At 53.3% G+C, this 127,028-nt stretch overlaps 36 protein-coding genes across 36 annotated transcripts in view; 18 read left to right on the top strand and 18 right to left on the bottom strand.

The window, feature by feature from the left end:
- rad16 (DNA repair protein RAD16) overlaps nt 1-904 on the top strand; it is a gene marked incomplete at its 3' end in the record, with an annotated part of 4,201 nt that extends 3,297 nt beyond the window's left edge. The window contains exon 5 of the mRNA XM_062943199.1: nt 1-904. This exon is cut by the window's left edge and continues 1,880 nt beyond it. Within this exon, the coding sequence (XP_062806272.1) occupies nt 1-904 (904 nt within the window).
- A 448-nt stretch (nt 905-1,352) lies between these two features.
- On the bottom strand, nt 1,353-2,038 carry QC764_119345 (uncharacterized protein). The gene is made up of 2 exons (XM_062943198.1): nt 1,904-2,038; nt 1,353-1,818 (listed from the first exon to the last, which is right to left on the bottom strand). The coding sequence occupies exons 1-2, from the start codon at nt 1,922-1,924 to the stop codon at nt 1,594-1,596; spliced, it is 246 nt and encodes an 81-aa protein (XP_062806271.1). The 5' UTR covers nt 1,925-2,038; the 3' UTR covers nt 1,353-1,593.
- Nucleotides 2,039-3,118: 1,080 nt separating this feature from the next.
- SMC5 (Structural maintenance of chromosomes protein 5) lies at nt 3,119-7,084 on the bottom strand. Its single transcript, XM_062943197.1, has 5 exons — nt 6,984-7,084; nt 5,550-6,920; nt 4,599-5,489; nt 4,476-4,548; nt 3,119-4,417 (listed from the first exon to the last, which is right to left on the bottom strand). The coding sequence occupies exons 2-5, from the start codon at nt 6,759-6,761 to the stop codon at nt 3,306-3,308; spliced, it is 3,288 nt and encodes a 1,095-aa protein (XP_062806270.1). The 5' UTR covers nt 6,762-6,920; nt 6,984-7,084; the 3' UTR covers nt 3,119-3,305.
- An 874-nt stretch (nt 7,085-7,958) lies between these two features.
- GIN4 (serine/threonine-protein kinase gin4) lies at nt 7,959-12,302 on the top strand. Its single transcript, XM_062943196.1, is given in 6 exon segments — nt 7,959-8,934; nt 8,994-9,716; nt 9,773-11,484; nt 11,549-11,869; nt 11,928-12,179; nt 12,192-12,302. The coding sequence occupies 5 exon segments, from the start codon at nt 8,264-8,266 to the stop codon at nt 12,146-12,148; spliced, it is 3,648 nt and encodes a 1,215-aa protein (XP_062806269.1). The 5' UTR covers nt 7,959-8,263; the 3' UTR covers nt 12,149-12,179; nt 12,192-12,302.
- Nucleotides 12,303-12,869: 567 nt separating this feature from the next.
- On the top strand, nt 12,870-15,330 carry FUM1 (fumarase fum1). The gene is given in 5 exon segments (XM_062943195.1): nt 12,870-13,005; nt 13,012-13,040; nt 13,119-13,565; nt 13,656-14,679; nt 14,743-15,330. Coding segments are annotated over 3 exon segments (1,614 nt in total). The 5' UTR covers nt 12,870-13,005; nt 13,012-13,040; nt 13,119-13,165; the 3' UTR covers nt 14,933-15,330.
- Nucleotides 15,331-16,397: 1,067 nt separating this feature from the next.
- On the top strand, nt 16,398-18,986 carry ACU9 (Malate synthase, glyoxysomal). The gene is given in 4 exon segments (XM_062943194.1): nt 16,398-16,705; nt 16,716-17,468; nt 17,531-18,509; nt 18,569-18,986. The coding sequence occupies 3 exon segments, from the start codon at nt 17,108-17,110 to the stop codon at nt 18,855-18,857; spliced, it is 1,629 nt and encodes a 542-aa protein (XP_062806267.1). The 5' UTR covers nt 16,398-16,705; nt 16,716-17,107; the 3' UTR covers nt 18,858-18,986.
- Nucleotides 18,987-22,390: 3,404 nt separating this feature from the next.
- QC764_119305 (uncharacterized protein) lies at nt 22,391-22,577 on the bottom strand (the record flags this gene model as incomplete). The annotated part of the gene is made up of 2 exons (XM_062943193.1): nt 22,391-22,435; nt 22,491-22,577. The coding sequence occupies 2 exons, from the start codon at nt 22,575-22,577 to the stop codon at nt 22,391-22,393; spliced, it is 132 nt and encodes a 43-aa protein (XP_062806266.1).
- A 6,342-nt stretch (nt 22,578-28,919) lies between these two features.
- QC764_119300 (uncharacterized protein) lies at nt 28,920-30,547 on the top strand (the record flags this gene model as incomplete). Its single annotated transcript, XM_062943192.1, has 3 exons — nt 28,920-29,046; nt 29,269-30,302; nt 30,365-30,547. 3 exons carry the CDS (start codon nt 28,920-28,922, stop codon nt 30,545-30,547), a joined length of 1,344 nt encoding a protein of 447 aa, XP_062806265.1.
- A 5,334-nt stretch (nt 30,548-35,881) lies between these two features.
- Nucleotides 35,882-37,363, top strand: QC764_119290 (uncharacterized protein). The gene is made up of 2 exons (XM_062943191.1): nt 35,882-36,991; nt 37,048-37,363. The coding sequence occupies exons 1-2, from the start codon at nt 36,477-36,479 to the stop codon at nt 37,154-37,156; spliced, it is 624 nt and encodes a 207-aa protein (XP_062806264.1). The 5' UTR covers nt 35,882-36,476; the 3' UTR covers nt 37,157-37,363.
- A 2,173-nt stretch (nt 37,364-39,536) lies between these two features.
- MCM1 (transcription factor of the MADS box) lies at nt 39,537-43,148 on the bottom strand. The gene is made up of 5 exons (XM_062943190.1): nt 43,049-43,148; nt 41,582-42,989; nt 41,344-41,478; nt 40,015-41,252; nt 39,537-39,957 (listed from the first exon to the last, which is right to left on the bottom strand). Exons 2-4 carry the CDS (start codon nt 41,834-41,836, stop codon nt 40,977-40,979), a joined length of 666 nt encoding a protein of 221 aa, XP_062806263.1. The 5' UTR covers nt 41,837-42,989; nt 43,049-43,148; the 3' UTR covers nt 39,537-39,957; nt 40,015-40,976.
- Nucleotides 43,149-46,940: 3,792 nt separating this feature from the next.
- On the top strand, nt 46,941-47,688 carry QC764_119270 (uncharacterized protein; the record flags this gene model as incomplete). Its single annotated transcript, XM_062943189.1, has 2 exons — nt 46,941-47,342; nt 47,416-47,688. 2 exons carry the CDS (start codon nt 46,941-46,943, stop codon nt 47,686-47,688), a joined length of 675 nt encoding a protein of 224 aa, XP_062806262.1.
- Nucleotides 47,689-49,182: 1,494 nt separating this feature from the next.
- QC764_119260 (uncharacterized protein) lies at nt 49,183-52,043 on the bottom strand. Its single transcript, XM_062943188.1, has 2 exons — nt 51,132-52,043; nt 49,183-51,061 (listed from the first exon to the last, which is right to left on the bottom strand). Exons 1-2 carry the CDS (start codon nt 51,171-51,173, stop codon nt 49,301-49,303), a joined length of 1,803 nt encoding a protein of 600 aa, XP_062806261.1. The 5' UTR covers nt 51,174-52,043; the 3' UTR covers nt 49,183-49,300.
- Nucleotides 51,569-53,628, top strand: VMA4 (V-ATPase V1 sector subunit E). Its single transcript, XM_062943187.1, has 3 exons — nt 51,569-52,530; nt 52,653-53,161; nt 53,224-53,628. Exons 1-3 carry the CDS (start codon nt 52,498-52,500, stop codon nt 53,372-53,374), a joined length of 693 nt encoding a protein of 230 aa, XP_062806260.1. The 5' UTR covers nt 51,569-52,497; the 3' UTR covers nt 53,375-53,628.
- A 33-nt stretch (nt 53,629-53,661) lies between these two features.
- On the bottom strand, nt 53,662-55,681 carry QC764_119240 (uncharacterized protein; the record flags this gene model as incomplete). The annotated part of the gene is given in 3 exon segments (XM_062943186.1): nt 53,662-54,288; nt 54,344-55,543; nt 55,562-55,681. 3 exon segments carry the CDS (start codon nt 55,679-55,681, stop codon nt 53,662-53,664), a joined length of 1,947 nt encoding a protein of 648 aa, XP_062806259.1.
- Nucleotides 55,682-57,624: 1,943 nt separating this feature from the next.
- Nucleotides 57,625-63,987, top strand: DNF1 (phospholipid transporting ATPase). Its single transcript, XM_062943185.1, has 3 exons — nt 57,625-59,067; nt 59,133-62,305; nt 62,365-63,987. The coding sequence occupies exons 1-3, from the start codon at nt 58,600-58,602 to the stop codon at nt 63,338-63,340; spliced, it is 4,617 nt and encodes a 1,538-aa protein (XP_062806258.1). The 5' UTR covers nt 57,625-58,599; the 3' UTR covers nt 63,341-63,987.
- Nucleotides 63,988-64,152: 165 nt separating this feature from the next.
- MSC7 (Meiotic Sister-Chromatid recombination aldehyde dehydrogenase) lies at nt 64,153-66,439 on the top strand. The gene is made up of 3 exons (XM_062943184.1): nt 64,153-64,359; nt 64,413-64,578; nt 64,643-66,439. The coding sequence occupies exons 1-3, from the start codon at nt 64,289-64,291 to the stop codon at nt 66,245-66,247; spliced, it is 1,842 nt and encodes a 613-aa protein (XP_062806257.1). The 5' UTR covers nt 64,153-64,288; the 3' UTR covers nt 66,248-66,439.
- Nucleotides 66,440-66,512: 73 nt separating this feature from the next.
- On the bottom strand, nt 66,513-70,932 carry GAT1 (Sodium- and chloride-dependent GABA transporter 1). The gene is made up of 3 exons (XM_062943183.1): nt 70,241-70,932; nt 69,809-70,157; nt 66,513-69,708 (listed from the first exon to the last, which is right to left on the bottom strand). The coding sequence occupies exons 1-3, from the start codon at nt 70,729-70,731 to the stop codon at nt 67,693-67,695; spliced, it is 2,856 nt and encodes a 951-aa protein (XP_062806256.1). The 5' UTR covers nt 70,732-70,932; the 3' UTR covers nt 66,513-67,692.
- A 6,182-nt stretch (nt 70,933-77,114) lies between these two features.
- Nucleotides 77,115-79,393, bottom strand: QC764_119200 (uncharacterized protein). Its single transcript, XM_062943182.1, has 3 exons — nt 78,535-79,393; nt 77,719-78,469; nt 77,115-77,347 (listed from the first exon to the last, which is right to left on the bottom strand). The coding sequence occupies exons 1-2, from the start codon at nt 78,613-78,615 to the stop codon at nt 77,795-77,797; spliced, it is 756 nt and encodes a 251-aa protein (XP_062806255.1). The 5' UTR covers nt 78,616-79,393; the 3' UTR covers nt 77,115-77,347; nt 77,719-77,794.
- An 844-nt stretch (nt 79,394-80,237) lies between these two features.
- Nucleotides 80,238-83,350, bottom strand: DBF2 (serine/threonine-protein kinase dbf2). The gene is made up of 3 exons (XM_062943181.1): nt 82,133-83,350; nt 81,037-82,075; nt 80,238-80,973 (listed from the first exon to the last, which is right to left on the bottom strand). Exons 1-3 carry the CDS (start codon nt 82,716-82,718, stop codon nt 80,604-80,606), a joined length of 1,995 nt encoding a protein of 664 aa, XP_062806254.1. The 5' UTR covers nt 82,719-83,350; the 3' UTR covers nt 80,238-80,603.
- On the top strand, nt 83,314-84,173 carry QC764_119180 (uncharacterized protein; the record flags this gene model as incomplete). Its single annotated transcript, XM_062943180.1, has 2 exons — nt 83,314-83,386; nt 83,449-84,173. The coding sequence occupies 2 exons, from the start codon at nt 83,314-83,316 to the stop codon at nt 84,171-84,173; spliced, it is 798 nt and encodes a 265-aa protein (XP_062806253.1).
- Nucleotides 84,174-84,919: 746 nt separating this feature from the next.
- On the bottom strand, nt 84,920-89,358 carry QC764_119170 (uncharacterized protein). The gene is made up of 3 exons (XM_062943179.1): nt 88,309-89,358; nt 86,400-88,250; nt 84,920-86,343 (listed from the first exon to the last, which is right to left on the bottom strand). The coding sequence occupies exons 1-3, from the start codon at nt 88,477-88,479 to the stop codon at nt 85,558-85,560; spliced, it is 2,808 nt and encodes a 935-aa protein (XP_062806252.1). The 5' UTR covers nt 88,480-89,358; the 3' UTR covers nt 84,920-85,557.
- A 310-nt stretch (nt 89,359-89,668) lies between these two features.
- PKR1 (SMK killer toxin resistance protein) lies at nt 89,669-91,041 on the top strand (the record flags this gene model as incomplete). Its single annotated transcript, XM_062943178.1, has 2 exons — nt 89,669-89,749; nt 90,098-91,041. 2 exons carry the CDS (start codon nt 89,669-89,671, stop codon nt 90,752-90,754), a joined length of 738 nt encoding a protein of 245 aa, XP_062806251.1. The 3' UTR covers nt 90,755-91,041.
- A 71-nt stretch (nt 91,042-91,112) lies between these two features.
- On the top strand, nt 91,113-91,889 carry smd1 (Sm snRNP core protein Smd1; the record flags this gene model as incomplete). Its single annotated transcript, XM_062943177.1, has 5 exons — nt 91,113-91,262; nt 91,334-91,381; nt 91,446-91,563; nt 91,630-91,648; nt 91,711-91,889. The coding sequence occupies exons 1-5, from the start codon at nt 91,249-91,251 to the stop codon at nt 91,887-91,889; spliced, it is 378 nt and encodes a 125-aa protein (XP_062806250.1). The 5' UTR covers nt 91,113-91,248.
- Nucleotides 91,890-92,184: 295 nt separating this feature from the next.
- On the top strand, nt 92,185-92,836 carry QC764_0022700 (uncharacterized protein; the record flags this gene model as incomplete). Its single annotated transcript, XM_062940078.1, has 2 exons — nt 92,185-92,220; nt 92,663-92,836. The coding sequence occupies 2 exons, from the start codon at nt 92,185-92,187 to the stop codon at nt 92,834-92,836; spliced, it is 210 nt and encodes a 69-aa protein (XP_062806249.1).
- Nucleotides 92,504-93,262, bottom strand: MTQ2 (S-adenosylmethionine-dependent methyltransferase; the record flags this gene model as incomplete). The annotated part of the gene is made up of 1 exon (XM_062940077.1): nt 92,504-93,262. One exon carries the CDS (start codon nt 93,260-93,262, stop codon nt 92,504-92,506), a length of 759 nt encoding a protein of 252 aa, XP_062806248.1.
- Nucleotides 93,263-94,381: 1,119 nt separating this feature from the next.
- On the bottom strand, nt 94,382-97,475 carry QC764_119130 (uncharacterized protein). The gene is made up of 5 exons (XM_062943176.1): nt 96,441-97,475; nt 96,074-96,388; nt 95,696-96,013; nt 95,579-95,642; nt 94,382-95,528 (listed from the first exon to the last, which is right to left on the bottom strand). The coding sequence occupies exons 1-5, from the start codon at nt 97,106-97,108 to the stop codon at nt 94,551-94,553; spliced, it is 2,343 nt and encodes a 780-aa protein (XP_062806247.1). The 5' UTR covers nt 97,109-97,475; the 3' UTR covers nt 94,382-94,550.
- A 96-nt stretch (nt 97,476-97,571) lies between these two features.
- Nucleotides 97,572-98,487, top strand: QC764_119120 (uncharacterized protein; the record flags this gene model as incomplete). The annotated part of the gene is made up of 3 exons (XM_062943175.1): nt 97,572-98,001; nt 98,060-98,226; nt 98,290-98,487. 3 exons carry the CDS (start codon nt 97,572-97,574, stop codon nt 98,485-98,487), a joined length of 795 nt encoding a protein of 264 aa, XP_062806246.1.
- A 628-nt stretch (nt 98,488-99,115) lies between these two features.
- On the bottom strand, nt 99,116-102,457 carry QC764_119100 (uncharacterized protein). Its single transcript, XM_062943173.1, has 5 exons — nt 101,801-102,457; nt 101,694-101,746; nt 101,518-101,636; nt 100,271-101,465; nt 99,116-100,210 (listed from the first exon to the last, which is right to left on the bottom strand). The coding sequence occupies exons 1-5, from the start codon at nt 101,880-101,882 to the stop codon at nt 100,175-100,177; spliced, it is 1,485 nt and encodes a 494-aa protein (XP_062806244.1). The 5' UTR covers nt 101,883-102,457; the 3' UTR covers nt 99,116-100,174.
- QC764_119110 (uncharacterized protein) lies at nt 99,204-101,722 on the top strand (the record flags this gene model as incomplete). The annotated part of the gene is made up of 3 exons (XM_062943174.1): nt 99,204-99,415; nt 99,476-100,392; nt 100,464-101,722. 2 exons carry the CDS (start codon nt 99,204-99,206, stop codon nt 99,741-99,743), a joined length of 480 nt encoding a protein of 159 aa, XP_062806245.1. The 3' UTR covers nt 99,744-100,392; nt 100,464-101,722.
- Nucleotides 102,320-103,645, top strand: SHY1 (surf-like protein). The gene is made up of 3 exons (XM_062943172.1): nt 102,320-103,185; nt 103,269-103,374; nt 103,504-103,645. Exons 1-3 carry the CDS (start codon nt 102,750-102,752, stop codon nt 103,601-103,603), a joined length of 642 nt encoding a protein of 213 aa, XP_062806243.1. The 5' UTR covers nt 102,320-102,749; the 3' UTR covers nt 103,604-103,645.
- Nucleotides 103,111-107,559, bottom strand: QC764_119080 (uncharacterized protein). Its single transcript, XM_062943171.1, has 3 exons — nt 104,644-107,559; nt 103,963-104,586; nt 103,111-103,813 (listed from the first exon to the last, which is right to left on the bottom strand). Exons 1-3 carry the CDS (start codon nt 105,399-105,401, stop codon nt 103,645-103,647), a joined length of 1,551 nt encoding a protein of 516 aa, XP_062806242.1. The 5' UTR covers nt 105,402-107,559; the 3' UTR covers nt 103,111-103,644.
- Nucleotides 106,892-109,644, top strand: RAC1 (Rho GTPase protein rac1). The gene is given in 7 exon segments (XM_062943170.1): nt 106,892-107,038; nt 107,098-107,997; nt 108,015-108,173; nt 108,296-108,328; nt 108,396-108,635; nt 108,695-108,927; nt 108,992-109,644. 5 exon segments carry the CDS (start codon nt 108,144-108,146, stop codon nt 109,056-109,058), a joined length of 603 nt encoding a protein of 200 aa, XP_062806241.1. The 5' UTR covers nt 106,892-107,038; nt 107,098-107,997; nt 108,015-108,143; the 3' UTR covers nt 109,059-109,644.
- Nucleotides 109,645-109,878: 234 nt separating this feature from the next.
- On the bottom strand, nt 109,879-111,646 carry QC764_119060 (uncharacterized protein). The gene is made up of 2 exons (XM_062943169.1): nt 110,619-111,646; nt 109,879-110,549 (listed from the first exon to the last, which is right to left on the bottom strand). The coding sequence occupies exons 1-2, from the start codon at nt 111,335-111,337 to the stop codon at nt 110,168-110,170; spliced, it is 1,101 nt and encodes a 366-aa protein (XP_062806240.1). The 5' UTR covers nt 111,338-111,646; the 3' UTR covers nt 109,879-110,167.
- An 815-nt stretch (nt 111,647-112,461) lies between these two features.
- On the bottom strand, nt 112,462-113,685 carry QC764_119050 (uncharacterized protein; the record flags this gene model as incomplete). The annotated part of the gene is made up of 1 exon (XM_062943168.1): nt 112,462-113,685. One exon carries the CDS (start codon nt 113,683-113,685, stop codon nt 112,462-112,464), a length of 1,224 nt encoding a protein of 407 aa, XP_062806239.1.
- A 1,405-nt stretch (nt 113,686-115,090) lies between these two features.
- On the bottom strand, nt 115,091-118,832 carry QC764_119040 (uncharacterized protein). Its single transcript, XM_062943167.1, has 2 exons — nt 116,827-118,832; nt 115,091-116,771 (listed from the first exon to the last, which is right to left on the bottom strand). Exons 1-2 carry the CDS (start codon nt 118,169-118,171, stop codon nt 115,522-115,524), a joined length of 2,595 nt encoding a protein of 864 aa, XP_062806238.1. The 5' UTR covers nt 118,172-118,832; the 3' UTR covers nt 115,091-115,521.
- A 3,672-nt stretch (nt 118,833-122,504) lies between these two features.
- Nucleotides 122,505-126,059, bottom strand: RSR1 (Ras-related protein rsr1). The gene is given in 8 exon segments (XM_062943166.1): nt 122,505-123,020; nt 123,081-123,367; nt 123,458-123,480; nt 123,543-123,622; nt 123,952-123,983; nt 124,335-124,965; nt 125,000-125,734; nt 125,745-126,059. 6 exon segments carry the CDS (start codon nt 124,361-124,363, stop codon nt 122,857-122,859), a joined length of 615 nt encoding a protein of 204 aa, XP_062806237.1. The 5' UTR covers nt 124,364-124,965; nt 125,000-125,734; nt 125,745-126,059; the 3' UTR covers nt 122,505-122,856.
- Between the last annotated feature and the right edge of the window lie 969 nt (nt 126,060-127,028).

Raw genomic sequence — 127,028 nt, 5'->3', positions numbered from 1 at the left:
CCTCTCCACCGTCCGCCGAGAGAAAGACAACTTCACCAAACTCATCAAAGAGCGCGCCTCCATGTCCCTGGTAATGACAGTCGACTCCTCCACCGAAGACCCCCAAGAAGCCTTCCTCCGCACAATCAACACCCGTATCGCCGGCGGCGGGAAGCTCTCCACCGCCACCGCTGAGCCGCCCCGAGTGGTGGTCGACGTTCGTGAATTCCGCTCTTCTTTGCCGTCCCTGCTCCACGGCCGGTCGATGGTCATCGTGCCGTGCATGTTGACAGTAGGAGATTACATCCTCTCCCCCAACATCTGCATAGAACGAAAATCCGTCTCGGATCTCATCTCCTCCTTCTCCAACGGAAGGCTCTACTCGCAATGCGAGACCATGTTCCAACACTACCAAAACCCTATGCTGCTCATCGAATTCGACCAAAACAAATCCTTCACCCTCGAACCATTCGCCGACCTGTCAGGAAGCATCTCCTCCCTCCACTCGGCCAACGCAGGCGAGAAGGACCTCCAGTCCAAGATTGTGTTGTTGACGTTGGCCTTCCCCAAGCTAAGAATAATCTGGAGCTCAAGCCCGTACGAAACAGCAGAGATTTTCGAACGGCTAAAGAGTCAAGAGAAGGAGCCTGATCCGATTGCCGCGGTCAGGGCAGGGTTGAATGACGGGGATGATGTCGAGGGGAGCCAGCAGGGGCAAGGGGCGGCTTTCAACCCGGAGCCGGGGGAGATGCTGGCCGCTGTGCCCGGGGTCACGCCGAAGAATATTGGGAATATTACGGCCAAGATGGAGAATATAAAGGAGGTTGCGAACGCGACGGTTGAGGAGCTGAGTGCGCTTGTTGGGAAGGAGGCGGGCAGGCAGATAGAGAGGTTCTTTGGGAGGGATTTGTTGGAGGATAGTTAAGTGACTGAGAGGAGGGTGTAGATGTGTCGATATGTGGTATGAGGTGGGAGGTAGATGCACAAAAAAATAAATAAAAAAATAAAAAAAATGTTTGTTGGCCATGTAACTTGCACATATGTGGCTTGAACCTGTGCGCCTTTCCCGGCGCCTCTGTGTCATTCGCTTTCCAGCCAGAGGGGGCTTACCCTCGGGGTGACCTGAAGCGCAGCAGATTCTGAGGCCCCCCCCCCTCACCCCCAGTTACCACTTTGCGCCAATCCCTCCCACGAATCGCATTAGGAAGTAGGTTGAGAAGTTGCTCTTGTGTATAGTGTTCAGCTCTTCCATATTTGAGAACTGAACACTATAGTCGCCCAACCAATGTGATTTGGTTGTCGGTTTGACATTCAACATATCACGTAACACAAACACAAAAATCATTCCAAGAGTATGCCGTATGAAAGATGTATTATCTAGTAGGTAACCCCCATCAAAACGCAGTGCCCTTCCTCCTCCCCTTCTCCTCGCCTCCCCTCCTGACTGCTCCCGCGTAAGAAACGCAGTCTGGGTATTTGGGTATCTTTATTCATTATCCTCCACTCCGTCGCTTTGCAAAAGAGAAAAAACACCAGTTCATATCCCATTCATCGATAACAAAAGAAATCATCCCCTTTCCCATCAATCATGAGCTGCGGCTGTGTTGATGGGACTTAAATGGCAGCAGTAGTCCCATGTCTCCTCCTCCCAAACCCTCTGCTCTTGCGGGTGGTGGTGCCACCGTGGCGACGGCGACCGCCGCAGGTGTTGCAGGTGAGGAAGCCGACGATGATGCCGAGGAAGTTGATGATGCCGTTGACGATGGCCATGATGATGTTGCCGATGCCGTTGATGATGGCCATGATAGTGCGGCCGATGGTGCGGAGAGCACTCTGGATCTGTTTCAATCGGTTAGTTACCAGTCGCTAGTGATGAAAGAAGGTGGTGGTGGTGGTGGTGGTGGAGGAGGAGGAGGTGACATACGCAAGAGACGACGGCGCCCATTTTGACTGGTTGGTTTGGTTTGGTTTGGTTTGATTTGTGATTGTTTGTTTGTGGTAAAGTGGTGGTGGTTTACTTGAAGTCGCAAGCAAATACTTTGTATTTGTGTGTTGTTGTGTTGTGTTTGTTGATGCTGATGAAAGAAAGAAAAAAACGGAATCAAACTCTGGTGGTGGGATGGGAAGATAATATACCAAACTTTCCCCACGACTTGGTTCCTTTTCTTTGAACACAGTTTTCTAGCAGCCACTACCACATACGTCTCCTCCGTCAATAACCTGTTCCTGTCCTGGTCTGTTTGCTCCTGCTGGCTGGGCTGGCTGGGCTGGCTGAACCGGCGCCCCCCGTCATCGTCACTGGTCAACTGGCCTGTCTTGGTGGTCGTCTCTGGCCGAATGTGACGTCACTTGGCATTGTCTGCTTTTTTGTTTTTCTACCCGACCAACCACTAACACACCCCTGTCGTCGATCACTCAGTTTGCGAAAATGGAAAGCATCAGATGGCATTTTTCTTTTTCTGGCATGGGGGATTTGTTTGAGAATGACGCGCCGTTGGGTTCTGCATTCCCGCTACCCTTCTAACCTGGAGTTGCTGGCCAGCCAACAGCTTGAATTTGAGCTCAATCATGGCAGGTGAAGGTGCGCTGCTTGCCAAACCATCTCGAAATCGCATCATCAAATCCCCGATGTATCATGACTTCCTGCCCGTACAAGACATTCGGAAGATACGGCTCCTCGTCTCCATGCCCATCCCTCTTCGCAATGACTTCACCTCTCTTTCCATTATGTACAACAGCCCGCAAGAGTACCACCTTCGTACCGGCCGCCTCCCGAACTGTGGCTTGATCCGCATTCTGATTCGACAGTCCTCAAAGGCGACAACGCTTGCGCACCACGCGCGTGGCCTGTCTCTCCAAAGTGGATATTGACGTCATTGACATTTGTCTCTCAAGTGGTCTGTGCCCTTCCCGTCGGCTCTTGGCGCTGCCTGCTTCTGTCAGTTCACCTTGGCGGGTTCCATCGGCTGGATTTTCAGGGTCTTCTGGTGGGACCTCAAAGCAATTGTTGTTTGCGGCTGGGCCATGATATCACAGGGAACCCCCAGGGTCTTCACGTGCGAAGGGGTTTCATAGAAATCTGGAAATATCGGTTCCCTGACAGATGCATGCAATGAACGAATAGCTTGAGCCAAAGCAGGCGTGTTAGGTTGAACACTTCCATGTTCTAATTGTATGCCCACTATGTGGCTGGGGCACGACATCATCAAACAGCTAGATTTCCATTCCTTCCAACTGGCTGTCGACATGATGTGAATCTCGTCATGCCCTAAAGCAACGCTTGCAACTGAAGTCCCCGGTCCTCATTTCCTCAGCATATGGTATCATCACCACCTCCCTGCCTGTGCCTTCAGCCTCTTCTGTATCTGTACAAACTTGCCGAAGTTCATCTTCGTCGTGCTCGTCTCATCCACCCGCTCTCCACTGACAATGACGTGAACCATCATCCTAGGATCGTACCGGAGCTCCGACAACAGCTTGGGTGTGATGAGGAAATACTGACTTGTATGCTCTCGGCACGCAACCTCCACCATCCTCTCGTGAACCATACGCTCGTTGCGCGGGTCCATACCCTGGTTGATCTCGTCCACCACCCGGAATGGCGCCTGAGCCAGAGCCTGCAAAGCCATCAGGTAGAAAATGGTTGACACGGCACGCTCACCACCAGACTGTCTGTGCTGGTCGAGCCGCTGAAGTGTCTCCCCCTGACGGAATCTGACCTTGATATCGATAGCCCACTTGTCAAAATCCGCGTCTTTGTGGACACCAACTTCGCCGGCACAGCTGATTTGCTCAAAGTTATAGCTAAAAGCATCATTAATCTGTCCGACGAGCTCGTCCAGGCGGGGCTCCCATTGGCTCTGGATCTCCTCGATTCTGGCGTTGAGCTGGGCCAGCCTTGTCTCCTGGTTTTCTGCAGCATGGCGAATCTGTTCGATCTTTTGGGCGTAAAGCTCGTACTCTTCCAGCGCCTGGGGGTTACCCGCTTCGATCATCTCCAGCTTCGCCTGCTCTGCCGTGATTGATCCCTCAAACTCGGCCACTGTCCTGTCCCGAGCAGCTGCCAGAAGGGCCACCCTGTTCTCATCGTTCAAGAACTCGCTGACCTTGTCTTGAGCTTCTCCGGCAGTTTGTCTAAACTCCTCGACATCCTTTTTAGCCTGTTCCACCTTTGCTTTCTCGTCTTCTAGTCTGGCTGTGATCTCGGCGTTCTTATCTTTGAGGCACTTGACATCCGATTCGGCCTCCAGCTCCCAGACTTGGGCTTCGAGGAGTTTTTGTCGCGTTTTACGGATAGCACCAAGCGTTTCGAAGTGTTTGATGACGGCCTTGGACATGTCCACGGTGGCATCGTCGAGTTGCCTCATAAGATCCACCCTGCGAGCTTTGGCCTCGTCAAGCTCCTTCTGGGTGCGTTCTTGGACCTTTTCTTTGGCATCTGGGAGCGGCTCTGTTAATACACCACAATCGGGTCCACTGCCAGGGGTCTGTCATACCTATCTTGTCCGGCAGGCCGTTCCAGTGCGTAAACTCGGCTTGCAATTGGTTCTTCTGCGCCATTAAACCGCTCTGATAGTTGGTTAGTTATATCCAGGTATGCGACAGGAAAAGATACATACCTTCTTCTCCTCAAGTTCCTTGATCTCCGCTGTGAGTGTTTTGTGCTTCTCGGCCACTTCTTTCAACTTTGTCAGCAACTCATCAGTCTTTCCATCGATCTCCTCGATCTTGCGTCTGATTTCGAGCTTTTCAGAACCGTCAACCGGCTGGTCTGTCCAGAACCGGCCCTCGCTGAACCCAGTGACGCGCGTAGAGACCGCCCCCGGCCCATACTCTCTCCGGCGCATGATACGATAAAACTTGCGACCAGCAGAAAAGTAGTTGATGAGCTCGTCCTTTTGGATTTGCTCGAACTGGTCATCGGAAATCTCGTTCAAGCTAAGGGCAGACTGATGTAGTCTTTTCTCTGTGCAAAGCATGGCCAGCACGGGAGCGGGTCCGTCGAGGAAATCGAGAACATAGCCATCGAAGCCATACCGTGAAAGCTGCTCCTTAGGCATAGGTGGCTTGAAGGAATCCAATGAGCTAAAGCAAGTCCGAACAGTAACGGAAAGGCCCAAAGTCCCATACAGCTGGTCGCTCAGCTTTTTGTGGTCCGCTCTGGTCTGTGTCGTGAAACAAAAGAAATCAGATCCCTGGAGCATGGACTGGACCAAGTCCTTGTAGCGCTTGTCTTTAACGGAGCACGTTAGCATGGGAGGCCCAAAGACTTCTTTTTCGAACCTTCCTTGGTTGTCTTTGAGCCAGGCCCAGCCCGCTGCTGCATCAGGGTTCATGTTCTTGAGCTGGTTGAGAAGTTGGCCCTCTTGCGAGTCCAGGGCCTCCAGTTCCTGCACCAATGCCATCTTCTGCTGCCTCAAACCATATCCCTCCGTCTTGATAGCGTCACGTTCTGGGACAAGATCCAAGGCCTTCTGCTGCTTCTCGCGCTTCTGGTGGTCTAGCTCTCGCTGTCAAAACTGTCAGTGACACAAACCTTTCGAGTGTACATAACTGCTCAAACTACCCACAATCTGGAGGTTCCATTCACCAGCCTTGAATTCCTTGGGCTCTTGTGCGTACTTTGCCTTCAGATCGGTGATCTCCTTCCTCAAAGCACCCATCCGCTTCCTCTTGTCCTTGAAATTGTCTTCCTCCGTCCGAATCGCGTTTTCGATCTGCGTCATTTTCCCACTTGCTGATTCCACCGGACCCAGCGCTTTGTCGGCCTCGGCTACAGCCTGCTCCAATTCTCGTCGCCGAAGAGTTACGACGCCTCTAACTTTGCGAGAATAATCCTGCTTTCTATTGACGGCTTCGAGGGCAGGCGCGACGCTTCTTTCGAGCCTCTTATAGGCGCGCTGTGACTCTTTCTTACGCATTCTGGCATCGTTAAAGTGTTCCCTGGCCTCCTGATATTGAGCGATCAGTCGAAGTTGCTTCAGTTTGATCAGCGCTTCCTGGATAGCCTTTCTCTCACGAAGTTTGTCGACATCCGCCTGCAGAAGCCGCTGTTTGTCCTCCATCCTCTTGACGTCCTCGCGAGTCTTGTCCGTGATGGATTGCACTTCCTTTTGCTCCTTGAATCCCTGTTTCAATTCCTGCTGCCACACAATCATGTCCTGTGGCGCGGCGGCATGCAGAGTCTTCTCCAACAGCTCTACCGGAGTCAACCCAGCAAACTCCGCCACCTTGTCCTGTGGTAGGAACTGACATAGGTTGTCGATCTGGATACGAAGGCTCCGCATAAGCTTCTGAACATCCTTGAGGGTGGAACGGCTTCCGTTGATAGTGAACTTCCGACTATTATCCTCACGCCTGATGACAAGCCCAATGACGTAGTTCTCGGCATCTTCAGGCTTCCGCTGTAGCTCAACCTCGAGTTCCGCCTCATCGTTGCCGTGCTTGACGAAGTCGCCAAAAGTACTCGCCCTCCCCAGTACGTTCGGCGGATAACCAAGTCCCAAGCAAATGGCACAGACCAGCGAACTTTTCCCTGTGCCGTTTGGCCCAATAACCATATTCAGGTTAGGTCCGAGAAAGAATTGGGCTTCGGAATAGGTAACGAAGTTGCGTAATTTCACTCGCACAATTGCACCCGGTTGGAATGTACTTGCTGATTCGTTCGCGGTAGTGTCATTATCGTGATAAGCCCGTGGCCCATCTCCCCGTCTTCGTCGTAGGAAGCTGTAGTCGTCGGCATCATCTGGGGCGGCTCTTTTCAGCAAGGTCGTTGGCGCCATTTCGCCCAAGCCAAGGTGTAAATAGACTGGGTAAATCGCTTTCCGTCAAAGATTCTTCCGAGAGAGAGGCTATTTTGAAAGACCAAACTCCACAAGGAATACGCCCGCCTTTCGTAGTTACAGCGTGACCTTCAAGAGGTTGAGAACGCGTCGCGTTTGGTGCAGCGCGTGGTGGGGGTTGGGGTTAATTGGTTAACTCAAGGGTGGAACTGCAATCCGCACCCAAAGTCCGTGCACGGCGACCTTGAAGTCTGGCCAATAAGAGGCAGTCGGTGTCGTCCAAGCTCGCCAAATGCAACTGCTGTTGCTTAGGTAAGATGTTATATTCGGCTGTTCCAAGTTCAACATCACAGCTGCTATCAACGAAGGAGAACGACAAGGTGGATGGATTTTCGAGTACGAGTGGCCATGGAATCTCGATCTGTTACAGTACAACTGTTCGGGACAATACAAAATATGGGTGTATCATTTCGAATCTCATGATGACAAGTGTAGGCTCGAAAGAACGAAGGAGCCCCTTTGCTGGGGACCAGAGGTTCTCACCATGGGCAGATAGATATTATGTATCATCGATCGGATCAGTAGTTTTAGATGTATCGGCATGAAGAAGTCGTTCCGGGATCGTGTTTTGGGGCCAGAATACTTGGCACAACCAGTTTTGTCTGGAATTCCATCGCACATAAAAACAAAACACCATGCTTCTGCTGCATTCCTCACCCTCTTCCACACCAACACTGAGATATACCGGTACAGACAACACAGAGGATTCTCTGATACTGGGTACATGCGTGTTGTCATCGATAAACTACTCATATGGGTAGTTGATGCCAGCACACAAGAGCGTGTACTGTTGGATCCTGGCAGAAAACACCCCAAGGGTCTTAATTTCCGAATGCCTTCAGCTCGACAACTCGAGATACCGAGCTTCCCCTGGCATAGTAGGTGACGACGAGCAAGCCGTAAAATGCACTGTATGGTTCCATGTCCTATCGCGTTTCCATCTTACTGGCCAGCCCCATTGAAGCACTGGTTTTTCAGGCCCACGCGAGCCTGGCAGCGACTCTGTTGCAGCGGGTTGTTTTGTTTTGATCACAACAAAGCTGGTTGCTATGCAAGCTGTCTCTCGCTCCTACCCTTCCCTCAGGCCCCACGCTTTTCACTCCCCGCCATTCCACTCGCTGCATCTATCAAACTCCGCCCACCGACCCCAACTCCCACTCTCCTTCTCTCTCCAGATCGTCGCCGGGCAGTGCTGACCTTCGCACCACCACCACAGTCGTTTAGCTTCTTACACACTCATTTTTGTGTGTCTTTCCTTCCATCGCCAGTCGGACCTCAACACCACTCGTTAATTCATTTACAGTTTCTAATTCTCGAGGTTACATCTTCCAACCGACTCCTTCTCTATCACTGCAACTTTCCAACCATCCGATCGTCGACTTGCTTCTTACAGTCCTTTCTGCATCGGACCATGTACTGATCCGCCCTCCATCCCGTCAATCATGGATAGGCACAGCAACTCGCGACATGGCCGCCAGCCGCTCGCTGACACGACCAAGCGAGTCAACAATACAACAGTCGTCAGCACGGCGCGTTCCCATCACAAAGGCAATGATGAGAATTACGTATTGAGGTCCAAGAAGGTTGTCAGAGGCTCGTCAACATCTGTTGTCGCCGGTACAAGTCATCAAGTCGAGCGTCAGACGAAAGGCACATCAGATCGACCAGTTGCAGTAGAACGCCCTGCGCCAGTCAATCAGCATCTTTCAGCTGTTTCTCAGGAAGTCGACCTCGAAGCCGCCCGGCGCATCTCTCAGTTTTCCAATGTTTCTTCTAATGCCTCCACCACAAGACAGCTCAAGACACACATTGGACCTTGGCAGCTGGGCAAGACATTAGGCAAGGGGACTTCGGCGCGTGTTCGTCTCGCACGTCACCGTGTTACTGGCCAATTGGTGGCCATCAAGATTTTGTCCAAAAGTACTGCCTTCATCAACCAGTCGGGTAGTCTGGCGAATCTTGACCGGCTCGAATATCGAACTACCCAAACCGATGCGGAAGGCGGTCTTCGTCGAATGCCGATAGCTATCGAGCGCGAAATTGCCGTCCTTAAGCTCATCGAGCATCCAAACATTATCAAACTGCTTGACATTTGGGAGAACAGGTCGGAGATGTAAGTCAGCATACCCCGTGCGTGCTCGAATTGTGGACTAACCCGATGCTCCTTACTAGCTACATGGTCACCGAATTTGTTGAAAAAGGCGACATGTTCGAGTTTATCCGCTCCGTTGGTGCTCTACGTGAATGGGAGGTCGTCTTTTACTTCCGCCAGATCATGAGTGCGCTGGATTACTGCCATTCATTGAACATCTGCCACCGAGATCTCAAGCCGGAGAACATTCTGCTTCACAGCAGTGGTCAGGTCAAAATTGCAGACTTTGGGATGGCGGCTTTGCAACAAAGCCAACACCATCAGCTTACAACGGCCTGTGGAAGTCCTCACTATGCGGCTCCCGAGTTGCTTCGACACCAGGCCTACAAAGGCTCAGCGGTCGACATTTGGAGCATGGGCGTCATCCTGTTCGTCATGCTTGCTGGCTATTTGCCGTTTGATGACGACGACCTTGGTGTCATGATTCAAAAGGCCAAACGCGCCGAGTACCGCATGCCCCCGCATTTGAGCAGGGAAGCTCAGGATCTGATCCGGAGGATGCTGGTGCCCCAGCCTGCGAACCGTATCACCATGGCCCAGATGTGGCAACACCCGCTCATCCTCAAGTACCCCGATATTCCACAATGCTTCGAGTGGGAACAGCGCCAGCAATCAGGTTTGCAGAAACGCAATGTCTCGCCCATCCCTGAGGCGGAGGTGGACATTCAGATTCTGAGACAGCTCAAGGCGCTCTGGCACGCGTACCCCGAAGCTGAGCTCAAGCTCAAGTTGGCCCAGGAAAAGTAAGTTCTCCTGCCTTCATTGCGGTGACAACGCAGAGAACTAACCATTCCGGCAGACCGAACGACCAGAAACTGTTCTATCACCTACTCTATAATCACCGTGAAGTCCAGTTGGAGAACTACAACAACAACGTACCCATCTCGAAGAGCGATTATCATCACCTCAAGCCTCCCAACTGGGGCAAACGCATCTCCACTTGCGAGTTTACCCAGCCAGGGCGATACGGTCAGAAACGAGCAGTGACAAAGTTCACAGTCATCTCGAATGTGCCGGGGAAAGCAGACAAGGACGAAACGGGCACAATACGCAGCTATGATCCTTACAATGCGTCCCGGGTGTTCCATTCTGTCCCGTACGCCAGTCACGCCAAGATTATAATTCACCGCAATGGCTCTCAGGATGGCATCGGACGTTCTCCCACCACTGTCTCGCACTCGTATCGTTCATACAGGTCCAAGGGTGGTTCGGTGCGACACCAGCTTCGAACCCCTTCGCAACGGACCGCGACAACAGCCGGTCGTCTGCGAACCCCTCGGGGCTCCATGGGCTCAATTCATAGCCACCACAGCACCCCGAGAGTTCGTGTCAGCAGCAGGCTCTCCAGGCGTGGGGTTGACTTCTCAGCAGTCCGCAAAGGTCAGAAGTATCAGGGAAGCCGACATGGTTCTGTGGCTGCCCCAGCTAGCATTGCGGGCGACAATACGACATACGACCGCGATGCCTACTCGCCACGGAAAGCCACCAAGACCCCAAGGCCTACGACCACCGTGTCTATGGCTGATGTCAACAACAAGAAGGAGAGGGTGCTTTGGGGCGAGGAACTCAAACAGTTTCATACCTCGATTGCCCGAGACATTGACGAAGCCTTCGGTAGCTCACTCCTCGTGTCAGCGCCCAGCGAGACGTTACTTCAGAGCCGTGAAGGGAGCCACTTGAGCTTTTCTTTGGCTGACTCGTCTTTTGCGCAAATGTCGCAGTCGTCGCTTGCTGGTCCGCGCTCGTTTGCGAGTAACCAGCGAGAGTATAGCAGACCATTGCCTCCAGTTCCGTCCCGACCCACCGTCTCTCCTCTGTCAATCCGCAAGCAGAGTCTGGAGGTTGCGCCTGTAACGCATAAAGTCTCACTCCTTGACCCTGGCTCAAGCATTCATCTTCCTGATCGTCGGGTGGTGTCAGATCCGATTCACAACCGCTCAGTGAAGACAGTCAACCCGCTTCCATCTATTTATGAGAGCAGCCCGGAGGCTGTCCCTGCGGAAACCCCAGCTCGTGTTAAGAACAGAGGGCTGGATTATTTGTCCCGGGCTGAGAACACCATTCGGGTGGTGAACTCGCCAACGGCGGTAGAAGGTGGCGATCCGGCTGCGGTTCCGCGGCCGCTCAACGTCCGCAAGCTATCTCTCCATCCAACCAAGAACGAACGCCCTACCGCTGTTCAGGAGTCACGAAGACATGCATCCTACTCGGGTCATCAACCGACCCGCTCGGTTGACAATACAGAGAATGGCGTTGGTGCGCAGCCCAAGAACAGGGTGTCATCTTGGTTCAAACGCGCCTCCAAGGATGGAAACAGCCCCGCCGTTACCCCCACCACCGGGACGTTCCCCCAGCACGGCGAGGAATACGCCGGTTCGGAGGCTAGCGGGCCCAGCAGGCCTGTCTCGTATTCCATCGACGAGCCTGTGGCATCGCGCGCTCAGAAGAAGAAGGCGTTTGGTTTGTCGTTCTGGAAGAGCAACAAGGATGGGCCGAAGATGTCTATTGGAGGTGAGAAGAAGACGCTGTGCTATGTCTTCAGCTGTGACATGCTAACTTTGCTTTGCCATGATAGATTCCGAGTTTGAAGATGTGCACGTCCACGAAGACGGCAGGTCTCAGAAGAGATCTAAGGAGAAGCACAACAGTATGGCCGCTCAAAGTGTCTGGTCTGAGAGCGATGGGGGTGGCCGTAAGATTGAGGTGCAGCAAAACTGGCTGGCACGGCTATTCAGGGTCAAGCCGGCCATGCGATATCTTTGCTTTGCCATCCCCAAGCGGCGCGCGCGTCAGGAGATGGCGATCTTGCTTCGTGACTGGCGCCAGTATGGCATCAAGGATATCGAGGTTGACAAGGAGCGCAACATCATCTTTGCCCGTGTCGCTGCCAAGAACTGTAGGTTTTGTTCCCATTGTTTGTGAGGTCCGCTTGCTGATCACCTCTCCGTCATTAGATCTCAACCTCAAGGAAGTATCTTTTGCCATCGAGCTCATGACCGTCATTGAGCACGGGAAGCGAAACCAGCTCTGCATTGCTCGGTTCACACAGGAGAAGGGCGCCGCCAGCAGCTTCCACAAGGTGGTGGAGGCCATCAGCACTGCTTTCGATAACCGGGCTCTCATGGTTACCGACAAGCGGAAGATCAGTATGATGATCAAGACGCTCAACTCCTAATATGGACGATGGCCGGACGAATATCCTCTTTGCACCTTTTTTTTTTTTTTTTTTTTTTTTTTTTTTTTCTTCGGCATTCTCTCACACCTGCTATTGGCCACATTGGAAGGGAATTTAGGAGGTTTTCTTTCCACTGTCTGCATCTGGCACTTGGAAAGAAGGAAGCATTGGAGATGATCGGGTCAGATGGATAAGACGGGGGCCTTGGCTGGGGGGATTATTCTTGTTTTGTTGGCATCTGTAGCGCTGGAGCATGACGGAGGGGAAACAGGGAAGGGGTGTGTTTTTGGTTCCCCCCCCCCCCATTCAGCGACAGATGAGGCTAGATGCTTTGCTAGATACCCGCGCTTGGAGGTTCGAGTTTTGTTTGAGGTTTTCTATACCTTTCGTGCATAAAATTCTGGGGTTGTTAGGTAGCAGGCCAGGCAGGGTGAATGTAATCAAATAATGTGTTACCACTTGTCTGTACCAGAAAGCCCCCTTTTTTGCTCTTGAGAATGAATTCAGGGGTTTGTTTTGTTAGCGATGCAGGGTTGCCGGGGGCAGCGGCAGGCGAATCGGCGATGTTCTGTTCGATTCTGCAATTCGTTAATTGCCGGTTGGCCTTCCGGGGGTGGGACATTTGGGAATTGCCCAATTATCTTGAGGTTTCTGATGTCGGGATCTGCCGGACCGGCGCGGACGGATGGGTTGACAGGCTGGGTCAGCCAAGTGGTTGGGAAAAGGTGGTCGCGGGTAGAAAAAAAAGGCGAGAGCGCGGTTTTCCATTTCAACTTTTTGGCCCATCGTTCTCCTGTCATCTAATACCCTCATTCTCGCAGCAACTCACTCTCCCTCTGGTATCTCTTCTTTTTTTGGTGGGGGGGCGCCGGAGTTATCTCATTCACACAAAGTACGAGTACGTAGCTGATCGGGCACCCCCGCACCTCCCCCTCCCGCAGCACGACTGCTAACCGCCGCTCGGCGCTAGATACAGGGCTACGGTTTGTTTGTCAGGCGACTTTTTCTTTCCCCAGCATGCTTCGATCGGTTCGCATTGCCGGGCCCGCAGCCCGCGCCAGCCTTGGGCTGCCGAGGACAGCCAGCCGGTCGCTGAGCACATGTCTCAAGGCGACGGCCGGTGCGTGCAACGCTCCCATTTCGTCACTTTCCACCAGCCAAACCGCCAACCCCGCCATCCGCCACCAGAGAACCTTCCACAGTAGTGCCGCGAGAATGTCGGCCAACACCAGAACCGAGAGCGATGCCTTTGGCGAGATCCAGGTCCCGGCTGACAAGTACTGGGGCGCTCAGACTGAGCGTTCCCTCGAGAACTTCAAGATCAACCAGCCCCAGGACCGCATGCCCCCCCCTATCGTCAAGGCGTTTGGTATCCTCAAGGGTGCTGCGGCGACGGTGAACATGCGCTATGGCCTTGGTATGTGCCCTCTTTTTGCGCTCTTGCAATGCGCTCTGGTATATGTCGTCCGAAGAAGAAACGAGGGCTGACCAGACGGGCAATATGTAGATCCTGAGATCGGCAAGGCCATTCAGCAGGCCGCGAAGGAGGTTGCTGACCTCAAGCTCCTCGACCACTTCCCCCTCGTCGTCTGGCAGACCGGCTCCGGCACCCAGTCCAACATGAACGCCAACGAGGTCATCAGCAACAGAGCCATCGAGATTCTGGGCGGCAAGATGGGCTCCAAGAAGCCTGTGCACCCCAACGACCACGTCAACCGCTCGGCTTCGTCCAACGACACCTTCCCCACCGTCATGCACATTGCTGCTGTGCTCGAGTTTGAGAACACCCTCCTCCCTGCGCTCAAGAGCCTTCGCGATGCGCTCCAGGCCAAGGTTGAGGAGTTTGAGGCCAAGAAGATCATCAAGATTGGCCGCACCCATCTCCAGGATGCCACTCCCCTGACCCTCGCTCAGGAGTTCGGCGGCTATGTTGCCCAGCTCGACTTCGGCATCAAGCGCGTCGAGTCTTCCCTCCCCGACCTCCGCCTCCTCGCCCAGGGCGGCACCGCCGTCGGCACCGGCATCAACACCTTCGAGGGCTTCGCCGAGGCCATCGCCGAGGAGGTTTCCAAGATGACCGGCACCGAGTTCAAGACTGCCCCCAACAAGTTCGAGGCGCTCGCTGCCCACGACGCCATCGTCCAGGCCCACGGCAGCCTCAACACCCTCGCTGCCTCGCTCAGCAAGATTGCTCAGGACATCCGCTACCTCGGCAGCGGTCCCCGTTGCGGTCTCGGCGAGCTCAACCTCCCTGAGAACGAGCCCGGTTCGTCCATCATGCCCGGCAAGGTCAACCCCACCCAGTGTGAGGCCCTCACCATGGTCTGCGCTCAGGTTATGGGTAACCAGGTTGCTTGCACCATCGGCGGCATGAACGGCCAGTTCGAGCTCAACGTGTACAAGCCCCTGATTATCCGCAACCTCCTTCACAGCATCCGCATCCTGGCCGACGGCATGAAGAGCTTTGAGAAGAACCTGGTTGTCGGCCTCTCTGCCAACGAGAAGAAGATTGCCAGCATCATGAAGGAGTCGTAAGTCTTCCTGAACTCAAGCTGACTCGTGAGATATTGCATACTGACTTGACACTTTGTTAGCCTCATGTTGGTTACCTGCCTCAACCCCAAGATTGGCTACGACATGGCGAGCAAGGTCGCCAAGAACGCCCACAAGAAGGGCCTGACCCTCAAGGAGTCCGCCATGGAGCTCAACGCCCTCACCGAGGAGGAGTTTGACACCCTCGTCAGACCCGAGCTCATGGTTGGCCCTTCCCCCTACAAGGGTTAAACTGCCAGCCACCAGAAGAATGCTGGAAACCCAGAGAGAGCGTAGAGGGGTTGTGTGATGTCGGCGAGCGCATCGTGTAGTCGTCTCGATAAAGGCTCCCCTTGGTTGGGTAAAGGTTTTGATATGTGAGACTTGGGGTTAAAACCCAAAGGCAGCGATATGCCTGACCGCATCACCCACCACCCATCACTTTTGCGTGAAACACACCTGCGTGTAACAATATACCCCTTGGTGTCGATGACTTCACCTTACCGTTACATACCCCTTACCTTTTCACCTCTACGAAGATGTGTTATGATTAGAAAACTAGCCATGAAGAAAACTAAATTGATACCACCACTGCTATATATGCTCATTTTTGCGGGGAGAGGAGAGAAGGTTGTTTCATGATGTGTCACTGAGATAAGAGCTAGAAGGAAGCCGAGCCACGGCTATGGTGAATGGGTATGTATGATGTTCCATGTGGTCTGGTCTGGCCAACGTAATGATATGCCAATTGGAATCACGGGTCTGAAGCCCTTTTTTCCCCCTTCGTATTGCAACATGCAGCATCACCGTCGACACAAACCCTGGTAAGGAAGAGTAAGAGATATCGGAAAGTATCGGGCGGACGGGGCGGCCGGTAGTAAACGGGCAAGGGCAGACAGGCGAGGTGTCATAGCACAACCAGACAACGCAGGCAGAGAGGCGGATGCATGACGCCGATGAGGACATGATATGGGGAAGGGGAGAGGGGGGGGGGGGCGATGACCTCGGCTCTGGGCCGGCAGATCGGAGGTTCACGGCGGTGGTGGAGAAAGGCGAGGGAAGTGGGGAGAGCTTTTTGTTTTTTTTGGTTTTGCCAACCCCCAACTTTTCTTGGCTTACGGGAGCTGGGGGTGATTGGCTTGGCTTATGATGTATGGAAGGAAAGGACTGGAAGAGGAATCTCTTTATCTCGATGGGATCAAGTAATCTGTTTGGTGGGGGGTAATCGCCGATATCGCTGGAGGGAAGGGGGTGATTTACTTCGATGGGAATAAGAAGGAGAAATGGAGACTTTGGGGGTTGCAGAACGAGGTTTAGGAACCACATAAAAGAATTGGATGGCGACGGAGGGACTGAAAGGGTGAGGTCATCGGGGCGCAAGTCATTACGCTGGTAGGGGCGCGGCACATGTCACATGTGAAGAGCTGCACCCGCCGTGAGCTTGTCCAGTTTTCCCCTGATTGTGGGGTAGCGCATTTGGCCAATGGCAGCGGTGGGAGGACCCGGACGGCCGAGCGAGCATGGGAAGTGAATGCCATGAAGAGACCAACCACATGTTATGGATTTTCTGGGGGAGGCGATGATGGGGGTCCCTTGAACCGGGATTGCCGAGTGGTGAGGAAGCAGAGGGAGGCAGAGATTGTCTTGGGGGAAGATGGGTTGGATAGATATAGGTCTGGGTTCATGTTGGGTTCTGGATGTGTTTGGAGGGACGTCATCGTTTTGACAGCACATCATCAAAAACTCCAAGCGTTTGCTTTCGCCGCATGCCGGAGCTTTTTCCTCTGCTTTCTTGAACAACATCGCGCATCTTGCTCTGAGAACGTCTCTCTACTGAGGGAGACACGACAATTGGTTTTATTATCGGTGAGTCAGGTTGGTTCCTTCTCTTGACTCAATCAGCCCGTCTGAGGTCGTTGTCTGTCGGTCACAGGCACGCGTTTTGGATTCGAGGGAGAGCTTCGTTATGACAATAGCTCGAGATCTCTCCCTTTCTGGTCCTGTTCTTTTTTCCCACTTTCTCTGATACACACACACACACACATCCGCGTTCCCGGCACTCATACGTCAATCGAAACTCACACTCCCCGCCTTTTTTCTTTGTTCCATTTCCCCATACAGCTCTTCCTCCACAATTTGGGTGAACCACACCCTGCCCACCCTCCCCCCCACCTACCAATTGGCAGCTGTTTTACGACTAAGTACTTGACCCGCGGCTCACCTCGGCATTTTGACAACCGTTAGCGATTGTTGATTGACTCAGCTTGCTCTTTCGTCACGAGGTCCTAACGTTTTTGGTTCTGTTCTAGAATACATAAATATATATATATATATATATATATAAACAGCTTCGCCTCCCCTTTTTAGGATAACGGAGCTTTGCAAACACCACACACACCCACATCACCCCACGCACACAACATCACAATGCCTAGCACCGAGTCTATCCTTCAGGGCGTCAACGTCCTCGGCCCCGTTTCGGAGTCACAAAAGAAGATCCTCACACCGGAAGCTCTTGCTTTCTTGGCCCTTCTCCAGCGGTCATTCAACTCTACTCGCAAGGCTCTCCTTGAGCGCCGCAAGATCCGCCAGGCCGAGCTCGACAAGGGCGCTCTGCCTGACTTCCTTCCCGAGACCAGACACATTCGCGAGAACCCAACATGGAAGGGCGCGCCGCCCGCTCCCGGGCTTGTGGACCGCCGTGTGGAGATCACGGGCCCTACTGACCGCAAGATGGTGGTGAACGCGTTGAACGCTGATGTGTGGACTTACATGGCTGATTTTGAGGGTGAGTTTTGGGAATGAGATGAGATCGAGGGAGGGGCGGTGGCTCTGACATGTGATTCACAGACTCCAGCGCTCCCACATGGGACAACATGATCAACGGCCAGGTCAACCTCTACGACGCCAACCGCCGCCAGGTCGACTTCAAGATCGGCAACAAGGAGTACAAGCTCCGCACTGATAAGAAGCTCCCCACCTTGATTGTCCGCCCCCGTGGCTGGCATCTGGAGGAGAAGCACGTTACCGTCGACGGCGAGCCCATGTCTGGCTCTCTCTTCGACTTCGGTCTGTACTTCTTCCACAATGCCTTCCAGACCGTCAAGATGGGCTTCGGCCCTTACTTCTACCTTCCCAAGATGGAGTCTCACCTTGAGGCCCGTCTCTGGAACGATGTCTTCAACCTTGCTCAGGACTACATCGGCATGCCCAGAGGCACCATCCGCGGCACCGTCCTCATCGAGACCATCCTCGCCGCCTTTGAGATGGACGAGATCATCTACGAGCTCCGCGACCACTCTTCCGGCTTGAACTGCGGCAGGTGGGATTACATCTTCTCCGTGATCAAGAAGTTCCGTCAAAACTCCAACTTTGTCCTTCCCGATCGGTCGGCCGTCACCATGACCGTTCCCTTCATGGACGCCTACGTCAAGCTCCTCATCCAGACTTGTCACAAGCGCGGTGTCCACGCCATGGGTGGCATGGCTGCCCAGATTCCCATCAAGGACGACCCCAAGGCCAACGAGGTGGCTATGGAGGGTGTCAGAGCGGACAAGCTCCGCGAGGTCAAGGCCGGCCACGACGGCACCTGGGTTGCTCACCCTGCGCTGGCGGGCATCGCGGTGGACATCTTCAACAAGCACATGCCCACTCCCAACCAGCTGTTTGTCAGACGGGAGGATGTCACGATTGGTCAGAATGACTTGTTGAACATGAACGTGCCGGGTCAGATCACCGAGGCGGGTATCAGGAAGAACCTGAACATTGGCCTGGGCTACATGGAGGCTTGGATTAGGGGTGTTGGGTGTGTTCCTATTAACTACTTGATGTGAGTATTTCTCCGCTGCATACCATGACGAAGAGACACGATGCTGACGATGAAAACAGGGAGGACGCCGCCACAGCCGAGGTTTCCCGCTCCCAGCTCTGGCAGTGGGTGCGCCACGGCGTCACCACCGCCGAGGGCAAGAAGGTTGACAAGCAGTACGCCCTCAAGCTCCTCAAGGAGCAGACCCAGGAGCTCGCCAGCAAGGCTCCTCAGGGCAACAAGTATGGTCTTGCGGCCCAGTACTTTTCCGGTCAGGTCACCGGTGAGGACTATGCTGATTTCTTGACGAGCCTGCTGTACAATGAGATCACATCTGCTGGTCCGGCGAGAGCGGCTGCTAAGTTGTAAGTGGAGAAGGGGGGTGATGGGGGGAGAAGTTAATGATGATGTGGTAGTGAGCGAAGAGAAGCAAGACTGTAAACTTTGTGCATTTGAGGCGTTGCGTTTGATATTATTTTTTTTTTTTGGTTTTATAGGAGATGCAAATATGAATTGGATATTATGAGATCTTACCTACCTTAAGAGGGATGGCTTGGTGTATTGATGGTGAAGTGTTTGGGCCATTGAAAGCCCGGTCACCCACCGTCTGGTTCATGGTGTCTCTTGAAGTTAAGTTGCCTCGAGTGTAGTTGGTGTAGAGCAATCAGTCTATCTGTCAGCATGCTGCCTCCTCAATCTGGCTGTCCGTTGTTTAGTCTGTTTAGGGCATCCTATGATCTACTGATCAGTTCCATCACCCATCAGTCTATCCAAAGTCTTTGTTATCTATATTCCATCCCCTCTACCCAACGTGCCCAACAAGCCCCGCACAGTCCCGCCTATGTGACTGCTTATTTATCTCAGCAAGAAGTCTTTTCTCGACTTCAGATCTCCACAACAACACTGCGGAACGGACGGAATCCAGAGAAGAAGAGAGAGGGGTGACCAGGGCTGTGGGCACGTACCGTCACCGTCGTGGAGTGCTCGAAGGTGAATGGGTGGAGTAGTAGTGCTTCCCATCAGTCCCTCCTCTTCCACAGCTTTGACCCATGCGCTCACACGCATGGTTCGGTGATATACATACCTTTCCGGTCCTTTCTCTCCATCAGAGAGTCAAGGCTGGCGTGTGTCTTAGTTGGTGTGTGCCGATATAGGTAACTACCCCCTTTTCAAGGGACTTGTTCTATGTGCACCACCACCCCCCCCCCCTCTCATCTTTATACCACGCATCCCCCATCATATCTACAACACTCTATCCTATAATCTGAGGTTGTAGCTATAAAACCAGGTGTAGAATTAGACTTAACGATTGCTCCGAGAGTGACTCAGGGTTAACACTCTGTGGCCTATCTTACTGCCACCATACCACAGCATACCTACCTTTCATATCACACCCATTCATTTCCGTTATCATCAACACCGCAGGGTGTTCTTTTCCCTATGAATTGCAGTGTATACTTGTGCTTGCAAGTGTCGTGGTTGATACACTGCCGTGGTGTTGATGCCCGATGTCCGCGCGCCAATGCAAGCCTTCAACCTCGCACCACCTCACCCAGGGCTTCAATCGATAGCACTGCAATTGGAAGATCCTGATTATACTGTGATTCGTGTGGGACCTGAGATAGCTAGGTGGCTGTGGTGTCGTTGCAAGTGGTGATATGTGCATGTGGTGGTGATGGGAATCTAATGCTGAGGGCTTTGAGCCAGGTTTTATGTATATAAATATAAATATATATATGGTCTTTGGGCCCGGGTACGTCGATATGATGGGGGGATAAGTGTACAAGATGAGGACTGTTTGTGTGTGATAAAGTCTCTTTTGATACCGGCCCACAGAGGAACAGCAATGTCTTGTTGTTGGTTTGCTGGCCGGGTGTTTGTCCGGAGGGAGCGGGCGTTTTGTCTGTGTGGGAGGGGGCTTTCCACCGGAGGTTTGTAGAGGTCGATCCTGTTCCTGGGAACCCAATGGATCATTCTATCATTGGCTCTCGAGTTGAGAATGGGGTTCTCTTGTGACGATGTCTGAGCTGTCTTGAGGTCGGTTTGGTGGTCAGCATTTGGTCCGGTCTTGTCTTCGGGGGGGCTTTCGACACCTACGCTTCGTACTTTGCCTTTGCCTTTTCTTTTTTCCCGGCTGAGGTGTCTCCTTTCAACGTTGGGTGATCAACTCGAAGCTATCTTACTCAGTGGAGAGAGTTGTTGCCAACCTGGTTATGGGTTAGCTTGGGATGCTTGGGTTTCGTGAGGTTTGATTAATTGTGTATTGGGGCTGTTGTTTGGGATGTATGAGATGCGGATGAGGATGCGTGGAGGGAGATGAGAGAGGTAGGCTGATGGACGGACCTGATGATCTGACTGCTCATGATTAGAATGAAATTACATGAGTGATAGGTCTAACTTTGTGTATTCTTGTGTGATGTCTATGAGGCTATCTGGGGTGCGTTCCTGACACTCCCAGCATCTTGGCCGTCAAGCTGGTGTTGTTGCGGTAGCAAGAGTACCTAAGGTAGGGCCTTCGCATGTCCGACATGGTTTCCCCCTTAACTCTCGTTCTCTCCGCAACTTACAGTCCCAAGCGGGTCGATGTGGCCCTTGATGCCTACCATGACACAATTCATCCTCGCTTCAAGTTTGTTGAGTTGACCCTCTCGTGGATCCAACCACTATTGGACTGGGCTGGCAATGCTCACCTGCGTAATCAGGCACCAGATTACGTTTGACTTTTTATTAAAAGATGATTCTGGACAGGTGTGGCTGTTCCCGCCTTCTCCCATAAGTGGAGAATCACATACAAAGTTTGGCAACCTGGAAAGCCAGTCGATAGCACCATGACGGAGTCGCAAAACATGGTCCTGTCTTGACGCCCGAAAACATGTATTGACCGTGTAAGGCAAAATACCTCATGTGATAGATGCTTCGTGATGGCCCCCTATCCACCATCGGCTCCATTGGCCCCTGAACGAACAACAAACCCAAGACCCCCCTCCCTTGCGTCACCGGTTCGACGAAGAGAAAACACAGACATATTCTTCTGAGACCTGAGCATAAATACCCGAAGTCAAAGGCTCGTATACACGGCCCTCCCTATCGGAGGAAAGGTCTCAAAAATGGATTACTCTACTGCTTCTCGCAATTCTTTCTGGAAAGCTGCATATCCAAGACAATGACACCACACCTTTTTGCTTTTACCTTTGCTCGCCAAACATAAGAACATCTCAAAGTTATATGTTGTCTGACGTCAGTAAACTCGTTCCAAATCAGCCCGGAGATTTAAACCCATTCTTCCATTTCCCGTGGTACTGCGTGTGTCTCATTGACGCAGGAACCCGAGCAGCTGAGCGATCTAATTTTCCTCCTTGAGAATTAGAGGGGGGGCGAGGTTGGGGCTCGTGTGACGGAGACAACAAAATTGGCAAACTTTGTGGGCCTCGACGGCGGGAATTCCATGTAGCAGCGGCGAGTTGCTGGAGGCGAGAAACGGGAACACCCAGTATGGGTAGTCTGGTCCGGCGTGATCTCGGTGTTGCTCGGTGTGGTTGGCAAGTGGGATGGTGAGGATTAAGCTTATCGTGAGATCGGCACCAGGGGCGCAGACCAAGTACCGGACCGTCGGTAGCGGATGCTTGGGTGGCAGGTCTGACGGCCTTCTTTAGCATCTCGTTTCGTTCGTATTCGCCCCTTTCTTGGAGCTGTGGGGATGGTCGAGGCCGAACCAAACTGGTGGCAGGTTACCAGGACGCCTGAATACTCCCCGCTCACGTAGTTTTGTCCTTGACAAGAATCCACTGGCTACACGAAAGTTGGTTTGCTCGTGATGTATGGGAGAAGCCGGATGTCACATGAGCGCGGCGGCGAAGTTCAGATGGGGGTTTGTGTAAGATGCAGGTCCCAGGAATGCTGGGTTACAGTCCAAGATGCGGCGGTTGAGATGGGTGGAGAAAGACGTCCTGTTTGGGAAGGTGTGAACAAGAAGACAGGAATTGCTTTCATTGCTGTAATGCCTACGCAGCTACCGACTCTGTGGTATCGAGCTGCCCGCCTCACTCCAGCCGTTCCGCCTGGCCGCTCAGCCTCTCCACCTCTGGACATCGGCAGCAGTGTGCCGTTGTGGCTTCGCTCTTGTATCTGCCGGCGCGGGAAGACGCGAGAGGCTGCTGTCAAAACGGCCACGATCTTGATCTCTTGACAGGAGGCTAGTTCTGCAGTTCCGAGCTTGTGGCGATCAACTCCCGGTTCAGATGGTTGGCGCTGCCCGCTTGTGGCGTCCAAGCTTGAGAAGATCTGGCGGAGTTGCGGCTCAACAACCAGCTGTCTGTCGGCTCCCCCTTTCGGGCACCAGCCGGGCGAGGACAGCACAGAACCTGTGCCGAGTGCTGTATGAACTGGCTCCGCAATATCGAGGGCTGCTCCTATCCCGGCCCTTGCTCCAGCTCTCTGTGAGCTCCCAGCTGTTCAAATTTCCCGACAGCTTGCATCAAAGTATTGGGGATCACGTCTCGTTTTGGCTGTTGTGAATTTCGGTATTTCCCAGCCTATCAAATCTCCCGCTCTTTTCCACACCCCGGGTTTGCGCTGTAGTGGTGTGCGGGGGTTGGCCAAATAGATCAGCACGGACCGCTTTGCTGCGGTGCGAGGTCCTCTTGCGGGGGAGGGCGTCGAAGGCCATCGTGGCTCTTCTTCATCTGTGTGTGTGTGTGTGTGTGTGTGTGTGTGTGTGTGTGTGGCTTGGGTCCTTGTCGAAGAAAGCCAGACGCCTTTCCGCAGCGGCCCTTCCCCGCCGCCTTTGTGTGCGCATTTGAGAAACCCAAGCGCCACTGTTTTCGAGCCTCATTCGACTTCGACGACACGCGACAGGATCTTCATACAAAGCAACGCTGTCTTTGCTAACGAGATCCTGTCTTGATGAGCTGGGGCCGATCAAGGAATACGAGGTCGCACCCTGATTGGGCTCGACCCAGCCTCCCGAGATATAAACAAGCACATGGGCTACCCGTCGCTGGTCTCAACCGTTCCCATTGCTTGTCGCACGCCACATTTGCTATCAAAAAAAAAAAATGCGTGGAGGTCGGTCAGTCTCAGCAACTGCACATTATGTGATTGTCTCCTCGATTTTGCAGCATGGGCCTGCTGTGCCAGGGGCAGGCACATCTGATCGTCAGCGGATGGATTGTCAGCCGCGGGCAGCCAGGACCTGCAGCAGCCAGAAAGTAGAACATTCCGTGCCTTTTCGACAAGTGAGGAAAGACGAAGACACCATTCTACACGAAACGAAACAAACCAAAGGTGTACTGTAATGCTCATCATTGACCCCGCCGTGGTCGGTTCGTTTCTGCTGTAACATCGCCTGGGCTGCCCCCGCAAGCAAGTGCGCCGTCTGGTCGCATTGAGCAATCCCCGAGAGGATAGACGAGCAGCACATGCAATCCATACGATATCTGTTCTGGTTCTGATTCTCCAAAACCTTGCTTGACGGTACTATATTGCACTGGCGGCACTAGACCCGCTCCAGGGTGTGCCGTTACGTACCGCAGCCGATCATCTGTGGGAAAGCTGTAGCGGACGAGGTTCTAATGGGCGCCTGGCCTGTCCTAGTTCCTCATTAGATCTCGACAAAGCATGGCATCTTCAACATCTTCAGTGTCCTCGACACAGGTGACACAAAGAGAATGCTGTGTTACATCTCTGAAAGCAAAGGAGGCCGATCACACGGGAAAATCCTAATGGCAACAGCAAAAGTACGTTTCTGCTGGAGCCTCACTACGGTGGTTGTCTTGTCTAATAAACCACCCGCCATCAAAGAAATCTACAATGGTTGGTCACTGGAATCACAGTCTCGTCAAAAATTCCCGAATGGAGGAAAGGCTCGTCTCCGTGTCTCTCTTCATCTCCAAACCCCCGGGCTGTTGGGGTAAACCCAAAAACCAGGTGTCCAGGAACCAGGCACATCGCCATTTTTGATCAGGGGAAGACGACGGTGTAGAGATGCTGACTTCAGACCGCAGCAGTATTGGATGGCGAACAACCACAGCCAAGAATGGCAAAAGAAGCATGGCGCAGGCATAGGCACAGTCAAAGTGATATAAGAACACTGGCATTTCTCGTCACAAGGCACACACAGCAGACAAGATACTGTCATCTGTGGAAAACCGAGCGGAATGATGAGCGGGGAACGGCACAAGACAGCGTCCTTTTCCCCCATCCCGTTCTGACGCATTCACGGCACGCAAAAGCCATACCCGCCAATCGCGGTACGGGTCGGGAGCGGTCAACCGACGGATTCGTCCATCTCGGCTCGCCCAAGGTCCTTGACAGGGACTCGCTCAGAGATAAAAAAAAACCAAAAAATTAGATATACATGCATATATACATACATATATACATACAGGTATACATACATATATACATACATATACATACACATATGCATACATATACATACATATATACATAAATATACATATATCCATACATATATGTATGTATATATGTATGTATATATGTATGTATATATGTATGTATATATATAAAACACAAACATAAAAATAAAAATAAAAAAAAGCGCGCTGGGTGGTCTGTTCACCATGCTACGGAGCCTTTTTTCTGTGAGGTTGCTTTCCGTGCGACAATGCCATATCATAGTACAACTGAATATGATGATCCCGTGCAGGCTGCAGAGGAACTAGTGGTTCCCAATACACCCGGCGACTGGGTTTCGATGGGGAAACGCCAGGGCGGATGCATGAGGGGATGCCCTGGTCAGTGGTATCCAAAGGCCAGCCAGCTCCTCAGCTGAAAAAAGCGATGGCTATGCAGGCAGGTCTTGGGGGAAGGACACCTGCGGCAGTGCCTTCAAGCGCTCTGCTTTGTGTTGACATGAGCGGTCCCCCAACAACACTAGCACAAGACGGGCTCGGAGCCTAAACTTTCCAACAACAAAGATGGTGCGGCAAAAGAAGAAACCCTGAGAGCCATCCCGAAAGAGCCAGGTGCCGGCCGCGTGTCCGATCTGTGTTTGAAACAACCAAATCGACTCGAATGGGTTTTGCAGATAGGAAAGCGCCACGCGCACGATGAGCGAGAAAATGGCTGCATCAGCCCAGCGCCAGTGCCGCTGGAAAGCTACGCTGAGCTAATTTACCCCTACCGCGATGTACATGCCGACATGCCTATCTCAGAGATGGTGGAAGGCGGTGATGTGGGAAAATGGCCGTTTCCCCCAATGCCGGGATAAGGGCACCTGGTCCCCGACATTGATCACGGCGAAACATTGGTGTCTTTGTACCCGCGGAAGACATCGGGAGAAGAGAAGCCAGTTCGCCAAACCCTCTGTTCGTTGGGGGGGCCATCCAATGTCTTGCTCAGGCACACACAGGCCTTGTTCAATGCCAAGAGGTCTAGATGGGCTGGCCAGCCCACGGCCCACACTGGCCACTCACCCAGCAGGGAACTTGGCCCACAGGGAAGCCCACGATGCTGGAAAGGGTCTAATCCGAATCGAGACGCGAGCATCTCGTCAAAGAGGGCCGCCAAGCATGGATAGGGAGACACCGGTGACCGGGGTGCGGGCTTGGGGACTTGTGCTTTGGGGAAAATCCAAGATGTCATCCCATTGCTCCATTTGCTCACCACCACCACCACTCACCAGCCCAGTTTCCCAACAGGCTTTGTCAGGTGGACCGAATAGAGGGGACGAACTCGGCAAAGAAGCTATCGCTTTGACGTTTAGTAGGGCTAGCAGCACTTTCTGGTGAAAACAGCTTGTTTTTCTTGGGGACATGCCGCTATCCTTTGCTGTCGTTCGTGGCAGACCTGAATTGGGACCAAAAGAGCGGACCGCGATGCACCAGTCCACCTGTCATCCCTGGTGCGCATCAATCATGCTCTCTTTGACATGCGGCCAAGTCCACCTACTAGGCATGTCATAATTCGGAGCGCAGGGACCAGAGACAAAAACCGCGCAGCGGCAACTCAACATCAGCTGGTCGGGAGACGGGGGAGCTTGAGCCCATTCTGGCAGCTGGTTGAGGTGAGTGAGGGCTTCGCCAGATAGCTAGATAGCCAGTTGGACAAGTTCGGACAGAGCACCCCCCCTCCATGCACGTACAGGACATGGAAAACTTCTCTCCCTGTTCCCTCTTGTTCTCTCTCTCTTTCTCTCTCTCTCTCTCTCTCTCTCTCTCTCTCTCCCACCCCCAGGTAAGGTGTAGCGTAGGGGGGCATGCGGCATGCATGCCGGAAGCATGGTGCACGGGTGGGAGGGACAAAAGGTGAGCGTGGGAGAGGCACAGCCAAAAAGTGAGGGATCTGACCTCCCTGTCAACGACCGTCTCTTGGTGCTCGCCTCCCGCGCACCAGGGTTCTAGCTTGCCAAGAACCGTACATGCTGAGTGTTCGACAGTGAGAAAGAACACACATATTGAACCCAGCATTACCAAGTCGAGTTCTGGTGGATATTCTCTCTCGGCCAGGCGTGGAAGAGACAAGCTGCCATACTTGCCCTCAACCTCTGCTTCTCCCTCACGCACCCCTCGTGTTTTCCCCCAGCCCTCAACGTGCATTTGAGCGAGTTGGTAAGAAGCAGCGTCAAAAGGTTTTGGAGGTTGATGGAGCCCCGATCTTCAGGTCGGTTCGGACAGGCAAGCTATACCGCTTCTGGCTCCTCCTGCTGCGCTTGTCCACTGGGGTGTCGTTCAGCCTGGGTACAGTAGACACACGCCCAGCGTGGGTGGCCGTATTACGGCTCCCGTAACTGGGGGCGGCCATACGATACTTACAGTACACATCCATGTGTGTCGACATCAAGAAGAGTCGAGCCAGGGTCTCGGCACCAGGCTCGCAGACATTTTCCCAGCAAGCCGTGCCCTGTGCAGTCCCAGTCCCGCAGAGCTCTCCCAGCTGTGCATGCGGCAGGGCAGGGGGGGGGGGGTATGTCTTTCGTTAAGAAGTCTTGAATGTACCGGCCTTCCATACACTGCTGTCTTTTCCCCAGTGCCTGAGGGGAAAACACTGTTCAAAGTTGATACTCACGTCTTGAGGAGTCACGAAGGGGACCTGTTTGGGGTAGTTATTTCCTGCTTAGTACACATCTATCACTGGCTTTGATATCAGCTCAACGTGGAAGCCGCAACGGAGGCAAGCCTGAGCACCGACCTCAAGCCTTGTCCCATCCCACGTCCATGTCAGTCTACCAACAACAACAACAACGACGACGACGACCACCACCACCATCACCACCACCGCTACCACCACCACAGCAACAGGACTACCAGTTATACTTACGACAACCCAGAAGGCTCTGCTACATTGTACCTCTCCTCACACCTTCCACCTGCTAGCCCACTCAGCCAACAAGCGCCACAGCCTGGCCCTGAGACATCCGAGACCGTACACACGCGCTGTGCTGTGCCCATTCCTCCGGGAGCCTGCTGCTGTCATTGCATCGCAGAGTCCACAATACGCATTTTCAAGAGCACGCCAATTTCAAGTCTGTGCGAGTCCCAGGAGAAGGGTGTGGCACACTCATCTCACCAGCACATCCCCAGTTCGTGTCCTTTCAGCCCTCCCGCGCTAGACAGGCCGGCCTGGTTCGATCCCAAATCAAAGACGCGCTTTTCCACCCCCATCTTTTGAAAGTACAAAGCACGAGGGAAAGGGCACCCACACATCCGCCCCTAACACCGGCACCCACCCCGCCAGCCCGCTTCCTCTCCCGTCCCAAGTCTCCAGCCTGTCGGTATACCTCGTCCCCACTGCGTCAGACAACGGGTCCCTGATGAAGGACAACTACACGAGGGGAACCGCGCAAGAGTAGCAGCAACACGAGGCAGCAGTAACAGTCCAGCGCGGTTGGCTTGAGGTCGTCATTCTACCCATCTCCCAGATCCTGGACCTGGAGCTGGACCTGGAGCTGGACCTGGCCAGATTACCGACAGGGTCCCGAACCCGAAAACTACCAATTATTGGCAGTGTTCATACCGTGTATTTCGTACCGAACGCCCCTTCAGCATCGGCACTCCACCAGGCCTTGTCAACGACCTCCACGCATCAAAAGCTTAAGTACAAGAGGCTTTCATGCCCAGGTCACACGCATACTCGTCTTATCAGACTTTGTGGTGTTGAAGAACTTAGTTGCGCCCCCATCGAAACTTGATCTGCGCCATGTGCTAGGGCCGCCATCTTCTGGAAACCTTGCGAGCACTTGCTGTCACGTCGAACGGGTATAAAACTGATACGTGAGCCACGCCTCTCCATCTCACCGCCATCAAGCCATCGATCTTCCACCACATCTTGTAGCCTCCGGTGGCTACCTCCTCTCTCTTGTCTGTGACGACGATTTCCGCCAAACCAAGGGCAGCAAAGCAGCTTGATCAGTTAAGCATGCCTCCGCCACCACTACCACCACCACCACCACCAGCACCACCACCGCCAAGGATGTCGCATCCTGAGTCTGGCGACGAAGAGGATTCCCTGTCCCCTCCTCCGAACCATGCAGCAAGGAGAGAGGGAGCGCCAAATCTACCGTCAGTCAGTGGGATGTATTCTCACTCAGATCTATCAAGTACGCGAGACCCTAGACAGGCTTCTACAGCCATGACCCATCCAAGTGACCACAGTGATGATGGCCAAAGGGCGCTGCCGTTTTCTGAGCCGGCCCCTCGGAAGGCGTTCTCGGCGGCGCCCTCGGCCTCTTCTCCTCCCTCCTCTTCCCCTTATCCTTCTAGCCATACCAACATCACAATTGCCAGTAGAACAAGTATTCTGACTCCCACATCAGAGGCAGCAGTGGCGGACGGGACTAGCCCATCATCAGGAATCAACGGCAGCAGTTCGCAGCAATCACCGGCCGGCGGTTCGTCTTTTTACGGCCACGGAAGCTGGCCTACGCCGGTGCCCCCGGGCAGCTACGGTTATTCGGGCAACAATTCCACCTCCGGGGCCTTCCAACGACCTATTCCCTTCAATTTTACCTCCCCACTCCCACAGTATCACGGGCGAACCTCATCATCCCCAGCTAACGGCGGGGCCTTGCCGAGCGTCTCAGCATACCAAGGTCATCCGCCGTTCTCCAGTTCAGCAGGCGGCGGTGGTGGTGGCGGCAGTGGTGTGAACGGAGGCGGGGGGCTAGGAACCAACGGTGCTGGCGGAAACAACGCTGGTGTGAATGGGAGTGCTGGCTCTTTGGTTCTTTACGGTTCAAGCATGCCTTCCCACTCCCAGGAGTCACCATCACCGTCGGTTCTTGCTTTGCCCGATCTCGCAGGTCAGGGCCAGGCAGCACCTCAGTCGTCGACGAATCGAGGTTCACCGCCGGTCGGGTCAGAGTACCGTTCACCTTCGGCGCCTTACTACCCAACAGCGTCGTCGCCGCAGCAAGGGACGTTCCCTTATGCCTCCCAGCCCGGACCATCCCCGAACGCCACGGGTGGGCCTCTCCCTGGGAGAAACCCCCTAGGTCCTCTGATGCCAGGGATGCATTCTCCGATATATGCCGGATCCCATCGGCCTCATCACCAGCCCCCAGCCACGTATCCTCCGTATCCAAGCATGCAGGGCTCGATGATGACCAATTTGCATCAGCCAAACCAGCCCATGGTGGTGTATGGTCATGTTTCTCATCCGTATCCCATTCACAACTACGCGGGATACCACCACCCGCAACCGCCGCTGCAAGATCGTCCTTTCAAGTGTGATCAGTGTAACCATAGCTTCAACAGAAACCATGACCTCAAGAGGCATTCAAGGATACACTTGGCCGTCAAGCCTTTTCCATGTGATAACTGCGAAAGGACCTTCTCGAGGAAGGATGCACTCAAGGTATGTGTTCGACGGTTTTTTTTTGGTTGTCTATCAGCTACATGTGCTGACTTTGTTTCCAGCGGCATATGTTGGTCAAGGGATGCCTGTCCAAGGACAAAGGCAAGGGTAAGGGCAGAGACAGGGACAAGGACAAGGACAGGGACAATGCCGCGGCTCCCAGAAATGCAAACGCTCAAGGTGAGAGCCCACCTACGAGTGACGGGGATTCCTCTAGCCCAACGGCTTTGAGGAAGAGGCAGTAGGAATGTGTTCTTGACAGGGACATCAATCCTGACGCGTCCGGACGGTGTCGAAGACGATGGCAGATGTCGATCACGACCAACGACTGTGCGGGTATACCTTGATGATGCTGCGGGGAAGTCGATGACAGGATTCAACAAGGAAGGCGAGGGAAGGGAAAGAAGAGAAAAGGAAAAAAAGAAGAAGAAAAAGGGGGGGGAAGGGGAAAGGGGTTTTGAAGACCATGAACACAGGGAACAAGGTCTGGTCCTGTTTTGTGGGAACATTGCCGCTTCGCTTCGTCTTTGTTTATATTTTTGACTTTGCACACAACACCATCTCCTGCAAGCGCGGAGGCTGGAGCTTGGGTGCTGGAGTTTGGGTACTGGGGCCAGCTGAATTGGGAGTTATTGGGTTTCCTACTGTCAAGATCATCACATGACCAAAGGGGGCTGGCTATTTTTTGGAGGGGGGAGCAAACTGGACAGCGTTTGGCTCTGTTTTCAAGCTTGATACCCATACCCGTCTTTCCGTTTGTCTATTTTTTTCTGCTTCACTTTTGTATTGTTGGACACAAGACGGGTACACTTTTTTCCATCTCTTTTTTGCACACAGCTCCTCGTCTCCGGGGAAAGCTATTGGAGTTGGGACATTTGGGCCAGGGCAAAGGGCGCACACACCCGACGACGAGGGCAAAAGTTAGGAAGACACAAGCTCTTGTTTGGGCAGGGGTTCGGCAGGATTGGTTTTTGGTTTTATCTCTGGTTCCCCTGGGAAACAAGGGGAAAGGGTTGGGTGCTAGAGGTTTCTGCTTTGCTTGGCTGTTTTATATATCTTGAGACGTATTTGTTTGTGGGAATGGCTTTTTTTTATTTTTTTTAATTGAAAAAATGGGAGTGGTGGATGGGTCGACTGATAGCGTTTTTGACCCAACAAGCAGCGATCGTATTCGGAATATTTTTACGAAAATCGTCACGACAATCGACGATGTCATTGCGATGGGCAGGCCGGCCAGATGAGGGACGATTCTGGGATGGGTTGGGGAATTGACTTGGTGCTGTTTGGACGGTATTGTTTTTGTTTTCAAGAGAGGGTATAATGTAAATCAAGAAAGAAACAGGAAAAGAGAAAAAAAAACCCTCCATGGGACAATCCCCGGCAAACAAGATGAGCTTGACAGTGGCTCTGTCCACTGAAAAACAAGAGCAAAAGAAAAGCTTGGTCAAGAGAGGGGGTAGATTGTATATACCTGTTTTCTTTTTGGGTTTTTTTTTTCTCTTCTTTTTCGAAAGGCTTTCTAGGGCTTATAACCCCTCCTCTTTTTCCAATGTGGAAATGGTGAGCGAAGGAGGGAGAGAGAGAGAGAGAGTTATTGATCCAAAAAAAATTAATTCTTGAGCGGGGATGGAAATTGGACGAGTGTCCACCCTCCTCCTCTTGATAATTGAATCATCTTACGAAGTATTTTCTGACCACGTGAATACGTATTGTGTGCTTTGGGTGACTATCATCACTTGCCATCCAGACAAACCTTTCAACAAGGTAGGCACTGAGAAGAACAAAACCCTCCCCCACGAGGCAAGCCGCTCTCCAGCATACACACAGGCACACACACACACCCACACACACACACACCAATGGCAAATCTCATTACCAAATAGGATCCCCTCAACCAACTTCAACTTCGAAACCCACCATGGATGTTGTATAACCATCCAATTCTACCCATCCTCTCCCAGTCGAGTATGTGGAAGACACCCCCAGATCCGATCAAGATAACGACTTGCTCGGTCCGGAACAAAGCAGCCCGGGGCGTTCTTTGGTTCGCTGTTTGCTTGCTACTTACGTACATACCTGATCATCATCATCGAGGAAGAAGAAGAAAAAAGAAACATTGGCAGAGACAAACTGTCACATTTCGGATACATACTGGTAAAGACCATGCACTTCCAACCAAACACTCCCCTCCACGCTTCAAGTGTGTGTATGAAAGCAACGCACGAAATGTGCAAACGCGGCAAGTGCCTTGCTGTCTGCATGTTATGTATGTATCTCGGAAGCTTGGCAAGAGGAGACGGGATGGGTTCGATTGGTCTGATCGGTGTGTTGGCTAAGCTAACCAACACTCTCTTCCTGATCTCGATCACGGGTCATGAGGGAACACAAAAGTCGCCCCTATCTTTTCCAAGTAGTAGTGTGTCTATTTGATTGACCCTGTCTTACGAAAGCTCAAGAGTCGGAACCCAAGGTGTAGGACAAGAGGATTAGGTACTCGCCGGTCTGACCCTCCTTCACCGGTCCAACACACACTCATCACAGACATGGATGCCCACACTTCCCCCAACTGCCTCCTCCCGAATATCTCTTGCACCGAGAACCACAGGAGAAGTCGGATGGGGGGGGCCTGGTGTGGATGGGCAGAGCTGGATTGCACCATGCACACACCTTCCGTTGTGGTCCTCCTCCAATGCAAGAACGACACACTCTCACAATCGCTCTGCAACCGAATCCCTGATCCGGCCGGGCGAGGGGTCGGCGTAAGTTTGGGGGTGAGCTTACCGTTTCCATATTTTCTTTCGTTCGTTTTTCTTTTTCCTCGTCGTTCACTTCATTACGAAAGAGCCTTGCCATATGTATCATCAAGCAATAAGCAGGGGGTGTTTTGGGCCTGGTTTTGACTGTGCAGTGCGGCTGAACAGCCGAATGCTTGCCAAAGACGGATTGGTTCTCGAGTTGCCTTGTTGCAATTCCCAGTCGCGGTGGGAGCTTACTGTACCCAACTGAAGCCTTCGCCTCCTGGCAGGAAGTATCGAGTGATGCGGGTACATACGTATTAGCGCCTGTGTCGTGTGTGTCGAGGCAGAGAGGCGTCCGGAGTTCAACACCACTTGAGAACTGTGAGGCGCCTAGGGCAAAATGTGCCGCCCATGAACAGCAGCATGCAGGGTTTCCACCGGGCTCAAGGGTGGTAGCCATGGCGTCCTGGGCGGCTCGCGATTCAGCCTGGCCCAGATCAGGAAATAACAGGCTAGAGTGGTCAAGACATCGTCAGCTGATCTCGGCAATGAATGGTATTCGTTCTGGTGTGCAATAAAATAACATGGTCGGATGAGTGCAAAGGCTGGACAAGGTAAGGACATAACTGTTATTACTTCCCAGCTTCACGGCCGATCCATGACTCCTTCCCAGCGTTTTGGAGGCCGAAGTCGTGGGGTGACAAGTGCCGTGTACCATTCATGAATTGCCTCATGCTCTTTGCCGTCTGACAACACGGTACGACAGACTATTTGGTATTCACGCTGCCCGCCGCGTGCCTTCCCTACCTCAGCCACCTTTCTCGCCTGTGAATCGGGTTGTGAGTGAGAGGAGAGGAAGGGATGCAGCCCTGACCGCCCATCCCCCAAGCCTACCCACCGATTCGGGGTCCAACACTGCAGGGTGTGGTTACCTCATGAACACAGCAGGATACCGGTCTCGTCCGGGAGAAGGGGTAGATGTAAAGGTTGTGCTTTTCGGTGGCAATGCCAAGGCTCGAGTATTGTTACGCGCCCAAAGGTATGATATCGGGGACTGGAGGTCCATAATCAAATTGCACCTTGAATCTTTAGGTAGTCCCGTAGCCTAAGCGCTGTGGGTTTAGAAATAAGATCGAGTAAGCCACCATTGACTCAAGCCAAGAGATCCCTGTATGCCTCCTCTTCTCCAATGCCGGGTGCTTTGGAGGTGTGGCTGCGGGCAAAACGCCAGATCGACAGGAGGCTGAAGGGGGAGCTTAGCCTAACCAGATTGAGATGAAAGGTGAGGCTGAGACACTCAAAGTGATAGCTCTCTTTGCACGGCAGAGACGTCATCTCGATCAAGATAAATCTGTATCTGTAAGTAAAGAGAACCCTATCACCCGTGCGTGTGCTCGAGGTCCTGGGGCTTACATCGAGTTTCTCAACACTGGCTCCATCGATCATGTATCGCCAGCATTTTCTCCTCCCCGAGGCTACAATTGCTGGATACTAGGCCTTGAAGAAACACAGTAGAGAGGGCACATCTGTGGCAGGGGACCGTCTCCTCTATATTGGTCTGTCTCGGGATTTTAGGTGCAGCTCATCAGGCATGAGGATGATGAGCGCCTTCCAAAGGGTCTTGACCCTACGGAGAAATTGGACCTGGCCATGAGACCGTCGTACGTGAGTTGTCTGACACAACTTCGGAGGAAGATGAGCCAGACGGTGTTCATCTGGCATCCGAACCCGCATTCATACCTGATAGTACTAACCAGGTCCGGCTTGGCCTCCAGGGCTGCGTTGAATGCGGTAGCACCAGGTGGGATTTCTGATGACAACAGAAAGTATCGAAAACGGCAAAGAACATCGATGTGATGGTTCTGCAGATTATGATCTTGGGGCTAACCGTGTGATGCAGGGTGGGATGTCGTCAAAATAGACTCGACTGGGACCATGTCTCCGGGACAGGCTCGATGCAACTGCAGCTGTCGGCTTGTCCAACGTAATATGTCTCCGGCCGCGCGCCGGCGATGGGCGATCAGATTTCCGGGTTTGGCGGGTAAACGGATGGTCGCTGTCGGTCGGTCCTGGAGAGACGCATTGCTGCAGCCCAGGGCCAAAGGAGGTGTGGTTTGTTGGGGGATGTCTTGGGTGATCATGTTCTCGGTCTGACCAAACAGGACCTGTTGCCCTCTCCTCCGGGACTCGCTTGCACCTTCCCAACATTCACCAGTGCTGCAATGACTCGATCAAGTGCCGAGTGGAATGACTCAAAGCATTGTGTCAACTCACAGTTTTGACCAGAGGTGGAAGGAAGCTGCGACGATGTCTGGAATATGCAGGCAAAGGAGCGGAGTCTTGTCCGGTCGTAACGTTACGTCCCAAGGCAAGCACAGCCGGCAGGAGCACTTTACCTCAGCGGCCTACCACTTGCCAGATCTGGACTGATACATCACCTCGTTCAATCAGATCATCTTCTCGAATCCCAAGACTGCGATGATTAACAGAGATAACGTCCGGGGTGAGCCTAATGACCCAGTTAGGCCTGAGATACCTGGTACCTCCACATTTACCTTTGGTTTGATTGTTGCCGAGTACTTGTTCATCCCATGTCGGACTGAAATGGCACAGCATTCTCTCTTACAGCAGATGCTCACAATGGCGCTCTGATAAAAGGGTGGATATCTATTCGGTAGAGCGACCGGCCTTTTCCGGGACCAAGGTCTCGTGTATCTTGATGTTGTCTCCTATTCCCCAACGTTGATGACAAGCATGATGTCGAGGGCAGTGATGAATACTGGAAGAATCTCGTTTCCATTCATGAATGGTAAGATAATATTCGACTTGTTTCTTCTAAAGGTTGAATATCAAAAGTTTACTTGCCGTTGGTGTCGTGGACATGGCCCCCTGGTCAGCCATCTGCGCTCCCGCCCCCACATTTCAACTGACCCCTGTCACTGCATCAACCCCCACATTTGAGCATGTTTCTTCCAAATCCAGACACCCAGATCACCATGGCATGGCGGAACATAAACCTCCCTCGCCGCTCCATGCGTGATCATCTCTCCCATACACGTTTCATCCTCTGACAAGACAACAACTTGCTCATGTTGTTCTTCTCACTGCGTACTGCAAAGGCGATAAATATATCACTCACCGCTTTCTCCGCCAGCCGTCCCGTCCTTACCATTCAATTCAAGAGAAAGAATTCACCAAGCACTATACCCCACGCGACGGCTAAACGGATACAACAAATACATCAGGGCAGCGCTCTCCGATCTGGCATCACAAGAATCGCGGATCTCCTCTTTATCATCTTGCAACCTCGGGTCAGCCACATCACATCACGCAATTGAGTCAGCAACGTGACAAGCAACAACACCCCCTGAGATTCACCACCACTTAAACTCCAATTGAGGTCCTCAGAGTCTCTCGCCCATCCAATATCAACACAATGGACCCATTACTCTACGCCCGCCACGGCGCCGAATCTCACTCGGGCCACACCACCACCAACACCGCCGCCGCATCGACAAGCCCAGATGGCTCGGTGGGCATGGACACGCACATGTCCATGATGGCCATCTTCCAAAACTCCATGTCCACCTCCCTGTTCTCGACGAAATGGACACCAACCAACGCCGGCGCCTACGCAGGCACATGCATCTTTCTCATTATTCTTGCCGTCATCTTCAGGGGGCTGCTAGCGTTCAAGTCATGGCAGGAGCTGAGGTGGTTGGATAAGGAGATGAACAGGCGGTATGTCGTGGTCAATGGAAAAGCGCCACTGGCAGAGAATCTCAGCAGGGATTCGCTAGGCAAGGCGGCGGTGCTGAGCGAGAACGGGGTGGAGGAGAACGTGGTTGTTGTGCAGAGGAGGACAGGGAGCCATGCGAGGCCGTGGAGGTTGAGTGTTGATCCGGTGAGGGCCGCGATTGATACCGTCGTGGCGGGCGTGGGTTATTTACTGTGAGTCATCACTATGACTAGATGTCACGGAGGGCGATGCTAACAAATCGATATAGGATGTTGGCTGTGATGTCGATGAACGTGGGGTATTTCTTGTCCGTGTTGGGAGGCACATTCTTGGGTAGTCTGCTCGTGGGCAGATTTATTTCTTCTACGGAACACTAACATGGGGCATTTGGGTACGGAGTTTATGAGCGTGTTGGAATTGGTTTTTGGGTGTATATTCTTCTACTTTAACTCGGATGAGAACATCAGGTAAATGGCATGGCAAGGGAATGGATCCTGGCGCAGATGAAACAGCATTCCACATCTGAAGCATGGAAAAGTGCCATGGACAAGCACCAGAACCAACAACAATGCCATTGTCACGACACTTTCTGTGATGAATGTTGTAACCCCCCCCTCATCTGATCACCATAGCGCTCCCCTGGTGAGGTATCCGCATTAGCTTGGAATCTTGCTCAAACCTGCGCAACGCGCGCTGACAGGTTGTGCTTGCTGACGGCAGGTTTCCCCACAGTTTTGGACGTAATGCCAAGGAGGCTGCTATTTTTATCGAGCTTGCGACAGGTACCTTCGTACCTGTTGCGACTGCATCATGATGTTGTTGATGGCTTGAGCATGATAACTTAGCAGCCTGATAACAGAGTAGAATCGTGAGATGATTTGGACTAGACTATATTGTCACTCGGTTCCAACGTTAAACCCATGATCATCTAATAGTGCGGGCAAGAAAGAGAGGAATATTCTAAATACTATTCAGGTGGTTTTCTTTTATTTTTTATTTTTTTTTTTATTTTTTTTATTTACCAAAAAAAATGTCAGTCATGGTCTATAGTGTGGAAATCAAGAATTGACGATGCAGTCCCACAAGTCGCAGATCGCAAGAAATGTTGCAAGCCCGAGTCCCAAAGTCAAGGGTCGCAAAGTCGACAAAACAAGGGTGGCTTGAAAGGGCTTCCGGCCCAATTTTTCCATTGTCATCTGATTCAAACAGAAAAAAGCGCCGTCTGAGCTGCTCCTGGAGGGTTTCAAGAACAACAAGTTTTGCTGACAGCCGTGAAGAGATAAAAGAGAACTGCCCGTCAGGATTCACAACGAGCTATGCCTGCGTACCTCGGAGTAAGGAGAACACCCTAAGCAGGGGAGATGGGATGCTAAGAGATGGATATCTACACTGAAGTTGGAGATCGGATAAACGATGAATAACTGTTTAGTTCTTGTGGGTTGAGCGAGGATGATTTTGGACAACGCCCAAAGTGCTCGGTCATTAAGAAAAAGAAAGCAGGTCCTCTGTGGGCGAGCATTGTACAACTGACATATTGGACTAAATATACTTTTCAAGCATCACACAGCCTATATAATGGTGCTCTGTTAAGTTGGTTGAGATGATGTTGTGTGGAAATTTACGGTGGTTTGTTGAGTGCCGGCAGCTTTGTTGATTGTGCCCTAGGGCGATTACTACTTACTTTCTCGATGGACTCCTCGGTATGGTGTGCTGGTGTGAGAAATAGGACGCGAAAAAGCCATATTTTGGCTTGCAGCTTGTGGTCGCCCTCACTGTATGCGTGGTTGTTGGTTGTCCTTATAGTTGCTCCGGCAGTAACATGCTGACGTCTATCTCTCACACAACTTTGGCAAGCATTCAGCCAAAGCCCCCATTGTGGGATGCCGAGATAGGATTGATACCCTGGTAAAATATCACCATCCAACATGTGCAAAAATAAATCTCCAATTGACAGTGTCCCGGTCCTGGAAAGCGGGAAGTGGTACCCTCCTCCTCCATCACCTCCCGTCAAGCGTCATTCTTGCCAACCCCGCCACTACCTTAGCACCATGAAGCCAAGCGGAGCGTTCCTGAACTATCCCCTCCCAAGTAAAGCGCAAACTGCTTTCCCTAAAGTCAATTTTTTTTTTTGAAAAAAAAAACCCATTGTTTGCTGGGACGAAGAAGAAAACCTTAAAAGTGTCTTTGGGAATGGCTTGTCCCAATCGGGTCAGGTGTGAGGGTGCGTGTAAGTGCGTGTAAGTCAACCTTCTGCTTTCGGCGATGGCTGTGGACCACTACTTCTTTCGCGCTGCCTTCCGACATCTCACCAATCCTCAACGACGATCACAGGGGTAAAAGTTTTGGTGTAAACTGACCCCAAAAGCCAGTTAACTACCTTTCTACCCCCACTAGGTAGTCGGGAGTTGAGGTTGGTCGGATATGTTGGGCTTAAAAGAAACCTGATGCGTTTCCTGAGCATCTAGAAACCACCATGGTCTGCTATTATCTTCAGGGTTAACTACCGACATAACGGATAGATGAGATTGCTCTGGATTTGAACTTGCAGTTTTTAGTGCCCTGGAACTCTGAAGAGAAGAGTTGAGCTTCTAGCATGCGCTTGATCGACAGTGTCCTGGTATGGAGGTCGTCGACGAAAACGGCACCCATCCCCGCCTCGCCTCACAGCCCGAGCAGCAGACCACCACACAAGAAAAAAAAAAAAAAAGAAAAAAAAAAAGGGCAAGTCCTTCATCGGTCAACCACCTCACCATACAAGGGCCATACCAGTCCCCCACCCTCAAGCAGCTCTCTTTCTTCTTCCCCCGAGGGCAGCGCGTCATCGCCACACCCAGGCGGCTCTGTGGAAACATTACATGCGCCTATAAAACCTGAACGGGACTTGCCGACCGACTCGACGCAGGCACCCGACCGGCAGGCATTGAGCCCAAGAATAAAACCGGGCAGCAAGTCCGTGTCCGTGAGTAGGTGATCGATTAATTGAACGCCCGGTCCGGTTAGGATCATATCATTGTTAAAAAAAAAAAAAAGGTCAAAAAGGGATTAGCCAGGTTCCATGTAAGCCGGCTGTACTCTCCTTCCCAGTTGGGCCAACATCATCTCATTAACCTTATCCTCATGTTAATCCGGGAACGGTCTCAAGAAACACACGTAGCAACGCTGCCAGCAGGATTGTGAACTCGATATATTTCAGGGTTAAAACTTTGTGCTATATCATACAGGTATAGGTACTCACTTTCTTCCGACGCCGTCCCCAGAGGTGTCCCCCTCCCCCTCCCCCTCCCCCTTCCCCCCAGGCCTTCCCCCTTCCTCCCAGCGCAGCAGAAATTACATGAGAAACAACCGCCTCTCCCTCATCCACCAAGCTGTCCCCGTCTCTATTTTGGGGAGAAATAGCATCATAAAGAGCAAGCGACCCGCAACAAAAAGGTCCAAGCCAAGTGATCAGTCAAAATCGCTAAACAGAGGTCTGGAAAATGAAAAGACGATTTTGCACCTGAGGTGTGAAATCGCTGTTCTTATGCTGGCCGAACCGTTCCCAATTCTTTCAGATCATAAGCCTTTTCTGCTCATATGTCGTGCTCCAAGTACGTTGCGTGTCCACCCAACCCTTCGCCAAAAAAGAACCAGAAAGAGTCTCAAGAACGACGGCAAACCACCAGGCAGAACTTGACAAGGCAAGTTGTCTTGAAAAAAAAAATTGAAAACCAAGCCGACGCCGCCATGCGCAGACCCAACCTCCCAGGATCCCGAGTGCCAAAGACATTTTCGGTCTATAATCCCTTGCCCGCCACGCTTTTCTCTCGAACCCACCACCTTTAAAGCGCCACGCACACAGCACAAAGGGTCTGGGTCTGTCAGGCGAAACCAGAACCCATATGTGTTCAAAAACCAAGAGCTGACCGCACCGATATCTGGACGGGTTGAGCGCACCAGATGTCCAACAAAAACAACCAGGGGGAGGTGGTGTCAGCAGAAACGAAATCCCGGCAAAACACCGCCGAAAAGCAAGAGGTATAAAATACGGAAGTAGGTAATGGACATGCCCCAATCAAACGCCGAACCAGATAATCCTCGTCAAATGTGTGGCCTCATCGTGATGATGTCGAATGTGAAACTGGACGTTTACACAGGTGCATTAATTGCTGGGTATTGAGATACGTAAGGTAAAGTCATGACAAAACTCGGCCGGGACGGTTATGACTGGTGACCAGCGTGCTGTTGCAGACCGGATTGCGGCATGTATTGGCCGCCGCGCTGTTGGCTCACGTAGTTCTGATAGGCCATCGCGCTGGGGTCCATCCCACCAACGGGCATGTAGTTGGGAGGCATGGCGTGAGGCTGCTGCATTCCAGGTCGTCCCTGCTGAGGAGGAAGATGGTTGCTGGGCGGCTCCTCGGGGGAGTCGACGGCATTAGCTTCGTCGACACCATTCTCAGCGCTGCTAGAAGGCTCTGGCGCGTTCAAGCAGGCCTACAACAGCATGTCAGCAAAGATCCATGGCCATGATGCGACAGTTCACGCGACGCGTGCATCCTGCCCGGCTCCCAAGCTCATGTCTTACCTGGATCAGATTCTTGCCCTCAGACTTGGTAACCAGAGGCTGGAGCTTCGGCGTCGTGAATGTATAGACGAGGCCAGTTTCGGACACGACGAGGAGGAGCACCTGGGTGCCTGTCAAGACTGACAACTCGTAGGCCTGATATACACAGCAGTTCGGATCAGCGATTGATCGATCGTGGAGAAAAGACGCGTTGTTGCAAGGAGCGCGCTGCTCTGTCCAAACATGCGAACGAACGTACCTTCTTCATGATACCAGCCTTGCGCTTGGAAAATGTGATATGGCGGCGCGACTTGTCGCTGATGAACTTGATCTCAATCTTGCGACGCTCACGGCCGCCCTTCTCGTCGTCGTCATCGTCGTCGTCGGCAGTGCTAGGTCGGGCGCGCTTGATGCCACGAGACTCCCCGGCGACCGAGTTTCCATTGCCGACCGAGTGCACGTCGTCGAGCTCGGTTGGGGTGGTTTGGTCGTGCTGGTCAGTAATGTCGGCCATTTTTACCGTTCAGGTATCACGAGATACAAAAAAGGCAAAATGGTGGAGATGCTGTTTTGAGCGGTATGCCGATGGCCTAGACTTGATCTGGCGTTCGAGCGGAGAGGTCGCCTTTTTGTCGCAGAAACCTGGTTGGGCGCTGCACTGTAGTCGAGGCTGGTCCGGCGGAAGGAAGCGAGGAATCACGTTTAATTTTTATTTGTTGGCTTTGTCTGGCAGGCTGACCCAGGCAGGCAGTTCGCGTGTGTGGCATGCACCGGACGGAGCAACTCGACACACAGAATCGGATCGGTTTTTTGAAGAGCGAGTTGGGAACTGGCAGGCTGGGAGTTAAAAGAGAACACAAAAACGGATCAATCAAAAGAAGCCGCGATGCAGATTGACTGAATTGACCGCGTCAAATACGTTTTTGGACTGCTGGCTCCCTGTCCAGAAACAAGCATCAAATGTAAGTAGGCGCACCTGGACTGAACGGGTTTGGTGACAGCGGAATGATTGAAAAGAGGATAGCGAGTTGGTGGCACGCAGCCTGCGGGCCATATGAACGGACCAGACAGTTAAAAAAACGAAGGCGGGGGTTGGGTGGGGTGGCGGTCCTCGAGTGCACGGTGTGAGTGTGGGAACGCGAGAGGGAAGGGGGCTGTCCCGAGGCCTTGCCCAAGGGAGGAAAGGGCGCTAGCTGGGTAGCGGCATCCATTGGGGGCAACACCCACCTGCAGGAGGCTGCAGCAGCAAGTTTGAACTTCACACTTTGACGGGAGGAGAGAAGGCTGCAAGAACACCGTGGCTGCATCTCTGACACTGCCGCTTCTGACCTGTGGTGAGTTACCTCTCTTATCACGAGTTTATCTCCATGCCTATGAAGCTCTCTTGGTCTTTTAATAGGTACCGTGGCAGTCCTGGTTGGAGCTGAGTTTGAGCTTGAATGCAACTGCTGCACCAGAAAGCTGATTTCCGTTCGCGGAAGGGCACGGCTCAAGGAGAGCTCCAGCTGGCATCAGGTGACTAGTGATTGGTTGGTGACAGGCCTGTCAGCTCCACAACTGCCCTGTCAGGGTTCCGTCAGCACAGTGCGCCGTTTGGAAGGGAGACTGGGCGGCCAGGTAGCCACAGTTCGCTTGCGGAGAGATGCACTGTGGTAATCAAGCGATCCCCATCCCCCATCCCCCGGCCCTCGAGACCCCGGTTCAAGCAGACCTGACCAGATCAGACCAAACAAGTGCGAGAGGGACAAATAACGTTGGCGAAGAGACAGACCACCGAGTGCTCTGTGCCACCGGGCCTGTTCGCTGGGGCAATGGTCAATGCAGTCTGACAAGCGTGTGGGGGGGACTGAAGGCCTCGACGGCTTCCAGGTTGACTTCCATCTAAAACCCCCAGGCCCAGGCCCAGGCCGCTGTCATCTGTCATCCTCTCGGCCATTTTATCAGGGCTGATCTCTGGAGAAGAGACGGAGGATGAAGACGGTGTTGCGGCCTTTCTCTCCACGGGGGAATATCCGATACCCACAGGCCTGGAGACACGATGGATCACTGTTTGTGATTCAACGGCAAGCGAAGGTGCCCTAGGCCGGCCAAGTGATGGTGGCGGCGAGGGACCGCTATTATTTCTTGCGCGTAACACTTCCGGCAGGGCACTTGCATCTGACATTGTAAATTTCAATGGGCTGTGTGAACCAGCACGGGAGGCGGTTCGCCGAGGATGCCCGTGGGTGTGGGGTCGACAATGGTCTTCTTTGACGCCGCAACTCCGCAGTACCAGTCCGCGTCGCCCGTCAGCCAGCACAGAGCGGCTTTCCTCTGGTTTCCTCACGCTTCACGCGTCCCTCCCTACCCCCTCTCGCCGCGAGCCCTCCGGTGCAGGCAGAACAGGGGGTTTTCGCTGGTCGGAACCACTCCTTAGGACGCCGTGTCCAATGACGAGCACCGCTAACCATCTTACACTTCCCATCCTCATCAGAACGATGCAAGCTGTGTGGAGGAGCAGCTACAAACTATCGAATTCCGAAGCCTCTCGAGTTGCCTTCATCGACCCCCTTGGAACTTTTCCTTGGAATGCAACCAGTGACGCTGGTGATCGCAGCCGACAATCAGCTCAGCGTGTAACCGCAGCGGGGTATCATTTTATCTCGTTTCTGCAATATATCTATCTACCTGCAGCTCTGGGTTGTCAGTACGGGGAAGAGATGAGATTAGAAATCTGTACGTCTACCGCTGGACTCTCCAGTCCCTTGCATCGATATTGGACGGAGAGTGATGGGCTGATGACAGATGGCGCACTGCTCCTCCCCCACCGACGATCGATGTGAAGGCTAGGTTGAGCTCGCCCGGGAGATGTGAGATGTACCGATGGCGGGCAATATGTTTTACTTCCCAGCCAACCGGCATCTCCGAACCAGAAAGCCGGTCTGCAGATGACGAATAGAAAACAATCTGACAGGTCAAGCGGCTCGAAACACACTTGACATCGACGACAAGCCATCATGAACATTGAAGCATCGTTCAAACAAGATATGTCATATCTTGGCGTTCAACAAACCCGACCTCAAGCTCTTGGAGTTGTTGCGTTGTGTGGCCCCCGCGGTGGGGTTTTAGAATTTGTTTTTATGGCGACCCGTGCCGTTTCCCCCTGTTCGAGTCGTTGCGCGATGAAATCTTGAACGATTTGCCCGTGAGGTGAGGTTGGTCCCATGCATCAGGCAAGGGGGAGGGGGAAGCGGGGAGAGGCGATAGCGTGTGATTGCGCCCGTGGAGGATTTGCACACGAAAAAGGGGCCCTGGTAAGCCGTAGTCATAGCCCGGGGGGGGGTCAAAGAGCCGCTGGTTGATGCACAAGCAGGGAGAGATTTTATCACTTGTAATGCTTCCGTTTCCAACATAGGAGAGGGGGGAACATCGATAGCGACGAAGTACCATGGGATTGTTCAGCTCTGGGGTGCATTCATCTGACAGAAGATGGGATGAAGTGAAGTGAATGGAAAGTCGGACGAAGCCAGGGCAGTTGACTTTCCGCCTGGTCTCCAAACTGTGCTGAAATCTGGGGCGAGGAGACGTTGGCGGCTTTAGTTTGGAGCGTGCTTTTGAGGCGGGCCTATCTTGTTCTATTTTCTCGGCCCAAACTCCAGGTTCGACACTCCTGGTGTTTATCGACGCTCTGAGACTACAGAGATGGCTTATTTGTCACTGTTTTCCACTCCGCTTCTTGAAGCGGAATTCCAACGGTGAAGTGTGGGCACTCGGCTTTGATGGTGAAATCGCTGGTGGATTGCGCCGGAGGCCGGAGTGCAAAACTTCTCCTTCTGGAAGCCAGCCGCGGTCTGATTGGTTGACCATATTCAACGCTCCGGGCGGGCCTCCACTTGGGGGCACCGAGCTTACTAATTAATTCCTCGGAAGCGGGCTTCCAACGGCCGAAGCATCTCGTCCGGTGTTTGAAGGCCTCGAACATTGTGCCTGCTGGTGAGTCTCCTGTCAGCTGGAACACTAGTCGAGAACCTGGGTTTTGCTGATCCAGAACGACATCACAGCTCACCAAACCCCCGCATGATATTTATAGACAAAAACTCTGTTGTCGATCATACATCAGGTGATGTTTTGTCCAAAACAGGACCGCGAATTGTTTTATATAATTTCCAGCTCACAATCTTGGGATATTCTCACACACTGCGTCGTATCTACACCGTCCACTCTTCAGCCGTTATGTCCAAAAAGCGGTGTCGAGAGAGAGAAAGCAGATTCGTCGGAAAGAACGGATGGAGAAGCCACTGGGAAGTTCAGAATCCTATCTTTGTACCACACCGACCCGATTTGCCCGATTCTGAACTTCTGCCAACTCATAGTACCATGTAGTTGGGCTTGTCCCATCTGTGCAACAGAGGCGATGCTGCGATACGTTGCTCATCTTGGTCCAGCCGCCGTCAGAACGGGATCTCGAGGTTGTGTTAGCATCTGTGTCGCGCTGAGCGTGGTACTGAGGGGTAAGTGCCAATCTGTACTCCAGCTTCTCTACCTTCAAGATTCCATGGGAAGCTATCGCCGAAAACCCAATCTCGCAGCAACACCATGAAAGAGAGACAACCAGGTTCGAGATATCTTCAAATCCGGCCCTCCTGTTTATCAGGAACGGTGGCGCAAATTGATGGCGCGTGGGCGGAAAGACGCAATGGTTCGATCTTGACCGTCCCCAGACCCCTTGGCCTGGGGTCGGGCAACCAATCCTGTGCCTCGGAGACGTTGCACTCGGCGCCACAGAGCGCCTAATGGCCCGTGCTGGCGCGTCCGTCCCTTGTCAACCCATGTCTCCCGACGCCATCTGAAACGGCTTCTGTTAGGGACCGAGAATCTCCTACGACACTGGACAGCGTCTGCGCAAGCCCTCATACAGGCTGAAGCAGGCGGTTGACTCGCTGCGGTGGAGCAGAATCAGCTGTTTCCTGTCGCAGTCAAGCCCATTTCTCTTGGTGCATTGTCGCCCGGGCTGGGAGTTTGAAGCACAATCTGGCATTGTGGTAGGCTGAGCCCGTCTCAGTTGCGCTCCCTTTTGGGTCACCTCCTCCACTCTGCCAAGGTCCCTTCTCACCATCTCCCTCTCCTTTTGCAACCTCTCTCCTTTCCGTTTCCCATCTTCCGCTGGGGAAAGGGTGTCCTATCTTAATTTTTCGTTGTCGTTTGTTGGTTGAGGCTAGACCCTCACAGTCTCTCATTTTTTCTTGTTGCTTGTGTGTTCTGTCATTCCCTTTGGGTCCGCCTCGTGTACGTTTCGACGACAATTGCTCGCGCCGAGAGCTGGAACTCGAGAAAACCTCCGTCGCTCGATGCCGAGACTCGAAATCATCACCATTCAACTTCGATTCGAACCGTTATTTTAATCAACATTTTTTTGGGGGGGTGCTGGGATTTGCAGGTCGATCTCGCCCGTGTACGCTCATTGCAAATATTTGAAAACCACGTACATACATATCACAAAGGACGAGACAAATTGAAAAGGGACGCTGGCCGTCAGTTATATACCGAAAATTGAAAGGAGAGACCTTGGAGGAACCGAAAACCGAGCTAGTTTCCCCGAAAAATAGGTTGCTCGCGAGCAGCCAACACCCAACAACAAGATGGTGAACAAAGTACAAGCAGCCTACGTGGTGGCAGACGGCCTCTTTCTTCTGATGGGCATCTTCATCATCGGCTTCTCAGTAATCGTCGGGAACATCAGGGATGAGATTCCAGAAAACGGGAGGCAGGCGGCCAGAAATCTTCTGTATCAGAGGTTTCCCCTCACAGCGGGCATCGTGAATGCGGTCTTCATTTTCCTCACATTTATGGTCACCCTACCGGGGCTGGCGACGCAGTCTCGCGGGTGGCTCAAGCTGGGCGCTTACATGACGACGTTTTGCGGGCTCTTCAGCATGATTCTTGGGTTGTTCCTATGGATCTTGACGCTGAAGACAAGAGAGGATTTTGCGCCGCTTTATTGGGCGCAACCGGCGAATGTCCAGCAGCTTATGCAGGCGGAGGTACGTTTTGTGTTTTTTTTTTTGTGTTCATCAACATGTGACACTGGAACTTCTCTTACTGATTATGAAATAGTTCAACTGCTGCGGTTACTTCAACAGCACCTCCCCCGCGTTCGTCACTGATGCGACCTGTTCCAGCCCAGCGGCCGCGGCTCTCGTGCGCGGCTGTGCCACACCCATCACCTCGTTCGCCAACATCTTCCTTGACAACATCTTCACCGCCATGTTCGGCATGGTCGGTATCGACTTTGTGTTTGTCATGGCGACCGCCTGCCTGCTCAAGGACCGCAAGGAGAGGGAGAGGTTCAGGCATATCGATGAGAAGAGCGGGTATGGGAGGATTTGACGCTATTTTTTCTTTCGGCAATGGGGTGCTGAGCCGCCTGGGCCGCCTGGGCCGCCACGACTCGCCAGGATTGAGACGATGACGATCGAACAAGGGATGGAAAAAGGGTCCGCTTCTGGGTTTGCGGCTGGTGAAAAGAAGAGAGGGAGGAGAGCGTGTGGCGAGCAGCGGCTTTTTGCACACATCACACCATTCATTCTTTGGCAGCATCATTGTTGGGCTGCAAAGTCTTACTTTTTTTTTCCTAGCTTTATGTTACATACCATATACCTTTTTATCTCTTTCTCATTTTTTCGGAAATTTCGGTTCATGATCCCCCCCTGTATCGTTTGTAGATGTTGTCTGGATGGTGGATGGTGCGTGTAGCTGGCTGTCTGCAGTTGTATATAATTATGTGTTTGGGCAAATTACATCTTTATGTTTGCAATGTCGACTGTCTTATCTCCTGTCCTTTGGGCTACCAAGGGTAGGCAGTAGCGAGTTACACCCTGCCCGCCCACGCCATAGACAGAATAATAGAGACTGTACGTGGAATCAAGGCCTTGAAAGATAAGAGACACGTCCTCGACCATCTCTAACGCCCTTTCAAAAGGTCATCAGACGTATCCATCATCTTGGATCGTCTCTCGACTATTTTCAAGTCCCCATCACAGACATTGTTCATCATGCACGACCAACCAGGCCTTTGTCAAACATCCACACAACAACACAACAAATCCTCTTGTTTTCCCCCCCCCCAGAAATATCAGCATCATTCCATCCATCAGTTCCCATCAGCCTGCCTCCATGTCTCTCCAACCTCCTCACCTAGGTACCTTACTTTTCTTAACTTCCTATCCACAACTTCACCTTGACCAAGAATAGCCCCTCTTCCCACCCAAACTCACCGTATGGTGACTCATCTTGGGTTATGTCCACTCACCACACAAGTCAGCAGTTAGCTAACCTCCCCATAGCCACCCTTCCTCTACCCTCAAAAGCCAAGTCCACCCCACTTCCCACCCCCAAAACCTGTCTCCTCCGTCCAAACCCCGGGGCCTATGCCGGACCATGCTGGTGGATGGAGCGTTGCGGTAGGAGGGCGTGACCTGTGTATTTGTCCCGGATTTGTGACGGGTCAAGGTGGTTGGTGGAGGGGGCCGGCTGTGTTGCGCCATGCCGGCTGACAGACGGCGGGTGGTGCTTGCGGTTCTCGTTGCATCGTGCTGGCTGGTGAGTTGGGACAGCCGTCAGGTATGTTCGGCCACTCCCATCATGAGGTTGAAAGCTGATCACAACCAGGAGGAGTCTGCGAGGGACTCGGTGTAGGTTCTAGTCAACGCCTGAGATCACTCGCGTTGCCTTGTAGGTTTTGACTACAAGCTTCTTCGGGGGTCCTCTCGTGGTGTCTGACCCTGATGATATCTTTTGAGTTGGCGAATTCCAAGCCAGCAACTGTTACTGACACACAGCAGACAGACTTCGTAAGTCAGCAAACAAGATAGCCAACAACGACTAATCCCGCATCGAATGATGCAACTCAAGATAATGCATTTCTGGATATACAACTGAATTCAAGCAAAACTAACTCAACCCAAAACCCCTAATCAACGCCGGCCATGAATGCTTTCCTTTACACTGGCGGTGGTGGAGGTTCATCTTGACCACCCACAAGCCTCCTTGCCCCAGACTCAGATCTACTTCTCCCAGCTCTTGGATCTCTCGAAACACTCTCCTCATCTCTATATGTTTCCACAGGGGTATCTCTATACGATTCTCCTGCCCCACCGCCCCAAGTCGCCGAATCCTCCGTCGTCGGGAGAACCGGCGTGGTACTAGCAGACCTACTGCCGCTGCCTTTCCACCACCTCATCTTCCACAGGTTCCCCACCGCATCCTGTAATCCACCGCCGGAGGTCTTCCTCGATGAGTTCCTTCGTGCGGTAAATCCCGGAAAGCCAGTTGACTTCCTTCTTCGCCTAAAGTCCCTCCTTGGCGAGGCTGACGAGGGTAATAATGGTTCCGTATCTGCTGGTGCATCGCCCAGAATGGGAAAGTCGGTCACACCCCTCCTTATCGCTTGACGGGCAGCGATTGTCTCCCTAGCTGGCAGCGTAGTCGACCGCCGTCTGTTCAAAGCAGGGGGTATGGGCTCTGGTGACTCTCTGTCTTCGAGCTCGTCCCAGATCTCCGCTCGTTCTGTCCAGCGGTTGGAGACTGTCCTCATCGAGCGTGCCGTTGGCCTTTGTCGTTTTGGCATGACCAATGGTGATACCGGCGGTTGTTCAGCAGGGGTTTCCAAGGAAGTACGAGCTGGCTTAAAAGTTTGGTAGCTGCTGTAATGTGGTGGCGGTAGCGGCCGGGCTTCTTCCTCATCACCAAGTGCAGAGTGAAGCAGGAGCTCTTCCTCCTCTTCCTCGCCGTCCGTGTCCTCCACAAGGCCAAGACCAGGTGCGAGTGAAGACTGGCCGACACCAGGGGTATGTTGCTCGTCGCTGAGGCGCCATGACAGCGCGAGAACGCCAGATAGTAAAATAGCTGTTCCAAGGGTGATGAGACATGCGCGGAGCGGGCCTATCAGGTCTGTCTGACGGAAATAAATCAGGCCGTCCAGAATCGCGATAATGTTATAGACGCAGAAAATCAAGGGGTAAAGCACCGACGTCGAGACCAGCTTAAGCCCCCGATGAAGATAGTAGAGTTGGCTGAGGGCCAACGTGACGAGACCCAGAACCAACATCCACGATTGCCAGTGTACAAACTGGTTGTCCCCATCGACAATTGTCCTGATGATGAGCTCCACAGCTGACTTGGCAACCAGGAGCGAGTGCGCAGATAGTATGCCACTTATGCATCCATACGCAAAACCCCTTGCCAGACGAAACCGTGTATCCTGCATCCATGTCGTAAAGTGGCTGACGAATTCTGTTGCCACCGCAATAGCAATCACTATTACCGCCTGGAACGACATCCAAATCACAAACGGCCGCCTCCCAAGCAGATCCAGCAGCTCCGTAAGCGTATGTGTCGGCGAGGGAATCGCCCCAAATATAGCAATCAAGACGGCGCCGCTGCAGACCAATAACGTCCCCCATAATGACCACCTCGTAAACGGTTCTCCGAGTATCAGGGTGGCGCAAATCGAGTTGAACACCAGTCCGGAAGCTTGTAATGTCGACAATACCGGCAGAGGGAGCATTGATATTTGGATAGAGCTCCCCAGCACGTTGGAAATGATAAACATTCCCATCCCCAGCTGCCACCTCCTCCTCCTGTAGGGCGGGCGCCTAACATCGTAAGGGCCCTTTTCGTCTTCGAGAATATGCGATTTTCGTTGGAGTGTGAGACCCAAGCTCTGAACACTGGTTGATAGAAGGCCGACTATAATGCCGAGCTGTCACCAGGGAGCTGTCAGCGACTTTCCTGCTGCCAGGTGTTTCCCATCATGTCGGAGGACAACTTACAGCAATGCTCCCGCCAGGAGACAAGCCGCCTATAAGCCCCATTGCGCCAGTAGACAACCAGTCCTGCGGCGGTTCTCGAGGGCAAGTAAACGGTGTCCTATTGTGTTCGCATGGGCAATCGTTGTGGTGCTGAAATGTTGGGATGGGCAAGAGGAAAATCGGTGGTTAGGATTCGGATGAAACTAGTCGTAAATCGTAGCTAAACTGGACAAAAAGGGAAACAAAAAGAAAGAAAAGTAGACGAGGTGCCCAAAGCCTGTTTACTCGAAGAATGTATCGAAAAGGTGGTAGGCGTGGAAACTCTGAATCGTGGGCCGGCGCTTCGTCGACCGTTTGCGTTGGGAAAGAGTAAAGATGCTGTGTCTGACCGCTGCCAGGAAACGTCACTCAATGACGCTACCAGTTCCCGGGCACTCGATCAGAAGGGAGCAATGGGGTGTTTGTTGTTGCAGATGGTTTGCAGACAGCCCGGCGTATGAGTGTTTCTCGTGTCGTTCAAATCCACAGTGGCCGAGGTCGAGGCTGGCTTACGGGGGGACTGCGATCTTGAGGCACGGTGTTCCGGGCCTGGGGAAGAGAGGCCACTAAAAAGGCCCGGCGCTGCTCCTGGTTGCGGTATGAGAGCTGTGAGACCACTGGGCCACCGCGGTCGGGTTCAGCAAGTTGTTTGCCGGGAACGGTCAGAGATGTGGTTCGCAAAAGCGGCGCATCGTGGATCTGGAGACAATTCGGACACGAGATGAGCGGGTGAGCAACGATTCGCAGACGAAACGCTGGCCTTTCTCCCCGTCACTTCCACCGTGGGGACATTCGGCGACAGTGGACAGGGACAGGCCAAGACGCAGCTCAGCTGGGGCTGTCGGTGCGTGCCTGCATCATCACCAGACCTGGCATACTTGGGCACCAGCCACATGTGCCAGCACATGCCAACACCAGGTGGCATTGTGGCTTTCATCCAAGCTGTGGCTTGACTTCCCGGTCCTTTATCTTATCAGTCCGAGGTGGGGGATGCAACGCGTGGCTGGGCTACTCAAGCAGACCCACCATTGCGAGCTCCTTGACCAGGGGGGCGGTTGCTTGTCAGCAGCTGTTGGTTCCAATGACATCGCAGGAGCCACAGCTGCGCGGCACCGCAACCTCGCATTGACTTTCTAATCGGCAATACCACTGCCTAGAGACATACAGCTACATTTCCCTGTGAAGGCTCACATCATCATAAACCTCCCCGCGCAAGCCTATCGAGATCATCTACAGCCGCGGCCAGGCCAGAGCATATCGCATCCTCTAAACGACCCCCCTCCCGCTTGTCCTTGCGGAACCTGTATCACATAGTTCCCTACGACTTCCAACTACAAAACCGCCCATCATGTCAAGTATTCACGCCTTGTCCGACGACCAGGTATGTCTTCTGGTTCTAGAAGTCCCCAAAACATATCACCTTTGGTGCAGCATCACCGCTGGCTGCAATGGGGTTCAACATCACCCAAAGGAGGGGAAGATGGCTAACGCCCCTCCTTCCAGGTCGGACAAGAACTCCGCAAAATGACCGCCTTCATCAAGCAAGAAGCCGAAGAAAAAGCCCGCGAAATCGAAATCAAAGCCAACGAAGAATTCTCCATGGAAAAGGGCAAGCTCGTCCTCCAGGAGACCGACGCCATCGACGCCGCCTACGCCAAAAAGTTCAAGCAGGCCACCATGTCGCAGCAAATCACCAGCTCCAAAGTCGCCAACAAGACCCGTCTCCGCGTCCTGGGTGCCCGTCAGGAGTTGCTCGACGACATCTTCCAGGCGGCCGAGAAGAGGCTGAGCGAGGGGACCGAGGACAAGGGCAGGTACGAGGGCATCCTCAAGGATTTGATTCTGGAGGGGTTCTATGCGATGAACGAGCCGGAGCTGCAGATTAGGGCGAGGAAGGCGGATTATGAGCTGGTCAAGAATGCGATTGAGAAGGCGGAGGGGGAGTATAAGGAGAAGACGGGGAGGGAGGTCAAGGCGACGATTGATGAGGAGAATGAGGTTGCTGAGGGGAGGTGAGACGCATTCCACCTTCTATGGTTTCAGGACATCTGCTGACATGATATCATTTACGCAGCGCCGGTGGTGTGATCATTGTTGGTGGCAACGGCAAGATCGACATTGACAACACTTTGGAGGCCAGGCTGGATCTGCTAAAGCAGAGCGCCCTTCCCGCCATGCGCAAGGCTCTGTTTGGCGACAACCCCAACCGCAAGTTCTTTGACTAAGCTTCCTATTCCTGTTTATGTTTCTTTGGGGTAGGGTTCATGACTGAGTAGTAGACAAGGAGGAGGTGGCGGATAAAGTGTATTGTTGTTTCTATGATTCAACGTGCGTGTTGGTAGTGTTGAGCAAGCCAAAGTAGCATGGCGTGCGCGGGTATCAAGAGTTTGTATGTTTATATTACAGGGGGGGGGGGCGTTCTTTACCACGAAACCACAAGGAGGAGCAAAGCAATTCAAATACCATGCATCAACACCTACATAGTTGAACTATGACCTGCAGTGACTTTCCCCTAAGGAGTCGACGGCTCAGTCTTGGCCTTATTTTTCTTCCTCAGCATCCACTCCGTCAGGGAACTCTGCTTGACTGGCTTTTTGTCCTGATCCTCCTCGTCCTCGGACCTGAAAATGTGACCCACCGGCTTTGCCCTCGTCCTGATCACTCTCAGCAACATCGCCTCAAAGTCCTTGAGCTGCGCCTTGGCCTCCCATTTAGACGAGTGAGCCGCGCTGCCATCTGGAATCTGCGAGTACATGTTCCTCACATGGCGGGCCAGCAGGTCTACTTCGGCGTTGAACTGCCTGTGAGCGGCCTCGTTTGTCCCATCCTGTGGGGGGCAACCGTCGGCTACTGCGACGGCGACCATCTCGGACATGGCACGGAGGTTGTAAAACTCTTTGCTGTGCCTGTCGATGATGAAGTGCTCTGAGTACTCCAGGAGGTCGAGGACGGACTGGATGGAGAAGGTTTCTTCTGGTCTGGAGCGGGCGCGTTGGGGTTCGTTGAAGAGGAAGGTTAGGGCTAGGCGGCGGCGGAGTTCGTTGAGACGTGGGTGGGTGAAGGGGAGGGAGGAGATGGCGAGGGAGCGGAGGGCTGGGGAATGGGTGTGGGAGTAGAGGGAGTCGGTTACGTCGCCGCACTGGGAGGGGGGTTAGTGAGTAGGCTGGGAGGACAGGAAAGGGGGGGAGCCTTACAAAATTGTTCCAGGCTTCCCGGGGGACGGCTCGGACTATGCGGGGAAGGCAGTCCTGAAAGTCTTGTGCCACGCCTGGGTCGTCGCGGACGATGTTGTCTATTCCTAGGCGGAGGAGGATAACCATGGCTTGGGTGAGGGAGGGGACTGAGAGGCCGTCGGCGGTTTTTGATAGAATGCGCAGGACGGTTTGCAAGGGGGTCCAGTCTCGTCCGGAATAGGGGTTCTTTCTTAGCCAGTTGCCTTGATCTTGTTGAGAAGCTGGTGCGAGGGCGTGTTTGGAGGCTCCAAGGTCTCGAAACATCTGAACGATAAGGTCGGGATCCATGACCCGCGCTGCCTGCGCTGGACAGACTCCAAGAAGTCTTACATACTCTTCACGGAGCTTTCTAGACTTTTCGTGAAGGACTTCATCCAGAACCCAGAGGAAGATATCATCTGGTAGATCGCCCTGTTTGCTTTGGATGTAATAAGGCAGCCCATCTTCGATTATTTCCCGTCTGCCTTTTTCCTGAGCTAAAAATGACCATGAGCCCGTAGCCCTAGCTTGTGGGAAGCTTGCCCTCGCCGTAATAGAGGCGCCGTCGTCGACCTGAGTCTCTTCCTCAAAGAAATACCACTCCGGCCTCACCTCCAGCGCTTCAGTCCTTTTAACAGCGAGAAGTCTCCTCCCTCTCTTAGCCTCATCCTCACTGCTGTCTAGATCCGGGAGAATAGCCTCCATGGCATCGCGAACGCCAGTGATTGGCCTGGCGCTGAACGAAGATCTGTCCTTCCTTGTTGGGGAGCCTTGAGCCATGACAGCAGCAAGCCGCTGCTGGCTCTCATTCAATTTTCGATCCTTCTCTGCATGTTCAAGCAAGGCTTTGATGTCGTACCTGTGCTTTGTGTTGATTGTGAGTGGTGATGAGCAGGCCTCGACAGCGATTCTCTTTGCTTTTGGAGTTGCTAGCAGGGTAGAGGCCGGAGCTGGGGCCGAAGGAGGGAGAGAGGTGAAAAGGTCAGGAAACGCATCAGCGTCTGAGTCGTCCGAATCATCCTCTTCATCATCTGAGCCTTTGATCACTTCATTCCTGTCTCTAGGTTTCCTGACCGGTGGCAGTGACGAAGAAGATGAGCGTAGTGCTGAAGAAGGCGGTAGCGGTGAGGAAGAGAGTGAGCGTAGGGCTGAGGGTGGTGCTGGTGGGGGCGGGGATGGTGATTGTGGTGGTGGTGGTGGTGGTGGTGGTGGTGGTGGTGGTGATGATGATGGTTTTTCGATTTGGGGTTGTTGGGGAGGGCTCGATGGATCCTCCACTTTTGGCTTAAAGAAGCTTGTGATAAAGATATTACTCGACATGATGAAGTATGAAGTCGCTCTGTTACTTGATTGGCCGAGTTCTATTTCCAGTGTCTCGAGATAATCGAGATAATCGTGATAATCTGAAGCATCGCTTTGAAAGGGTGCCTTGGCGAGGCGCGTTCAGTGGACGCGTTTACAGCATATTTCGCGCCTTCCACTTAAACTATGGGTGAACACCTTGGTCTGTGCTCGGCTTCTACACAGTATGGAACAAGACAAGAAAGCCTAAACCCCCATATGTGCATACCGTATTCCTTATCTCATCCTGACGGTGAGAAAGCGCTGTAGAACACGGTGCGAAACACGAGAGGCTGAAACTCAAACAACACTGCCTCGGGATACTCTACAATCAAAATCATTTTGATTGGCCGAATGTAAGGTCAACTGTCTACAGCGAGATGAGTATGTATGATAAACCGCCGGCGGTTGGCACGGAGTTTCTCAGAGAATGTCTGCCTTTCGGCCTTTCACCGTGTTCGGGGATAGAAAGGGGGGCTGGGCCGCCATCTGGCATGATGCCAGCCCGCTCGGTTAACTCCGTGTCTGTTCCTTGGAGACCGAGTTTCGAAACAATGGGATTGTGTCTTCTGGGATAGCTACCGTTCCAGCTCTATTTTCTGGTAAAGCAGTTGAGCAAACCTCACCATCCAGGTAAAAGACCCCTATTGATCCACATTTAGGGCGGTTAAGTGAGCAGAGAGGTTGCGGAAGGCCACGCATAAGTTTCGGTGCTGACTTCCTGGATTGCGATGAAACCCAATCCAGAGATCATCGACAACGGAACCTTGAGGTGCCCCATGAACTGATTGGGCTGAAGACTTCTGACCCCTGGGGCACAGTTTGAAAGGGGCTGATGTCTCACCAGTCCTGTCCCATCATGATGACATCGTCGGGAGCTAGTGATACAAGGCAACGGTTTTTCTCACCTGCGACAACCCTTGAGGCCGAGAGTTCCCAGAGGAAGTGGCTGAGGGTAGGGTCCGGTGCCGAGCATGCCGTCAGATGGTGATCGATCTGATGGGTGAGGTGAGTGCGCAACTATTTAGGTATTCTGGTAGGCGTGGCGGGGTTGAAGAAAGCCCGCCATGTGCCATTCATAGGCAGCGTGGCGCTGCCAACAGTCTGATGCCCAGTTTCGGTCCGTGTCGTGATCTGAAGCACACACTGTTCGGTGTATTCATCAAGGCCGCAACAACATCTGCGCTCTTGGTGTCGGATGCGATGGTTTCCCAAAAGGCCGACTTTCCAAGTCCGCTAAGCCGTCGGAGAGCAAAGAGTTGGATAAAAACCGCTAGGCGAGTTGTGCACGCCTTCCTGGCCAGCCGGGCTGCGTATGTAGCGTCGTTTTTTTATGCTTCGATGCTTCCAATCGTCCAATAGCTATTCTTCGCCGATCTAAGTTGCAACGATGTCGGCACCCCGGGTTAAAGTCAAACTCCGAGATGGCGTACTGTGCGGAGACCGAAGCAAGCAGGCCCAGTAGTCTAGAAACAAATTCAAGATAGTTGTAGAACTACAAGATAGAAGGCTGAGAAGAAGGTTAGGATCTTGTACGTGCACCATGTGCTGGAATGCCCATGGCTCTTTGGCTTCTTGTTCGGCTGGCGCGGACACACTTTTCGTGTGTATGTCCAAACGTCTGAAGGGCGCTCATACGGTCCATGTCTTGCAGAGGATCGTCGACCGCTTCGAGGCCCCAAATTGGAAGTTTCCTATGAGTCTCCGCTGCCCCCACACTGAATTTACTAATCCACATGGACGTTGCAGCACATGGAAGGCGGTGTTCACTGCCGAGCCCTTGTGCGAGATGTCTGTTGGTGAATGGTCCATTGTGATTTTGGTCCCTGTCTCTTGGTTGAGAAAGACGCATGTCGGCACTCGGACTCGATGAACATTTGACAGTGATGTACAGCGTAGCACAGGCATATGCACCCCGTGGATTCATGCCGACAAAGAGTCCTCCAAAAGTCCCTCGAGATGAAATCATAGAACCGCTCCTACGGGCTGGCAGTTATACGTTGGACAGCAGCCGGGCGGCTGGGGTGGGCTGGAGTGTGCTGGGTGCCCCACACCCTGTGCCGCGACGCCGTAAAATGAGAGCTTACGGACAGGGTTGCTGACCAATTCAGGGACCCGAAGTTAACGAAGTCCAGCGGGAGCCCCCGTTTTGCAGTTGTGGCCTTCTGGGCTGTGAAGAACGCAGCGTGCAGCACCGCAATCCACAGCCATCCCCCTCCTGGAGCGTGTCCCCTTTTGGAGAACGTCCAGTTTCGCAGAAGTTTTTTCTCCTTCTTTTCCCTCCCGTTCATGCAGACAGATCTCCCAGCAGCACATCCAGGCTTTTCCTTGCGAGCCCGTCCCCGCTGGATCATGAGGTGCTTGACGGTCTATCGCTGACTGCAACAACCCCGGCTCATCCGGTCCGCCACGTTTCTACTGCCCGTTTCGCCCTCGCGCATCAAAATCTCTCCCTGCTACATACACCCTGACACCCGCGAGCCATCCCATCCCATCACGAGCACCACCAATTTCTGCCACCGGTCCCAATCTCGGCCACGCTTCCCGAAGACCCCGATTCTTTCTGTTCGCCATCGCCGCCGTCGCAACTTGAATAGAAGATTGCAATTCTTTCACCGTACGCGCCTGGCTCACAAGGAAGACGGACGGCTTGCTTGGCTTTCGAAACAACAGCACGAGCCACAGCATCAAAGGCGCTTTTCCCCCCAAGTCCCGCCATCCTTTTGTTGGCCCCGGACTATTTTTACTCGACGACACGTATACGATCCGAGTTGTTGCTTTGGGTAGTCTAGGCCGTATTCACTGCCCTGGTGTCGAATCGGTGACGGTACCGGACGGGGCCAGCCTGGCGAACGCAAGTGGGTTGATCGGGCGCTGCCCGGAATCCCCTCCTCGACATGGCTTCTCCACCAATGGCAGAAGAGGGGAACGATAACTTGGGGCCGGAAATATCGATGCAGAGGACACGATGGGCCACCCGGAAGATGACGGTGAAGAGTGGGACGAAGAAGCGTCTATCACTGATAGGCAGGAAACAACACAACCGGACCGCGTCGGAAAAGAAGAGGGCATCTGGAGGAGCAGGTTCGCTACAGCAGCCCGAGGAGGCTGTCCCAGAAGAAGCAGAGGTCGATACCCAGAGCGAGAGTGCGCACGACGAGGGCGGCCCTGCTCCAAGACAACTTTATTTTGGCCAGCCGTTGCCACGCGAACTCCAAGACGAAGAAGGCAAGCCGGCTCGACAGTTTACGAGAAACAAGATCCGAACGGCCAAGTACACGCCATTATCCTTTATTCCTAAAAACCTTTTCTTTCAATTTCACAATGTCGCCAACATATTCTTCTTGTTCATAGTGATTCTAGTTGTGAGTGGCCCCTGGGTTCGATTGAGCGGTCAACGCTTCAGGTGCCATCGTTAACATTGTGGCAGATTTTCCCTATTTTTGGTGGTGTTAATCCTGGACTAAACGCCGTACCCCTAATTTTTATTATCTGCGTTACCGCAGTCAAGGACGCCATCGAAGATTACCGACGGACGATCCTGGATAATGAGCTCAACAATGCCCCCGTTCATCGGTTACTCGGGGTCGAGAATGTGAATGTGGAGGAGGACAACGTTTCTCTTTGGCGGAGGATAAAGAAGGCAACTTCGCGGTTCTTTGGAGCTCTCTGGCGTGCCATCGAGGGGTTATGGAAGAAGGACGAACACGCTGCCGAGGAGAAGTCGAAGTCGGTCGATCCGCGCATGTCGATTGAGACCAGGACGACACCCTGGGAGGCGGTCGCATCACCCATGTCACGAAACTCGTTTGTCTCGGCTCGAGAAGAAATTCAAATGACGCCAGTACCATCGCCGTTGCCACGAAATCATGAAGAGGCTCCCAGCACCTCTACCGCCGTGGAAAATGAGGGCCTTCTTCTCCAAGCGCTCAAGGGTGATATGATAAACCCAGACGTTCCGATCTCTGGTAAGGCCAGGTTTCACAGGGATGCTTGGAAGAGCTTGGTTGTGGGCGATTTTGTCCGTATCTACAACGACGACGAACTTCCGGCCGATATCATCATTCTCGCGACTTCGGATCCCGATGGTGCATGCTACGTGGAAACCAAGAACCTGGATGGGGAAACCAACTTGAAAGTTCGGTCCGCCCTTCGATGTGGTCGTACTCTGAAGCATGCCCGTGATTGCGAACGAGCTCGGTTCGTGATTGAAAGCGAGCCGCCTCAGGCAAATCTCTACAAGTACAATGGTGCGATCAAGTGGCAGCAAAAGGTACCCTGGGATCCAAAAGGGGAGCCCAGGGAGATGTCGGAACCTATCAGCATCGACAACATGCTTCTCCGCGGATGCAATCTGCGCAATACTGAGTGGGCTCTCGGCATCGTTGTCTTCACCGGCCACGACACCAAGATCATGATGAATGCAGGTATCACGCCCAGTAAGCGGGCCCGCATCGCTCGCGAGCTGAACTTCAACGTCATCTGCAATCTGGGTATTCTCGTGGCGATCTGCTTGGTGGCTGCTTTTGTGAACGGTGTTACCTGGGCCAAGGACGATGCTTCGCTCGCTTGGTTTGAATATGGCTCCATCGGCTCAACGCCGGAACTGACGGGGTTCATCACATTCTGGGCTGCTGTCATCGTCTTCCAGAACTTGATTCCGATTTCCCTGTACATTTCGCTCGAAATTGTACGGACGCTACAGGCCTACTTCATCTACAGCGACATTGGGATGTACTATGATAAGATCGATCAGCCTTGTATCCCCAAGTCCTGGAATATCTCTGATGACGTCGGTCAAATTGAATACATTTTCTCGGACAAGACAGGCACACTCACGCAAAACGTCATGGAGTTCAAGAAAGCCACGATCAACGGTCAACCTTACGGCGAGGCCTACACGGAGGCACAGGCCGGCATGAACAAGCGTATGGGCATCGACGTTGAGAACGAGGCGAAGGTGATCCGGGCCGAGATCGCCGCAGCCAAGGTGAGGGCCCTGGAAGGCCTTCGTTCGCTCCATGAGAACCCGTACCTGCATGACGAGGACTTGACCTTCATTGCCCCTGATTTTGTGGAGGATCTCGCTGGTAAGAACGGCAGGGAACAGCAAGAGGCAAACGCGCATTTCATGCTGGCCCTTGCTCTCTGTCACACAGTGATCGCGGAGAAGGTTCCCGGCAACCCTCCTAAGATGGAATTCAAGGCTCAATCTCCAGATGAGGCTGCCCTGGTGGCAACCGCCCGCGATATGGGTTTCACAGTCCTCGGCTCCGCCAACGATGGGATCAACGTCAACGTCATGGGCGAGGACAGGCATTACCCGGTTCTCAACACCATCGAATTCAACTCTAGCAGAAAGAGGATGAGCGCAATCGTGAGGATGCCCGACGGCAAGATCATCTTGTTCTGCAAGGGTGCCGACAGCATCATTTACTCGCGTCTCAAGAAAGGAGAACAGCAGGAACTTCGCAAGGAAACCGCCAAACATCTCGAGATGTTCGCCATCGAGGGTCTCCGTACTTTGTGCATTGCACAAAAGGAGCTCTCCGAGGAAGAATACCGCGAGTGGCGAAAGGAGCACGACCTTGCCGCCACCGCGCTGGAAAACCGCGAGGACAGGCTCGAGGAGGTTGCTGATAAGATCGAGCGTGACTTGACCCTGCTGGGCGGCACGGCTATTGAAGACAGACTTCAGGACGGTGTCCCTGACACCATCGCTCTTCTCGGCGATGCCGGCATCAAGCTCTGGGTCCTGACTGGCGACAAGGTCGAAACGGCCATCAACATCGGTTTCTCTTGCAACCTCTTGCACAACGACATGGACCTTCTTCGCATCCAGGTTAACGAGGATGAAAGTGGCATGTCTTCGGAAGAGGATTATCTGGCGCACGCTGAAGAACAACTCGACAACGGTTTGGCCAAGTTTCAGATGACTGGCAGTGACGAAGAGCTTAAGATGGCTAAGAAGGACCACGAACCCCCGGCCGCTACTCACGGTCTCGTCATCGACGGTTTCACCCTCCGCTGGGTGCTCAGCGATGCTCTGAAGCAGAAGTTCTTGCTCTTGTGCAAGCAGTGCAAGTCAGTTCTCTGCTGCCGTGTCAGTCCCGCCCAAAAAGCCGCCGTGGTTGCCATGGTCAAGAATGGTCTCGATGTCATGACCCTGTCGATTGGTGATGGTGCCAACGATGTGGCCATGATCCAGGAAGCCGACGTTGGTGTCGGTATTGCTGGTGTCGAAGGTCGTCAAGCCGTCATGTCTTCGGATTATGCCATTGGACAGTTCCGCTTCTTGCAGAGGCTTGTTCTTGTTCACGGCCGATGGTCCTACCGGCGCTTGGCAGAGTCGATTAGCAACTTCTTCTACAAGAACATGATTTGGACCTTTGCCATTTTCTGGTTCCAAATCTACTGCAACTTCGACATCGCTTACATCTACGAGTATACCTATATCCTAATGTTCAATCTCTTCTTCACCTCGGTGCCGGTCATTCTCATGGGTGTGTTGGACCAGGATGTGTCGGACACTGTGTCGTTGGTGGTGCCCCAGCTCTATCGACGTGGCATTGAGCGCAAGGAATGGACACAGACCAAGTTCTGGTAAGTAACACTCCCCTTTCCGCAGACGCAGTGGAGGCTCAAGCTAACGTTCACACCAGGGCATATATGGCTGATGGTGTCTACCAGTCCGCCGCTTGTTTCTTCATCCCATTCGTGTTCGTCACCTTGACGGCCACAGCAGCCGGCAACGGACTGGACATCGCAGAGCGCACCCGTCTTGGGTGCTACATTGCCCACCCGGCCGTCTTCACGATCAATGCCTACATTCTCATCAACACCTACCGATGGGATTGGCTGACATTGCTCGCCATAGTAATCAGCGACGTCTTCATCTTCTTCTGGACTGGAGTGTACACGGCTAGTACCTACGCTGTCACGTTCTACCAAGCCGCCCCCCAGGTTTACCAGGAGTTGACCTTTTGGATGTGTTTCATTGTCACGCCGGCTATTTGCTTGCTTCCGCGTCTCGTGGTCAAATGCATTCAGAAGCAGACGTTCCCTTACGATGTGGACATCATTCGGGAGCAGGCCAAGCAGGGCTTGTTCGATGACCCGCAGGCTGTTGCGACTGCAGCTGCCGCGTCCGAGGGTCTCGAGGGTACCTCTACGGGCTCTTCAGCCTCTTCGGGCAAGATGTCGGGCAGAAGCCGCAAGTCTAAGCACGCTCAATATGCAAGCGTGGACGAAGACAGGCGGCCTATCTATCCTCCCTCCATCGCAGCCACGCACAACACACGCGCACAGAACGGCAGCGATGGCACCAACTACATCATGCAAAACCGGCAGTCCATGGATCTCCCTGAGGCCGAGCCGGTTGACAGCATTCAAAGAGAAATTACCGGACCTGGCCGGCCCTCGATAGACCGTGCTAGGCCGTCGTATGACCGAGTGAGGCGATCCATAGATCGGGTCCGTCCCAGCTTCGAGGCCAGTAACGACTTCACCTCGGCGGCGCGGCTCAGTAGGATTGAGTCGAGCCATTCGGCTCAAGGACTGCCGGGGCAGCGAAGGTTCAACCTGACCACGGTCAGGAAACGGGGGTTATCGGCATTCTCCAAGCAAAGCATTGAATGATTTGGTGTTGTAGAGGCGTGTTTGCTCTTGGAGGTTGAAAATTCGACTGTATATTATATTGGTTCCGGGACGACACACGCGTTGTTGCAGGGCAGCATCGCTGCTCTTTCTCTCTCCGCTGTTCCTCGATTTACCTCTGTGGTGTCTTTGAATTTTTCTCTTTTTCCTTTTTTTGTTCTTGATATCCCGGGTGTTTTTGCCACGTAGAGCTGTGTGGCGCACCCATCGCGCCGTTTAGAGCTTGAAGATGGTGAGGGTGGGGATGGAAAAGAGAGGAAGGGGCTGATTGGGAGGAAGGTTGTTTTTGGAGGTTGTAACTCAGAGAAGACTTGGCCTTTTGGTGGTGGTGGTGGTGGTGGGTGGTCAAGACAGAATACTCTCCTTTTTTTGCGAGACACAAGTCGTTTCTGTTGTTTACTGTTTTCTGAGATTAATGAAGCCGGCGTTTGGATGGTGCATTTGCAATTTTCTGGAGTTTGTACTTGCCTGGGGGGGGTGGTGGTGGTGGTGGTAGTACTTGTGTTAGGGGAAGAAGGGGCAGGGTGGGCTCAAAAACGACACAAACAAACACACACCCACACCCACACATACAACAATTCAACTGCGCTGTATAGAGTTAGTCGGAGAGTCAATTTTGCATACATCCCTTATTATCAATGTTAGTGAGAGCTTCCTCTCTATCGAATATTTTGTATGTCTTGCCACTTGTGATTATGAGAAACTGTAGAATCTGATGTTGGTTGTCAGGGGGCCATCGCCAAGCCCGGCCCCTGCCAAGATGGCACGACCCGCAAGAAAGTGGTGTGAGGAAGGGAACAACCAAGCATCGCGTCCCACGCCGAAGCTGTGGGCCCATAGCTTCCTCTCCCAACAAAACCAGTCGCGACACCACCAAAGCTTCCAGACAGTGTCGTGAATAGGTCAATTGCAGTTGAAAAATCAGCAGCAATGGCGGAGACACTGATGGAGGCTCCCAGGAGCTTGCTCATCCAGCTGCGCCTGGCGATACAGGAGAAAACGTGGGCAGCGACGGTTGATGATGGCGCAAAGATTGGTTGCTAACTACTTTCAGGTCTCTTGATATCTCCGAGCCCGCATGGTCGATTGTGTGGTCTGGGATTGCTTTGTTTGCTGTTTGGTATATGGCTGTTCGGGAGAACGACAAGCCCATTCTCTATCGAGTCCCGTCGCCGAAGGTTCCTGAGAACGCTGAGATTCTCGAGGAGCCAGCTATCAAGGTGCGCAGGCGGTCACTGCATCATATTAGAATATACCACGAGACTAATTGCTTGTATTCAACAGGTCTCTGGATCTACCGCTGTTCAATGCTATGCGCCGGCTACAGGCCAGTTCCTCGGCTTCGCCAACCCTTCCTCCTCGAACGCTATCGACCGTGCCATTGAGCAAGCAAAGGCCGCCCAGGAGCAATGGGCCACCACCTCGTTTCGCGAACGCCGGGCGGTTCTTAGAACCTTGCTTCAACATGTACTTGACAACCAAGAGGAGATCTGCCGCGTCGCCTGTCTCGACAGCGGTAAATCCATGGTCGACGCCCAGCTCGGCGAGATCCTCGTCACGGCCGAAAAGCTCGAATGGACCATCAAGCACGGTGAAAAGGCCCTCCGCCCCTCCCGCCGCCCTACCAACCTTCTCATGAGCTACAAGCGCAACACGGTCTACCACGAACCCCTCGGTGTTGTTGCGGCCTTGGTCAGCTGGAACTACCCCTTCCACAACTTCATCGGCCCCGTCATCTCGGCTCTCTTCTCCGGCAACGGCATCGTCGTCAAGGTCTCTGAGCAAACCGCCTGGTCATCCGGTTACTTCACCTCGATCGCGCGAGGTGCTCTCGTCGCACACGGACACAACCCCTCCCTGATCCAAACGGTAGTCTGCTGGCCCCAAACCGCCTCCCATCTCACCTCCCACCCTGGAATCTCCCACATAACCTTCATCGGCTCCCGCCCCGTCTGCCACAAGGTCGCCGCCTCTGCCGCGAAGGCCCTCATCCCCGTGGTGGCTGAACTCGGAGGGAAAGATGCCTCCATCATCCTCGATTCCTTGCCCGACCGTGACGTCCCCCGCGTGGTTGAAACCCTGCTGCGAGGCTCCTTCCAGGCAGCGGGACAAAACTGCATCGGCATCGAGCGCATCATCGCCACCCCGGGCCTCTACGACAGACTTGTTTCCCTCCTCGAACCTCGCGTCAAATCCCTCCGCCTAGGCCAAGACAAGGACGTGGGCGCCATGATCTCGGACAGCTCCTTCTCCCGCCTCGAATCGCTCATCTCGGAAGCCGTCTCCAAGGGGGCGAGACTGCTGGCCGGCGGGAGGAGGTACACTCACCCTGACCACCCCAAGGGTCACTATTTTACTCCCACTTTGCTGGTCGACGTGACTCCCGACATGGCCATCGCCAACGAGGAGTGTTTTGCCCCTGTGATGACGGTGATGAAGACGCCCTCCGACAGGGTGGAGGATATCCTCTCGGTAGCCAACGCTCCCGATTTCGGGCTGGGAAGTTCTGTTTTTGGAGGGGAGACGGACCCGAGAATACCGGTGATTGTGAAGAAGATCAAGGCCGGAATGATCGCGGTCAACGACTTTGGGGCTACGTACGCGGTGCAGCTACCTTTTGGCGGGGTGGCGGGCAGTGGGTACGGGAGGTTTGCCGGGGAGGAAGGGTTGAGGGGGTTGTGCAATGTCAAGTCGGTGTGTGAGGATCGGTTTGGGGCTTGGTGGTGGTTTGGGGGGGTGAGGACGAGTATCCCGCCTGCGATGAGGTATCCTGTGAACGACCAAGAAAGGAGCTCGAGGTTTGCTAGGGGGGTGGTGGAGATGGGGTACGCTCCGGGGTGGGGGAGGAAGCTGGCGAAGGGGTTGGGAAATATTATGGGGAACATGTGAGAAGGTGACGGGTGAGGCAAAAGGGAGGGTAAGGTGTGAGATAGGAGTGGTATATATAATGAATGGGTGTTGAGGTGTCTGAATAATAATGATATTTCAAGTTAAGTGTCAAACGAGTAGCTCGTTTCGGGTGATGGCATTTCCCAGTCACATCGGGCATCACACACTGGCCAGGACATTTTTGTATTCACGTGTGCCAATTGTATGTATATATATATATATATATATATATATGTATGTATGTATGTATGTATGTATATATCAAACCATTTGCTATACCTGTTGCTATACTTTGCTACAACACGCTTTCCTCTCCCTGCTCGTCGGAAATTAGGTATCCCTTTCATGACCAATCTTCCCTTCAAAAAGGTCGGCAAAGAAACCTAACCCTGCGTGGACAACGCAAAATTCATCATCATGCCCTCTCCTGCTATTCTGACCCGCTGTCATCCATCATCGTCATTGTTATGGCCTCCCATACATCCATCTCGTGTGTGTCTGGGTGTGCAACCTTCTTCCTACCCTGAGAAGAAAACGAAGGATTCCAGCAAAAAATTGTCTCCTCTCTCTCTCCCGCGCTCCCCATCCCGCCCATCTCATCTCGAACTAGGGTATCCCGGATTGTCTAACAAGAATCTGTAGGAAAGGAAAAAGATGATGAAAAAGAATCCCGCTGCCCACTTCGCCCATCATCAGCAAAGAGGCCCACGTTGATGCCCATTACCACACCGGGAGACAAAAGAAGGAAAGCGTCAACCAAAATCTAACATATGCCAGCCAGTTGTAGATTTCGCTGCAAAGGAAACAGTCCCATGGGCGCTTGATCGAGTGTAATAAGAACCGCTGAAGCCCACCATCAGAAAGACAAAGTACCCAAAAAGACCAGAAAACGCGGGCCGGACGAAGCCATGCCACAAAAACAGAACATCACGGCTAGCCTTCTTCCCGCAGTCAACTTCGCCCCTCTCTCCTCACCCGTCTCCGCAACGCCTGATCGATCTATTCAGTGTAACCCAGGGACTCCCACCACACCAATCGCCTTGCTCCCGAAATTAAAGAGCGTTGCGACGCTTTACCATCATCGAGGCTGTTTCGTAGCGAACGCGCCAGCGTCATCGACCACGCCATCCCCGTTGTCTGCCCAGCACCAGGTCAAAATCATCGTGGTATCAGAGAAAAGCCATATACAAAAAGAAATACACCAAAAAGAAGCCACGACAAACGTAAATAAAAGAAAGACAAAGCATGGTTATAAATCCATGCTTTGATATTGATCCCGATAGTCCTGTAGAGTCTGCCGCGTACCAAAGCTCAAAAGTCCGATTCAGACCGAACTCGGAGGCTGGCCAATAAACCAATTACCAAGGCTCGAGGTTGATCGGAGACTGAGAAGGGTTCCAAGGCCCAAGTAAGAATTCCCTGCGCCTGAAGAAACGCACGGCTTTTTAGAGACTCATAGTCAACCACTCCCACTCTTGGGGCTGGCCGCCTGTACCGCTACCGCTCAGCATGGTCGAGGACTGGTTGCCGGGCGCGCCTCTGGAGCCCGATCCGCCGGGAGGGCGTTGAGACACGCCGAAACTGCTACCGTTGGTAAAGCTCATACTGTTGGTGGCATGGGCTGAGGAGTAGCCGCTGCTAGATCCAACTGATCGGGCGGCTTCGTTCGAACCTGTCGAATTCTCGGGGCTATCAATGTCCATGCTGCTCGAAGGCTGGTCGGCAGCAGATCTGCTGTGGCGACGTTGGCGTTTCGAACCAAGAGTCGCGGCTCTGGTCAAGGATGCAGCGCCAGGACCAGGCGTGTTCTTGGGTGGTGCTGCGGCAATCGGAATAACACCCTTGCCACCAACCACGCCGCTGGTAGAGCCAGCGCTACCATGATAGCTAGTAGGGGTGCTCCCAGCCGTGTTGCCCCCCGAGGCGGGGCCGCTCGCGGGACTTTCGCCATCATGAACGCTGTTCGATCGGTGTTGGGCAGCCGGAGGTGTGCTCACTTGTGTGGGCGGAGGGTTGGCATTGGAAGTGATGGAAAGAGTAGAGTTCTTCCGGCCGGTCGCGCCCGACAGGTTGCTAGAAGAGCTGGAAGCGGCATTCTTCTTAGATCGAGTGCTGGTTCCGCTGACTGGCAAACTGGACCCTGATCCACGATTGCGTTTCTTGATTACGTCAGTCTTCAAACTGAGCGGACGGACTACTCCATGAAGCTTCAAGAACAGGCCGCAGGCGTTGCAAAGAGGCTGGCCCTCGGGGTTCCGGCGCCAGAGAGGTGTTGTGGTTGTAGCGCAGTTCGTGCACATGGTGGGAGCACTGCTGTCCCCTTGGTTGCCACCAGCGCCCTGGAGGTTCGTGGTAGAACCGTGCATTGATCCCGGCGGAGGTGAAGAAGGCCGGCTGGCTGCTACGGATGAGAGGCCAGCAGTGAACATGGCATCACCCGGCGGCGAGTTGGGGTTCGATTGTCCGAAGGAATGAGCCATGTTGGCCAATCCTGGTGTCGATGCCGTTCGGGGCATCTTGATTTGGCGTCCATTGGTCGTGCGGAACGACTGAGAGTGGGATCTAGCCAGACCGTAATCCCCATTCGCATCGACAAACTCGGTCGTCGTGCCCCCGATCGCGACATGTTTACGGGGTGGCCCGGCGGGATATCTCGCAGCTTGCGTGCTAAAGTTACCGGGCAATGTGGGATCCCACGCCAACGACGAGCTTGAGCTTTCGAAGCTGTCTTCTATGGTCATCGACAGGTTTCTGTCAGCAAACACTCCGCCCTCCTCATCATCCGACTCGGCGCCCCCAAAAAACATGGGCGGATCCTGGCCCAAGCCAACGCCGGGGGAGCGAGCAGCATGATCCTGTCCGAACACCGTTGACGGATCGATGTGACCAAAGCTACTCGGCGCAGTGAAAGCAGAGGTGGGGTCGGCGCTCGAGGTCGTCGTGGCGAACATCATGTTGCCGCTGTTCGGATAACTGAACTGCTGGCTGAGGGTGTTGTTCATGCCAGACGGGCCCGGCCGATATGGCTGCTGGCGCTGGCGCATATCCATGGAAGCAAAGTAAAACCCCTCGCCGCCCTCGCCCAGTGGGTGAGGGGTGGAGACAGCAGATTGATATGCAGAGCCAGGGGGCGAGTAAAAGTCTGCGCCAGCAAGCGAGCTTGGTTGCATCGTGTTGCCGTTGTAAACAGAGAAGTGATCATGAGCAACCATAGGCGAAGTCGATGGCGAGAAGGTAAAGTTGGGCTGGAAAGGACCAGCAGAGGTGATAATAGGGTCGTTGTCGAGCTGGAAGGTGTCCAGGGGAAATGGAACACCTGGCTGATTGTTCGCTTGCGCCATGGTGTTTTGTTGCGAATTGTTGTTATCGAGTAAGTATTGATCAGCGTCCAGTCCGCCGGTTCCAAAGCCACTGTTCATGGCCGAGACGTGCGGAGAGAAGTTGGCAGGTCGTTTCCGGTTCTAGAGACACATTGACAAGGTCAGATCACCTGATCCTCAACGCGAATGCCCTGACACAATCACAAGTTGATACGCGGGAGGGGTCGGCCCGTAGACTTACACTTCTGCTTGTCTCATCGATGCTCGTTTTCCTAACTTGCCGGGGGAGATAGCCGAACTCCTCTGGCACGCGCTGATGTGCGGCCACAGGAACAGATTGCGGAATCATGGGCTGTGCTGCGTCCCTGCGCGACTTGATGGGGATTGCAGAGGCCGTGGCGTAGCTGGAGCGTTCATCGGCTTGCCTGGCACTCTCCGATCCGGGGGTAAGTGCCATGCCAGATGGGGTCCCTACGAGTTCATGGTTGATGTACTCGTCCAAGTTCATGGCGTCATGATCCGATGACTGGCGCAACTGCTGAGCGATTCCGCTGGGCGCATTGAGTGCCGCAGCACGCGAACGCTCCCGTCTTGAGGGGGTCCGGAGAGTCAGCAGAGCTCACCAACAATGGCGTATTCCCAGAATTCCATGTGGGAAAGTCGAAAAACTTACTTGGCTTCCTCGGCCTGCTTGGCCTTTTGCAGTTTGATATGCATCGCCCTCCATGTTAAATTTTCCATCCTGTCCCGGTTGGGGAGGAGCTGCTTCGTCCTCGCGAACAGCTTCCAGATCTGTGTAGCCAAGGGGTCTTCCCTCTGCATCTCATCAAAGCCCTGGACGACATTGGGGCTGGTGCGCTCAAAAGGGGGGAAGGCGGCAGCATGAAGCAATCCATGGTAAGGGCCATTGTATGGAGCAGGAGCGTCAAAGGGCAGGGCAGGATACCTCGGACGGGCGGAGGAAGTTGCAGTGGTGGCTATCCTCTGGCCGGTGGCCGGCTGGCCTGGGTGTGCATTTGCGGTGACTCGATCAGCCTTGGATCGATGGTTGTGGACAGCGTCCTGAGGTCTCCGGGGGAAGCGCCAGTCGTGCTCTGTGGATGTGGGATTCATGGAAGAAAGAGGGCTCATGGTAGAGAACGGCATCGCCGTGCTCGCAGCCATTGAGTCGTACAATGGATGAGACCTTCTCGACGGTATGTGGTGAGGTGTGGTCCGGATGAAGGAACCTGGGCGCAAAGAAGTTCGCAAGTCTGCCGTTTTGGCTATGGCTGGTTCCCCACGTTTGGAGAGCCACCTAACCGCACAGGCCTTTGTGTACAGGCGGGCAAGTGCTGGGGGGGGTGGTGGTGGTGGTGGTGGTGGTGTGGGGTGGATTCTGGGCAGCGGCCCAGTTAGCAGCTGCTCCCGCTGGACTGCGCTGCGTTGATGAAATGCGAGATTGCGGCAACAAGCTTCGGAGCTTGAAGAGAAAAAAAACCGTCGGAGTGGCTTTCCTCTTCGAAATAAGCTCTGCGAAGAACGCACACAAAGAAGCAGAAGAAAAAAAATATGACTTGCTCCGTGTGACCCTTGCTCCGTATGTATAGGCCTGTGCTCAGGAAGAAACCGACGAGGAAAAGGAGGAGGGAGGGGTGCGCAAGACCTTGGGAGGATGGTGAAGCAAGGAACGGGGGGGAGCTGCTGCACTTGGCCTGGCAGTCGGCAGGGTCCTCGGCGGCTTTTCCTTCAGGTGCTGTGGTGTTGATGAATGGCCCCGCCAGAGTGGTGCGAGAGGAGAGAAAGATGGGACAGTGACAGGGCGCGTCTGAGTACAAAAAGATCATATGAATTGTCTCGACGAGGTCCCGGGTTGGGGATGGGTGGATGCTGGCCACCGCAAGCACAGCAATAACACACACAGAGACGGGACTATACGGAAACGAAGGAGGAGGAGGAGCAGGAGGAGGAGGAGCAGGAGGAGGAGGAGCAGGAGGAGCAGCTGGAGAGGAGAGTGGGAATGGAGCATGGAGGTGGAGAGATCGTGTGCAAGCCACCCTCCCCGGTCCGTCGACATGCCCATAGGTGCCGGCGCGGACTGCCTGTTCATAGGGAGCAGGCCACTGCAAGCAGCCTGGGTATCCATCCACCGCGCGCCGCCCGCCCACGTCGCGCTGTGCAAGAATCGGGAGCCCGGTTGGGACGGGGGGTCATCTTGTTCTGCCATCTCGCTGTGGGACCGCTAGATGGATCGCCGGCCTCTTGCTCCTCAGACAAGCATGCTAATTCTCACACTAGTCCAATCCCTAGGAAGCCAAGTTCTGCATACAACGGCAAATCCTACCTGCTGAGGTGTCTCGCCGTTGCAGGACTGTGGATTGTGCCTCCGTGTTTACATTTCCGTAAAACGGAGTGGCAAGGTAAGACATCTGTTAAGCTTATTCCTTCTCAAACTGCTAGAACCCGCAAAAATGCTGAGTCTGCGAGGACTACAAGGTGCAGCAAGCAGAGTTGACAGGTGGATAGAAGTGGTCCTGAACAGGTCTGCCCTCAACGGGGTCAGGGTCTCCGCTCTCTGTTTGTCTCGAAGCTGCGGGATCTCGCACACCTCGCCAGTGAACCCCTTTGCGGGCGGATAATATGGGGCCATAAGAGGAAGAAAAGGCCGAGTCCTTACGGTCACCTTTCGGTCAGTCTATGACAGGTCTGACATGGCTGACATGGTGGATGCCAAGATATTCAGAATAGTGTGAGTTTGGATCCCTGCCTGTCCATGCTCGAGAGAAACAGAGTGCGCAGATGCATATCATAGTGATATTATCTCCACGGGGGTATTGACTATGAGGATCCGTCGTAATCAGGAAAACCGCAACTTTGTAGAAAGAAAACATGGACTAAAACCAGTCCATGTCAACAGGGTCGGAGAGCGTCTTCTCGGAAGCCGCACTGGTGGCCGCAGAACAAAGACCGAAGTCGCTGGTACTTCATGGGCCGCAGTGCAACCCCACTCCTCTTGGCAGAACGCATCCAAGTGGGCTGGTGTGGGGTTGCTTGGCACGCAGTCGGTCTGCTAAACCTTCACCTGAGCCTATGACAGCGTGGGTGATGAGAGCCAAACGACACTAAGGCTGGAAGGGGAGCTTCTTCTCAGGGCATAGGAGACGGCCTATTGGGACGAAATGCCGGTTATTGGCCAACGCCGCACCGCATGGATGCCCCGGGTAGTGTACCAGGACGGCCCAGCAATAGCCCATGGCGGGGGGGGGCTCTTCGAGACAGAGCCATGGTGACAGAGACAGATGCCATGTAAGATGGTTGAAGTCGGACAAGAATATGTCACTGCTCGTGTGCACTGTATGGCTTGAACGCTGCCGAAAATCTTGTGAAGCCGATCGGTCTGCTCGGCTCTGTGAGACGAGCGATGTCCATGTCGTCCCACATTGATGGGTGGCATGAGTTTAGAGCTTCGCCGCCGAGCGTGTCGTCGTGCTGTGGTGGGCAGCCTCTGAAGCGGAGAGCCCATTCCAGCGTCCTGTCATGCGCAGGTGTCATGATTCCCAGTTCGGATTATCCTGGACACCACCCACCCGCTCCGCTCTCCGCAACGCGGGACAGGATGGGTAGAAATGGGTGTGGCATTTCCAGACGCGTGGCTTTGGTGGTGAGACTGCTCGTCTGCGTGAGGGGTCTCGACCTGCGTGGGGTGATGGAGGTGGGAGAATGGCATGGTTTCTCGCTGGCCATCGTGGCAGTGTTTGGCTGCTCTTCCATCAGCGAAGGGCTTCTAGGTATGCTGTCTACACTGTTGCGGTGAGCATGGGCTCTGTAGGCTGAGAAAGGAGGGTATACCCAGCAAGTTTGTATTGCAAACACAATATCGTAATATTGAGAAGGCAAAAAGGAACGAAATGAAAGTGATGGGAAACGGTTCCCAGCACAGTTACAGCGAGGATCAGAAATGGATTCAGAGGACAAGTACCGAGTACCTGACAGGGGCCCAGAAGGCCTAAGCACCTCCCAGGATTCCCGTCATGGTGGTACCCCCACACCTACCGGGCGGGAACAGACGACAAGCCATCGTCAGCTTCCTTCTGTCGACTCGACTCCCTGGTCGACTCAAACTCGTAGGTCCTGGCGGTAGGCAATGCTGTCGAGGCGGTCAAAACAAACTGTTTCCAAAACAGAGAGACCATTCCTCTTCCTCACAGAACACCACGAGTTACACGCTGAAACTGGTGCCGTGCGTCTTACCCTGGACTCTGAGGTAGGGCCTTGGACACGGGTCCACAGGACCCTTAAAATACGGTGGGCCAGCAGCCGAGGCAGGGCCGTTCTTTTCTGTCAACGGCTCCGTGTAAGACCTTGGATGTCAGTGGATGTCAGTGGATGTCAAGAGTAAGAATGGAAGCCATTGTCATGCCAGGTAAAACCGTGTTGATATACTCCTACAAAACCACCACCGTCGAAAAGCGCATCATCAATCTGCCGGTCCAATCTATCGACGAGAACGCACTTGCAATGACGACAGACGGACACAATGCCCAATACGGTCCAAGCTTCTGCAGCATGGAGGGCCATGAGGCTAGCCCCCGAGCGGTGGCCCAGGGTTGCTTGCTGAAAGCGATATCCCACCCAGCATTGGCGGCCCGTCTTCCATTTGCGTTTTCGGCGACACCACAGACACAGACAGCAACAATCTATCGTTGTCCCTATCGCCATCAACCTCATGTCATCATCATCGTCAACCAAAACAACGTGTCCTGACAACTGTCCACTCTGGCGGCGGAGATTCAGGCCGAATCTCCACACACAAAGCCCACCTGTCCTGCACGTCACGCAGGTGCTTCGAAGCATTGGGGCGCTGGAGACAATGGAGACCGCTGGAGACAATGGAGACCGCTGGAGACAATGGAGACCGCTGGAGACTCTGATCAACGGAGACGCGCAAGAGAGGCGCTACGATACCCGACTGCAACCGGGCTTGGGACAAGCTCTCTGGGCAGAGCCCCTCCCCTGACCGCCACAACAGAAAACAAAGGTGGTGTTTAGCCTTCTTTCTGTTCCTCTATTTTCCGATCTGTGGATCTCCAATACCCCCTCCGTGCACCGGACGTCTTCGCCCACGTACGCTAACAGCATCACCAAGGGCAAGCCGTTGGGGCTGCCCAGAGCGCCCAGAAATGCGTTCCGACGAGGCCGGGTTCAGCAGTTGCTCGCGGCAAAACAACGACGGTCTTCCGACCAGCAGCCACAGACGCTGCCGCACCATCAACCGGCACAAATCTCTCATTTTGTAGCCATCCATATTGCCGAACACGCAGAAATCCACCACCAAGAAACGACGAAAACGGTCCTACATGGCAATGCCTACGGAAGCTCGAATCACAGACCTGGTATGAGGTGTGGTGATGACACGGGTGGTGTCGTCGTCTCCAGCCGCCTCCATCATCCAGAGAAGTGACCCAGCCCTCACTCCCCGGAACCGGCCTCGTACCAAGAGGGCAGACATCAGAGAAGACATGCGACCCAATCAACCTGTCGTGGTGGTTGGCCGATCTCGCTCCTCCCTTGCCAAGCTTGAAGAGCTACATAACAGCCACTTTGCAGTCAAACAAACCACAGATGCGATATGACGGTAGTGGGTGCTGATGACTTTTTGCACACCTACAGCACCCACCCAGCACCATCAATGACATGTGAAAGCTGGGCGGTGGTGGATATGTGCTCTCAAACGGCCAAAGACCGTGCCCCTCACCAAGGAGCTTGTCTTGTCGCCGTCGTTGCCAAGAATCTTGCTGTCCTTTCCTGTTTGAGGTTACTCCCGAGAAACTGAGCTTCCGACCACCCGAAACCCTCGGGCAAGCCATCTTCCCCCCTCGTCCTCTGTATTGCCGGGCGGAACTGGGCTCCTCAACCGATGTGCCCAATGCCTTTTAGGTGCATTGGAACATTTCCAATATTGAGACTTTCGGTTGGATGGTCCAGCCGCCCAACCCCCTTCGCTTCCGATCACCCACTGGTGTTTCGTGCGGGATTAAATCCATTGAACACGGTCTGGTGGTTAAAGAACGACGTAGGCTGATGACCGAACGTGGAGGCGTGGCCAATGAGCTCCCTGTGAACCCGTGGGGGCTTCGGGGGATGGAGTCTCACCCCGCAACCTTGCGCCCGAGCGCGGAATCGACGTGGGGGTTGATTTATGCGAAGGGCGAGGCTGTGGAAGTTCAACCCGTCAGAATCCAGAAGCCGGTTGTTGGATGGAGTGGTGTGGGTGTCCTGTTGGCCTTCGTTCTCTGCCTCTGGAAGGGTGGGAATTGCCATTCATCACAGGAAGCGTCGATCATGATGGTCATTGACATATTGTCCTCTGCCTCCGATTCGGCTGGCAGCTCAAGGGTCGTCCGTTTTCCCGGGCTGAATACCTGGGTGATTACGGGCATGGAAGTGGGAGGCTTTCGTCTTCTTTATAGCCCGCAAGCTCTGCTGACCTTCCGGTGATCTTCCACGCGTCTTATCTGTGTGTGATAGGAAACCACACCGACCGTCCACTGAGAGTCTGTAGATCTGGCGAGCGACCATTCGCAATCCTCGTCAAACATGAGCACCAGCCCTAACTGTCAGGTATCTAGGCGCCTTTGGTAAGCCCAGAGATAGCCGGCATTCCAAGCTGAGGCGAGGCACTGCGAATCACACCTGCTGTTCAGGTACCATCCAGTCTGTTGCTTCTGCTCACATGGCTAACCTTATCGCGGCTATTCGCCCACACCTACAGAATCACTGCACATCATGCCGGCATCCCTCCGTGCCATATGTGCTGCCGTAGGCAAGAGCCCGGCAGGGTCCTGAGATTTGCATCTCCGGCTGCTGGACCCGAATCAGACCAGACATTATGTTGGTCAGGATGGTTCCATGGACTCGGCGCGCCTCGCCAGCATACATGAACTGAATCTCTAGCGAGACTGTTCGGCAAGCTAGAAGCTCGACGGCTTTGCCAAGTTGGCTTCCCAAGCCAAGACGGTAGCCGGCAGCCATTATCAGATGCTATCGGTCGGGATGGTCCTTGGTGACGAGGCGGGTTGCGCTATCGCACATCATCGAGTTTTCCTCAGCCCCGGAGCCTTTGGAAACGATCATCAAACAAGTTTGGTGAGTTGCGGCACGCGCCGCCCGTTTCTTGCTGTCTCGGATGGAACACTGCATATACAACGGCGCGTCTTCCGTCTTCACGGCCCGGGAAAAGGGCGCTATCTTTTCTTTCTATGCCACGTGGTAACAAGGTTACAACGGCTGGGAGGGGGTGACCAACACGTTGGGTTGGTATAAGTTCGGCCTACCCTGCTGAATGGCTGCTCTACGCTCCCGTTATGTTGACTTTTTGCTTCTCTTTCGCCTCGACGAGCTGCGAGGGCCTGGGAAGGGTATCTGGGACAAGATGGAGGCTTATTCGACTCGGCGGTTGACTCTAGGGACACCATTGGAGGCCTGGTCCTGGGAAAGCTTGAAAATGGCTAAGCTGATGACTATCTTAACACCCCAAAGTTGCCTTTATGTTTATCATGAGTTTCCAAGGCTTGATACTGGTCACCACGAAGCAAAGCGATCCCTGAACGGCCTATACAACACAGAACGATCTACCGAACGGATCTAGTAGACAGCTTCTGGTGTGACGATGGGTGAAGACCTCGAAGGGACCAGTCAAAGACGGGCTTGTCGGTATCGATTTCTGAGAAAACAAGCCCGTAGGGCAGTATATCAGTATCCGTTACAAATATTAATGGCTTGATTATCTGCTTGCCATAACCTGCTTGAGATCCCCTCCTTAGTCCAGTGACGAAAATCGAATATCTCGTCCCCTGGTAAGAGCCTTTGGGGTTTGGGACGGCTACATATAACATCGCAGGTCAGCTACGCCTCTTTGCTGACTACAGACGTCTAGGATCAAGTCACATCAAAACCGATTCTCCAGTAACTGAGAGCTTGTCAAAATGCTACTCTGAAAGTGTCTGCCTCTCGCCTCCCAAAAAAGATATCACCCACACACGAGAAAAATGACCACCAAGTATATCCTCGAAAGAAGTCAACAGCCACATCCTTCCCAATCACCAACCGACACAAGAAACCGCCGAAATCTCCAAGCAGAAACCACCCTCCAACCCCTCTTCGTTCACTCACCCATAACAATGTTAACCCAAGAAAAAGAGCATCTTCACAAGAAGAAAGATAACACAGCAAACAGGTCATCTTCTTTTCAAAGCAACCCAGCCACAGCAACCACGCCACCCAAAACCGCACCCATGATCCTGACCCCGCTATCAACCTTACTCCCCTCCGCGGCGGCATTCCCCGTCGCCTGCGCCAGAAAGCTCGTAGTGGTGCTGTCCCCGCTCACCGCCACCGCCACCGTCGCCAACCCAATGGAGGTGCTGAAGCTGGTGACTCCATTATCAACCCCCGTGAACACTCTCGTCACCGTCTGAGTCTCGGTGCTCCACTTCCACCCCTTACCCCAAGGACCCCAAGGGCTACCACCCGCCTCGCCTCCCGGTCCCCAGCCGCCCGGGCCGCCAGCCCAAGGGTTGCCGTTCCATTCGCACCCGGTAACGGTGTAGACACCACCAGCCCAGGTCTTTGTCCACTCCCCGTCCCCGCCCCAGGCGTTAGAGCCGCGGCCGGAACCCCAGGCGCCGGTGAAGGCGGGAGCGGAGACGGTCAGGACGCCGGTGGAGCCGGCGGCGGAGCAGGAGGCCCACTGGGCGCAGAGGGAGGCGGAGAGGGAGGAGTAGGAGGTTACCGCCGTGGGGGAGGCGGAGCAGGCGGAGGAGATGCAGGAGATCAAGGGGGCGGCCTGGGTTGGCTCGGCGCAGTAGGAGGTTGGTGCTGGCCAAGTGGAGTCTGCGTCCCAGAGGGAGGACATGCAGGATTGCTTTTTTTTTTTTTTGGGGGTTAGTTGGAGGTATTGTTGATGGAGAATTGGAAGGGGAGGCTTACAGCGCACTCGGGGGCACCGCCGTACCACTGGGCGTTGGCGGCCGCCGGGGCAAGGAAGGCCGTCACGGTTGAGGGTCTCATTTTGATGGTCAAGGAAGAGACAATAAGAGAGCAGTAGCGTTGACGATGAGGTTGAAGCAGAGGAGGATAACAAGGTGAGGTGGGAGGTGGGGAAGAGAAGTGAAGAGGTTGGGATGAGACAACACAAGACAGGAAAAACAAGGGATGGTGGGAGGGGGGTTTATATCACCCCCTGCGTTATACCGATCGACAAGTACCTCAGCGAGGCCGATACAACGAGAAAACAACAAATAACATATCTCACCCGGGCGATACGGCAGACGGCAGAGGTGGAGGTGCGGGATCTTCAAGCGGACCAACTAGTGCTGAGTCCAAGCAGTCCAATCTTTCGGTCTGCCCAACGTTAAGACGACAACGGAAGGCTATGGGCGCCGAGCTATGACAGACGCTGCAGGTCTGGCTTTAGCCCCGAGGTCGCTAGCTCCTCGACCGAGCAAAGTTGAGTTGGGATGATCAGAGCAAGAATGAAAGAAAAAAAGCTCGGGTTGTCGTCAGGCATCTGGCTGTTGGGTTCCTGTTGAGCAACAACATCGTCCAACTGCCGTGTTCGAGACTAGAGACGCCACTGGGACTGATATGCCGCGCGTCCATCTGGTAATCCATACCTTTTCTTTGCCGTGTACGGCACCTACATTATCTAGATACCTGTGGTTGAAAATAGCAACCCTATGGGAATGTTGTCCTGCTTGCGGCTCTACCAAAAGAATGCCCCGATCTCGTACCGCCAAGACAGCCACGCAATACATCAGCGGGACCGGGCCGAAAAACACCGAGTGTGTTGAGCCTTTCCTTCTCGAATACCATCTCATCTATTCAGCTCCAGATCCTTGAAAGAAATCCTGAAAATCACTCTCGGGACCGAGAGGTAAGGCAGCAGGGCTGGGGTGGGGAATGCATTCGTACTGTTTTCGGGAAGCAAAGACAAAAGTCAGAAGCGATTGGGCGTCGGTCTTGCTACCTGCCACTGCCTGCCGTGTAGCTACATGTAAGCAGCAGCACGTCTGTCTGTGATGGACGACATGCTAGACAGAGCCCGCATGTGTCGGCTGCGCATGCCAGATGCCAAATCCAAGAGCGTTGTCGGGGGCAGAACCAGTCCCAAACACACACCGGCCGGCAAGTTCCATCTCAACTTCCACCCACCTCACCACCTTGAAGCGTCGTCACTTAATTCTTTGTTTACCTTTCCCCCCTGGCTCTTTCCATCCAATGACGTCTTTGGTGGATATCTTTTTTTTCCCTTTCATACCCCAAATCCCCATCTTTAGGGCTGCGAGGGTGCCCTGAATCTGTTACAAATGCCAAGCCATCGTGACAAACCTGATCGCCCTCAGGGATTATAATATGTTATCGATTCCATCAAACTGGGCCCAGAGTGGAGATCACATCTCAAGATTAGATCCCGGCGTTGGACTGGCCAACCGTTTACCTCCAGGCTGACGACGACAATGTGGTGTAATGCTGTTACTTGTCACTTGTCACCAAGGCAGGAGATATTTCTCTTGTCTACCATCTCCAATGTCTCGAATTACGCGTCTGCAACACAGCATCCCAGACCCCGCAGCCCGAGGTGGCAGCATACTATCCGCAAAGAGGATCACTTGACAACTAATTTCCCTTGCTTTGCTGACATACCCACAGCCTGTTGTTCTACAAAAGTACAAGTTCATACTACGGTAAACTAACACAATTATCCTGCTTGCCTTTCTTGCCTTGCCTTCCCGCCATCTATCCCCTTCCCTGTGAAAACGCATCAACGACGCCGCGGCTCTCGAAAAGCAATGCAAACACTAAACCAAGTACTCAAGGCTAGTAAGGTAATCAAATACAAGCACAAACATGATTCAACAGAACCTCCCTCACATCAACTTAAACTCCCTCCTTCTCCTCTCCACCTCTTCCTGTGCCACCCTCAGCTCCTTCATCCAGTCCCTCGGCTTCCCAGGCGAGGACTGCAAATGCGCCCCCTTGGACCTCCTCTGCTGAGCCTACAGCATGGTGCCAAAAGAAGGGGCCGCGTCCTCCTCAAACGGAATCTTCTTTCTCGGGCTGCTGCCATCCTCATTCGCCGGCTTGCGGTGCCGGAAGGTAAACCCGACAAACAAGCTCTTGCTCATCTCATCATCCCTGTCGGCCATGCCCTCAAGTGCCTGCTGCTTGTCGTGCACTTCCTTGTACTTGGCCATATCTGCCTCGTTGGAAAAGTCGTCAAAGTAGCCGGCGTCCGTCTCGGAGTCGAGCTCGGGGACGAACGGCGCCTTGGTCTCTCTGAGTATTTCCCAGTCCACTTCGGCAAAGTAGGGGTGGTTCCGGATATCCTTGATATTGGAGAAGCGCTTGGATCGGGAGTTGATGCAACTTCGAACTGTGTCAGTTTTCTGATCCCCGACAACGTTGCCTTTTATGGTGGGTGGTACTCACGTTGTGATAAAGTTCCATGTCCGGTTGCTCAAAAAGTAGCTCGGATCTTCCCACACCGGCCTCTTCAGCACCTCCCGCCAGTGCTTCAGATTCCTCCACGTCTCATCCGCGTTGCTGCCGGCAAACGGGGGGAACCCCGTCAATGCCTCAAACAACATGCACCCCAAACTCCAGTAATCAACCGTAAAGTCATACTCCTCTCCCCTGAGCACCTCGGGAGCCATGTAATCTGGCGAGCCGACAATCGACTTGGCGTAGTTCACATCCTTGTCCCTCATGGACCGATATCCCTCCCGACGCTCTGCCACCGTACGCTGGTCCATTGGCTTACCGAACGGAACCGACGTCTCGGACGCCTTCTCCAGCCGGATCCTCATCGACTCGATCTTAGCGGGTGCGAGGAAACCGGCCGCCAGGCCAAAATCAGTGAGCTTCACATGGCCGGTGGAGTCGACCAGGAAGTTTTCCGGCTTGAGATCGCGATGAATGTAGCCCAGCTGGTGCAAGGCATCAACCGAGCAGAACATTTCCGCGATGTAGAACCGTGCATGCCTGTTGGACAACACCCCAGTGTTGTTGAGAAGCGTCCGGAAGTCACCGCCTGGTACGTATTCCATGGCAAGATAGATATTCTTGTCATCCTGGAACGAGTACAGCAGGCGGACCAGCCACTCGCTCTTGGCCGTTGTCAGAATGTCTCTCTCCGTCAAGACATGTCTAATCTCGTCGAGCTTGAACAGCAGCTTTTTGCTCATCACCTTGAGCGCGCACACCTCCTTGGTATCCTTCTTTTGCGCGAGGAAGACTTGACCGTAACCGCCCTGGCCAACTTGGGTGAGAATCTGGAAATCACCTTGCCTCAACCGGACTCGCCTCTTGCGGAGATTGGCGCGTTCTCGACCGGCGTACTTTGACCACATTTGCTTGTACGTCTCTGGGTCGGTCTCGGGCGGCTCGGGATATTCCGCCTTGAATGCATTGAGGCGGTTCTGTCTTTGACCGACATAGGTCAGGAGATCAAAGTAGTAATCGAGGAAGTCTATCCGTCGTAAGTATCAGCAGGGGTGCTCATCATGAGTGCTGAAACTAGACTTACACAACTGAGTGACATTGACCAGGCGCTTAACGTTTGGCTTTGACAAGATCTCTCGCTCCTCGGCGGTGAGACCCCGTGTCGTGTTGAACTTCTTGACAGTCCCTTGCGGTCTCTCTCGCTCTCGTGGCTGGTAGAGCTCTTGACGAGAGAGGGCGGCATGACTTGGCTGATATGTCGGCTCTTGGAAAGGGTCGCGCAGCGAGATGGGTGGTGTGTTTTCTTGCATGTGGCTTCTCAGGGGACTGCCACCCTGCGTGGCGTTCTTGTGGACAGGACTATGCTCAACAGCCGATGGCCCCTCCTCGAAATGCTGCACGTTGCTCTTGCCAGGAGATAATGGGGCCGCAACGCTTTGTGGGCGACCCAGCTTGACGGGACTGTCGAGGATGCCCATGCCGGGCGGTGCTGCGAGCTTCAGACCATCAAAGGCGGCGGTAGGAAGATCATGGGCGCCGGGAGGTACTGTTCGCTTGCTGGGGCTGCCCTGTGGAGTGCTGACTGGGGTTGTGAAGTTGGTTTTGATCGGGGTGGAGGGGCGATTGTCCTGTTTCCCACCAGGGAATAGATTGGCCATGAAGCTCGCCATGGCGGTGTCAGGGGTGCGCCGAAGCGATATGTGGAGATGTGATGGCTGGACCTTGTCTCTGCAAGTCGATAAATAACCTGATAGTAAGGTATGCTGATGTCTGTCGACCACCCTGCGGCCTGTCTGTTGTCTGTTCCAGCAGTAGGGGTTAAGAGATGGGATGCCGGTACAATAACAAAGCTCAGGAGAAGACCGGAAGATGATGTCAAGCGTCTCTGGTGTGCCTCCACGCAGGAGACCAAGCAGTCGCGCGCAGATGGAGACAAGCTTAAATCATGACAACCCAACTCGTTCTCTCCTGCACTGATTGGGCAGCTTGCGCCAGAGGGGCTGCGTCAACAATTGTTGGAGGGGTAACGGCTCCTGCGAGTGCTCAAACCGGCTGGCCAGATGGCGGGGTGTGGTCTGTGCTTCCATGTCTCGGTTGGCACCGCTAAGTCCAGCCGCTAGGTCGCGTCACTGCAAGATCACCGAAGCAGCTGCTGAAAAGGAACGAGATTATTAACTCAGCTATCACTACATCGGCACGTCAGCAAGGCAACCGGGACAGTATCGAGAACACGCGGGCCCCTGAGTTCAGCAGCGGACTTGCAGCATGGCAAAAGAAAAGAAGTACAACCCAGTGCAGGCCCAGCACAAGGCTGACAAGGCCAAGGCTGTCAAGAAAGGTGCGTTTTCTCTTCCCAATGACTGTGCTGAGGCCGATGACTAACATGCTGCGCGTCCACAGGCAAAGCAGAGCAGCAAGCAAGAAGAAACGAGAAGCTCGCCCAGAGGAATCCGGCTAGAATAGAACAGCAAATCAACGATCTTAAGGCTATAAAAGAAGGCGGAGGGAAGCTTACCGCTCTCGAAGAGCAATCACTCGAGGCGTTGGAGAAGGACTTGAAGGCAGTCAAGAAAGCTCGTGAAGCTCTCGGAGACCGAGCGCCCCAGTTTGGTCGTGGGGGTCCGTCAAAGCCAGGCCAGAGAAACGACGGAGTACTTGGGAAGCGGAGAAGAGACGAGGACGAGTCGAGTGACGACAGTGATGTTCCCGAGGACGTGAGAAGGATACCTATGCCGCGAGACACACCGCCGCCTATCCCCAAAGAGATCATGGACGAATGGTACGCCAAGCGTCGGGCCAAAAGAAACGCAAACCAGGAGCCAGTGGCGGAAAGGGCTCAGTCAGAAAATTCTGCCACGCCAGCACCAGTTGTGGAGTCCAAGACAGTGTACGAGGCCAAGCCGGTGGTGAGAGACTTGCGGAAGGAGGCGGTCAGCGCATTCGTTCCCACACATGTGCGTATGAAGATTGAAAAGGGCAAGGGACAAGGCGGCCTCCTCGAGCCTGAAGAAGCTGATCAATTGGAACGGGAAGGCTACCTTCGGGTGCCTGACACCCAGCAATCTGCCCCAAGCAAGGTTCCTCATGGGGTGACGCTTGAGGAAGTGGAAGACGAAGACAACTAATCTGACAACCCCAACCCACCGGTTTATCTGAGAAATGTCTCATAACGCTCAGAGTCCGCCGGGTGCGGCCAATGTCTCATGGGAAGCCTCTTCGCAGCATTCCACACTGACGCCCGACATTTGCTTGGCATCAATGCTGGGAGAGTGTTTGGTGAGGTTGATAGCCAAACCAGGTGTCACTGGACACCCTGCAATCTCCAGTCTGACAACCGCGCAGTGATACGATATGGCTGCAGAGGTCTTGTCAAGCAAGGTCTTGGTCGCAGAATGGTTGTACCTGTCAAACTGCTTTCAATATGTCATGCTCACTCTGGTTGGATAGGAGTGACCGATACAAATGCCACTGCACAGCGCATTGGTGTCGTCCCAGCTTTTTCTAAGGTTCCTGCATCAGATGGACCCTGATCCTGAATGCGATCAGATTGATAACTGCAAAGGGCAAGGATGCGCAACATTTCTCCCAAGCAACTGGATGAGAACATGGAGGAATATAAGACTGGCGGAAGCGACCGGAAGATGGTGCACTGGAAATTTATCTTCCACACAACTTACCGATCCCAACCGCATCACACACGCCTGACACCGGAATGTTGGACGTCAACATTTGATGACCGCTGCTCAATAGGTAGCTTCTTGTTCCTGTTCTTTGCGATGAGCTTTGACGCATAGTACGGCCTGATCTGATTCGATAGGTACCCAGAGCGGCAGATATCATCACCCAGTTTCATCGCATCGGAAGACCATCATGGAAATAAAAGTGCTCGAAAATTCTGGATGTGCGTGTGCTCATAATAAAACTTGCGTTTCCTCTTCTTCTTACGTCTTCAGAGATCGCGACTAACCTGTTTTAAACTACCTCCAACAGGCCCTATCCCCTCCCTCCCAAATGTTGAAACTGACATGACAACAGCAGCAAAAGCACAAAGGAATGAACGCAAAGGGTCCAACAACGTCAAGAAACAATGAAGAAAACCATGTGCTCGATAACTCGCCTTCTCTTCAACCAGAGCAAATGCTATGCATAGCAATGCTCGACCTTCAAGACAAAAGTCCACCGCAAATAGCAAAAGTAAAAGCAACCAACAGAGACTACAACAAGCAAAGAAAAGAAACCCGCTTGATATCCCCCCTTTCCTACTGCATCCATGCCAAATTAATGTCGCTTCAATTGTTTCTCTTTGGGTTCGAATCCCGCCCATTTGCCAACCACCATACCAAAAGTCTCCTGGCATAAACCACAAACCGATAGAGATAATAAAAGTAAAGCTAGAAGAAAACGCTATGGTTCGCAGGGTCTCGCGTCACGCCGCATCACCCGCCGCCATTACAAGAACGTGTCCCACCTCCAACTTGCCTGCAGAGTCTCCTGGCTACAGCTGGACTCCTACAACTTTCCATGCCTAGCCTTGAAGATAGCAACCTTGTCATCATAGAACAAGATCTCCCTCAGCCGTAGCTTCACCGAATTAGCCCCTGGCTCGACCCAGCCGTCGTCATACTCATCGACCAAGTCCGCACTGTTGTTGTTGTTGTTGTTGTTGTTGTTGTTGTTGTTGGCGTTAGTGCTGTTCGTCCCAGCCATGGTGCCTCCTATCCCAGTCCCTGTGGTCTGGTCATCATCCTCATCCCCGTCATCCTCACTTTGTGTCTCCTCGGGATCGCTAGTCGCCGTGGTAGGAGTGTTGTCGTCGTCTTCATCTTCTTCCTCGAGCTCCCCTTCGTCTTCGTCATTCTCAGACTGCTCATCCGAGTTGTCCGACTGGTGGTCATTCTCGTCTTCCGATGTATCCTCCGCATCCCCCAAATCAACCCCATTGGCTGACGTTGCACCGGCGTTGATGTTGTTGAAGCCATTATTGGAAAATATGCCGTTCATCTGCCCAGTGAAGGGATTCGCTGTTGCTGGAGGAGCCGGAATATCCGGCGTGGTTGTTCCACCACTGGAGTCTGCTGCGCTTGATGAACCTGTCTCGCGGGATTCAAGCATTTCAAAGCATTTACTACCGACACCAACGTAGCAAAGCCGAATTTCGAGTCTCAGGGTAATAATGTCTGCAATCTGATGGGCGAGCTCTCGCGGTTCGGGTTTCCCGCCTGGGTAGTCTGCCACGTGAGCAATGTTAAGAGAACGCAGCTGCTGAAGGTTGACGAGGCGTTGTAGGAAGGTGTGCTATATAGTCTGTTAGCTTGGTCCCTTTTAAGGGAAAGACAAAGTAATTTGCTTACCCAGTCCTTGTATTCCAACGACACGGCCAATTCCCTCAGATTGACCATGCGTCCGCTGGTGAGGTACTGTACAACCTCCGTACTTAGAGTCCAATTCCTCCACCTGGTGTTGTCGTTATTAGCAGCATTGGGGTTGGCAGGGGGTTTGACAGAGCTATCCAGCAGGAGTTTCCGCAGGCTTTGTGGATGTCTTCTCAGACAACCTTTGAAGATTTCAGCCAGCGGAATTGGGGGGGTGGAACTTCGTCTGCGATCTTGCAAGAACAAGACTTCGAGGGTGTTAGGCGCAAGGGTCTCTCTGATGAAGTTGACTAGAGCCAAGGTAGTAGCGTCTGTATGAAGAGACTTGAGGGCGAGATGGTACTGCAAGGGCGCGTTTGATGCTGCCATCCTGGACCCGTTGGGAGAAAGGCTGATTCCGTTGTTGAGAGATGTCGGCTGAAAATTCTTGCGTAGCATCTTCCATAGGTTCTCGTGCTGGGCACAGTCGAGGAGCGTCAGATTTGTCAACACCGTCCAATCTAACGCCTGCCTGCAGACATGCAGTGATAGTGTCACTCGCTCGAGCTCAAGGGTCTGTAGTTTGAGTTTGCCGTCCAGAACCTTGTTAGGGACAGCTGTCGGCTTACTACCCCTGCCACCTTTCAACCCATCTTTCTTCTTGTCAGAGGCATTCGGCTGTCCTTTGTCCGCAGCAGTATCGTCTTCGGACTGCTGAGTCTGCGATGGCCCGGAAGCGCTATTGGGTGAGGAGTTCCCAGTTAATGGTGACTGTGAGGAGGCTGTCGAGACTGGTGTGGTTGGCGAAGCGTTGTTCTCTGTGGCAGAACCAGCAACGGCCACGAGCTTCATCTTGCTTCTCAAAGAGCGGTGTTGCCTGATGTCGTAGATCTTCCCAACCAGGACACCGATAACGCCCCCTAGACGCCTCTCGCCAATTGTGCTGCCTCCTGGAAACTGGGCTTTGTGGTCCACTTGTCGTAAGCCAGGCCCATCCCAAGCCTGAGCAAAGTCCTTGTGTACCGCATTTGCTGAGATACCCACGCGGAGTTCTTGAAGCGTATCCTTGGAGCGCTCTATAAGTATGGCCATCTCGTCCAGGTAGGCCACTTCGTCAATGTCCAGCACGGTCAAGCTCGTGAGTGGAGGCAAGACGCTAAAAGTTGGGTATTCGCAGTGGTAATTCGCGTAAGAGACTGGAGGCCGAGGTGAAGGGTGGGCGGCGTTTTCTGGAAGCATTATTCCCACAGCCGTGACATGGCTCCCTTGGGGAACAAGTGCAGTTGTACCCGCCACTGGATTTCCGTTCTGAGAAGCAGAGTTGCCGGACTGCTCCGAGTTGTCATGCCAGCGGACCCAGACCCTGCTGAGCTTACAGTCTCTGTCGGGCTGCTCAGCCAAGGATGCCAGCGCCATGAAGATGTCGGACAGCACACCGGTGGGCATGTCCCATATGAACGTCTCGAGGTTTTTCATTTTGGCGATCGCGAGTGCCACCATGGTCCCAAGCATTGTTCCACTCTCTTTACTGATCATGTACTCAGCAACCCAGTCGGCCGGCCCGTTGCCCAGCGAGAACTTCTTGATGTATTGTGCATACTCGTTACCATTGAACTTAGCAAGTTGACGCATATTTCGTGGAAATGCTCTGCGCATGGTGCGAACAAAAGCGCTTCCGAGACACAGCGTCTTGAGTCCGTAGGTCAAGGCGTCCACGCTCTTGGATTCTGTTGCCGTGATGTGTCCATCTGGCCAAACAATGTCGAACCGTGAGTATATCAGAGGTGTAGCAAGCCCGTGTAGAGCCGAGTTCGTCAAGGCAAGTGCTGTCAGATCGTTTGTATGAGTGATCTGGAGGGCACCATGTCAGTACGGCACTCGCATGAAGGCTTGATAGGAACAAAGATACCTCCTTAACGATCAACTGCAAAATATCGACTGGAAGTTCGAGCAAGGTGAGGGGTCTATCCTGTCTGGGGGTAACATTGCGCTCTTGGTCCTTCTCTCTAATATAGTCGGTAACAACTTGAGTAGAGTTTCCTTGAGGCGTTCCGCTGGGTGCTTCGATTGGGGTGTCCATGGCTGACGGAGCCTCTTTCAGGCCAAGCGAGCAACTCTCATCGCCCGGCAGGATACCCCTGCTGGTATCCTCTCGTTTGGAGATGCCCCGCCAGCAACCCGAAGTTGTGAAGTTGACTGAACGGAAACACAAATATTTCTCGACAAGCGTACCGGCGGCTCGCGTTGTCGATGGGACCGGCTGGGGCCTGGCTTTCTATGCGCCGTTTGTAACTGAGTTTCGGGAAGCTTGAATGGCCCGGCGCACTAATACAAGTTTTGATGCTGCTGATGGCGCCTATTATATAAGGTAACAACTCAGGAGGAACGACGATGATGGACTGATGATTCAAACGATGGCAGGAGACGTGCCAAAATGCCCGTTCTCGACGCGAACGTATCAATACAGTGTTGTTGTGGGCAGGTGAATGCGTACCGTTTCCCTGTGTGGAGAGATCCACCCGCTCCCGAGCGCACAGGGCAACAGGCACGAGCGGAGCAGCGGCCAAGCCAAGCTGGTCCAGACGGCAAACAAGGCCAAATTGGGAATAGCGCCTCCAACCCCAGATTTCGACTTGGGCTGTTCTCGATCTCGAATGGCTTGGAATGAGTGACTGGACAGCTGATAATGGAATTTGTGACATTCCTGTAGAAGACCAGATCTGTCTGTACACTGAACCCTACGGCGGATGCTTTCAGTCTCTGTGGCCCTCTCCACCTCGGGGCTCTCTACGCTGTACTGTGCACAGCATACACCACGAATACACGTCTGGGCACTCTTACACATCCTGGTCGGCACATGTTCTCTGGCGTTGGCCCTGGTCCGTCTTGGCTCGGCTTGTCACTTGAACTCAACCCCACCAATGTCCGCATGCCCCCCGTGCTGAGGTCAGTGGTTTGTTCTGCCTGATCAGCTTTCGCGTTCCCGATGTTGGATTCAGAGTGTGACCCAAGCCAGAGAGGAATTGTTCGACGGGAGAAGGCTATTTTCAGATGCAGGCCTCGCCGGTTGATGCCGATGCGGAAGGTGGAAGTCCATAGATGGAAGCCATCGCTGACGCCAGAGGACCCCTCCTTGCCTGCGCAATCCCGCCGTCACATTGATTTATTGCCGCTGTAGAGCAGCACAGCGCTCGACAACGGCGCCCGAAGCGTTTTCAGTTTATGGACATCTGCGCCCAGTATTGATTGCTCAGTCCTCCTGGTCTTTGATGTCCTTTCTTGGCCTCTTGGTTGTGTTGTTCCTGTTTGTCCGCACTCTTTCTCGGTGCTTGTGGAAAACCGTTGCTCCAGTGAGTGTGGACGCTTGGCACGGCTGTGGACTACGGCTTTCAGTTTTCTGTCCCTTGAACGGCGTCGTCGCGGTTCGTCATCTCTGCCCAACCACAACCACATTCTGCATCACCCCGCGACTCGACGTGCTGTCTTGGGACCCGAAGTGACAGATCAGCTGTTCATCTCTTCGAGATCACTGTATGTATGTGGCCTCTTTTGCCCGTTCCTGCCACCGTGGCATGCGACGATTGCCAGGCTGCTACTGCCAGGTTTTGGACACTCTTTCGGGGCTGGGCTTCGGCAGGCCGTCTCATTATTAAATGTCACTTTACCCACTGCTTGATTGCTGACAATCCTGTACTCAGTCTTCCGTAACAACTACCAGTATTTGCGACGACGTCGAAACCCCGCCTGTAGACCACCACGCTAGCCGGTCCCTGCGCAAAACTTCAAGACCTCAACATCATACCTTTCCAACTCCAGTCGACAACTCCGAACCCACAATCATGGCCTCGTTTTTCCAGAACCTTTGGGAGTCCATCTTCACCCCAGGACCGACACCAACGCTCCTTGTAGCCACGAATGTCACCTTTGCCGCCCTGCAGGTGGTGTTGGCCGCCATGTTGCTTGCCACATACAGTATTCACTTTATTATCCTCTCGGGTATCTGTGCCGGCCTGTGGATGTCTATCAATTGGTTCGCGGGCGAGTTGATCATTCATCAAATACAGGAGGAAGAGAAGGCGCGAAAGGCCAAGGCGGCTCAGATCCCAACATCCTCCGACGACAGCGAGACCGAGGTGGAGGCATCGAAGTCAACGGCGAGCTTAGGCAAAGGGAAGAAGCCAACACCGGAAGCAGCGGCGGTCAGCACCGTTGTCGAGCCAGCAGAAAACCAGGGCGAGTTGAAGCTGAGGGTACCAGCGGAGGAGCCAGGATCTAGCCAGGGACTTAAAAGCGGCGTCAGCACTGAGGATGAATGGGAGAAGGTCTCTGAGAATGAGAACGAGAAGGAGAAATAAATGTGCGAGCCACCTATGTACCATAAGCTAAACCAGCTTAGAGAAACACCAATCAAGACGCATAGCGAGAAGTAGTTGTACATAGTCGAAGTTTGGTCTGGGGGTGGTCTCTCATCTTAGTCTAGATCTGCGCTTACTACATTACCCATGGTAGCTTCAGGGCCTATTTTGGCTATACATCAATGCATACTGGAGGAGAATTCAAAAGCATACGATGTGGAACGGCAGGAGATAGTACTCCTTAATAAAGCAGTGTTGGTACAGCAGTTGACAACACTGCAAACAACCCTAACCCGGAATGGGAGCACGTGCACGGCCCCGTGCTCCAAATTTCGCGTCGCGCTGCCATCAACCTTGAGAGCTCCACTATTCACCATCTCCGGCAAGACCAACGATTGCGATCCAACAAGACGATAAACAACGGCGAAAATCAGCCTCAAGCTTTCCACGAGCCCTCTATCTTAATACTTCGACAATACTCAGAGACCGCCAAGATGAAGCTCGTCAGGTACGCATAGGCCCTCCAGCCAGCAGCAGCCTTGCGCAATGCCCAAAGCTAACGATTACTCTCGCCGCCAGATTTCTTATGAAATGCCAGAACGAGTCAGTGACGATTGAACTGAAGGGGTACGACAAAATAATCTCTTGCAAGGAATATTGTCAGCGGAAGGCTAATAGGGAAGGTATATAGCGGCACCATCATCTCTGGAACTATCGCCTCCGTCTCGCCACAAATGAACACGGCGCTCCGAAATGTCAAGATGACGCCTCGCGGGCAAGAAATGATTCAGCTGGAGACTCTTAATGTTGTACGTATTGCTCTAGAAATCAAAACGCCGTCAAAGAACAAGCCACTGACTGTTCCGGTTCTGTAGCGCGGAAGCACCATTCGTTGTGAGTAGTTGGCGGTCCAATACAAAATTCAAAGGACAAATTACTAACATCAAGCTCGAAAGATTACATCCTCCCCGATTCGCTTCCCCTCGACTCGCTCTTGATCGACGACTCTTCCAAGCCCAAGAACAAGGCCCGCAAGGAAGTGGATCGTGGTGGTGCCAGAGGCGGCGGTCGCGGTGGCCGTGGTATGCGTGGAGGAAGAGGCGGTCGCGGTGGCCGTGGCAGAGGAAGGGGTTAAGCTGGGAAACTTGGGAACATCAGGTTGGACTACGGACCTGGCCGCTGGTTGGGGTGCTGCCAAACGATGCGCCCAAGGTGTCCCTACCTGCGCTTTTCATCGGCAACGTATGGGCGATTCGATGGCGACAGGCAGAAGCAGCTCGACTAGGCGCGCACAAATCCACCGGAGGAGGACGAGGAGACACGAGAGATCACACAACATATGTGCGTGAGCACTCTTTGCGTTTTGACCATCAACAAAACATAGCGGAGACGTGAAAAGCGGCAGGGAATTCTGAATTTGGCGTTACTGGATGGATGATTTGATACTGCAAAAAGACTGCCAAGGGGTACGTTCTTGATTTTCTGATATATGGGGGAGGAGACAAAACGGCCTGTATTCATAGTGTTCTTACTCACCGAGGGTAGGACGGACGCGTTAACAATGACACCTCGATACTCCGACTCATATATATTTGCCATACGATCAAACACATATATGCCATATATTGATCATGGCATATGACGATATGTTAAGAATTCAACCTCCCGTATTTTTTTTCGACTCTTATCCACAGCATTACGCTTTCAAGAGCAACCCATCCATTTTCTGGTTTCACAAACCTCAACATCTCACTCCCTCCATATCCTCACAATCTGCAACTTCTCCCACCCCGCCTGCCGCCCACTCGTTCCTACTGTCTCTGCCTTCCACCGTCTCCCCTCCCCAGCATTGTCCATCTCCCTAATCCTTTGCTTCACCGCCTCGGGCTTATTCCCCGCACACAACAGCAAGTAGGCGACCCCCCGCTCGCTGAGGACATCCCCCAAATTGTCGATAACCCTATCCGTCGTCTCCATCCCGTCTTTCCCACCTGCATAAGACAGCTCCAAGAGTTTAGACTCCTCCTCAAACGTCACTTTGCCCTCCTTCTTTTCCCTCAGCCTCTCAGGCAGGGCTGGTAAATCTTCAGTGGGAACATAAGGGGGGTTGAAGACCAGGACGTCGACTTGTCTCCCTCTCAAGCAAGAAGTGAGATCGCCTTGAACGGCGGAGAGAAATTCCCCTGATGTTGTGGGGTGGTCTTGGGAGGCGAGGGAGATGGTTTTGGTGGTGGAGGCGCAGGCGAAGGAGTTGATGTCGATGCCGAGGGTAAGGATGTCGGGGCGGGAGAAGATGTGGTTGGCGTGGGCGGTGAGGAAGGCCAGGACCACGCCGGAGCCGGGACCGATTTCGAGGACTAGAGGGGTGGGGGATGAGGGGGGAAAGTGGGAGGTGTGGAAGGTGAGGGAGGTGGGGGAGGAGAGGGTGTCGAGGAGGAGGAAGGAGTCTTCTGCTGGTTCGTAGACAAGGGTGTAGGGGACATGGGAGGTGGAGGGGGTGGGGAGCATTTTGATGGTGTGTGTGTAAAATGTGTGTTGATAGGTACGGGGTTATTGCCGTGGGGGGCGGTCTGGTGTTTCCGTGCTTGGCTGAGAAAGAAAGAGAAGAAGCTAGTTGTGGATAGCTTCGCTTTTGGGCCGGATTTGGTAAGTGGTTGATGTGTGTGAAAAGAGTGAGCACCAAGCGGGAATTTTGACAAGGACTTTTCAGCGGGTGGGGCACGTGATGAGCATGAGACAAGTATGAGTTTCTTGATCATACTTCTCACATGAGCAGCACCAGGTCAATAAGATTTCACCAAATGCAAGCAAAAACAGGAGACATGCCATTGGTGATAGCGTCGTTGGTTTTCCCAAAGTTGAACTACGTGCCTTGAACATGTAGAAGGCCGCACCAAGGATGGGCTCTACCTATTATATGTCACGAGTCTGTATGAAGAAGAGAAAATGTACAAAATATCAACCGATATCATCTTTGCCTTCCGCTGTCCCTCTTAGATGATGCCAATATATCTCACGAATAACACAAGTGAAATCCCTCCCTCGGTCCTGCCTACTCGGCCCCAACCCCCAGCGAAATCCATGCCGATTCTTCACCAGCATTCTCGTGTAATTTCTATCGTACTGTCCCCTAAGGTCGCTAATTTCACCCACGATATCGTCAGCAAATTACCTCATACTTCCTAACTGTTCCTCGTTGTAGGGAAAACCTACCAGGTGGGATATAGATGCCCCTGCGCCACTACTATCTGCGGATATGGCTTTGCCTATCTATTGAACAGATAGGGGTAGTTGTCGAAGCCGTAGCCTGGGTGGCAAGAGACCGTGACGACTGCCCAGCGGTGGTGGTAGTGGAAGTCTTTATAGTGGCCTGTTTGGCACATTTTCTTTCTCAGTGTTTTGTCAATGTGTGGCGAGGGTGGTAGCTGTACACTGCTGTAAAGAGGACAAGTGATATAGTTTTGAGTTGTGGGCTGCTTGGCCAGATGTCATGAGTGTAAAAGAGAGGAGTATGTCAGTCGGCAACTGAGAAGTGTCAGAAGCGCGTTGTGACACAGGCAATAGTCTTGGGATGCAGTTGTTGCCTGTTTGCTCCTCCTGCTTAGACAAAATGGAAATGTAAATGGCAGAGGATCAGATGAATCGGACAAGTTATTCACTCAACTTGATATGATAGACTAACCCTAAAGACAACGCTGCCACCAAGCCTCTAATCTACCAGCCAATACATAAGCATATTCCCATAGCTCCAACGCCATGCTTCCATAAGTCTTTCAACACGCAATGGGTAGTACTTTTATATCCATGGACTCTCGCCAGGATCATGCTCTGACGAAACCGCAACCGACTCCTTCCTCGACCCAGACGGCGATCCCGCTTCTGAAACACCATCATCCTCTTGCTCTATCCTCGGGCTCTTCCCCTGCTTCACACCAACTAACCTCTCCAACAACTCCTCTATCCTCTGCGTGCTCTCCTCCAACGCCTCCAACCTCGCGGTAATATTGCTCATTTCATCACTCTCACTAAGCACCTCCTGAAGCTCTGCTCTCAACCCAGGAAACGGCGCGATGCTATCACGTCTGCTCAAAGGTTTGGGGCCTCCCGGCGCCGCACCTCCCGCAGCCGTTGCCACAGCCGTCGTTGCCGCCGCCGTCTGGGCAGCTTGCTTCCTCGCTTCTGATGCCACTGAGTCTATGTGGCTGTTTCCTCTGGCGAACTGCCTCCGGATCAAGTGCCGCGTTAGGTCGTCATCGGTGGTTATTTGTTCGAGGACCGACTCCGGTGGTGGTACTTCGAACACAGTCGAGATATCGCTATGGGAGGTGATTCTCCATCTTTCCCAGAAGTGAAGCCCGGATTTCTTTTGGGCTTTGACGAAAGATGTGAGTTGGGTAGGTGGACCTCCTGGGGTACCGGGCCAGAGTGCTCTACGCTCGGCGACGGCGATGAACAGGAGGAGGGGGAGGTTGAGCAGACGGACACTCGCGACATGAATTTTGTGGAACCATCTCGGCGAGGCAAGGAATTTCAGGGGTACGAGGATAAAGATGGCGATGAGGTTAAATGGTGGTTGATAGGCGAAAATGGCATCGCCTTTGACACCCTCAAGGGTAAGTACGGCCCGGCGGAACTGAATCTCGGCTGGGGCGTTGGTGACGATGGTGCCAAATGTGGTCGAGAGCATCGATACGAGGATGGTGAGGAAGAGGGTGTTGCCCAAGAAAGCGAAAGCTACCATAAGAGCTGGTCCCAATATCTTGTGAAACTCAATCTGGTCTGTTGTTAGTACCGTGACAACTGGCCAAGACGAAGACAACAAACCGAGTGATGGATCCCTGATCCGTCCAGTCCAAACCAGATGTATATCATCCACTTGCTGATGACACTGGAGAATGGTTAGTTAGCGGCAGGTTGGGATCTAGGTATGTAGTTGCTTACAAAGGCGAGTATGCGTCGTTTCCGAGCCACATAAGCGACAGTAAGAACCCGAAAAAGCACCAAATGGCCAACGCAGTCACCAGCGCAAAGTCAGACATCATGGACCGTAGACATAAGAATACAATATTGTCAGAGAGAAGGTTGAACGCCAACCGCGGCACAAGGACCGGTGCCCCCATGGCAAGGACGTCAAGAGCTTGCTGATCAGCTTCGGCATTTCCAGTCTTCCAGCCATATATGCGGAGGAACACGTAGATCCAGTAAATGAAGGCAAAACCGACGTCGAGAAACGACCAAAGATTTTGGGCGTATACGTGCCTGGATTAGACTGTCAGCCAGGACACTGACAAAGCAGCAATAGACTCGGTCTAGACATACCATCCGTGCTCTAGTAAGGTGGCAAACTGATCCAGAACCCATCCCATGGCGTACACCGTAAAACAGATCTCGAGCTTGCTGAACTGTGTAGGATCTCTCTCGGCCATAAACACGACGTATAACGCCAACAAAATAAAGAACTGCATAATCTCGAGGTAATTTCTGGTCCGTGGAACCAAAAGACGATACTGGTTCAGTAATGGCGCTTCTCGGGGATTGTACAGGGAGATAGGCCGCTGTTTGTATCTGTCTGCAATCAAGTCCATGTAACTCGAAGGCGTGTAAATCACGCGGCCGTCATAGATGGCATCAACCCTGATATCAGTCAGCACAGTTTCTCCGACCTTGACAGATGGGAGAGACTGACACTTTTTGGCAACTAGTACTGGCAAGAAATATTCTGGCCTCGCTTAGGATAGCCACTTCCAAAGCCGGAAGTGTCTTATGCCATGCTGTACTAGCCTGCACCTCCCTCCTGATCTCTTCGGGGGCATTTTGAAATGGCTCAAACCCAGCAATCAAGATGTGCGCCAGAACAAGCAGGTTATCTGGCCCGTCATTGTCCTCATTGAACCGTCTGAGAATACGGGTGGCAATGAGCTCGCACAGCATGGCGCGTGTTGAGTTGACATTTTGTCTGTTGCTGAGATGTTTCTGTTCGTTCAGAAACTGGGCTCTGTTGACCAATAAACAGTAGACGATGGAGATATCGTCCTGTTCGTAGAGCTTGTCCACCAAAGGCCGGATAACGCTGATGTTGATGCGCACATCACGGAGCTGATCGAGACTGAGATAGTCTTCCACTACTGAGATGATGTCGCGTCTGATTCGATGAATGTTGTTATAAACGGGAAGGTGCTTGTGAGTGCTTGTGTTATAGCTGAAGCAACTGAAGACCTGCTCGTCGGTCCGGTGCGGGAAGGTGGCGCGATGAGGGAGCAAGGGCCGCCGTTCAGGGGGCTCCTGGATTTGAATGTGAACTCCGGCTGCGGACCCGGCACCGGTCGTGGCACCCGGGCGCCGGCGGTCGCCCATGTTGAGGAGTTTCGTTAGGGAGTTGCCTGTAAATGTGCTCTATTGAAGTTGAATGATCCGAGCAGGTGACTTTTCAGAAGGGGGGGTTTGTCGATCTGGAGATGACAACATACGCTCCAGGTTGTCGCTGGGAATTGAAGTTTGAGTGTCCTTCAGCGTGCTGGCTCGTGGAACAGTGAGAGTGTGGTAAGAAAAAGACCTAGAAAGAGTGTGTGTAACCTCTGGAATGTGAATAAGCCAAACCAAGTTTAATTCTGTATAATCACGCCGTGTGAAAATATCAAAGTTACGAGAGGAAGAAGGTAGCTTTTGATACATGATATCATCATTTCTGAATGGATTTATCAGATGGTTGACTGCGCTGTTGGATCTCCTGGATGAGCGGCCAGCGGCTTATCGAGCTGTGCCCCACGCTGGTTTCAGCTGCAGACTGCAGTGCATAAAGGCGCTGATAAGATAAGCGATGCCAGGCACGCCGTTTAGCCTTCCCCACGCCAACTCCCAGCAGCTTGGGCCGAGAACAAACACCCCTGTCGATATTTTTGCAGTGTGGATCACCTTCAAACAACGCCTCTCAGCAAAAACAGACGGTACATCTAACTTCGACGACTTCTTTCATCAAACCACACTCGGCAACTTATTGAGCTCAAGTCTCGATCTGTTACAGACAGACATTAGTAGTTTTCGTGTTAAGCTCACCCGAATCGCATCCACGATGGACGTCAGCGACCTGACACCAGAGTTGGAACAGCTGGAGCTGGACCTCAACACACTCCAAGAAGTACTTCAACCACTTTTGAGTGATGTCGGCGATGTTTCGTCCAAGATGCCACTTCTCGACAAGGCCAAGCTTTATGTCTTGGTGTGCTATGCGATTGAATCACTCATATTTTGTAAGATACACCTACCATACTTGAGACTTCACCGGTCACTGACTGACATTCACTTCAGCGTCGTTGCGCCTAAATGGAGCTGATGCAAAAAGCCACCCCGTTTTCGCAGAGTTAACCCGTGTCAGGCAGTACTTTGAGAAGATCCAGAAACTCGAGTCACCCCCAGAAGAGCGTGAAAACACGGTCAACACCGAGGCGGTGGCTCGCTTTGTCAGGAATGATTTGGTATGCTCGGCGTTTTCATGTCCACTACTATTAAGCACCGACCATGACTAACACGCTTCATAGGCCGACAACAAGGACATCAAGAACAAGCTGACGGAGCTGATTGCCAAAGAAAAAGCGAAGGCCGAAGCCAAAGCCGCCACGGCCGCTGCGGAAAAGAAGCGGCCTGCAGAGGACTCAACATCAGAAGTTCGTCCTGAAGAAGCTGGGAACAAGATTGCCAAACGGCCGAAGCGTGATGGATCCAAGAAGAAGAAATAAATGCTCCCCAAGGGGTTCAACATCAACATACTGCTAAGTCCAAGTGGACAGCAAAATCAGAGCTTGCCCCCAAGCACTTCTACGGCGGACCATGAGCATCGAGGTGACACAGCCTCAGCGTGAGTCTCATTGTGAAAAACTTGGGTCATGAGGCATAGCGAGGCAATTTCTGGAGCCTCACACCCGCTCAAGTCACACAACACAAGATACCCAACGGCAATCCACGGAAGTTGGGTTAGCTGCGCGTCCATTCTGATTATTTGGTTAAGAGATGGAGCATTGAAGCTTCAAGTTGGCGGAGGGATTAGGGGTGTGGACGGCCGTAGTAGACTACATATCAGGTCTTGACCAAGACCAAATACGTGCATTCAAATCATATTTCTCTCTTTTAATCCTCCGTCATACCAGCACAGCTATCTAAACCCTAACCCCCGGCCTTCTTCTTTGCCCCGCCACCGGCAGGGACCAACAAATCCTTAACATTCTATTGGCTTCTAGGCTCAGCGCCGCCTCTGAGTGGCCAATGGCAAAATCCCATACCGTCCTCGTGGCCGCCCGGCGCGTTCATCTAGACTTTATACCGACGATCCGAACTGCCGCTATTTCTTTTCCCGCCGACAACACCTCCCAACCTCAAACCTCACCACCTCAACACCACAAACCACGCATACACGTTCACTCGTTGGATCACCCCCCCTTCCAAACCAAAAACCAAAATGCCTCGCCAATCCCGTGGTCCCGCTCGCGCCCCCGCGCGCCCTACCGTTCCCGCTCGCTCTGCCCCCGCCCCAACCCAGCAGCAGCAAACCCGCCCAGCAACCACCTACGCCGGTCCCCAAACTGGCGCCCCTAATGCCGCTGCTCCCACCGCTGGTGCCCCTACCTCTCAGGGCCCAGGGCTGATGGCGCAGATGGCTTCTACTGCTGCGTATGCTCCCCCTCTTCCCCCTCCCCTCGTTTGACATCCGTGATACTAACAGTATGTCAGTGGTGTCGCCATCGGCTCTTCCGTAGGCCACGTAATCGGAGGCGGCATCTCCTCCCTCTTCGGCGGCGGCTCCTCCGCTGCCGCTGCCGACCCCGTCGACCAGGCCAACTCGGCCGCCAGCCAGCAAAATCAGACCTGGGGCGACAACTGCAAGGGCGCGACGACCCAGTTCACAAAGTGCATGGACGACAACCAGGGGAACATGCAGATCTGCGGGTGGTACCTCGAGCAGCTTAAGGCTTGCCAGCAGGCTGCTTCTCAGTACTAAGTTTTTGGTCTTGGTGCTGGGAGTCAAGGGATGAGAGAGAGGGGCTTTGATGGTTGAAAAACTACGATCGTTACAAGCTTTGAAGGGGAGGATTGTTGAGGTTTGTGAGATGGTGCGGTAGCGTTCAAGGTGGAAGACTTGTCTTTACAACAAGTTTGACAATCCACATGCGAGAGCCAGTCACCTCACAACTCACTTGTACATTATAACCAACTACCACTCGGCAGCGCAAACATCAGCCTGTCTTGGACAACAACAACAAATTAATACCCCTGTGATTTGGATTTTTGCACTTTTCTTGAGGTTGAGCAGAAAAACAGCAGCAAGAATCCATTCGGTTGAACTGATCAACTACCTAAATCCCCCCTACCCCTGGACACCATTAAACCAAGTCGAAATCCTATTAGTTGCCAAAACAAAATATCAAACTCCTACTCTTCATCATCCGGTCTCGGTTCAAAGTTCGTCTGTGATCTATGTTGGTAAACGTATTCTCCCTTGAAGTTTGCATGTCAAAGTCAACTTACCGAATTCCCGTTATAAAACTGCTGCTCACCCCTCCTCCTCACACTCTCCAGCCCGCCTATACGACGATCACCTCCTGTTGCTTGCCCTTGTCGTCCCCCACGATTCGGACTCTGCTGCCTAGGCGTGTCATCCCCATCCGACTCCTGCTCACCACCCACAGGACCAGAAGTACTAAACAGCGTCGAGAAAAAGCCGCCTATCAAACTGGCAACGAACAGAATGAATCCGATGAACCGCTGGAAGATACCCCCCCTTTCCCCTGCCGAAGTCGTCGAAGCGGCCGAGCTACCACTACTGCGAGAGTAAGCAGACGAGTACTTTGGCACCGGGAGCAAAATCAATGTTGCCGAGGGTGTCAGCTCCAGCTCCTGCAACGTCTTCTCCTCCTCTGTCACATCGACCGTCTTACTAGGCAGCGGCGTGAGCAAAATCTTGAAGTTGAAGGGTTCTTTCCCGTCTTTTCGATTTTCTGTCACAAACTGCCGAACATCTTTCAAAGTATCCGTGCTAGAGAACCGGCTGCGGAGGGTAGACCCGTCGAATAGCCTGACTTGGATCGCGGCGTGGGAAGAGACTCTGTTCGTTCTCGGGAGAAGCTGGCTGGCGGGGGCAAGAGGGACTGTGGAAGCCTCCGCCGCGGCTTTCCTCTCGGCTTCGAGAGCTTGCTGGCGGGCTTTTCTCTCGGCTTTGTCGTCCTCGATTTGTTTGAGGATTCGCTGGCGTTCTTCCCTGGCTTCCTTTTGCTTCTTCTTGAGGGCTTCGGCGTAGGCGTTGTGAGCGGTGGGAGGTTTGGTTGGGTCTTCGATAGCTTTGCCCTTCTCTTCGCGGCGGCGTTTGGCTTCTTCTTCGCGGCGTTTTTTGGCTTCGGCTTCGGCCTTCTTCATGCGTTCTATTCTGGCCGCGGTTTGGGCTGCTAGGGATTGGGCGTGGGATTGTTCGTTGGAGGTGGGCGGGGTTGCTTGGCCTGAGCTGCTGGTGTTGGACTCTGTGATGGGAGCTGGTTGTGAAGCTGTGACGGGTTGGGAAGCGGTAGTCGCGACGGGGGCTGCTGGTGGAACGTTTGGGGAAGCAACGGGCTCGGGCTGGGTTGGCGGTGGTGGAGGAGCTTCAACCGGAGCGAGGGCCTTGCGAAGTCTTTCTATGAATAGTTCCTTGGGCACACCGGCAGCAATGTACTCTTTGAGTTGTCCGCTTCTGATAGCCTGGTTAGGAATGCCTCAATGTACGCTCAGCACCCAACACTTACTTGATTACCACTAGTGTTGGTTTCTTGGGCAATGGGTAGAGCTGAGCGAGGAAGCCTTCCTCTTGTGATCCGGCCACCAAACGAAGTGTCACAGAAGTGGACTTCAACAATTCCACGATCTGATATGTGTCCGGTCAGTAAACGAGCTTCCAAAAGCATTGTTCGCCAAAACACACCTCTTCTTCCTTGAGATACTCATTCTCCCATGTTTGACTTTCATCTTGCTCATCTATGATAAGGTCAGCAACTTGAGACCAGATCTGGAATAACACCAATGACATACCGGTTACAAAACAGACAACAGACCTGGACTGCTGCAACGCCGCGCCGATCCCCTCCTGGAGAGAGCCCTGAAAGAAAGCCATTGTAAACAGCAACCCCCGCGATATGTTGTTAGCCGATGGGGCAGTGTCAACGTGTCGATTGGATGGCGTGAGGGCTCCAGAGACGAATGTACAAGACAGTCGAGGCAAGATGAGATACTGTAAACCGCAGATCTTCACCGAAAACACGTTTGAAAGCAAAACCTGGAGCAAGTTCCTAATAGAATTGATGACAGGTTCACCGTTTTACAAAAGGGATAGAATTGATGAATGGCTGGCTCATGTGTTCACGTTGTCCACGACAGCGGCAAGCCACATCGGTCCCAGACTACCCACCCCCTGTAAGATTACGCTGCTTGCGGGGCACCCAGCTGCTCCAAACAGGGCAGCCAATCAAGTCACAGAAACGGGGTCCTAAGCTTCCCCGAATTATGACGCGCGAATCCGTTTCTCTCTGCCGGCCAGTGGTCTGGGGAAAACTGGAAACGAAAAATCCCATCTCAATAAACATCCCACTTCTGGAAATCCCCTTTTTTGCTTCAAAGTAAGGGGGCATATATCAGGGATGACAATGACGTCGGGAAGGATACTTCCCACCCTGCTCCGGTCCCTTCAAAGATCAAGGACCCCCCTCCCCCGTCCACAATGGCCTCAACCCACCTCTACACTCAAGCCATCAACACCAAGAAAGTTCACCACCTCCCCTCCCCGCCGCCATGGTGACCCCCGTCGCCAACCGGCCGACGACCCCGGCTTCCAATCCATAATCGACAACCCCCCCGAGCTCGTCCGCACAGGAAAACGCCACGGCCCCGGCCTCATCATCCTAGCCATCATCCCCATAACGGCATTCTTCCTCGGCACCTGGCAAGTGAAGCGCCTCTCCTGGAAGACAGACCTGATCGCCAAATGCGAGGACCGCATTGTCCGCCCCCTCTCCCCCTCCCACCCCGCATCGACCCCTCGGCAATCTCCGACTTTGACTTCCGCCGCGTTCTTGTGACGGGCCACTACCGACACGATCAGGAAATGCTCATCGGCCCTCGCATGCGCGACGGCGAGCAAGGATACATTGTCGTTACCCCCCTGGAACGAAAGGACGATCCTGGTGCTACTATTCTCGTGAACCGAGGGTGGATTTCCAAAAAACATCAGGACCAGAAACTGAGACCCGAGGGGTTACCCACCGGGGAGGTGACGGTGGAGGGGTTGTTGAGGGAGCCGTGGAAGAAGAATATGTTCACCCCTGAGAACAGGCCGGATAAGGGGGAGTTTTACTTCCCTGATGTGAAGCAGATGGCTGAGTTGACTGGGAGTCAGCCTGTCTGGGTTGAGCAGACTATGAGTAGGTTTAAGTCTTGATCTGGGATATATTGGGTTGGTGAGCTAGCTATGGTTTTGCTAACTCTGATATGTGTGTGTTTACAGACCCTGACTATTTCACTACTCTGGAGTATGAACAAAAGGGTGTACCCATCGGGCGACCTGCCGAGGTCAACCTGCGCAACAACCATGCGCAGTACATCTTCACCTGGTATGTATATAGCTCCTCTCCTGTCTTTCGATGCCGCGGCGGTCAGTTTATGCGTAACTGCCTTGGCGACGCGGCCTCCTCAGTGTGCTCGAATGCGTTATGAGCACTTTTATCTAACAATATCCTCAGGTATGGCCTCTCTCTGGCCACATCGATAATGTTCTGGCTGGTAGTCAAGAAGCCACCAAAGGATATCACCCGTCGTGTTCGCATGAACAAGAACTGGTAAAACAACAATCTCACAAGGTCCAATGGCGGCATACAGGCCTCTCACGTCACGGATTCATCTTCTTCGCCAGCCGGAACTGCCCCTTCGCTTGCTTTGCGACGCTTTTTGGATAGGACAGGCGGTGGCATCCGAAGATCCTGTAATAACTCTCGTGGTAAATGCCGTGACGCAAGAGCAAAAGGCGTAGTCTGTGGGTTGATTTGACGCTGCCTAAGAGAGGAGCCTTGTCAGCAACCAAAAAAAAAAAAAAAAAAAAAAAAAAAAGAAAACACATGTACAAGCAAAAACATTTTTGATATACAAAGATACCCCGTCACATACACATAGATTGTACAATAAGAACAAAAGAATAGACGTACCTTCTCATCAGGGTAATGACATCACTCTCATTAATAGTATTCCGCCCAGCATGCTTGGAATACGCCTCCAGATCCTCCCCCAGCTGCTCAAAGAACCACTCGGAAGCCTGCATGATGGCGTTCATGGCGTCTGGGGTGATCCTCCCCTTGGCTCCGCTCGTCTTGGCGAAGTTTTGCGCCAGCCGTTTAACCACACCCGCTGGAAGGGAAGGGTATTGGATCCCGTGCTTGGAGATGTTGATGCGCTTTTTTCTTGCCGCCGCAGCAGCGCGTAGTTCGGCTCTTTGAGCATGGGTCAAAACTTCTGTTTCTGTTACGTTGCCAGCGGTCATGCGGGTTGTTTCGTTGAGGGTATTGTCAGGTTCTTCGTCGTCCATTTCCACATCTGGGAGGTCTCCGAAGTCGTCAAAGTTGTGGTTGTCCATACCATCACCACCGTCGTAGCTGTCACTTCGGGCATCTTCCAATGGGGCAAAGTCTGGCTCGTCGAAGTCGGGGGGTTGACGGACGGGGGAGGATTGCACATCGGGGTTGATTACAAAGGAGGTGTGGTCGTCTAGATCAACGGGGACATGGATGCCGAAGTCGCTTTCGTGGCCGGTTTCTCGACGGCCGTCTTCTATTCTGTAAAAACTTGTCAGAATCCGATCTCAATGTTTACCATAAGGGGCATGTAGCTACCGTTCAGGAGACATGATATCCGCCATAGTAAAAGTACCCTCCTCCTCCACAACATTGATCGGCGGAAACATGCCCGACTCCCTTCCAAAATCCTCACTATGCAGCATATCATTCGGATTGAAAAAGTCGCTCATCCTCGTGCTGTTCAAGGACAGTCTGCCCCCAGGTCCCTCGCTATACGCCCTACGCGGCATCTCAACCGACTGCATGGTGAAGTTGTCCTCATTGTCCAGGAGCATCGACCGATGGGGGACGAGATCGTCGCTACCGCTGTCGTCGTCCCTGTCGATCGGCAGTGACAGCCGTGGTCTCTTGGGAATATCTGCTTCGTCGTCATCATCGTAGCTCATGTGCAATGGGCCAATGGTGGTCTCGTGGGAGTCGTCATCGTCGGAAGGGTTATGGTTGGGGGTGTCGCCGGGAGAGGAGGAGGACGTTACTATCGGCTCTGTCTTTTTGGCGAGGACCCTTCCAAGGCCGAGGAGGAGGTCGCGGGGGGAGTCTCGGGCTTCGCGCACTGATTTCCGGCGGGCGCGGTGGGGGGTGAAGATTGCTGCCCGGCGGGAGTCGATGGTTCGGAAGGCCGCGCGAGCGTGGGGGGTTGCGGTTGGGGGGGCGTTTTTCCTTCCGGAGGCGGACAGGCCTTGTGGACGGCGCTGGCTGCCGGGGGTTTGGAGGAGGGAGCGGCGGAAGTTGGATACAGGGTCTGCAGATGCGGCTCTTGGTGTTGCGTCCAGTGGACGACTTTCGCGGGCCATGGTGCAGACCGGGTGGGTTATGAAGACGGGGAAACCGTGATTGCTGTTTTATTTTCCCATCTCAAGATATCAGACAAGCAGGGTATTTGGCGCTCTTCGTCTACTCTCTCAGATCAACTACATTATCGACGCGTGTGGTTGTTGTAGCTGTTCCCGGGTGACGCGATCGAACTTCCAAGGTGCGCATAACACACCCCACAAGCTGATTGTGGAGCCACGATAAGCGATTGATAAGCCTTTGGATATCCACTTTGAACCACCGACTTGGTGCCAAGCGTTCACCCCACGCAACAATCAAGATAGTCACAGCCATGTCCAAACCACAGTCAACATCTCAATCCAACGTCAGATGGATGAGACTCGGAAGATTTTTGTTCACTTCCTTGGTGCCTCGTCTGACTCGCTCTTGGACATGTTCCTGGCCGGTCGTTGCGTCAAGTTAGCCACTTGCGGCCCGCGATGACTTCGCCGCCGTTGGTAAGGCGCTTTCAACAGCCAGAGGGGAGTGCTATACGCGTTGGTCAGCAACCAGAGTATCAGCAGAAAGGTCAACCACCTGGGCCCTTTCGCTGATAGCTAGCCCTGACAGAGGGCCATCGGATTTCCCGACTGGCAGGACAGTTGATGGTGTCCATCGCTCACTGTGAGCTTTGGCCCATCCCGCGGCGTTTGTCAGGGATTGTCACAGAAACGAACACAGCCAGACGAATCAGGAGAGCAGTGTTTCCGCCATGGCCCCGACGCTTGGCCCTCCTCCATATCCAAACCTCCAAAGCCTCCCGTTACATACGTGCGTCAAGACGCACCCGTGCCTGAAGTCCTGATTCCGGCTCGTTGTTGTTCACCCGCAGTGCTCGCACCATCACCTGGGAAAATGGTCCAACCTCTGTCAACAACGTATATGCCCGCTGACATACCTCCACAAGCCCAGCCCCGCGGGGGAATGTGGAAGCTTAGATATGATCTCAGTTCTGTCAATCAGTGAACCACAGACCCGCCGTCTCGGTCCATGACCGTTGAAACTTTCGAAATCGCTCGACGAAGTAAATAAACACTGGTATACAGTACAGCAAGATTCACACCATCTGATAGATGTATATTGATACGATGACTTTTTCCATCATACCCCATTCTCGTGTACCCACGTTAAGCATCCGAGCGCGGGATTCAAGCCGTTGAGCAGTTAATAAATCCGGTGGTGTACTCGATGTTGTGGAAGAGCCACCATGCTGTCCTAGTCCCGATACGATGACTAGGTATTCTTGTATCATGACGGCGGCCGGGCGATCAGAGGCCGGGCAGGTTCGAGGACGGTCACCGTGCCGCTCGAGACGGATTGCTGTGTGGTGCAACAACGTCTTGGTGGGCGAGGCCCATAGAGGCTGCTTTCAGCTTGGTCGCCTTACCGACTTTGAAGACATACCTCTTGACAGGTTGTTAGATAAAACCAGCCGTGCTGCCCCTGGCGGTTAACTGTTGAAAGATGAACCCCGGTTGATTTGCCAACCACCCACGATTGAAAGCAAGATATTTCTGCCAAGTCGACGCAAGCTTGCACGACCCGCAAAGGACGCATCGCCAAACGTTTCGAAGAGTCGAAAACCACTGCACGGATAACTCCTTGAACCTCGCGGGAGATAGGGGTCCTACGTTAGCTACACCAAATTGCGACACAGTGCGGCTATTTGATACTCACCACACCTCACCTCACCTTAGGAGCCACCGCTATACCTGGAGAACAGCGATCCGATAAGGTAAAAGCTCCTGAGCCACTATCCGGTAAGTCGTCCCTCTAACCTATCCCGTCGTCCTATTGTTCCCCTGCACAGCACAACTCGGCGCCGAGCAGCACAGCAGCTCTCCTAGAGGCGAGGCGGGCACCTACGCGGGGATGGCGTCGGCACACTCTTGCCCTGGAGGCGAATCGCGTGTCGGAACAGAGTCGTGCTCGGTCCTGTGATCGTCGCGCCGACCTCTGGAGCTTGCCCCTCACATGTCTCGCCTGGTCAAGGCGGTTGACGCCGAAAGTGTCAGAGGTGGCCCAGTGCCAGGGCCCATTCCCAGTGGAAGCTCAACCCGCCCAGACAGGGCATGTGCCGCCAAGACGATGGTACGCCAGGGCGACGATGGTGGAGCCGTGTTCTGCAGGTTTGGAGCCAGCCAGTCAAACGACAGCGCAGGGGGAGCTGTTCTGCTTGGTTGTTGTCCTGCTGGAGTGGGTGGACAGTACCTTGCCGAAGGCTCCCACACAGTGCCGCTGGCTCTTTATCTCGACTCGCCCCGGCCTGTCCTGCCCGGACCGCCAGCGTCCCAGCGTCCCAACTCCCCCATTGCGCGCCCGAATTCGAATCCCACACCTCCTTTCCCGGCACCAAACCGTTCCGGCCCTGTGTCAAAACCTTTTCTGATTCCTCTAGGTGCCGTTTCTGCCCTTTCGCAGTCGAGAATCATCCCTATCCAGAACCGTGGTCCGAACTACGTCCAACCACATCTGCCAACTCATATCCAGCCCAGGGCAATTCTTTGTCGCCCTTCTGCTCCGCTTGCTCACTCGTTGCAACCCTGCTCCCGCATCCTTCCGCCGCCCTTCGAATTCGATTGCACCGAGTGCATCACTGCATCACTGCATCACTGCATCACCTTCGACGCCCGATACTGTTGTCTTTTTGTTTTCTTGTTTTTCTGTTTTCAGCCTTCCAGCAGCGACACTAATTCACACGAGAAGCCAAATATCTCTCAACCATGGCCACCCCGCCCGTCCAGTCGATCAAGGTTCGTCAACAACGCCAGCCCGGCGCCGACACCGCCAGTTCCAATCCCAACCTCCTATTCGCGTCATGAAGATTCGCGTCGAGGAGAACGCAAGGCTAATTGTTTCATTTCTTCGTGTATAGTGCGTCGTCACAGGTGATGGTGCCGTCGGCAAGGTAAGGATGCCCGTTATGTATTCTCTCCTTGGCTCTCCTGACTTTTTGACTGACCAACATGGGGTAGACATGTCTGCTCATCTCCTACACAACGAATGCTTTCCCCGGCGAATACATCCCCACGGTATTCGACAACTACTCTGCGAGCGTAACTGTTGATGGAAGGCCCATCAGTTTGGGGTTGTGGGATACGGCCGGTCAAGAAGATTACGACAGACTGCGGCCTCTCTCATACCCCCAGACCGATGTTTTCCTCATCTGCTTCTCCCTCGTCAGCCCTCCTTCGTTTGACAACGTGAAGGCCAAGGTATGGACCTCCTTATCGAGCAAGTTCTGATCATTCGCATATTCTGACGCGTTCTATAGTGGTGGCCCGAAATCGGACATCACGCTCCCAATATTCCCATTGTGCTGGTTGGCACCAAGCTGGACGCCAGAGATGACCCTAATACGCTCAAGACAATGGCCGAGAAGCGGTGGTCGCCTATTACCTACCCCATGGGATTGGCCCTTGCCAAGGAGATTGGAGCTTACAAGTACGCCGAATGCTCTGCCTTGACACAGATGGGTCTCAAGACCGTCTTTGACTATGCCATCAGGTAAGCAATTCATCTTTTTGCCCACTGAAACACCTCAAATCAGAGACTAACTCAACCACCTCAGAGCCGTCATTGAGCCCAAGGCCGCTCCTCAGACGAAGAAGAAGTCGTCCAAGTGCACGCTCCTCTGATAACCTTGTTTCCTCGTCTTCAATTCGAAAAAAAAAAAGCAAAAAGGAAGTGCTTCTTACTAATCGCTACGACGACGAACGATTGTTTTCCGTAATGCAAACCATACAATCACACACACACACACACACACACCATCTATACCCGACGACATATGCCTGCGCCTGCTATTTGGCTTCAACCTCCATAGTACAACCCCAATAACACCTCTTTCAAACCTTTTCCGGGGTCGCTTCGCGTGTGGATGAAGTATGACGTGTAGTTCGGGGGTTACACCGTACCTTTAGTATGGGATACCCTGCAAGATTTGAGGCTTGACTAGACGGAAGAAGGGATGAAGGCAGTCATGCAAGGTACGAAGATACCTAGGCTGTTTGAATCAACCCTTTTCTGGCTTTATGGCCGCAGATATTGTATTGGGGGTATACAAGGGTGTCGAGTAATCAGGCACATGTCGCTCTCAACGAACTCTCACGTTTTTGTGTTTCCTCCACACGCTGGCGATCCTACCCAACCGTCAATAATCTAGGGGTTGTTACTAGGGCTCTTTCCGTTGCTTCTCGTTTCTTTTTATTTATTATTTCCTGTAGATAGCTGGGGGGTACGTAGTTTGGGGTTGAGGTGGGAGGAGGGGAGAATATGATGAACGTGCGAAAGAAGACATCTTGAAACTGCTTTGATGTGAAATGCGGTGTCTATTTGTATGCTGATGACAATTTAGTGTCTCGTATACTGGCTTCCCGTGGTGCCGCACGATGATCCGAATTCACTTGGCTCTCTCAGCTTATCACCGTGTTCAAAAAAGACCGATACACCCTAGATGGTTGACAACATGAACTCTCCATTCTTCTCTCTCTTCTCTCTGAGCCCTACACTCTTCTATTTCTGCAACTTTCAGCCAGAAAACAAAAGGGGTATCATAAGCGTACTCCAACTTTTGCTTAAAACACCACTGTCCAACCAACCAGCCAGAACCACATTATATCTACCTAACAGCAAAGATAAGCCCAGGTGTGAAACCTGTATCCACTCCCTTTTCCCATTTCTTTTTTTTTTACCAATCCATTTTCTCCTATATTTTCCCCCCTCTCAAGCCAGCAGTGGAAATGATCTACCACTTCTTTTGATTCCTCCCACCGCCGCCACCTCTCCCACCTCTACCTCTACCACCACCTCTCCCCCTACCACCACCGCCTCTACCACCACCACCCCTCCTACCCCTGCCACCACCACCATTGCTATACCCGAAATTGTCCTCCTCATCTTCGTTGAACTCGGCCCCGACCTGCGCCCGGCGGGAAGGGTGGATACCAGCTTGGTCGTCCTCCTCCTCAGCAGGCTTCTCCTCAGCACCGCCGGCAGCCTTTGCCTTTTCCTTCTCGGCCTTTTCGACCTCCACCTTCTTCATCCTGCTGCGGCGCTCCTCGTTGAGCTTGGCGTTCTTCTCCTTGATCTTGTCGAGGCGTTGGGGGGTTTTGCCTCCGCCGCCGGCACTAATTATTTGCGTATAACTTGTCAGCAGAAACATCCATCAGGGGGAAAGGGGATAAGGGGAAACATACGTCAACTCAACATTAATCTTCCTCCCCTCAAACTCGGTGTGGTGAAACTTCTCCAGGCACGTCTTCATCCTGTCGAAGCGGTCAAACTCGACAAAGGCGATCCCGCGCGACTTTTTGGGGTCGTCGCGCTCGGTGAGGAGACGGACAGAGGTGGGCTGGAGAGCGGCGAAGTGGGCGGTGAGGGATTCCACCGTGGCCGTGTAAGGGAGGTTGCCGACGAAGCAGATGAAGCGGCCTTTGGGTTGGGTCTCCTCCGCCATTGCCTCCTCTTGCGACTTTGGTTTTTGGGCGTCGGGGTGGGAGGGGGGGAGCTGGTTCTCCTCTTTGGACTTCTTGTCCTTCTTGTCCTTTTTGTCTTTCCTGTCCTTCTTGGACTTCTTCTCGGAGGACTCGACGGCGGGCTCCTCCTCCTCCTCCTTCTCCTCCCTCTCCTCCTCCTCGGCAGCCGAATTGGACTTCTTTTCCTTCTTGTCCTTCTTGTCCTTCTTTTCCTTCTTGTCCTTCTTGTCCTTCTTCTCCTTCTTCTCAGACTTGTCCTTCTTCTCCTTCTTGTCCTTCTTTTCCTTCTTGGATTTCTTGTCGGAAGACTCAGACTTTGTCACCTCGCTCTTGCCGTTCTCGTCCACCTTGCTCTTCTTCATAACCTCCTGCTCTTGCGCCGCGACAGCGATGTCGTCCTCGTCGGAGCGGGAGCGCTTCTTGGAGCTTGACTTGCCCATTGTTGCTTTGTTGTTTTCCTCCAATCAAGCAATGTGAGAAAAGGAGAGCGCGATCCAGAAGAATATGGATTGCGACTGGAGGTGGAATCGGTGATGGGTGGTGGTTGACAAAGAAATTCAACCAGCAACGAAAAGAGAGAGAGAGAAAAAGAGAGAGAAAAAAAAAAAAAAAAGGTTATCGCCAAGTCGTTGTGCTGCGGCAAGGGTCGAGAACAATTCCGCAAAAAAAGCGAATTCTGCCAGCGTTGCGACCAAAGGCGGTGGGGAGGAATTTTGGTGGAGCGAATTGGGGACATGCCTATCGATAACAACAGCAAAGACGGCCCGTGTGGAGTCCGGGATTTGAAAGCCGCAGGCGGGCAGGTGCGCGCACAGAGAAACAAGAGGCGAACTGCGGCCTGTTTGGCGGCCACCTCTTGGATGTGTCCACATTCAAGTTGCACAGTATGATTGATACGGTGAGAGATTGCTGACTTTCTAGACCTGACACAGCTAAATCATCTCTGACACTTCTCAGAACAGTCCTACGCTAAAAGAGACTGAACATTGACTTACACCCTCCAAATGTCTCCACACAGTCCAACACCTCACCGGCCTCAAAACCACCCACCCATCCAAAACAGCTGCATACTGCAAGGCAGATCTCGGGAGATCTCCCACGGAAAACCCCATCCTGCAGCCCAATCTTTCATTTTCGTTGCATCACAAAGACACATTAGCTCAAACCTTGACAACCTCTTCTTCTCCCCGCCCTGTCACACATGCACACATCAAGGGACAAACTCGGTGACGTCAAATCTTGACAGATTGTTGTTCATATTTCATCTCCGAGTAGGTGTATAAAACTAAAAAGGAATGTGGGTATTTTTGATGATCAAGAGAAAAAAAGACCAAACAATAGGAAAACTTGAAAGAAAAAAAGAAAAACACTGGAATCCGGAAAAAAACAGCCCTCGTTTTGACAATGATGATGAAAAAAATCAAAAGGAGTGTCAGCCGTGTGTGTTTTTGTCCAGCTCAGTCAGGGTCCCCTAAAAACGCCCGCAATCCAAAAGCCTTCCGCCCCCCCTGTGGCAACTTTCCAATCTTCTCCTTCGAGCACCTTTATCTCATACGCCACTAGTTTAAACCTCCCCGGCGGGCTTGGCGGCGGTGTTGGTCTCCGCATCCTGGTAAGCAGGAGGGGCATCCTGCTCCTCCTCAGCCAAAAGCCCAGACTTCTCCTCGGCAACAACGGCCTCCTTGTGGGAAGCCTTGTGGAGAGAGTGACGTCTGGAGTGTCTACGGGAAGTGTGGGTAGGCTTGCGGAAGAAGCGCCACAGGCCAACAATAACGGTGCCAACCGCCATACCGATCAAGCTAACGGCGACACCAGCGACGAGACCGATGAGGACCGGAAGCAAGATGTGCGAGGTGATGTTCTTGAACAGCTTGCCCCAGCTGTGCTCGCGCATACCCATGCGACCAGGGCGAGGCTCGTTGTGGCCGTGGTGGCCGCCGTGATGGTGCTCGCCTCCGTGGTGGAAGGCAGGTCTCATGCCCATGCCCTCCCTGTTACCACCATGGCAACCAGGAAGTCTCATCTTGCGGAGCTGCTCCATCTTCTCGTGCGCGGCAGCCATGAGCTGGCAGATCCGGGTGGTGCACTCGGCGGGCTTGTCCTGATCGGAAACCTCGACAATAGTCTGGGGGGCGGTCTTCTCGACGGTGGTCATGAGGAGTTTACCCTCCTGATCCTTCACAAGATTGACCCTGACCTTGGGAATGTTCTCGACAAACGTGTACCCGACTTCAATAACCTGCAGTTCAACCTCAATAAGCTCAAAACTGCCATCAGCATCCTTCTGAACCGGGGAGACATGAAGCCCAAAGCCAAGTCGCTGAGCCTGCGGTTTCGGTCGTCGATGGTGCTTGCCCCTGCGATGCCCATCTTCTTCTCCACCATGGTGATCACGTCTTTTTTCCACCTCTGCACCGTCATCCAACACCTGGGGCGCCATCAAATTGCTAGAGAATGGGTCGGCAAAGGGGTACAATTCAAAGTCGTTCACCAACAAACGATCGCCACCTTCAGGCCGGTGCTCGATGGCAAACAGAAGCTCGAGGTGGTTTGGTCGTCCAGTCTTGACCTGGATGTCTTGTCCAAATCGCCCCTTGATGTTGAGCGGGCATCCAGGACATTCAAGATCGATGGGTTGGACCTCTGCGATTTTGGGCTCGGCGAACTCGACTTCCTGGGCGATCTTGAGGTCGGATTCGCTGATCTCGGGAGGGATGAGAAATGCGTTAGCAGCCGGGGCGGCCAAAAGGCCGGCAGCCGCTGCAAGTGAGAGTGACTTCATGAGCATGATTGCCGACGGAACAGTGTACTGTTTGGTGTTGTTGTGGGTAGGGGCCGCGTGTCGATTGTAAGTCAAGCTAGTGAGGGTTATCGCTAATCGTCCAGCGGCGGGAAGTCGACAGGCACTTGTCGCGGTGGTTGTGTGGGCGAGTTCTCAGGTGGGAGGAAGAAACAGCAAGAAGAAACAGCAAAAAGGAAAAGCGCGGATAAAAACGATGGTGAGTTGTCGGTTGGTTGGTTAGGTATCGATGGGAGGATGCGAGCCAGTCGACTTTGTGTTATGGTGGAATGTGTTGTGTTTGTTGGAGGGAGGTGAGGTGGTGGGCATGAGGTGTGTTGCGTAGTGGCCACTGACTGGCCTGCTGGCGACCCTGACTGTTAATAATGGAATGCTATCGTTAGAGACCCGGGCCTGCCGGAGCCAAACATTGTCTGGGTGGCGTCAGCCAAATGATGGCCCCTCCCAGGCCAAGAAGGGAAAGAGAGCGGAGGTGCTCAGCGCCAATAGACGTAATAATTAGGGGCCTCAGGCATGCTCGCTTTTCTCCACACATTTCCTGTTTCGATCTTTTCGAACGTGCGTCTTGTTGATTGCTGCTCTGGAAGCTTGTCGATTGTTTGACCAGTTTCATCGTCTGCGTCACATGATAACCAATTCTCTCGCCACTTTTCTTCCCATCTCATCTGCTTCTGGGTATTCTTCCAAGACCCCGAAACACCCCGCACCTAATGTGAACCACCGACCGACAGACCGACCGGACCTTCCGCAACCAGGGCCAGCCCGGTTACGCCATCAATACACCATAAATACCAATCCTTCCTGTACGCAAGTAAAATAACAACAGGCAGGACGGAAGCAGGTCCGTCTTAGCGGCCATGTATATCACCAACCAACCTCTTGTACTCATAATCACTCTTCTGAATTCCTTCTCGTCCTCAGCTTCAGTCTCTTTGACAGCCTCATCCGCAAGCTCCAGAACCGTCCTCTCTCACCCCGCTCCAACGAAGAAAGAGGCGACACCCCAGAAACCATCTTCTCCGCAGGGGGGGTCCATCTCCTCCCCACTCTCAACCTCATCGTCGGGGTCTGTTTGAATCGCGACTGCCCGTCAACAATCCCGATTTTCCGTGATACTGGGTTTCCTCAAGCAGAGCCAATCCCAACTGTACACGACAGTATTCTGTAGAAAAGGCCACATACTGTAAATCCCCTCAATTCCCACGGTTAAACCATCTGTTATCCTTCTGCTCGCTTGCATCCTACTTAATCTTGGCACAATCGCTACAACTCGGCTACATCATCTATATCCTAATCGGGACGGGGAGAGCTTCCTGACTGGGTTTCTTATCATTGTCCCAGCTTGCCTTTCACTGGCAATTTGATAACCAAAGAGCAAAAGCGAGAGGTGGCAATGTAAACGACAATCAAGCAATTCTGTATAAATCAACATTAATTCGAGGCGTAAATATCCCCAACGGTCTGGTATCAAACATATCTGCAGATTTCTTCTCTTGCTCCCCAAAACTTCTCGCAACTCCAACTCCATATCTCCAAGACGCCCCCCGCCACCTAGATAAGGAACGGCAGGATTATGAAAAAAAGCTCGCTGTGAAAAGCTTTCTCTCCAAGGTTGGTTGGTATTGTACAACAGCTTTTCAGTCTTCTCGCCTCTCCCCAAACTCCCTGATACTCCTCTCGATCAAGTAACCACGCTCCTCACATGAAGGTCCTAGGCCTTGATTCCCTGCCACCTCCCCCTTTGAACTCGAACACTCAAATAGTAAAAAAAGATCGCTCCCGGCATTATAGTATAGAAACCCAAATATTCCCCAACCCTCACCCTTATCCATCCTCATGCGTCCCCCCTACCACCCCTTTCCCAAGATCAACCCTCCAATCCACCAGATCCACACTCCACCCCCCTCCAACAGTCACGTTCCTCGCCTCCTCCACGCTCACGACCGGGCTAGTCCTGCTAAACAAATTCTGCAACGCAACCTGCACCCCCTCCGCCCCCCTCAAGCTCTCCTCCTGCAGCACAAACAGCACCACCACCCTCGCAAAATCCAGCACATCCTCCGTGACCTTGAACCCCGGCGTCGGCGTCGGCGTAGGCACCGTTGTCTGCCCTGAACTCAGCGGGATCGTCGTGGTAACCGTCCGGGTGACAGTTGGTGTGACTGTCAGTGTTGGTCTTATTGACGTTCCCGTCCCCGTTGATAACACCGTAGATCCCCCCTGCCGGACGGTACCGGTGGGAGTCCCCAAGGGATTCTGAGCATCAATCGTGATGGTGGTGAACTGCCCTGCGAGAATTGTAATCGTAGTCCAAAACACCCCATCGATCACCACCGCGTTGACGTTGACATCATTAACCTGCGCCAGAGCAGCCGCACTGCTTTGGCGGACGGCACTGCCGTCAAAGGTCACCAGGGCGTTGGTCGCCGTGCAGGACATGTTGGCCGAGTTAAGCTTGGCGATGACCTGCTCCCCATCTAACGGAATGGAAAAATTACTCTGGGCTTGCTGGATAAGTCGTGGGATGGCGTCCCCTACGGTAACATTGGACATGTTCTCCGGGCTGGAGAGAGTAAAGGTGGTGCAGCCTGGTGATGGGGCGGTGGTGCAGTCGAAGCCGGTGAAGCCGCCGGTGCAGATGCAGGAGCAAATTCCGTCGTTGACGACGTTGGTGCCCCCGTTGGCGCATGTCAACTGCTCTTGACATTGTTGTATCGAGGCTTGGGCGTCGTTGCCGTTGTTTTGCCTGCGGATGACGAAGAACTCGATCGGGATAATGATAGCGGCGGCCATGATGACCAGAATGACAACCATTACCACGATAAACCCCCAAAGAGGGAGCCCACAGCACCGGCGGTTCTGCTTCTTGTCCGGATTGTCAGGGTCGCTGTCAGGGCCGTTGGCTTCCCGAGATGTGTTGTTGGAGCGTGTGTTCATCGGCAATGGCCATGACTGAACATGGTCTCGTATGCTGTTGCGGATACTGCGACGGCTGCTGCTTGCTCCTGGTTGGGCGGGTGGTGGGAAGGCTGCGAGCATGTCCGAGAGCCCGGATTGATGCTTTTCATTGCGAACTTCATGGCGTGTTAGCTTCTGTTCTTTATATATCGAGCCAAGATGTGCCCTCACCTCCATATCCCTCCGAACCCGAATAGTCCAGGTCATCGAACCGACTCGCCGGTCTCTTGCCCTTTTCCAAACTCGCAGCTAGTTTCGTCGCCCGTCTGATCAATTCTGGCAAACTCGTCAAGCTCCCTCTCGCCTCGGCCTTTCGTACAGCATCCATATCCAACCGTGGCGGTCTTCGAATGGCCGACAGCCGGCTGTATTGTCTAGGTTCTAGAGTTTCTTGTGGAGATGGTGTTTTTTCTTCTCGCTGTGCCGGTGTGGTCGACGGATCATCCGCACTTGCCGAGGACAAGGCGTTGATCACAGAATCCCGAGTGACTGCCGCGCCGATAGGCAACCTCGCTGAAGCTGGAATCGTGCTGGAAGAACTCGAATAGTCCACGTAACCTGTACCCTCGTCAAATGGCCCACCTTGCAGTGGCCTTGGCTCCGGCCTCCTGTTTTGATCTTCCTGTTGCGGGCCAGGAGCCACTACGGTTCCCACGAGAGTTGGCTTCGCTCGTTTTCCGACACTAGCGTTTCGTACCAACCGACTCTCCTCCTCATCACCAAAAGGACCGGCCTCCTCCAGGATAGTGTCGTCGTAAAAGGCTTCCGGGTACTGAGGACTGGGTCCGGGTGATGGTGTGTCCCAGCCATCAGGTATCGCAGCGCTCGAGGCAAAAGATGTATGTGATCGAGAGCGAGGGCTCTCTTCGGGAATAGGTGAAACATATGACACATTGGAGTAGAAAGACGAAACACCACGTCGCGCAGAGGGCGGCGGTCCGAGGTTGACGCTTCGTCTCGGTGGTCCTGGTGGAATCTGGGCTGGGATGGGGAAGTCAGGTATTGACACTATTGAAGATTGTGTTGATGCTCGGGACACCGAGGACGGCGTTTCTGGCACGGGTAGCAACTCCTGGCCCGAGGGTTCTCTTCCGGGTCGCGGGCGATACTGGAATACCGGCGTGGGATCCTGCACCTTGGAGCCGTCCAATATCGAGGGCACTCGGCTCGGACGTGGAGGTCGTTGCGGCGGCTGCGACTTGCCCGGCGGTGGTCGATACGGTTCACCGCTGGCACTCGAGGGAGCTATAATAGGACCGCCTGCCAGGGGCCACTGTGGAACCTGTGTCGGGCGGGAGATCGCCACGCCGATATTCCCATCCTTCGTCTGTAGTCCTGGTGGTGCTTGTGGTCTCGATGGTCTTGAGATTTGCGGTTCCTCATCAGCTGCCCCTCGCCTTGACCTTGGTGGCGACCTTTCCTGTCCCGGTAACCCAGCAGCGGCACGCTCCCTCGCCCTTGCAATTGACCCAGCTGGTGGTGATCGGTCCATACCTCTCCCATCTTTAGTACTCATTTAGCTCAGAGCCCTCTTGCACCCCGGCTCATCCAGTCCGGCTGTTCGTTCCCTTCGAGTCCTCCTTTCCCTGGCTTTTTCGAATCCTTCCGGTCCTTCTTTCGACTTCACGAGCATAGGCTGTTGCTGATTTGGTTTCGACAAGAAACGGTTTGCCAATGTTTGCTGGAGGGCGGGTGGCACGAGTTGCCGCTGATGGTAAATAGTAAACCGTGTCTGTCTCAACCTTCGGACCTCATAAACACCTGGTATCGCAAACGTCGGGTGCCCCAATCCCAAATCCCAGAGTCGTGGAACCGGACGCGTGTGTAGCCGCGACAAACGAGCGTAATCTATGCCAGCGTAGGAGAATGGAAAAAAAAGATTGGACCGAACCCAGCGTGCGCCGTCACACGAACCAGGCCCAACAAACAGGAAAACGAGAGAATTAATCTTCAACAAACCAGTGGCCTTCGATCTCGCGAAGCCAAATAAAACGACGTGACAGTCTATACGCCAGGTAATCAGAGGTTAGCCGTGGTGGCCTGGCGGGCAGAACGGGACAGACAGAAGGAAAGAAAGAAAACGAGGGTGTTCGGGGGCGGGTAGTGTAACAACAGATCGATAGTATTCAACCCATTTGCCAGATTTGCCTGTTCAGGTTGACCCGAGCAAAGGTGTGCGTGTGTGTGTGTGTGTGAGAGAGAGAGAGAGGTTACTACCTACCGCGAAGCCAAGCCAAGCCAAGCCAGCGACGAACCCCTGGGGGGAACCGTGACGGGATGAGGTATCACGTACCTTTGTGTTTCGACGTCTCCACGAACACACCCCTGTCACCTCACACTGCGCGGTATTGGGGCGACCCGGTTGTATACCGTAGGTTGTGTCTATCCTTCCCACCCGGCGAATCAGGTGCAATGTCGTACAAGTCGCACGTTGTGCTGTAGTGCGAGGAACCGATGAAAAGACAAGCAACGGCGAGGACGACAACAAACTTGGAGTGTTCTTTTTTTCCTTCTCAGGGGATTCGGGAGACTGCACCAAAGAGGCGTGGGACGTCGGTACTGGGCAGACTCGGTAATGGGAGGGGATCAGGATGAAATCGTGCACGTACGACCGAGACGGGGGTTGCCGTTTCAGATGTGCGGGAGAGCAAGAGAGCTCTTCGCGGCGGCACCCAGCTCCAGCAAGCAGAAGTGGGTGTCTGAGAGATGAAGATCAAGAGAAAATCAAGCGTTGGCTGCAGTCCCTCGCAGAACCAGGCGATGACTAACGTAGTGCAGAGACGGTGTCGTGCAAGGCGTGCAGCGAGCAGCAGTGATGGTCAGCTAGTGATCAGTGAATCCGCTGATCTGAGAGATCCGCTGGAGCTCTTCTGGATATCCTGCCGAGAAGTTTGCCAGTCCAGAGCAGTGGTTCCAGATCACCGGCGGGAACCAACAGGAGCGTGAACGTGGCAAGCGGCGACAAGAGTGCGAATAGTTGCGAAAGAAGGGTTCGAAGGAGCGGCAATGCTGTCGGAGCCACGCGGGCGGCGAACGAGTGACGGGATATGCAAAAGAATGACAAGAGTTTGGATGAACACGACAGCAGCAGCAGCAGCAGCAGCAGCAGCAGCAGCAGCAGCAACAGCAACAACAACAACAACAACAACAACAACGATGACAGAAACGAAACTCGAGAAGGAAAACACGAAAACACGCTCCCCAGTGGGCTGTGATCGGGATCAAGGGGCATCATGGCTCCGAGGGGACGGACACGGGGGCAGGAGCACGCAAGACACAGGGGGCAGGCACACGCCGAGGGTCTGGTCTGGGCTTTGACGTTGCCCGCAGCCCTGCAGGCTTCGGGGTGGCATTGTCCGTGGCCAGGGTTACATAGAAGTCTGTTTTACCTGGACAATACGAAGCTGCCATATACGACGGTGACGACAGAAATAGGACGATGGAAGAGACTTTGGCTTCGGTAGACCATCTAGTGGGAAAGAATGCTGTATGGAACAGAAGGTTGAGAATACCAGCCTATAGCATGCTCAGACAAGCAAGTGTCCCATCCATCCTCTGAGGCACAAACGCTTATGCATGACATTCGCACTGCAGATCAGTGCCGTAGAGGCGCACCACCCAATATCGAGCAATAGAAGGCGATTTCGACAAGAGCCCAAGTGCGGCACCAGGATGGACATTGGTAACAGTCCAAGAAGCATCAATATCTCAACTTTCATGGTGGGTCTGATCACGGTGAGAATTGCAGGGGTGCTTCTCCCCACTCCAAGAGCATATAGATAAGCAGGTGGAGTCAGGCTCAATCTTAAACACTAGCGCCATCACCCACATGACCTTCTGGTCCAAGCGGTCGATCAAGTCGCTGTGGCCGTGGCCATATGAACAAGAGCAAAAGGCCAACGGATTACCCAACAAGCGACATGTTCAGATGCCGTTGCCCACCTCGGAGTCAACCCGGCGGATGACGGGCTCTGCCGTGGCCTGATTTCGGCCGCAAAGACTCCCACGATTCTCAACGGGCCAGATCCGAGACCGCCGGCGTGGCGCTGTCACAAACCCAATGCTTGACTCTATATAACTGGGTTTCGCAAACCCGGCAGCATCGGCACCAACAGTCGCCCAAGCAGGCTTTGGGGTTTTCTTTGCGCAAGCAGACTGTGTCTGTCCGTACCTACAGTCACATCCAACATCAGACGACGGCGAATTCGGACCAACACACGGCCTTCGATTTGCTGATCGGATTCCGCCCGGGCTTTTCGTCGCACATTTTCTCAAAGTCTGTTGGATCCATTGCTGATTGGTGGCAGTATTCAAGGTCTTGCAAAGACAAAGAGCAAATCGCATCTCGAGCTTAAACTTGCATTGTGCCATGTTGCCGCCCTTTCCTGTGCTTCGAGAGCGATCAACCGCAACCCACACCCATACCATTGGTATTCCTCTTTTTCGTACCATGACGACTGCCCGTCCTGTCAAACATCTCGATGTGTTTCCGTTCCTTGTGACGAACCAACCAGTCATGTTTCCTCGCACAACATCCGCCTCTCATCCGCGTTTCAAGTGACGTCGCGACGCATGGCCCAAGACAGAGGTTCATGCCGTCACACAGTCTGACTGATACTCCCCCTTTTCCCTTTTGCGAGACTTCAAAGAAACCACAGTTGGGCAACCGTGCCCTCTGAAACATGTTGCGCTGTTGCGGGAGAGTGCATTGAGGTCATATCAACTGCAGAGTTGCTCACATTCAGGTTTGCAGTTGATGGGAAATATGTTGGAACCCATCCAACAGCAGAGACTCCATGAGACCTTTTGTCTTTTGGATGTTGGCGATATGTGGTTACACAGTACCAAGAATGCAAACCCCTATTTCTTCCCTTGCACCGAGATAGCCCCTTTTACTACCGTGTTTATTTTGGTTACCCGAGACCTCATAACGACATCTACCATCTAACTGGGGAGAAAACAAGCCTCATACACCAGCCATCTATATTCTCTCGCTCACCTTACGATTGAAGCTGCTTTTAGCATCCCAATATCAACATGCAGCCACCAGCCAGCACACCCTCTTACTCTCACTTCACCAACCGTCTGTCAACCATCAGCCCAATCGCTCGCAAGAAAATAGCCGCGCTTCTACAATGACTTACCTATCTCACACTCACAGCACCCTCTTCCCTCCGCCGTTTATCTCTTCTTTGCGCCTCTTTACACTAGGTATGTGTTCTCTGCAGTTTTTTTTCCATGTACCTCTTCTCCGCCCATCCTCAAGAAAGCCACTTCCAATCAACCCTCCATGATAGCCGCTCAAACGTCCCAACATCTCACTATTTCATCCTCAGTCCACCACCCCCACGGCTCCTTCACATGAGCTGAATACATAGCTGTGCCACCTCACTACCGCCCCCGACAAGCGAGCACGGGGTGCGCGCCGTACCGCGCCGCTTACTTCTACACGCAGTAAGCGCGGGAGTTGGCAGATACCTAGCTAGGGTACTGACCTGCAAAAGAATTGGATGCGCAGTGTCTGATCAGGTGCGTCTGACCTGTCAAATTTTACGAGATGGCCTGCACCACCCCTATTCTGGCCACAGTTCTCAGACGGAAAGTTCGGCGGCTGAGAAAAGAGCTCTGGTGCTGTTCTGCAATGTGATATATGTAGGTGTAGGTGATTGTGATATCTGGGAGTCCGATGCGTTGGCCGACATCGGCTGGTTGTTGATCAAGGTATGGGCTGGTGGTGTTATAGCTAGGAATGGAGTTGTTGGCCAACCAAGATGGTTTAGTCAAAGGTGGTTGTTTGGCTATTCAGGGGAAAGAAGTAGACACCAACAACGAGAAAGAAAATCCCATTGCTCCTATGCTTGCGCTAAATCCGAGTATATATATCCCCCACTTGTCTTTTGCGTTTGTGAAGTGTGCCTGCGTTCCCCCCATCATGAATGAAGTTCCGTGCCAAACCACTCCACACTCACTCCCCCAGCATATAAAACTGTGCAAAGATTCCAGAAAACTCAAACGACTCGCGCCTCCCCATCTGGCCCCAAGAGTATGGTTCCCCACTCCCGTTCATGATAAACACACAAGTACTATTAAGATAAATATCCCGCCCGCCCAACTACCTCGCCAATCCCAACCATAGCATAGCTTCATTCCACATGTTTCAAAACCCTCGTAGTCCCTTCCCCAATCCATGACCCCCACCTCTCAAAGAATTACACACTTCTCCTTCCTCCTCCTCCTCCTCCTCCTCTTCTTCGCCGCCTCATCACTCATCTTCTGCCCCAATTCATCCCTCGCCTGCTCCTCCAGCTTGTCTTCCCTCCTGCACAGCTGCCGACAAAGATCGATAAACACCTCGTCCACATTCGCTACATCTTCTCATCAGCCACCAACCCACATCACACACAACCAATAACAAGAAAACTTACTCCTCGTCCTGGCACTGCTCTCATAATACGGCGCGTTCCAACTCCTCGAAACCCCAAACGCCCTCGCCCTGTCCACCGCCCTCTGATCTTCCAAATCGGCCTTGTTGCCCACCATCACAATCGGGACCGTGTCGTCGTCTTTGATGCGGAGAATCTCTTCTCTCAAGGTCGCGAGCTCATCAAACGAGCTGCGGGAGGCGATGCTAAAGACTAGAAGAAACCCTTGCCCCGATTTGAGAAACAGGTCGCGCATAGCGACGAATTGGTCTGTTCCTGCAGTGTCGAGGCTAGGGAGAAGGGGAAGAAGATGAGGTTAGTATAGTGTAACAAGACGCGTCTAGACGTGTGAAGAATCAGCGTTGTGTGGGTGTGCTTACATCTCGAGTACTACTTGCCGTCCCTTGAAACCATGAAACCATGCGTCAGTAAAATGCATTGTGAGAGGAATGGCAGGAGACTCACATCAACAGTCACCTGCGTCCTGTATGAATCCTCGATTGTCGGATCATAGCTCTCAATCCATTCATTGTGGACAAATTGGGCTGTTTCTCGTCAGTCAATCCTCACTCCAGGGCAGATAGGTGAAAGGGGGGTTATTCAGGGTTATGTGTGACCACCAAAAGAACCCAGGGTTATACAAGCAAGAACGGGGCATACATACCAGTCAAGCAACTCTTCCCGACACCACCTTAGATAGGCCAAAAAAAACAACGTCAGCAAAAAAAAATCGTACTACCACTCAGACAATTCGCAACCACCACCCCATCTGGGCATTGTCACTCTTTCGCTCCTCCAGCAAAGAAGAGAGCTCTCGTGAATTTCTGCGCAAGCGTGGGATATGTGGGGGAGAAGAGGAGGAAGGCAAACCAACCTGCGCCTAAAACTACCACATGGTATTCCCGACTAAACAATCAGGGTGGACACCACCCGACGTGTTAGCAAATGTGTTGTTCCCCAACCTTCCCAAATAAAATTTAAAAAAAAAAATAAAATAAAAAAAAAATAAAAAAAAAACCAAAAAAAAAAACCAAGAAACAACGCCAAAATCCCGAGAGCGTGTTTTGTCGGGATTTGGGCAGCTGATGAAAAACAAAGGGGAAAGAGCGGGTAGATTTCTCTGATTCAGGAGGCGTTCTCGACATATATGAGAAGACGTATGAAAATTCATCTCAGTGATCTGGTAGATGGAGTATACCAAACAAATGGTGGATGACATAGAAAGTAAAATGACGTAAACTGGAATGTATGACTTACACGGGCTGATAGGTAAACCTCGACGGCATTGTGTATGTTGTGAAAGATTCGACACTGAGTGATGTCTCCCAGCAGTCGTGGTTGATGTGTTGAGAGGAAAGAAAGGGAACAGAGCCTGGCTAAATGAGTAGGGATTTCGCGCGTTTCCTTTGCAGGGCTGCCTTATTTTTGTCGAAATGCCAGGTTGAGATATGATGTAGTAAGTCAAACCTGAAGCTCGCAGCTCCGACTCCTCACGGGACGCCAAACAGACGGAATCGACACAGACTGGAGCCCCAGGTGCGGCTGCATGCAGCGAGAATCGACCGGACACGCGGGCTGGTCTGGAAAAAGAGGGCAAAAGAAATGAACGAGAAGGAAGGGAGATGAAGCGAAGTGATGCAATTTCTCTCTCCCTGCGGTCACCGGGTATTTTGCTGCCAGTTTTTGTCTCCTTCGCAAGACCCCTAGGGAAAAAAAGACTCGAGGACGAGCACGCGGCTTGTAATCAGGGGTGCTTTGGTGCCGGGTCCTTTCTTGGGGGAGGGGGGGGGTGTGCTTGGCCGACGATTTTGGGGGCTGCGAGGCCGGGGGTTTAGGGGCACAAGCGCGCAGAGCTGCGGGAGAGACGTCCAGTCGGAGCTTTAGCGGGCCGTGAGATGGAGCCCTTCTTTCAACCGATGGCCAGCCACCTCCTCACCTTACAGCAACGCACCCAAAGCACCAAAGCACTCCGTGCAGACCCAGGACCGAGCGTTGGGAATCTGTTCTCGCCTATAGCAGGGAGGTGACCAGCCTGACCAGCCAACGGCAACGTCAGTGATGAGTGGTCCCTAGGGCGATCTTGTTGCTTTGGATCCGCTGGCTCGGGGGGTATCAATCGGCGGGATCAAAGGCCCAGCTGTAGTGTGTGGTGTCACCAATTGTCTGCGGTTGTCTGCAGGGACGACTCCCTGTGTTCAGGGATTCTTGTACCTCGCTCAACCCCGGGTTCTCTGACGCTGATGCTGACGCAAGGGTGGGCGGCGGGCACCAACAAACTCTCACTTCTTGGAGCGAATCCGGAGTTGCTGTGTCGATGACGCCACGCAAGAGACGGGACCGGGGAGGGCACCTCGGTTGGTATAAACGTCACAGCGAGCACGAAGGAGAACGACTGGGAATGAGCAACCGGTGGGTGGAGGTTAGACAAGAGAGGGTGCCGATGTGGCAGGACATTGGGACAGGTACAAAAAAGCTACCCCAAGCTTTTATTTTAGACTGATGGATATTGGATGGATCTACTAGCGGACCACCAGGACGGATCCGAGGGCGGGCAAGTGTACTCCATACGCAGTGTTAAGATAGGACGGTGGCCATCTGAAAAAAAAAAAAAAAAGTCGGGATGACATATATGGAACACGCTGGATGCCGGGACACGGCAGGACACGGCAGAAAATCAACAGAACAAAGACGGGACCGCAGCAGATCAGTCAGGCAGGCCGCGGCTCGGTCCTGACAGTGTCTCGGAGATCTTTGGATCGCCCTTTTTATTTGCCAGAATTTTACATAGCACTTGCATGCCCCAGCATCGGAATGGGCTCTGGTGAATGGATGATAGATGCGGGCAAGGCTAGCGAACGGACCAACTGACACCAAAAAGGGACCATCAGAGCTGCATGAGGCTGCTTCCCCGGCCACAGAGGGGGGTTCTGTGAGCAAAAAGGCAAGGGGTCCCACCAATTCCATCACCGACCTGAATCTAAACCCCCACCGCCCACCAGCATCCACCAACAATACCTGGCTGTCTTGCTGCAACGCAACGCCAGCTGCTTTGACGACGATGCGCCGTGACAGCCAGCGAACAGAGCCAGGGCTTGTTGCATGCAGGAACAGACATGGACTGTGCAGGTAAGGTACGCAGGTGGACTGAGGCCTTTCATGGATCTTCCACCTTGTTTCTCGATGCTGATCTCGCCGCCCAAGGGCCCAAAGATTGGCTGTGGCCGGCCCCGCACGCACAAACACCAGATCATATTGTTTCTGCCTGATCTGACTCTTGATTCCGGTCTCCTGGTACCATGTCGATCCGAACCAGCTCCAACAGCCAGGCCAGCAGCTTGAAACCACTTTCTTTTCCCCCTCGAAACAGCAGGTCTGACCTGGTCTCGGAGCTGAGTTCTCCCTTACACTCGCTAGCCCCTTGGCTGCACGCCCTAGGTGCACATTCTCATTCCATCACCTATGCGTCTTGCGCAGGACCCCTCGCTAGAGACCGCCCTTGGTTGGCAGCAGCTGTCCTGCGGTGTTCTCGGCACAACGTTTGGACCTCGCGGAAAAAGGAACAAACTCGATGTTGGAAAACCAATGGCCACTGCAGGTTACGCGGCAGCTCGTATCTTTGTCGTGTTTGTTTCCTCGCCTTCCACGAACCACCGACTGGCATTTTCTTCCCTCTGGCCAACATCTCCAAGGGACCCAGATGTCATCCGCTGACCATGCCAGTCAATAGCTCAAGCCCGAGCTTTTGGCATACACCACTCGGCAGGGCCTAGGGTTAGCAACCTCATTGCTTTTTCCCTTGTGTCTTCCCATGTTTTCCGGTTTGGCACACCATGACGCACACATGGAAGGAAACTGTAGTCGGTGCTGGGATTTGACACCTACAAGGCGACGTACAGGTGGCTTACGACAGGCTGCCGCTTGGGTCGGGATGGCCAGAGCTTTCAGAGGCAG

The sequence above is a fragment of the Podospora pseudoanserina genome, chromosome 1 (assembly GCF_035222485.1).
Source record: "Podospora pseudoanserina strain CBS 124.78 chromosome 1, whole genome shotgun sequence".
Lineage (NCBI taxonomy): Eukaryota > Fungi > Ascomycota > Sordariomycetes > Sordariales > Podosporaceae > Podospora > Podospora pseudoanserina.
This window is presented reverse-complemented; position numbering and strand designations above follow the sequence as displayed.

Excerpts from the sequence above, each read along its gene's own strand:
- QC764_119345 (XM_062943198.1), bottom strand. The coding sequence starts at position 1,924 with ATGGGCGCCGTCGTCTCTTGC. Across the intron at positions 1,819-1,903 it reads TGGGCGCCGTCGTCTCTTGC|ATCCAGAGTGCTCTCCGCAC; the intron begins GTATGTCACCTC and ends CGATTGAAACAG.
- SMC5 (XM_062943197.1), bottom strand. The coding sequence starts at position 6,761 with ATGGCGCCAACGACCTTGCTGAAAAGAGCCGCCCCAGATGATGCCGAC. Across the intron at positions 5,490-5,549 it reads GTGAATGGAACCTCCAGATT|CGAGAGCTAGACCACCAGAA; the intron begins GTGGGTAGTTTG and ends CAGTTTTGACAG. Across the intron at positions 4,418-4,475 it reads CGGCCTGCCGGACAAGATAG|ATGCCAAAGAAAAGGTCCAA; the intron begins GTATGACAGACC and ends AGCCGCTCCCAG.
- GIN4 (XM_062943196.1), top strand. The coding sequence starts at position 8,264 with ATGGATAGGCACAGCAACTCGCGACATGGCCGCCAGCCGCTCGCTGAC. Across the intron at positions 9,717-9,772 it reads CTCAAGTTGGCCCAGGAAAA|ACCGAACGACCAGAAACTGT; the intron begins GTAAGTTCTCCT and ends CCATTCCGGCAG. Across the intron at positions 11,870-11,927 it reads CCGTGTCGCTGCCAAGAACT|ATCTCAACCTCAAGGAAGTA; the intron begins GTAGGTTTTGTT and ends CTCCGTCATTAG.
- ACU9 (XM_062943194.1), top strand. The coding sequence starts at position 17,108 with ATGCCTAGCACCGAGTCTATCCTTCAGGGCGTCAACGTCCTCGGCCCC. Across the intron at positions 17,469-17,530 it reads TTACATGGCTGATTTTGAGG|ACTCCAGCGCTCCCACATGG; the intron begins GTGAGTTTTGGG and ends TGTGATTCACAG. Across the intron at positions 18,510-18,568 it reads GTTCCTATTAACTACTTGAT|GGAGGACGCCGCCACAGCCG; the intron begins GTGAGTATTTCT and ends CGATGAAAACAG.
- QC764_119290 (XM_062943191.1), top strand. The coding sequence starts at position 36,477 with ATGGACCCATTACTCTACGCCCGCCACGGCGCCGAATCTCACTCGGGC. Across the intron at positions 36,992-37,047 it reads GCGGGCGTGGGTTATTTACT|GATGTTGGCTGTGATGTCGA; the intron begins GTGAGTCATCAC and ends AAATCGATATAG.
- MCM1 (XM_062943190.1), bottom strand. The coding sequence starts at position 41,836 with ATGGCCGACATTACTGACCAGCACGACCAAACCACCCCAACCGAGCTC. Across the intron at positions 41,479-41,581 it reads AGGCTGGTATCATGAAGAAG|GCCTACGAGTTGTCAGTCTT; the intron begins GTACGTTCGTTC and ends TGTGTATATCAG. Across the intron at positions 41,253-41,343 it reads AGGGCAAGAATCTGATCCAG|GCCTGCTTGAACGCGCCAGA; the intron begins GTAAGACATGAG and ends ATGCTGTTGTAG.
- QC764_119260 (XM_062943188.1), bottom strand. The coding sequence starts at position 51,173 with ATGGGGCTTATAGGCGGCTTGTCTCCTGGCGGGAGCATTGCT. Across the intron at positions 51,062-51,131 it reads CTCCTGGCGGGAGCATTGCT|CTCGGCATTATAGTCGGCCT; the intron begins GTAAGTTGTCCT and ends CCCTGGTGACAG.
- VMA4 (XM_062943187.1), top strand. The coding sequence starts at position 52,498 with ATGTCAAGTATTCACGCCTTGTCCGACGACCAG. Across the intron at positions 52,531-52,652 it reads ACGCCTTGTCCGACGACCAG|GTCGGACAAGAACTCCGCAA; the intron begins GTATGTCTTCTG and ends CCCTCCTTCCAG. Across the intron at positions 53,162-53,223 it reads AATGAGGTTGCTGAGGGGAG|CGCCGGTGGTGTGATCATTG; the intron begins GTGAGACGCATT and ends TCATTTACGCAG.
- DNF1 (XM_062943185.1), top strand. The coding sequence starts at position 58,600 with ATGGCTTCTCCACCAATGGCAGAAGAGGGGAACGATAACTTGGGGCCG. Across the intron at positions 59,068-59,132 it reads TGTTCATAGTGATTCTAGTT|ATTTTCCCTATTTTTGGTGG; the intron begins GTGAGTGGCCCC and ends ACATTGTGGCAG. Across the intron at positions 62,306-62,364 it reads TGGACACAGACCAAGTTCTG|GGCATATATGGCTGATGGTG; the intron begins GTAAGTAACACT and ends CGTTCACACCAG.
- MSC7 (XM_062943184.1), top strand. The coding sequence starts at position 64,289 with ATGGCGGAGACACTGATGGAGGCTCCCAGGAGCTTGCTCATCCAGCTG. Across the intron at positions 64,360-64,412 it reads CTGGCGATACAGGAGAAAAC|GTCTCTTGATATCTCCGAGC; the intron begins GTGGGCAGCGAC and ends AACTACTTTCAG. Across the intron at positions 64,579-64,642 it reads TCGAGGAGCCAGCTATCAAG|GTCTCTGGATCTACCGCTGT; the intron begins GTGCGCAGGCGG and ends TGTATTCAACAG.
- GAT1 (XM_062943183.1), bottom strand. The coding sequence starts at position 70,731 with ATGGCTGCGAGCACGGCGATGCCGTTCTCTACCATGAGCCCTCTTTCT. Across the intron at positions 70,158-70,240 it reads AAGCAGGCCGAGGAAGCCAA|ACGGGAGCGTTCGCGTGCTG; the intron begins GTAAGTTTTTCG and ends GACCCCCTCAAG. Across the intron at positions 69,709-69,808 it reads TCGATGAGACAAGCAGAAGT|AACCGGAAACGACCTGCCAA; the intron begins GTAAGTCTACGG and ends ATGTGTCTCTAG.
- QC764_119200 (XM_062943182.1), bottom strand. The coding sequence starts at position 78,615 with ATGAGACCCTCAACCGTGACGGCCTTCCTTGCCCCGGCGGCCGCCAAC. Across the intron at positions 78,470-78,534 it reads GCGGTGCCCCCGAGTGCGCT|CAATCCTGCATGTCCTCCCT; the intron begins GTAAGCCTCCCC and ends AAAAAAAAAAAG.
- DBF2 (XM_062943181.1), bottom strand. The coding sequence starts at position 82,718 with ATGGCGAGCTTCATGGCCAATCTATTCCCTGGTGGGAAACAGGACAAT. Across the intron at positions 82,076-82,132 it reads GGTCAATGTCACTCAGTTGT|ACTTCCTCGATTACTACTTT; the intron begins GTAAGTCTAGTT and ends TACGACGGATAG. Across the intron at positions 80,974-81,036 it reads ACATGGAACTTTATCACAAC|TTGCATCAACTCCCGATCCA; the intron begins GTGAGTACCACC and ends CACAGTTCGAAG.
- QC764_119170 (XM_062943179.1), bottom strand. The coding sequence starts at position 88,479 with ATGGACACCCCAATCGAAGCACCCAGCGGAACGCCTCAAGGAAACTCT. Across the intron at positions 88,251-88,308 it reads TGCAGTTGATCGTTAAGGAG|ATCACTCATACAAACGATCT; the intron begins GTATCTTTGTTC and ends GGTGCCCTCCAG. Across the intron at positions 86,344-86,399 it reads CGTTGGAATACAAGGACTGG|CACACCTTCCTACAACGCCT; the intron begins GTAAGCAAATTA and ends CAGACTATATAG.
- QC764_119130 (XM_062943176.1), bottom strand. The coding sequence starts at position 97,108 with ATGGGCGACCGCCGGCGCCCGGGTGCCACGACCGGTGCCGGGTCCGCA. Across the intron at positions 95,643-95,695 it reads AACGACGCATACTCGCCTTT|TGTCATCAGCAAGTGGATGA; the intron begins GTAAGCAACTAC and ends ACCATTCTCCAG. Across the intron at positions 95,529-95,578 it reads GATCAGGGATCCATCACTCG|ATTGAGTTTCACAAGATATT; the intron begins GTTTGTTGTCTT and ends ACAACAGACCAG.
- QC764_119100 (XM_062943173.1), bottom strand. The coding sequence starts at position 101,882 with ATGGCTTTCTTTCAGGGCTCTCTCCAGGAGGGGATCGGCGCGGCGTTG. Across the intron at positions 101,637-101,693 it reads AGTATCTCAAGGAAGAAGAG|ATCGTGGAATTGTTGAAGTC; the intron begins GTGTGTTTTGGC and ends GACACATATCAG. Across the intron at positions 100,211-100,270 it reads AGTTTTATAACGGGAATTCG|ACGAACTTTGAACCGAGACC; the intron begins GTAAGTTGACTT and ends CATAGATCACAG.
- SHY1 (XM_062943172.1), top strand. The coding sequence starts at position 102,750 with ATGCGAGGACCGCATTGTCCGCCCCCTCTCCCCCTCCCACCCCGCATC. Across the intron at positions 103,186-103,268 it reads CTGGGTTGAGCAGACTATGA|ACCCTGACTATTTCACTACT; the intron begins GTAGGTTTAAGT and ends GTGTGTTTACAG. Across the intron at positions 103,375-103,503 it reads GCGCAGTACATCTTCACCTG|GTATGGCCTCTCTCTGGCCA; the intron begins GTATGTATATAG and ends CAATATCCTCAG.
- QC764_119080 (XM_062943171.1), bottom strand. The coding sequence starts at position 105,401 with ATGGCCCGCGAAAGTCGTCCACTGGACGCAACACCAAGAGCCGCATCT. Across the intron at positions 104,587-104,643 it reads GATATCATGTCTCCTGAACG|AATAGAAGACGGCCGTCGAG; the intron begins GTAGCTACATGC and ends AAGTTTTTACAG. Across the intron at positions 103,814-103,962 it reads GTCATTACCCTGATGAGAAG|GCAGCGTCAAATCAACCCAC; the intron begins GTACGTCTATTC and ends CTCCTCTCTTAG.
- RAC1 (XM_062943170.1), top strand. The coding sequence starts at position 108,144 with ATGGCCACCCCGCCCGTCCAGTCGATCAAG. Across the intron at positions 108,174-108,295 it reads CGCCCGTCCAGTCGATCAAG|TGCGTCGTCACAGGTGATGG; the intron begins GTTCGTCAACAA and ends CTTCGTGTATAG. Across the intron at positions 108,928-108,991 it reads GTCTTTGACTATGCCATCAG|AGCCGTCATTGAGCCCAAGG; the intron begins GTAAGCAATTCA and ends CAACCACCTCAG.
- QC764_119060 (XM_062943169.1), bottom strand. The coding sequence starts at position 111,337 with ATGGGCAAGTCAAGCTCCAAGAAGCGCTCCCGCTCCGACGAGGACGAC. Across the intron at positions 110,550-110,618 it reads AAGATTAATGTTGAGTTGAC|TGCCGGCGGCGGAGGCAAAA; the intron begins GTATGTTTCCCC and ends GCAAATAATTAG.
- QC764_119040 (XM_062943167.1), bottom strand. The coding sequence starts at position 118,171 with ATGAGTACTAAAGATGGGAGAGGTATGGACCGATCACCACCAGCTGGG. Across the intron at positions 116,772-116,826 it reads GGGTTCGGAGGGATATGGAG|TTCGCAATGAAAAGCATCAA; the intron begins GTGAGGGCACAT and ends CACGCCATGAAG.
- RSR1 (XM_062943166.1), bottom strand. The coding sequence starts at position 124,363 with ATGCCGTCGAGGTTTACCTATCAGCCCGT. Across the intron at positions 123,481-123,542 it reads GGACGCAGGTGACTGTTGAT|GGACGGCAAGTAGTACTCGA; the intron begins GTGAGTCTCCTG and ends CATGGTTTCAAG. Across the intron at positions 123,368-123,457 it reads CGGCAAGTAGTACTCGAGAT|CCTCGACACTGCAGGAACAG; the intron begins GTAAGCACACCC and ends CCTTCTCCCTAG.